The sequence below is a fragment of the Sarcophilus harrisii genome, chromosome 4 (assembly GCF_902635505.1).
Source record: "Sarcophilus harrisii chromosome 4, mSarHar1.11, whole genome shotgun sequence".
NCBI classification, from domain to species: domain Eukaryota; kingdom Metazoa; phylum Chordata; class Mammalia; order Dasyuromorphia; family Dasyuridae; genus Sarcophilus; species Sarcophilus harrisii.
In genome coordinates, this window is record NC_045429.1 from 326414665 (window position 1) to 326558843 (window position 144179).

Below are 144179 nucleotides of genomic sequence, written 5' to 3' on the forward strand. Positions count from 1 at the left end.
ATCTATTAAACAAAAACACCTAAAGCCATTATCACATCAAATATTGTATACAGCTTTCTGCCCCAGTAATCCCTTACTTTTTTCCTGAGACAGAAGTTTCCAATAGTATAACTGCTGTTTTTTAATTACTCAATTTAGTTTCCTTTTAGAAGTTGTTTAATTTACATTATTTGTGGTCATTGTACATATTGTTCTTTTGGTTCTGATTATTTTACTCTGCATCCAGTTTATATAAATTTCCCTAAATTTCCTGTATTTATCATTTTTTACTGCATAATAGTATCCCAATAAATTCAGTTGCTAGATGTTTTTTAGCCTATTCCCAGGTGTTGGGCACCCACTTTGTTTTCAATTCTTTGCTACCACAAAGAGTTTGGTTGTTGTGAATATTTTGGTTTATGATGGACTTTCATTTCAGCCATTGTTTTCCATGGGGAGACATGCCCCTAACCTAATTGCCTAATATTGGAATTGCTAGGCCAAAGATTATAAACTATTGCATCACTTTTCTTGAAAAATTCCAAATTAGTATACCAAATAACATATTAATTCATAGTTCTACTAATTCTGTATTAGCATTATTGTATTCCCACAAATGAGATAAATTTATAAAATGCATAGAGAAAGTGCTTCACAAATACTTGTTTCATTCCATTCCCACAACTTCTTCAATATGAATTGTTTCTGATTTTTGTCATTTTTATTAATTTTTAGGGTGTTGAGTAGAATTACAGAATTGTTTTAATGTGCATTTCTCTTCCTAAAGATGAGTTGGGATGTATTTTCTCCTGGTCATTTATAGTCCATAATTCTTTTGAAATTCATTCACAGAGTTTGATCACTTATCAGTGTATCAGTTTTCTCTATCTGGTTGATTACTGGGTTGGGGGAGGGAAAGAGAATGAGGGAGAAAAAAATTTGGAACTCAAAATCTTATGAAAGTGAATGTTGAAAAATATCTTTACATGTAATTTGAAAAAAATAAAATACTATTAAGTGGGAAAATTTTCCTATATCTGGAAATCATATTTTATCAGTGATATTTGATGCAAATATTTTCCCATGTGACAGGGTTTTTTTTTTGGTTAGTGTCATTGATGCGATTTGTGCAAAAACTCATTAAAAATACGTATTTTGTCTTTTATGATTGCCTTTGTCCTCGTTTGGTTAAGAATTCTCCCCTCAGCACAGTGATGACAGCCACCTTCTCTCATTTTCTTATTATTTTTTTTAAGGATATAACCTTTAATGTTTATGTTGAATATCCATTTTAAACTTAAAGTATATTGTGTAATGATTTGCATGTAATATATGCTATAATATGTTTCTCCTTTGAAGAAGAAAAGGACTCTTATTTGTTCTGGTTGTGTATTTAAATTCTATTTGAAGACAAGGGTCTGGTTGAAATGACCTCTGGAAATTCCTCTCCTAATCCTGATGAAGAATCACCTGTGGAATAGGCTGAGAACCTGAGGCAGAGCAGAAAGAAGTTTCACTAATAGGAAGTCTCAACAATAGTACAACTTAATATTATTTCTGTGAACCCAGAGAACAACTCACTTTACTCCCAGGAGAAAATCCAGCCATTGCAATTAACCTAATTGTGTAATTAAAAGCTCTTTTAATTAATCAATAAGGGCAGTGGGGCTAGGCACAGCAGATGAAAGGTATAGTGGTGGGACAGAAAAGAACAGAGAGATGATAGAGCTTTATTCCACATTGTCCATTCTATTTTCCTATAGAGGAAGGGAAGTAACCACTGTTCTGGTCTCCATTTGTCCTAGGCTTGAAGCTTTCCTAGAAATAGCTGGAGATCGGCTCTTTATGATTCAATTGCTACTTTTGTCCAGAAAATCACTAAATCCCGTCAGCTCCTCTAAAACCCTCCATACCCCATCCACCCCAATTCCCTGTCATATGATTCTTTTAATACCCCCCGCCCAAGACCAGATTTTCTGGGATAAGATGCTCTTTAGTCCAGCATATGTTGAAATACCACCTTGAGTCACCAAGAGCAGCTGAAAAGGCCATTTCAGGTATACCAAAGGAGATCACCTCAGTTTTCCAGCTTATCATTCAATAGACCTGGAATGAGTAGAGGAGAGGACCAATATCATCTATTATGTGCTGCTTGGGATCAGAGACTGAAGTAGAAAAAACAAAGCAATACTTGGTATTTTTTTCTCCCCAGCCTGGTCTAGTACATTCCTTTGGAGATGGAGGGCTTGACCTATTTGGAGATTGTGGAGAATAAGGTGGAGATTATTGGGAACTGGTGAGAAGAAGGGGATTCTAAAGATGAAAGGGAATAGGTAAAAGGAGACGTGGAGAGAAGAAGGAGAAAAAACTAAAGGGGAGAGTTTCTTTAAAGAGAAACTCAACAATGAATTGAAAACATCCTAGTCCTAAATTTTTCAGTGGGGAATGGCACAAATCTGAAAGGCAAGAGGGAAAAAATAAAGTCAAAAGGGAGTATTCCCTCTTTTCTTCTAATAAAGCCCTCTGGGGCTCATATATACTTTTATATTGATACACTCAGTACAGATTGAATCTTTCTCCTCTCCTTCCTATCTCTTTCCCTGACTTCCCCCAATCAAGGCTGAACAACACAAAGACCTTCTAGGATCATACATAGAGTATCTGTTCCAGACCAGGCTTAAGAATATTAGAAAGAGTGCAGAAGACATCAGATAGGAAAATGGATCTATGTTTTCATTGGTATTCATTCCAGATGAGGAAATTCCTTTCACCAGTGCAGGTTGGCACCTTTCTCAACCTTGTCTTAGAGAGTGGTCTGGAATAGAACATTGAGAGGGTGACTTTCTCAGGTTCATACAACCAGTATATGTCAGAGGAAGAACTAGAATCCAGGTTTTCCTAGCTTCAAGGAAGCTCTCCATTATATCATAACTCCCAGATTTGGGGTGGATGTTGTGGTGAAGGAAAATAAGAAAATTAAAATCTGGTCCTCAGCATTTGGAATGTACATTTCTTTAGGCTCTAGATGTTTTTAATTGACAGAGGTAGCGCTTTTATGGCACTGCGAATTTGTTTTTTTTACCCAGATAAACAATCTATTTGCACCTTTATCTACACAATTTAGAATTAAGTATTGAATAACAGTATCAGAAATGTAGAGCTAGAAGAGACTCCCAAAGCCCTTTCACTTCAAATGGCCCAAGAAGTGACTTGCCTAAAGTAACACAGGTAGTAATCATCAGAGATGACCCTCCTTTTTCTCCCCTTCCTCTCCTTCCTCCTCTTCCTTTTTTCACTCTTCTTCCTCCCACCTCTTCAGACAACAAATCAGAATAATCCAAAAAAGTCAAGCTAACAGACCACTTTTGATCTTTTCTTTTTTTTTTTTTAAATCATGCTATCCTCTCCACTGTATGATTCTCTCTCCTTCACATTAATCCGTATTTACCTTATCCTTCATGTTAGATTTTTTTTCTCATTGTTCAAGCCTTCCTTTACTTGAGAGTCACCTCAACACTTACCAGTACAATGTGAAAGTATATTGTCTTATAATAAAAACAACAACATTATGAACAACAACAATAATAGATAGCATTTATATAGTGCTTTAAAGTTTGCAAAATCCTTTACAAATATTATCTTTTTTTAAAACTTTCACAACAACCCTGGGAGATAGGTGCTATTATTATCCCCATTTTAAAGATGAGGAAACTGGGGCAAACAAAACTTAAATGATTCAAAGTCACCCAGCTAGTATTTGTCTGAGGCAGGATTTTAACTTGGGTCTCCTTGACTCCAGGTTCAGGATACTATCCACTTTGCTGATGTATTTATAATCCCTTGCACTCCTATTGACAGATCTTTAATAACTAAAAGGGTCCTCAAAGATCATTTAGTCCTCCTGTAGAAATCCTGAAAGGCAGTCATCTCATCAGGCTTCAGAATAAATGTATGTACAGTGGGTTTGGATTCTGATTATGTCATGTTCTTGGGCAAACTTTTTTCTTTCTTTGGGTTTCCAGTCTCTTCATGAGGGTTCCTTCAAGCTCTAGCTCTCACCTGCTTCCAGTTACATTTGACCACTTCCCAAGGATCCAAATCCACTACCCAATAGCCTTACCCTTTGTAAGCTGTTCCTTATTCATGAATTTTTATCAAGAATAATGACTAACATTGATAGAGGGTTTTAAGATTTACAAAGAATTTTGCATTCATGACCTCATTTGAGCCAACAATCTTGTCTATCTAAACATTTGTATCAAAAATGTCTGAGAGCTCTTAGAAGTCAGAGATTGTTTTTAGTTCATTTTATTTCATTCACCATCCCACTCTCTCCCCTTGTCCACCCCACATTCCAGCACCTTGGACAAGGCTGGGTTTGATAAATGCTTCTAAAGGACTCTCTTGTTAGTCTAATAGGCTGTGGAGGAGGATCCTTTTCAGAGTCAATGCGCTGCTGCTTCCTTAGCCTGTCTGGGCAGCATCTTCCTTTATTATCATTTCCTTTAAAATGTGAGTTCTTCTACTACAAGGACCTTAATGTTTTAATCCTTATCTCCAGCACTTAACACAGTATCAGCACACAGAAAGTGCTTAATAAGTGCAAATATCTCCCCCACTCCTTGCCACAAACTCCTAATTGATTGATTCCCATAAAATGAGACTTCCAATCTGCTGTTAGGACGCTAAGACAAATGTCCTGGCTCATGGGGCTTTGGAGGTAGGGGATCTCTCTGCTTTGGAAATCAAACCTCCTTTCTCTGCCTGAAAGGAAAAGGAAGTTTTCTAATGGTTTTTCTTCCATTCTCACATCTTCTTTCCACTCCTCTTCCCTCTTGTCTTTTCCTTTGCTTCCCTCCCTCTTTTTCTCCCTGCCCCCTCCTCCCTTATCTTAACAAAAACCTCATTTTCGATATTTTCCAGCTCCTTCCTTTGGTGGAAAGTAAAGTTGAGAATCATTTTACTGCCTTGGCCATTTGAGACTCATTAGTCATTTCATGTTCCTCTTTTGTCAGGAGGGACCCATTATCCAGCTTCTCATTTTCTTTCATCAAATTTCTGTGAAGCCCTCTGCCCCAGATTGAGTAAGAGGTTCTGTCATCACTTCTCTTCTTCCACACACATACCTCCCACGTGTTCCTCCTTCTCTTCTGGCCTTTCTACATCTCTCCCCGGTAGTTACAGTGGTTAGATTTCATGGAGTGGGTGGGACAGGCAAAGGTTTCAAAGTTCTTTCTTTGATGTGTCTTTCCTTCAAATGCTCCTCACTTGACCCCTCCTGGTTCTGCTCCCTTGTCATGTGGTTATATGTTAAAAACTATTTATTTGGTTTCCACTTTTAAGAGGAATTCTTAGTTTCTTCTATCTGGAACCTCCCTCCCCCACCAGATACATTCATCCATATCTTCTAGGCTGACCCCCTCAGTCCCTGACAAGGACCATTCAAAGCAACTCCTTTTTTTCCCTAACCTGCCCAGGGTTGCAGATTCCAAAGTTCTCTTTTGCACGCATGCACACGTGTGTACACACACACACACTATACCCACAGGTATACCTTCTTTGATAGAGCCTGGGTATGATTTAGGAGGATTTAGGATTTAGGATTTGCTTTCCTTTTTCCTTAGCCTCTATCCCTTCCCTTTCCTCCTGCCCTCAGACAATGCCAGCAGTATAAGATCTCTGTTTTGAATCCATTTCTATTACTAGTAATCTCAACACCTCAGCTATTTCTGTAGCTTTATAATACACGTCAACAAAGAACTTTTTAAAAAAGAGAAGTCTGAGTAGCAATGGGCCCAAGACCATGTATCAGGGAGTGAGTCATTTTGTTACACTAGAGAAATGATCCCTACAGTAGCAGATTTCAGGGGTAGCAGAGCCCTTAGGCAAAAAATAGTCAATCCTTCCTTCCCCATAGGGAAGGGCAATACCACTCATAAGGTTCCTGCCTTTCTTGTTATATTGAGCCAGACAAAAGTGAGCCATGAGCAAGGAAATGATTTTGCAAAGTCATTTCTGGAGGAGAGGGAGGAAATTGCTGAGGTTCCTGATGGAATTGTTATGGATTTTGGTGATATCGCCTTTTCTTGCTGATGTCATCATGGGTTCTGATGATGTAGCTATGGTTTATAGTAGCATCATTGGATTTTCCAATGATGTAGCTGTGATATTACCACAAACAAAGAAATAATCATTGTTAGGAATTCTGACAATATCAGTTTCCCCATGTGTCCTTAAGATGATGTCACAATGGTTTTCATGAAGAAATTCATAGAGTTGCTCTAAAACCAACTAGTGACCTCTCTAAGGCTGAGGATGGCAACCAATCAATCCTGTGGTTCTGGTTGGATGGCTACCTTGTGCTCCAAGATGACAATATAGGTCACTAGTTTTCATTGTCCATGTGCTTTTAATCTTCCATCCTGTCCCTTGGTTAGTTCCATCCAAAGAGCAGATAAGGAGCATAGAAGAGCAAATTCAATCTGAGACTCAGCAGCCTTCAAAGTGCCAGGGTCTTCTGGAAGACCCTGATTTCCCATCCATATCTTAAGTGTTCATCACCACTAGTTTCCCACCTCTGTCTGGGTCTTGTGGGTCCACTAATTTCCCATGCTCTTGGAGCCGCTCTGAGCAAGCAAGTCCTGATGTATATACCAAAGTTTAAGGAGGGAACTGTTTTCCTGAACAGATTGAGAAGAGTCATGAGGGACAGGAGAGAAAGAGCATACTGAATGATGTGTTCCTTCCATAATCAGACTCTAAATTCTGTCCCTTTTGGCATCCCCCACTCTCATTCCCTATGCTCCCCATTTCATTCAGACAGCTGTTGACTGCTTGATGCTATGGAAACTGACTCGGGTAGGAGAGGTAGGGATGGACATAGCCCGAGCCACTCGGGCACGGATTGAATGTTTGTCTTGCCACCGATGCCATCTCTTCCGGACAGCTGAGCGGACCTGTAAGCAAAGAATGGAGGGCATTAAAACTGGGGTAGGAAGACAGTTACTTCATAAATTCTAGAGATAGGCTGGGTTGTCTACTCTTCCTGGATCCTATAATTTCTCTGTTTTCCAGACTATGGAAACTAAGACCTAGTTTTGCTGATAATTCATGTAATTCATGGCTTCCAATCCTCTAAACAGTCTTTCAGATTCTTGAGGGGAGAGCAAAGGAATGGTTGAGCAGAATAGTCATTGGGCAATGATTGGTAAGGGGAAAATAGGAACCCTCAAGATTCACATCCAAGACCTTCATCTTGGGGAGAAACTAGAAGCAGGCCCCTCGACCATCTCATTCTTCCAAAAATAATTTTATCCACAGATGTAGGAAGGGAAAACACAGAGAGGCTATCATATATATCTTATTTTATCTCTATCTATCTATCTATCTATCTACCTATCTTTCTATCTATCATTTGTGGCCCTAACATCCCATCCTGTCATCCAACAACCAATTGAGTAGAAAGAAAGCTCAAGCCTAAAGGGTTTCCTTTATTTGGGAGGTACACTCCTTACCTCACTGTTGAGGAAACAGTAGAAGACAGATACGAAGAAACCCTGGTGGGAGGAAGAATAAGGCCATGTTATTCTAAGTAGGGAGCAGTTTGATAGTCTGTTCTCATTCAGAAAGCTTTGCTCATTCCATCTCTCTAGCTTTGGTCACTTAACTTCCCTCTCTGTTCTTTGCATATCCTTCATTTCATTCCTTAAACAAGCTAGTATCTAACTCACTTGTAGTAGTTTGTTGTTGATTGCCACCTCTAGACTAGCTCTCTAGAAATCATCCCCCTATTAATAAATCACTTATGGGTGAACTACTGCCCTGGGGCTCAGCTGCCTTGATTGGTGAGTGAGTGTAAATTCACTTAGCCCACTCTAGCTGACCCTATAACAAACCAACCTTCATATCTTATCTAGCAATCACCTGATCATCTTGTTAACTATTCTGCTGCAGCACCAGTGTACTCCCTCTCCTTTCTATGGGATACTCTAAGAACAGTGACTAAATTAGAACTACTTTACTGCCTCATGTCAATTAACTGCCCCATGGACCCACTTACCACCCCTGTGCCTGACAACACTGGAACATTCCTTCCCCTAGCCATCATTCTCCTATATGTGTTATCTCTCCCTATTAGATTGCAAACTCTATATTCCCAAGGCTTAGCACAATCCCTGGTACATAAATGTTACTGTTGTTGAGTCATATCTGATTCTTTGTAACCCCATTTGGGGTTTTCTTGGTAAAGATATTAGCGTGGCTTGTTACCTATTCTCCAGCTCGTTTTACAGATGTAATAATACAGATTATTACAGATAATACAGATTATCAAATACAGATAATTGAAGCAAATTATGTTCAGTGATTTGTCTAGTCATATATACTAGTAAGTGCCTGAAGCTGGATTTGAACTCAGGAATTTGAGTCTTCCTGATTCCAAGCTCAGTACTCTATACATAATACTACCCAGCTTCCTGGGAGGCACATATTAATAAATACTTAATAAATGTTTTTTCCCCATTCCTTCATTGATTTTATTTTGTCTATTCTTGATCACATGTCAGAGTTGACCTTAGAAACCTAATAATCCAGTTCCCTTATTTTCCCCATAAGGAAACCAAAGTAGAGAGAGCTTACAGAACTTGTTCAAAATCACACAGTTAATGCCTGGACTTAGACCTCAACTTTGGTTTCCTGTTTGAGAGATAGCATATTTGGAATCAGAAGACCTATATACCAGCTTTCTACCTGTGTGATCTTGGCTAAAAGCACTCAAATTTTAGTCTTTCATCTGTACAATAAATGGGATTGGACTCCCTGACTTCTAAAAAGTCCCTTGCAGCTCTGACCCTATGATCCTTTGATTACTAGTCCTCTGTTCCTTTAATTATTTCATGGCTGAAGGTAGGGACAATACTCCCTCCTTTGGTGCCATCTGAATGGTGGCAACCACAGCAGTACTCAAACAATATTAAATTTTGTTGACAGATGGGCTGCCTACTATACAGAAAGAAGAGCAATCACTAACCCCCATGCTTTCTCCTCCCACCTCTATCAAATCAGGAAGGCTGGGGAAGACAGAGATACCTGGAAGGACTCCAGGAAGGAGTTGAAGTAGATGAAGACAATTCGAGAGATTTCATCCTCCCCAGGGTTCACAAAAAACAACATGTATGTGATACCCAGAAGAGGCAACAGCACAAGAGTGGCTTTCACAGCTTTCCTGAAGGGAGAGGGAGAGAATAGAGGATAGGAAATCAGGAATTTCACTTGCATCCCAGCAGAATCCTCTTATAAGACTTGTTGAGGCTCTTTGGAGACAATACCAGTGACTGGTTGGAGGTGAGGGAATCTTTACTTAGGAGATCTCAGAGCAGGTGGGAAGGGATCTTGGGATCAGTGGGGAAGGAGTACCTCTACAAAGGAATCATGGAAAGAAGCTTCATTTGCATCCTAGCAGAAACCTCCTACAAGACCTATTGGGGAGCTTTGGACACAATACCAGTCACTGGTTGGAAGTGAGGGAATCTATTTAGGAGATCTTAGAGTGGGTGGGAAGGGATCTTGGGATCTGTGGGGAAGGAATCATGGGAAGAGGAATTTCAGATCTGATAGAGTGAAACTCTGGGGAAGTTAGAAAAGCAGTCACCTGTACTGAATGGTCTCTGATGTGGTTGAGGCACGGAGCTTGGTCATGAGGATACGGACGATATTGAAGAGGAAGATGAAGTTGATCTGAAATAGACCCAGAGTCAGTAGGACTAAAGGGCTGACCATGGCTTTTCCCCCAAGGGCTCCTTGCCCTCCTTAGATTTCCCTTTCAGGAACCTAGTGCCCAGGTTTTGGTGCCTTAGTGAAATGACCAACTACCCCAAAAAGGAGACAGAAGCATAGTGACTCTTTGTTATGAGAGGAGAGTATTGACATCTTCATCACAGAAAAAGGATCAGTTTCCTGATCTTAGATAGGTGTTTTAGAGTTGGGCACAAGGGCAGTGGAGTGCAGAAAGTAGACTGGATTTCAGACTACTATTGACTCCCCAAGCAGACACAAAGACCATGGTTTCTGTTCTTCTCCCAGGCCTGCTTGATCCTTGTCCGAAATATACCTGACACCCAAATCACCAGAAGGGTTCCTCTGGGTTTCTCGAATGCTCAGTGCTCCATTCTGAGACAGCTGAACTGCTTATCCAAAACAAATTATACTCCTGCTAAGTTCTTACCAGAAGGACCAAAATCATGGGGCCCTGGTAGATGTAGTCGGTGTACACCCCAGCCCTCTTTCCAAACCAGCACCTAGGACAGCAGAAGTCATGGTTAGGAGGAGAAAGAAGGTATTAAGCACCTCAACTTTTGACCAAACCAGACTATGAGCCTAGGGAGGAGGGAAAGGGTAGGAGGCAATTTGCACAGCTGACCTTTTCCCAGCTCTGCTAAAGGGATGAACTTCTAACTCAACTAAAAATCCCCAATTAAGGCTTAGTTATCTCATCTGTAAAATGACTATCAATCTTCTAACATTGCATGGAGATTTTAATCATTTTTGTGTTATGATAGCTTACATGGATTTCTCAGAATAACATTTTAAAATGATCAAAGAAAATGCCAAATTTCAGTTCAAGGTTAGTGAAAACAGAGATATAATTTGTTCCCAGTCAAGTTCACAGATACCCTGAAATCTATTCATGAACCCCAGCTTAGGAACCCCTGTTCCACTGAGAAAATCAGAACTACCTTTGAAATCATTCATTTGTTCTAGCAGATCTAACAAACACATATTGATCACCTGCTATGTACAAGGCATTGAGCAAAGCATGGAGGATAAAAAAAAAAAAAAAAAAAAAAAAAAAAAAGAAAATCACTCTACTTTCATGGAGATTGCTTTTTGTTGCCTGGGCAACATATGATATGTGCACAAGTAACTATGCTAAGAGGTAGAATGAAGTAAAGACAAAGGAGAAAACCCAAACAAAGTGTTATAAGAAATTTAAAGAGATAATATCATTTTCAAGGTGGGGTTGGGGGCAGATAAAGATAATGATTGAAAGATAGTTTCAGAGATTATTTATTAAGGAAGACTAAGTGCTAAGAAAGATTGGGTGCAATGGATCCAAATCATTTTCCTGACTGTCCAACTAAGTTCTACATTGTCTGGGAAGTCCTTCTCTTATTTACCTTACCAGAGAAATCTCTCTGGTAGATTATAAATTAAAAAGATTGTGAGTTTCTTGAGGGCAGGGGCTACATTTCATCCTTGTCAATAATAATAATTATCATTTATATAATACTTTTGCAAAGTATTTAATAAATATTATTTCATTTGATCCTCACAACAACCTTGGGAAATAGGTGCTATTATTAATCCCATTTAACAGATGGGGAAACAGACTGATGTTTGTAAGTGATTTGCCCAGGCTCACTCCTATTATAAGTATCAAAGGAGAGATTTGAACTCAGGGCTTCCTGATTCCAGGTCTAGTGGTCAATCCACTGTGCCAACTGACTGTTTACAAATCCCTGGTATTTTGTTTAAAGTAGGTGCTTAATACATATCCGTAGAATAAATACCCAATCTGAGCCTTTCTTGCCTCAGAAAGTAGCTCTTTCTTCCCAGTTCTATTTCAGAAAATGTCCTTGTTCATTTTTATCCAGGTCTTCATGTCCACATCTATATTTTCTTGGCAAAGATACAAGAGTGGTTTACCATTTCTTTCTTCAGTCCATTCGACAGATGAGGAACTGAAGCAAAGAAGATAAAATGGCTTACCCAGGGTCACACAACTAGTAAGTTGCGAATTCAGGATTTGAACTCAGGATGAGGAGTCTTCCTGACTCCAGATCTTGTACTCTATCCACCTAGCTACTGCTCTCAACTACTCATAGAATCTATCTTCTTGCACCTGGGAATGAGATGATGAAGTCCAATAGAGACACAGCCCTTGAGTTTCATGTTAGTTGTACGCTGAACCTCAGTCTCCCAGAGTAAAAAAAAAAGTGAGAGTGTGGATTCAGAGAAAGGTCACCATGTCAGAGCAAACAATGAATCAGGAGTGTAGTAGAAAATGGGCTGGGAAGCAGGACGCCTGGGTCCTACTTCACATTCTGACATTCCCCAGCTGTGTGACATTGAACATTTTTCTAGGTAGTGAGGGGTTTAAATCCAACTCCAGACATCTATAAATACATAACACTTGACAAATCCCATTTTTGTACTTTGTAAAATGAGAATATGTGAGGATAAAGTGAGATAATATGTGTGAACTCCTTGGCAAACCTTAAAGTATTACATAGATGCTCTAATCATCATCATCATCATCATCATCATCATCATCTCTCCTCTCAGGGCTTCAATGTCATCATCTGCAAAATGGGATTGGACTAAGTAACCAGAGAAAGGATCCCTTTCAGTTCTCATAGTTTGTGATTCTCTGTTATTCTGTCCACCTTTTCTTTGCCCCCTGCTTCCAAATTCAACAAGCATTCATCAAGCCCTTGATGAGTGCCAAGTACTGATTGTGGGCTTTGGAAGAAATATTCAGTTCATAGAAGACAAAACTTTCTGCCTTAGTGGAACTTATTGCTCTAGATTGTCTAGAGACAAACATTCAGGGTAGATTTTGATGCTAGTCCAATGAATTGGGGTTAGCATTAGCCCTTAATCCTGAAGCCAGAGGAAGCTCAGGCAGTGGGGAATGGTGGGAGGGGAGGGAGGCAGTGTTACCAGCTAGGTATTCCCCAGCCACCCAAGCTTGGGCTGTTCTGCCTTTCCCCACCCTCGCCTCCCCCGGCCAAGCTAGGGACATAATGCCTTTCCAGCTGGGATATAATGGAGCTTGCTCTCCCAGGAATGTGCAAGATGCAGAAATCAACCGGCTGCCTCTGAGTCAGGCAGGAGTCACCCTGATAAATATGGAACATATTCAGATTTCTTGTCTTTCCCAATGCAGCTGAGGTGTCTCCATTTCCCAGGCAGGCAGCCTCTTCAGGGCGGAGTGGAGAAGGGAAGGAAGGAGGGGAGGGACTGATGGCTGAGATAACAGGAAGCCTGAACCATATTTGACAATCGAGAGCTGGGGGAAGTCTATGTTTGCAGGCACATAAATCCCCACAAACACACACAAGGATGTGAGACAGACACACACGTTCATATTACACAGACACCATTCTTTTACTCTAACAATAAAACTATGGCCACTTTAAAATAGATTTTGCTATTGAGTGTATTGTATATACTGAAACCATAAGAAAATTAAAGTGACTCCTATAGAATTGACCCATGCATGAACAAAAGCATATCTTATCTATCTATGTGCACAGAAATATGCACACAAATAACATGCATAAACATCAAATGATGTTTCACATTTCACACACACACTCCTAAAAATACGGGAAGGTGGGGGTCCGGGAACTGAGTCTGTTGAAAATAATAACTTTTGAATTTACAAAGCACTTTATCTGTATCATCTCATTCTTCTTTACAACATCCCTGCCTGTTCAGACAAGCATTATTAGTCCCATTTCATAGGTGAGGAATGGAGGCTCAGACAGGTTCAGGGACTTATAGTCACCTAACTAATGAATGTGAGAGACAGAATTTGAACTCAGATCTTGCCCAGCTCTAAGACTGCCTCTGTAGAAGATTATTTTGAATTAACAATTAAAGTAAATGACTAGCTGGGTAATTAGCTGATATTTCTGGATTTTTATTTTAATTTATGATGTGAAATTGCTAACATGGGGTCATCATGGAACAGTGGGAAAAAGACACAAAGTTAGGAGATTGCTTTCTTCTAACATGTATGAATTCAGTGGCTTTGGGAGTTATGACCTCCTTAAGCAATAGAATCCTCAGATGGAGATGGAAAGACCTTGAGGATCCCTTCATGGGGTGGTTGTGAAGAATATGTCTTGTAAACTCTAAAGCACTTGATAAAAGTGAATTATTTTTAAGCTGGATTTTTCAAAGGACAGGCAGGACCTAACAGAGTCTCGGGATGAGTTAATCTTGTCCACCTCTTGGTCTCCATAGACAGTCTTACATCCCATGCAGACGGCTTAGCATCTTTTACACAGGACAAAGAGGTCCAAAGGCTCAGGTCCAAAGAGGACAGGGATAATTTTCTAACTCATTCATTAGGATCTAAATCATTTAAGCCTCTATCTTGACCCCAGTTAATGTCTGTGCTCATTCCTTCTTTTCTCTAGAGTCTTTCTTCAAATGGAACCATAAAATGTCAGGACTGAAAGGTACCTTAGAGTCTATTTAGTCTGACCACCTCATTTTATGGAGGTGGAAACTGAATCCCAGGTAGGGAAAATGAGTTGTTCATGGAGACACAACTGGTGGGAGGAAGGGAAGTGATTAGAATCCATAATTCTTTATACCTGGCTCAGTGGCTTTTCTTATTCCTTCATCACAGTTGCTTTATAAGTCAGAGCTTTGCCCCAGCCTGAAATAGTCCCATTTTGAACTCAAAAAGGGAATTGGGCCCATTCTTCAGATGGAAATCTGAAGCTTGGAGTAGAGGAACTGAGAAGGAGGCTGACGATTTTGCGCAGCTCAGCCCTACTTGTATCCAGGTCACAAGCAAGTCAAGATATCACCCTTGTGAGGTCATTGGTTCTCTCTGAGAACCAGAGAGCAAGGAAATAGTCTTATAATAGGGTTTAGGTGGACAGCTGGATTTTGAGGAGGAGGATGTCATGCATTAGGAGCACTGTGAAAGGGCGCTTATGCATATTTATAGGAATATACCTATACCTAGTCTCAAAGCAAAGCTTTGAGATCCCAAATTCTGATTCTCAGGACTGAGTCAGCCCCATGTTGGCCAGCACACCGCATGTGTTCTGCTAGTCATACAAAGTGAAATGATTTCTGACTCAGGTTAATAGGTAATAGATCTGTGCCTGGAAAACCATGCAGTCTAATTCCCTCATTTTATATACGAGGAAAACTAAGGCACAGAAAGATTAAAACCATCTCCTCAAATTTACTTAGTTGTCAAATCCTATTAATTTTACCATCCTAATCTCTCTTCTCATTCCTGCCTCTCTACTCCCATTAAAATTCTTTTAGTTCAGACTTCTCTCACCTTACCTGGATTACTGTAACAGTCTCCTAACAGGACCTTCTTGCCTCTTGTCTTTCCCTTCTCTACTATGATAGAAGGGATCTCAAAAAACCATTTTATTTAATTTAACCTTCAATAGAAAAGGGGAACCCTGTCTATGTTCCTTTAATGAAGGAAACACCACATCCCAGGAGAGCCCATTTACTTTGGGGCAACTCTGACTGTCGGGAAGTTCTGTCTTACATCTAACTTAAACTTACCCCTCTCCACTTTTCTCCCCTCACTTCAAGTGATCACTATTGGACCAATATATCTATTGCCTCTTCCTTATAACTACCCTTTAAATTCTGAGAACTTCTAAACTTCTTATGCTAAATCTTCCTTTTAACCCCCGGGCTAAATATCTCCAGTTCCATCAACTATGCTCCAAATCAAGGGTTTGTTCTCTCTCTCTCTCTCTCTCTCTCTCTCTCTCTCTCTCTCTCTCTCTCTCTCTCTCTCTTTCTCTCTCTCTCTGTGATGGACTCTTCTTGGCAGTTTAGTGACAAATCCTATGGCCCCCTTCTCGAATAAGGATTTTTAAAGTGCATAAAATCAGACACATAGGATTACATAGGAAAATAATTAGGTTGAAACAGATATAAAAATATTTTAAAAAACCAAGTTCACAGAGCCCATGATTAGATGGCATATTTCTCTGTTTTCTTATCATCTAGTTTACCCTCTTTCTATTGAATTTGTTTTTCAATGTCCTTCCTAAAAGATGGCACCCTGAAGTGAACTCAAAATTCTAGATAGAGTCTGACCAGAGCAAAATATTACAGGACTGTTCTCTTCCTTGTTCTGGACAACAAGTTTCTCAGCATGTCTGAAAACTGATCCAATCCTTCCCCTTCACATATCCATTTTACAGATGAGACAATTGAGACCCAGGAAAAGGAATTGATTAGCCCAGGGCAACCCAGATAATTGGTTTAGCGAGGAAACCAGAACTCAGGTATTGGGACTTCTCGACCAGAGTTTCCCCTTGGAAACTTTAGTTCAGAAATCTGATGATTTTTCCTTCGGCCTGACTCAAGTAAATCATACTTCCCCATCTCAACATACATCTGTTGTTGCAGTGAGTGGGGAGGAAGACAAAGAAAGTGGTTTGATGCCTTCCTAGACCATTGCTCTAGACCATTAATGATAATGGGAGAGAGAAGGGAGAAGAAAGCAAAAGATGGGGTATCTACTTACTTCTCATTGTCATAATACAGTTTCCCAATGGCCCAGGCCACGATGATGGGGAAAGGCACACCTATAGAAGAGGAAAGGGTCAGTACCAGATAGAAAACAGCCTCAGAATTTCTCATTTTAGGACATTCAGTTAGGAATGACCCATTTGCATTCGAAGACTCTTGGAATTATTAGGTGTGGGTCTAAGGATTTGATGAAATCCATGCAATCCAGCCTTTTGGCTATAAACAGGACAAGGTGATCCAGGCAACTCAGCACCCAACTAGGTCCCAAATGCATTGGATGAATTGATTTCTATGCCAGGCCACAGGTCAGGGTATTGAAGGACTGAGTTGACTGCTTGCTCCCAGCTCCATCCACTAGGTAAGGGCCCCCTGTATCCCACCTTGACACAAGCTCCACATCCACCTGTAGATGAGGGGTCTGATCTGGGATAACATTGTTCTTCCCTGGTTACTGTCCCCCTTTCCAGCCACAGAGGAGGAATAGGAAGTCTTGGTACAGAGGGAGCCACATGCAGTGTCAGCCATTCCTCTCCCCTCTGTCCTTCTCCACCCACCTCATCCCTGGGCGTGAGTATGGATATGTGCATGTGGTGGTGGGAAGGGAGGATGGAAGCTGAGGGCACAATGCTCAACCACCACACTCACACCAGCCAATACAGATGAACATCCACTTTCGGAGCTTGTCGGTAGAGTAGGTGAGCACAATGGCTGTGTGCAGGTAGCAGCCTTCTCCAAACATCCAGAAAAAGTTGGTAACATGAAAGTAGTTGTAGGCAGCTGTCACCAGCCGGCACCAGCCCTGCATGGCAAGAAGGCATAGGAGATTAAGCAGCCAGAGGTCCAAGGAAGGAGGGATAGAAGCAGCTTTTATCGTTGCCCATTCCCAGCTCCTAATTCTGCCTCTATATCCACTGTTTTAGCTTCCTACATGGGATTATTGATGGAGCAAAGTTGATGATAATAGGGTCATGAGAAATTGACAGCTAGCAGGTCCCTTGGAAGGAAGGGCAAACAATAGCTGTGGCTCCCAGGGGGGCATTTAGAGGGAGAGGGGATGGGGTTTGTTCCCCATTATCAGAGATAAAGGAGTCAATAACATTATTCCTAATATATATTATAAATAATGTAATATATAATATAATGATAAATTATTCCATTGAACAAAACTTGGGGAGCACTCATCAGGTCCCTCAAATCTCTCTTCTGGATTCCCCCAAATGGCCTTAACTCCAGGATAGAAATAGGGGAAAGGAGAAGGAGGAAGACTCTGATACAATTTTGAACAGCCAAGGCCTGGACTCTGTGATCCCTTGTCAGGGCTGCTGCTGGAGGAATTTCTGTCCTAGGAGGGAGGTTGAGCTTAAATGACCTTTGAAATCTCTTCCAAATCTAAGTTTTTATGGCTGTCTGCAAATGAAAAGACCTCTGTGTAGTGGATGGAGTGTCAGCCCTACTCTTTGTCCCCTGCTTCCAGTCCTGAACCTTCCAGTCGTCCCAGGTCCCAGGTCCAGACCGTGTCCTGGCCAGGATGTACATACCACATTACTCTGGTGTACTTCAGGGCTCATGGTGAGCTGTACCACAAACCAGGTAGCATTGCGTAGGATAAAGGCAGAGATGAGGTTCCAGTGAATGATGTTCCGAAGACACCGAATGCTCCTTTGTTTGGATAGAGAGAGAGAAGGGGATAGGAAAGTGGAAGAAGAGAACAAAAAGCACACCAGTCGGCCAGAGAAAGCAATAAGTCCCTCTGTGACCTGGCCAACCCTAGTCACTGCCCAGCCCAGCCAGTCAACCCTAGAGATTGCCTTTTGGTGTCCCTAGCATGGCGCCTTGTACACAATAGGCACTAAATAAACACTTATTGGAGAATAGACAGAGCAGGGGAATGGTTGTTTCCTCCACTCTTTCCTTGTCACCTCAACACTTTCACCAAATCTGTGTCCTGTTCCCCTACATCCTCCTTGCTCCTGTGGCTCTTCCTGGAGATGGGGTTTGGGTGGAGCAAAGTTATGGGAGCAAAGTTTTAGATGATCATCACCTAGGAAATATGGCTGGGTGAAAGGTACCGAAGGGGCAGCCCACTGAAGGGCAACACATATTGGCAGGACTGAGTCCTTGGAAACCAGTTACTTTGCATAGCCCTCTAGAAGTACCTTGGAACACGGTATGGGTTCTCTAAACAAATGACTCCATAAAGCAGAATCTAGTTCAGCTCTAATTCAATCTCTTTTTGTTCTGATCCTTTACAGCCTCCATTGCTAGTAATTCTTAGAACTGCAGAATGGTTAAATAGAATGGGATGATAAAGGTCAATTTCCTCATTTAACATAGAAGGAAATAGCACCAGAAAAGTGAAATTACTTTTACCCAGTGTCCCCTGACAGAGCTAATGGCATGGAGGAGAGTTGAATCTGGTTTTCTATCTGACTCTCAAGTCCAGTATATTTTCCACCCCTGCACAATGTCTCTCAGATTCTGTACTGGGCTAAGTTTTGTCTCCTCAGATAACTGGTAAAAGCAGCTTGAGGACAGAGATCATTTCTCATAATTCTTTTATTCTTCTAACACTACCCAGTACAACACTGAGAACTCAATACATGCTCAAGAAATACTTGTTGAATTGACAAGAAATTAAGTATCTTGAAGACAGTTCACTGGGAAAAAATAAATATCTCTGATAAGGTTTTGGTTTTCAAGATAGATGGACAGTTAAAAGAAATTTTGTTGTTTTTCAGTTGTGTTCAACTTTCTATGACTCCATCTGGGTTGTTTATTTTTTTATTTTTAGCAAAGATAACTAAAGTGATTTGCCATTTTTCTTCTCTAACTCATTTTTACAGTTGAGGAAACAAATAAACAGGGTTAAGTGACTTGCCCAGAGTCACACAGCTAGTAAGTGTTTGAGGCCAGATTTGAAATCAAGATACTTTAAGACTGGTACTCTATGCACAGGACCATCATATAATTCAAGGGTTCTTAATTTTTTTTTGGTATCATGGACCCTTATTACAGGATAGTGAAGCCAATGGATTCCTTTTCTAAAGGATGTTTTTAAACGCATCAAATCAAATACATAGAATTACAAAGAAAACAAATTAGACTGAAATAAAGTTGTGATATTTTTTCCTGACCAATTTTTTTGGATCCCCAGTGAAGAACTCCTGATGTAATCCAATACTTTTATTTTACAAATATGAAGACTGAGGCCCAGAAATAGGGAACTAATTTGCCTAAAGTCACATAGGTGACTTAGACAAGGAACTCTGTTCTCTCAGATACACTGGAGTAAGATCAGAGTAAATCATTTCCTCTCTCTTGATTCTTTGTTCCCTTCTCTAAAACAGTTAGTCAATCCCAAGTGGAAACCCAGACCACAGATTTCTATGGGATGGATATTGACTTAGTTATATAATATCTACATTTTATCGAATTTTTAATTATTTTGTTAACTATTTCCCAATTATATTTCCTTTGGGCTGCACTTAGGCAGAATGTTATGGGATGCACGTGGTTCTAAGGCCATGAGTTTGACTTCTGCTTTAAAACACAAAAGAATAGAGTTATAAATTCTTCCATTTCTGGAATACCAGAATTTTGTGAACTGGAGAACAGGGGGAGGAGGAGCAGAAGAAGTATGAGTAGGGACTGGGGAGGAAGCAGTTTTACAGGGAAGGACCCAATAGGGCGATGAATGACCAGAAGGTAGAAAAGAACCTATTAGGATAGAATAAGGAACCCTGAAGGTGTCTCTTTGATCATTGTCCTTACCCAGCCTCCAATCCAGCCCCTGTAGCTGTTGTCCTTAGCTTCTCAAATAAGATGTCAATGTAGGGAAGTTGGCAATGTCAGCCACATGGGAATCTTGTTTTCTTGGCCCCCCACCACTCACTTTTCTGCCCTAGAGTTGGCTAGTTCTGTGAGACTAAGGGCAAACAATACCCTCCACTATTGATTCTTCTGTACCAAAGTCGGCTAGTTCATTGAGATTGAAGGTGAATAATAGCCCTTGGTTCCTAGACCCATTTGGAGCCAGGAGGCTCTGCTCCCCCTGGCTAGGAGAATCTGCCTTAGCTCTGAGTGACAGTTCCCACATCCTTCTTCATCCCAATCCATAGCAATGTAATACTTGGCTCAGAAATCTCTGGCACTCGGGCCTCCATCCCTGCCAACCACACACGTCTGAGGGGTGCTGTTGCCAGCTTGCTGGAGGCCCTGCCAGCAGGCGTCTTCGAGCTATGGGTTCTCGCTCTGACCAACCTGGCCCTGGTTGTATAAATGGGGGTGGAGCAGATGGAGGACTCTCTGGTGTGGGTGAGAGTGAAGAAAGTCATTTCATCCTTTGGGAGAAGTGAATTAGAGCCTGGTGCCCCCATATTACTCTTTATCCCCTGTGATGGCAGATGAATGGTTAGGAGAAGGAAAAAGTTGGGAAAGAGAAGGGATTTAGCAGAGTGAGACAGTCAGGTGTACATAGAAGGCTAGATTTAAGAGTAAAAAGGTCCTGAGTTCAAATCCTGCCTTAGATATTTGACATGAGCAAAAACTCTTGACTTTCATTTGTCAGTTTGTCAAATTCATTATCCAAATAGGGATAATAATCACACCTACCTAACAGGGTTGAAAGGCTCAAATAATATATGTAAAACACTTGGTAAACCTTAAGTCACCATATATATGAGTTATTGTTATTATTGTTTTGTTAATAATAATAGCTGGCATTCACATCAGTTATATAGCATCTATAATTATTATTATTACTATTATTGTTATTAGAAAAAAATCTAAAACTCAGATACATATAATTGAGCCATCTCTCCCCACCCTCATTCACCTTGCTAAGATGAAGGAAGTTGATCATATTCCCCTCTCCCAACTTCATGTAGGCCACTTTGAGGGGATTTACTTCTCCTTTTAACATTTGATACACTTTCTAACATAATTGCATCTAGATAGACATATTGAGAGGATCAGAATGGGAGAAGTATAATCAAAGCATATTAGTTTTACCTTGATTGGGGAGGGCAGCAGTAAATTTAAAGACCTGAGATTGAATTCTTCCTCTGATACTTCCTAGCCATGTCACTTAAGGTCTCTGTGCTGAAGTTTCCTCACTGGTAAAAAGAAGGAGGGGCAGGTAGATGGTGTAGTGGACAAAGGAAAATAAGGAGGATCTGAATTCAAATCTAGTCTTAGACATTTAACACTTTCTAGCTGTATGAACCTAATTTCCTTGCCAGAAAAAGGAAAAAAAGAAAGAAAAGGTGTTGCCTTTGGTGGTTTCTTAAATCCCTGATAACCCATTGATGATTCAAGGATCTTCTTACCTTAGGTGCATGAAGAGGACAAAGGCCATGAGGAGAGCTCCAAGGGAGATACAGTGGCCCAGATAGTTGATGATGACAGCAATATGATAATGCAATTTACTTTTTTTCTATACAAAAGAAAAAGAGAAGAAATAAGTGAAAAAGTATCTCTAGGTACTTACCATTTAATTTACCTTATGATGGAAAATATCTGCATTCTGAAAAAAATATTGATGGATTCTGAATGCTGATTAAAGTATACTATTTTCAACTTATTTTTTCATTTTTTCCCTTTTGGTCTGTTTTTTCTTTAACAATATGACTAATATGGAAATAAGTCTTATATTATTGCACATTTATAATCTATATCAAATAGCATACTGTCTTAAGGAAGAGGAGGAAGAAGAAAGAGGGAAGGAGAAAATTTGGAACTCAAAAATGTTTTAAAATGAATGTTAAAAATTATTTTTAGGGACAGCTAGGTGGCTCTGGAGTCAGGAGGAGTGGAACTAAGTCTTATATTATTGCACATTTATAATCTATATCAAATAGCATACTGTCTTAAGGAAGAGGAGGAAGAAGAAAGAGGGAAGGAGAAAATTTGGAACTCAAAAATGTTTTAAAATGAATGTTAAAAATTATTTTTAGGGACAGCTAGGTGGCTCTGGAGTCAGGAGGAGTGGAACTCAAATTCAGGTTCAGCCACTTACTAGCTGGGCAAATCATTTAAGCTTGTTTGAATTTGCAAGAGAAGGAAATGGCAAATCACTCTATCTTTGCCAGGACAACCTCAAGAAAAATCAGATGTAACTAAAATAATGACTGAACAACAACAATGACCTTACAGTTCCCCAACTTTGAGCAGCCATTTCACAGACATATGTGGGCCTAACTCTGGCAAGTTAGCTTATGATACAGTCAACATGGAAACAGGGAGACAGGCACAATTTCTACTGCTGAGAAAAGAACCCAGTTGAATCTCTGGCAGCAAGTGTTTGGACACTGTTCGTCCAAAAAGCCCTGCTTGCTCTTTAGGCCTAGAATCTCAGGAAACATCATTAGGATGACTCCTAAAAAGGATTGCAGAGTAAATTCCAAGAACTTAAAGAATTTACATCACAAGCAGCCGACTGGCTTGGGACAGAGTAGGGTGTGTGAATGGTGCTAGGAGGAAGAACCAGGAGATATAATTGCCTAATGTAAATAGAAACCTCCTCAGCCCACAAAGCAAAGAGACTGAGCCCAGGAGCATCCGGAAGATACATATCACAGTCTGTCTGGACCTGATTCTTAATTTTGTTTTATTAAATTTTCCAGAAGCCCACATCAAAAATGCACTGGATAATAGCATCTGTGGTGTCCTAGCCCACACATGGCTCATCTTTGTCCACTAACACTCTATCCTGGAAGATAAGCAATGCTACACAAAAAAGCTCACCTTTCAGATTCCTATCCCTTTACTGTACTCTGTCATCTTACATCCTTCGGTCCCCACAATTAATCCCAAAGTGCTGTGGGCCAGCCCTTGGGTAGAGAATGAACTGGAGATGGACTGGTATCCAGATAAACAGCAGAAAAATCTCTGGTGGGAAAACAGTGGAGTGGAGACAACAAAAGTATCTGGAGCTAGAGGAGCTGGCTCTGCTAGTTCTCAGTCCCTCAGTGAACAAACATTGAATAAATGTCTGCTATATACTAAGCATTCTGCTGAGTGATAGTGATACTGAAACAACAATGAAGCAGTCCCTGCTCTCAAGGACCTTATAAATTCTGGGGGAGATAAAATGAGGAAAGTACTAGTGGTTGGAGGATATCAGGGAGGAAGAAAATAAGAACTTATTAAGTACCTAATATGTGCCAGATACTGTGCTAAGCACTTTACAAAAATTATCTCATTTGATGTTTATAACAGTCCTGAGAGATAGATGCTATTGTTATTATCCCCACTTATTATCCCCACTTTACAGTTGAGGAAACTGAGGCATACAGTGGTTAAGTGACTTGGCCATGATCATCCAGTTAAGTGTCTAAGGCTGAATTTGAACTGGATTTAGTCTTCCCATTTCCAGACCCAACACTATATCCACAGTGTCACCTGGCTGCCTCTAGAAAGGGCTTCATGTAGGAGGTGGTGCTTGGATCTTGAAAGAAATAAGGGATTCTAAGAGATGGCAATGAGGAGGGATTGCATTTTAGATATGGGGATGGTTAGCACAAAGAGAGGAGAAACTGTGTGTAAGGAACAGCCAAAAGGTCCATTTGGTTGGACCATAAACTATACAGAGGGGAGTAAAGTGTAATGAGAGTAAAGTGGTAGGTTGAGGCCAGGTTGTGAAGGAATATGTTTTATCCTAGAGGCAAAAGGAATGCCTTATATTAGGATTTGGAGATGCTAGGTGGCTCCATAGTGCATTGGAATCAAGAAGACTTTTCCTCCTGAGTTCAAATCCCATCTCAGACACTTAGTAGCTGTGTGACACCAGGCAAGCCATTTAACCTTATTTGCCTTGGTTTTCTTATCTGTAAAATGAACTGGAGAAGGAAATAGCAAACCACTCCTGTATCTTTGCCAAGAATGGGGTCATAGAGAGTCAGACATGACTGAACTACAAGGTTCAATCCTTTCATTTCACAGAGGAGACAACTGAAAACCTGGCGTCACTTAGGTTAACAGCAGAAAGGTCTCTACAGGGCTCTCATCTTTTCTCAGTGACTTCATCAGTTCCAATGTATTTAAATATTTCTTTATGCATATAATTCTCAAATCTATATAAATTCAACTCCTGTCTCTTTCAAGAGATCCAGTCACACATCACCAACTACATATTGGATAATTCAAACCGAGTATCCCTTTTTTGGGTTGTTATTGGGTCATTTCAGTTATAGCTGACTCTTTGTGATCCTGTCGGGATTTCCTTGGTGGAGATACTAGTAGTTTGCCAGTTCCTTGTTTGGCTCATTTTATAGATGGGAAAACTGAGGTAAGACAGGATTTAGGAACTTTTTTTAAGGTCACACAGCTTGTGAGTATCTGAGGCTGAATTTGAACTCAGGAAAATGAATCTTCTTGACTCCAGGCTCAGCACTCTACCCACTGCACCATCTAATTGCCCCAGAGTTTGGGCTATATGATCTATCTCTAAGGTGCATTCTTCTTCTCAATCCTAGAGCTTCTTCCCTCAGTCTTAGAGTGTTTGTAGTTCCACTAGGGTGAGAAATCTTCCCCCTTCCAAACATCTGAGTGGCTAATGACAGTTTTTTCCCCCATTGAACTAAAAGGGGAGAATAAGGCTCAACAACATTAATGATAGGGGTTAAATGTGAAGAGAAAGAGACGTTTTCAGTGTCAGCTCTGGGATTTTGGATCAGTGAGCTTGACCCAATCTTCCCTTTTAACATGTTATATTAGGCTTGAAGTCTTTAAGCTTAGTCTGAAGAATGGAGGCAGCTGGTAAGACAGCCTAAAAGAGAGGAACAGAGACAGCTGGAAAGTCATAATCAGTTAAAGAAGGAATGAGGAGCCACCCCAAGACAACCAGAGACAGCCTGAGATACAAAGAGAGAAACGAAGCTAGTTAGAGAGACAGCCAAAGATACAACCTAGGAAATACTTGGATAAACTTATATGAGAGATGGGGAAGTTTGTACAAGACAGCTGGAGAGATAATAACTGGAGAAATATAGGCAGAGAAACAAGTAGAGATAGTGTAAAATACAACAGGAGAGACATTTTGAGATATAGCTAAAGAGATAATCTGAGATGTCCAGGGAAGAGGAATGAGACAGCTGGGGACAAACAGAAATAGACAGAAAAATAGAGATGAGTGGAGACAGAGAAAGAATTGGAACCAAAGGCAGGAGTGTTTGCCTTTGTCCTGGGGATGTCCCAGATTGGCAAATTTCAGCTGCTAAAATGAGAGATGCTGTAACCAGCTGTGGACCTCATCCTAGCAAAGTGGTATAGGGGGTCAGAGCCCCTTAACTGTGCCAACAACAACTAAAATTCAATAAGCAATTAGAACTTGGCCAATTCAGAGACAAACTGCCAGACTTGCTGGGTGACACAAACCTTGTCTTCAATGGCCTGGAAAGCCATATGAGCAACAGAATTAACAGTTTACCTAAATCCTCTTTTTCTGATCAGTGTTAATAAGTGTTAATAAGGCCATATTTTCCTAGATGAGGCAATCTAGTCCTGTCTGGCCTGGGATTCCTCACTGACACATGTCAACTTCCTGATACTTGATGTTTTTTTTTTTCTCTTCCTTCCTTTATCCCTGTTTTCCTCCCTGCTTCCTTCTATTCCTCCCCTCCCCTAAGTCTCATCTCTCCACCCTCAGTATGTTTCTTGAGTTTTTCATTTCCCTACCTGTCTTTTATATCTTCAAGTCTATATGACTTGAGGATAGGTGAATAGGTAAATACTGGAATATGAACAAAAATTCTGGCCTTTGGTTGTCTTCCATAGCGTGCGTGTGTGTGTGTGTGTGTGTGTGTGTGTGTGTGAGAGAGAGAGAGAGAGAGAGAGAGAGAGAGAGAGAGAGAGAGAAAGGGGGGGGGGGGGGGGGGGAGGGGGGGGGGGGGGGGGGGGGGGAGAGAGAGAGAGGAAGAGAGAGAGAGAGGAGAGAGAGAGAGAGAGAGAGAGAGAGAGCGAGCGATGTGAAACAGGATTGGGATCCTGGAAAAGTGTGATTAAAGGGAACTACTACAAGGAGGGAGACTGCTACTATAGATAGGGATGTGGTGGCAGAGATAGGGATTGATGCAGGAGAAGGGGGGACAAGGAGCAGTGTTGATGTACTGAGTGCTGGATAGTTGCTGTCCACAGAGGAGAGGTACTGAATCAGAGAAGCTGGTGCCCTGGTGGTAAATGGGGGCTGGATGACTTCCAGCCTGAGGTCAATGTTTCCCGGTTTCCCTGTGTCTTCACAAGTCCCATTTCACAAGAACTTTTCTGTGAATCCATTATCTGAAATGCCCCAGGGGTACTGACACTTAATTAGGCTTAGCCAAGGTGATCTAGAAGCTGGAGAAACCTATCAGCTCAATTAATTGGTTACTTTTCCTCTCAGCTCCTGGAGAGGGCTAGGGGTGAAGATCTCAGCTGATGGGAGTGAGGGGCTAAAATAGAGGGAATTAGTGTAAGAGGATGGTTCTACTAATTAAATTAATTGATTATATTGAATGCTAAGCAACTGTGCAGGATGGTAGCGGCTGGCAGAGTAGATGTGGATGGCAGTCCTTTCATTGTTTATGATGGTAGGACTGGGCTGATTGGTCATTAGGGACTGATGCTCTTTTGGCCCCTGAATTTTAAGGAAAATATGGCAAAATTATAGAGGGTTCAATTAGAGGAAACCTTAGAGGCTAGTTCTTTGGACAGGAGCCCCCAACAATCTGAGAAACAGATTGGTCAGTCTTCCAGGTCAATTCACAGAATCACTGAGTTTTAGGACAGGAAGCTAATCTCATCTAACCCATTCATTTGATGGAAGACAGTGAAATTCAAAGAAAAGAAATCAGTCGACAAGCATTTATAAAGTGCTTATAATATGCCTATGTATTGCACTAAGTGCTGGGGATACAAAGAAAGGCAAAATATATAAAATAAAAATTAGTTTCTGCCCTCAGAGAGTTAATTGGAAAAATAACTCTCTCTCTCTCGATATATATATATATATATATATATATATATGATAGTTTTCATGTAAATGGAAGGTGATCTGCCCATGATCACATGGTAAGTGAGCAGCAGAGACAGGAAAAAATGTTTGGGTTTTTTGACTACATGATATCATCTCTTTTCTGTAAAACCTACTGCACTTGCTCCTCCTTTTGTTTGCCAGCCCCACCTGCTCCCCAAGTCCTGGTTTATGGGCATTTACAGCATAGAGAAATGTAGTTAGAAGCCACCAATATATCACTGTCCTGTCAGATAGCTGTGTCAATGAGCTCGGGGAGAAAAAAAAGGGGGACAAAAATTATAGGTCTCTAATTTCATAGCTTTGGTGTTGTGGATTGTAAGCTCCTTGGGAATAAAGATTTTTTTTGTATCTGCATTGCCAGTGCCTAGTTCACAGTATGCATTTAATAAATGCTTATTGATTGATTGGTGGGAAGAACACTGAGCTGGAAGTCAGGAAAACATGTCCAGTTGTATCAAAACTCACAATCATTTTACTTCTTTGAATCTTGAGGCTTCAGATATTAAATGCTGGGGTTGAACTTAGAAACTAGTGTCAAAATCCAGCAATGCCACTGCTATGTCTATATCCCAAAGACATCCAAAATTTTTTTTAAAAGGGAAAAGAACTTATCTGTATGAAAATATTTATAGCAGTCCTTTTTGTGGTGGCTAAAAATTGGACACTGAAAGGATGCTCATCAATTGGATATTAGCATATGATTGCAATGGAATATTTGTGTGCTCTAAGAAATGATAAGCAGGATGATTTCATAAAAACCCAGAAAGACTTACATGAATTGATGCATAGTGAAGTGAACAGAATCATGAGAACATTGTACACAGTAATAGTTATATTGTTCGATGAAGAACTATGAATGATTGATCTATTCACAACAATCCAAATCCAAGACAATCCCAAAGGACTAATGATGAAGCATACTATCCATCTCCAGAGAAAGAACTGACATTATTTGAATATAGATTGAAGAATTCTATATTCGCTTTCTTTTTTAAAAATTTTTTTCCTTAGTCTTTTTTACATAATTACACATACATGATCTATATCTTATCGCTTACCTTCTCAGGGAGAGAGGAGGAGAAGGAAGAGAGGGATAAAATCTGGACCTCAAAACTTTAAGGAAAAATGTTAAAAGAATTTTTAAAAATTAATGTCAGACAGAGGTGTCAGACTCTCAGCTCACAGATCACATGTGGCCTCAACTCTCCTGAGTGTAGCCTGAACAAGATTAAGATGTAATTGGGAACAATTTAACAAAACATAAAATAGATAAACAGATATAGATTATAGTAACATGTAATTTTCCAAGTCTTTATGACAGATCCTTCTATAAAGCTTAGTGGGTACTGTTTCTATTTGAGTCCAACCCTCCTGGGTTGTATGGTCTTTAAGGTGGTCCTGTCCAGCTCAGAATCACTGTTGTTCAGTCATGTCTGACATCTTTGTGATACAATTTGGACTTTTCTTGGTAAAGACACTGGAATGGTTTGCCATTTCCTTTTCCAGCTCATTTTACAGATGAGGAAACTGAGGCAAACAGGATTAAGTGAATTACATAGGGTCACAGAGCTAATTAGTGTCTGAAGTTAGATTTGAACTCAAGAAGATGACTCTTCCTGATTCCCAACCTGGTGCTCTCTTTACTGCAGTGCCACCTAGCTGCTCTCCGTTTAGACAAGCAATGTTGAGGATTAGGTGAAAATGATATTTTCTCATGGAAGAAGATGCTATACTGAAAAGTTAAAAGATGAAGGATCATTTAGCCTGGAGAACAGATAGTTTAGGGGGCATATATTTCCGTTTTTAAGTTGGTGATGAACAACTGGTTTCTATGTCAACGAAAAAACCCCAAACAGGATGAAAGGAATTTAAATTAGAACAGAAGAGATTTTGCTTGACTATCACTAAGAACTCTTGGATAGCCAAGGGAACAAAACATTAAATAAAGGTGAAGGGGGGCACTCTGTCATCAGAGATCTTTTTTAAAATAGTATTTTATTTTTCCAAATACATGCAAAGATAGTTTTCAACTTTTACCTTGGCAAAATCTTGTATTCCAAATTTTTCTCCTCCCTCCTTCCCCCCTCTCCAAAATGGCAAGGTTAAACATGTACAATTTTTCTAAACATGTGCCCTTATATGTCATGCTGCACAAGAAAAATCCATCAGAAATCTTTAAGTAAACTAAATACAGAGATGACTATCTTAAAGGTTGGGGCAGAACATCTGCCTCTCTATTATTCCCTTCAGTTCCTTTCCTGGGTCCCTAGGATCCCTAGAGGGCAAGAATTGGGCCAAAATTCCTACTTTGTGATTTTGAATGCCCAATGCCACCCGTGTCCAAGAGCCAGTATTTTATTGTCTTTCTCTCCCCTCAGAAGAGTCATAATTATTTTTCATACCATAGCTTGTATATTTCTTCTATTTCCACATTCTAAGAAAAATTCCAACAACTGGTGTCATTCATCTCTCCTATTGATCCTTCTCTCTGTTCTAGTTCATCTTCTCTCTAGCTCCAGTCATCTTTCCCAGGAAGGGGTCTCTGTTCTCAATATGCCATTCCTGTCCAACCCTTGAGTCAAATAGAATCATGGAATGGCAGAACTACAATTTAGAGACCATTTCATTCAATCCTCTCCTTATATAGATGAAGAAATTTTGAATCTCAGAGAAGAGAAAGGACTTTTCTAAGATTATACAATCAAGAAGTGTTAGAAACAGGAATCAAACCTAAAAGTTCAATGTTTTTAGTACCTAGGGGGAGATTTTTCATTTGCATCTCTGCTAAAAGATGAAAATCACAAGATTTATGTGCTGATGAGTTAAAACCTGATGTACTTTTAACTATAAATTCTCATTTTCCTTTTGCCTCAATTCCAGTGAGCATAACTATTACCCATTTATTACAATATTTTAAAAAAGGTCCCAGGGTACAGGAGAATTCTAGATTTGGAATGCATGAGACCCAAATTCAGATTCTGCCACAGACATTTACTAGTGCTGTGACTCTGGAACTAACTAGTCACTTAGCATTGCTCAGCCTTCTCAGTATCCTTATCTACAAAAATAGGGAGAGGTAATAATATCCTTTCCTTAAAGTCATATTGTGAAAATCAAATAAGGTAATTTTTTTTACTTTTTTGCAAACTATGATAGCTATAATTTTATAATACATGTAAATAGTTTATAATATATTTTAATAAATTTATATTTTAAATAAGTTCACAATATATTTTAAATACATTTATAATATGATATATTTTAATAAAATCTTTTAAATGAATGTATAATATTTATAATTAAAATTTTTTAAAATATTTTTATAATGTGGAGGTTCCTAAAAAGTCTTACTGCAGTTTTAGATTATTAAAATTTACAAAAAAATGCACTATGACTTTTGGGACACCCTGCACATGCAATTATTTTTTGTCATTTAATTTCTCCACCTCAGTTTCCCCATTTTTAAACTGAGACCATATAATCTACAGTATTTACTTCACATGAATATTGGAAGGATTAAGGATCCTATCTTGGGATCAAAGAATTTAGTCTAGAAGGAACCTCTGAAACCAACTCTTTCATTTTACTTGGGAGGAGAATGAGGTCCATAGAGACTAGGTAACTTGCTCAAGATCATATAGGTAATAAATAAGAGAGCCAAAACTCAAACCCAAGTCTTCTGACTCTAACTCCCATTGTTCCTTCTACTGTTACTCTTTTGTTATATACTGTTACTATTACTGTCTACAATTACTGTTGTAATTGTCACTGTTGAATTCCCACTTGGGGTTTTCTTGGCAAAGACGCTGAATTGGTTTGCCATTTTCTTTTTTAGCTCATTTTGTAGATGGGGATACTGAGATACACAGGATTAAATGACTTGTCCAGGTCACACAGCTAGGAAGTGTCTGAGGCTGGTTTTGAACTCATGAAGAAAAGAGCACTCTGTGCACTATGTTATCACCTAGCTAGCTCCTTTTTTGATTAACTTTGTTTTCCACACTCTCTCTTTTTCCAATCCCCTTTGAACCACTTCCCTTCCTACTTTCCCCCAGTCTTCCCCGACTCAGCTCTAGTCCAGGGTGCATCTTCCAGGGAATAACTGATTGAAATAAATTATACCTCCTCATTAAGGATTTCTTGGCACTGGGAATAGTTGACTCGAACTGCCCAGCTCCCATTTGCAAGACACTCTCGATAGCCATTGTCTGGAAAAGAGAAAAAGAGATGAAGGGATGATTCACAGGGGATGTTTGGGAAGAAGTCCATCCCTTATGGTTAACCTGCAGAGAATGAACTGATCAGGAACCCACAAAGGTGAGGAATCATCTGCCATGGGAGACTCTTATAAGACCTTGCTTTCCTGAGGGCAGTTCTGGATAGGACATGGTAGGGGCAGAACAGTTACTGCCATGAATCTTTCTGCCCACCAACTACCCACCAGACCAATCACACAGAGGGCATTTATGCAAGTCTGAAAGATTAAAGCTTTACTTCTCTGCAAGGTGTGAGACACAGGATTCAACTGGATCAAGTCTTCTCATGTGATTTCTTTAGAGCTTCTCACATGATGATAATATAGAAGGACAGAAACAGGGCCTGTAATAGTATAGGAAAACTCCAAGGTAAGGAACCTCCCTCTAGATCAGGAGTGGGGAACATTAGGCTCAGGGACCATACAAGACTTCAAACTCATTTGCATAATCATCCACAGGCAATGATGCTAGTCCAACAGCCTCCCACTGATTGACTTTTAAAAGTTGAAAATTTTGTATGACCCCCCCAAATGATGTTATAAATATCCAAATGATCCTTGGCAGAAAAAAGGCTCCCTATCCCTGCTTTAGATAAAAGTATTTTTGAATTGTTTCAGTCCTGTTCTACTTTTTGTGAGCCTATTTGAAGTTTTCTTGCCAAAAATACTGGAGGTTTGCCATTTCCTTCTACAATTCATTTTATAGATGAGGAAACTGAAGCAGACAGGGTTAAGTAACTTGTCCAGGGTCACACCACTAGTAAGTGTCTGAGGCCAGATTTGAACTTAGGAAGATGAGTTTTGTTGATCCAAACCCAGTGCTCTATTCATTATGACACTTAACTAATCATCAAAAACTCCTCAAAACCTGGAGGATAAGGAAAGCAGAAATGAGTACTCCTTAGCACAACCTCACACTACCCCCTTACTTTTGAGAAGGAATTGTTAGTTTGATTTCCCTTCTGTTGAGCCCTCCCCACTCCCACTTGCCTCCCTGACCCTCTCCCCAGATAGCACCAATCAACCTCCTTTGTCTGAGATTCCCAGGCCCCATCCTTAAGCACAGGAGCCAGAGGAACCCCAGCAAGAAAAGAGAGGGAAGCTGGAAGTCTTTTTTTTGTCCTCCTTCTCCTCCCTTCTTCCTTCTCCTCCTCTTATTCCTCCTCCTTTTCCTTCTTTTCCTCCTCATCCTTATCTTCTTCCTCCTCCTTTTCTTCCTTCTTTTCTCAGTGTTGCTCCAGTCCCTGCTGACATTTATTCTGGATGAATTAGCAGCATTAACAGCTTAAGGAAGAAGGCTTCAGTGAGCTTCTCTTTCACAGGTCTGACTCGGGGTAGAGAAGAGTCATCATCTTCCCTGCCTTGCTTATAAATTTCCAGTGTCCATCTCTGGCCTGTCAGATCACACCTCCACCCCAGGAAGTCAAGGGAAAGAGGATTTGGTGGGGGAGATTAGGAGACTGAATATTTCTGCAAACCCAGCATGGACTGCTGGCCTTGGGATCAGGAAACCTGGTTTCCAATCTGGACTCTCCTATGGAAATTTAGGCGCCTCTCTTGACTATTGATGGCTTATTTCCTTAACAGGAAAATTATTAGTGATTAATAATATCTTCACCTATGTAACAAAATTGTTGTGTGGATCAAATCAGAAGGGAAATTCAAAATTCTTTTAAGTTATCTGTGATTCTGAAATCTTAGTAAAGGGACATATTAGTATGGAAGCAAGAACATTGTATTTGGAGCCTAAGATTCAATTTGGGACACTGGATCAGTTACTTGCTCGCTATGTGATACCAGGATAGTAATTTAGCCTTTGTCAGTCTTAGCTTTCTCATCTGTGGAATAGGGATACATGTAATTCTTGCTTTACAGAGTTGTACAAAGTTCAGATGGATGTGAAAATAAGCTGGAATCTTAAGGCAATATCTAGGGTATTTCAAAAGTCTCAGTGTAGTTTTAAGCTTTAAGTTTCTTTAAACTCTTCAGCTTTAAGAGCTTAAAACTGCACTAAGCCTTTTGAGCCAACCTGCACATGGATGCCACTGTTATTACTTTAAAGGCACAGAATATAATGCATGAGAGGCCAGCCTTGGAATCAGAGGGACCTGGGTGATTCTGACAGCTGTCATCTGTGATGGCTAGAAGTATGGATGAAATATCCACTTATATGGGTGGAGAGAGTTTCTACCTAGTGAGCTCCCCACATGGATGATAGTGAAAGTCTGGAAAAAATATTAGGATTTGACTTTATGTGGGCAGTCCTTTTCTCCTCTAAAGTGAAGACTTAAGAGAGTCCTTTTCAGTTTCAGTTTTATTTTTTCCCTCAAATCAAAAAGCAGCCTTGCAGAAATAAGCAAGGCTTTTTCCAGAGCTAGGTGGTTTGAGGCTGGGCTCTAAGTCCTCCATGACAAGGCAACCCCTGAGGCATTCTGTAGGGCAGAGCACTCATTCTTTAGGAGATGGGATGGGGGTGAAGTGGGGTGATAAAGCTTCTGGAGTAGGCCAGGTCTCTGTCACCTGGAACTTAGGGGTACCGGGTCCTACCCCAACTACTAAAGAGCCACAGATGATGTATCAATAATTAACTCTAAGTGGGGATATCTTTCGGCCTGTCATATTTCCTTCCTGGCCCCCCTCATCCTACTCTCTCCAAAAGGTCTGCTGCAACAACCTCCATAAGGAAGTCAGAGGAAATGAATTTTAATGTTATTTTCTAGTTCCATCAGCAACAGGCCAGGCCCTTGGGCACCACAGAGACTGGCAGCCTTGGCTCCATTCACTCCCCAAGGAGATTTGCCTCTAATTGTTAAATCAGGGGGTAGTGACCCAGAGGAATAAGGGCAGAGGAACTGGGTTTTCTGACAGGCCAGTGCAGTCAGGAGTCCAGCCTGGGAAATCTAAGCTTGTATTTGGGGAGGGCCATCTCCTCTGCCCTCTCCCCCATCCAGGGAAGCTGAGACCAGTGAAATTCTTCCCATTAGCTCTGCAGATAGGACCTGTGGCTTTCAAAAAGGCCTGCCAACCACCCTGAGCCCTGTGGGATGGAAGGTGAAAGAAAGCAATACAAATGATCCTTGAATTCAACCCCAAAAAGAAAATGACCTCCTCCTTCTTAATCAATGGCCCCTACCGGGCTCAAACTGTCTCTCTCTAGGAGTCATGGGAAACTGATATTTTTGGAAACCCTTCCCAAAACTTAGAAGAGCCAACTGATGCCAAGGGGAAGAATGAACACAGTAAAGATACCCAGAGGTCCTCACTTAGTAATGAGTTAATTACTGCTTCATTATGAGAAGTGACTCTGAATTCCAGGATATTGTTAACAGTGGGGCCATGATCCTAATCACTTAGCGGCTTTTTTAAGGAGGGTGGGAAATTAGAAGGTCATTTCCCAGCCTTCCTTTAAGGCTATATTAATCTATGTAGTCTATTAGTAGTAGTCCCTGGAAGACCCTTCTGCTTCATTTCAGAATTCTGATCATTTCTCAGGGCTCAGTTCAAAGTCTTTCCTCTCTTATCCTCCACTGCCATGGGCTCTTCAATATTCTTTCAGGTGTATATTCTTTCTTACCATCATTAACTCACATTTCTTTAGTGATTTTAAAGATTTGCTTCAGGAAATCCAGCTTCCTCACTGGAACACAGTGAAGTAAGGAGAGCTAAGTATTATTAGACTCTCTGGAACATGAAGCTTAAAACTAGAAGATCCAACTAGATTCTAGACCAGAATGATCTTCATTTTTCATTTTCCAGAATGGGGAGCAGACTTACCCAATGCCATAATGTTAGCACCAGAGTCAATATTAGAATTTAGGTCCTAACATTCAAAATTGAACACTCTAATTCATTATGTTGCTTCTCCATCCCATCCTTCCCATTACAGTGCTTTATAAAGAACAAGTACTCAATAAATTTTAATTGACTGCCAGACAATCCTCCCAAATGTCTTTAGGATCCTAACTCTAGAGCCACTATAGCAATAATATTACTTTACAGATGAGAAAACCAAGATTCAACTAACTTATGTGACTTCCCTACAGTCACACACACAGGTAATTCAGAATTAGTGGCTGGATTTGAATCCAAGTTCTCTGAATCCAAGAGTCAGAGTTCTTCCTACAGTACCACATCTGATATTCTTTCCTTCTTTCCTTTCTACTTTCTATAGAGGGTTAATTGTTAAAGGCTTAAGAATCAAAAGGCATTCTGATTTTTCTTGTGCAGCAGTATAAATGTGGAAGAATTGCACATGTTTAACCTATATCCCCTGTCTAGGGGATGAGGTGGGGAAAGGAAGGGAGAAAAAAATTGGAACACAAGGTTTTGCAAGGATGAATGTTGAAATGTATTTTGTAAAATACAAAAACCCCTATTATTATTTTTAAAAAGAAGAATCAAGAGCAGATAGCTGTCATAATGGATAAAATACTTAGCTTTGAAGTTCAGAAGACCTGAGTTCAAATGTGACCTCAGATACTTACTAGTTGTGTGATCCTGGATAAGTCACTTAACCCTAATTGACTCAAAAAAAAAAATCAAGAGACCAAAATATGGTATATAATATGATTTCCTCAGCTCTGAAATGGTTTCTTCATCCCTCCAAAATGGGAATAATACTATTTGTACTGCTTGCTTTACAGGGCTGTGAGGAGAATGCTTTGTCAGTCTGAAAGCACCAATAGAAATGTGTGTTATTGTGTCATCCCAGGAACACCTTGCTAAGTTGTAGATGAGAAGTACAGAAGTCTAATTAGAGAAGCCAAAAAGCTATTGGAAGAAACAGTCCCATCCCTTATCCCCCCAGCTAAAACACAATAGAAATTCCAAGCAAATCCATGACAATGTCACTGACTTCTTATGAAGCCTTCTGACATCTTCCCTGTAGCTCTGTTTTCCTTATTCTTCTTGAAAATTTTATTTATAATTATAGCTTTTTATTTTTCAAAATACATCCAAAGATAGTTTTCCTCCTCTTGTTTTAAACCTACCTGATTATTAATACCAACAGAGCTTCTATTTACACAGCATTTTATAGGTTATAACCCACCTCCAAAGGTGGGTTATTTTATCTTATTTGAATCTCCCAATGACTATTAGAATGCAGTAGGGTTATCCCCAGGTTATGCAAGAAAAAAAGAAGGCTCAGTAAGCCTCTCTGTGGCTCTTTGGGGTTTCCTTTCTTGGACATGAGCTGTACTGCTAGTTGGTGTAGTGGATAGAGCGCCAGCTCTCAAGGCAGGAGAATTTAAGTTCGAATCCAGCCTCTGACACTTACTAACTTACTAGCTGGGCAAGCCAATTTACTCCATTGGCCTCAGTTTTCCCATCTGTAGGATGGGGGTAATTACATCAACTTCCAGCATTGTTGTGAGGATCAAATGAAATAATGATATAAAGCACTCAGGACAGTGCCTGACACGTAGTAAAAATCACATAAATGTTAACTATTGGTATTATTGTTGTTCACTCATTCAGTTGTGTCTGATTCTACCTGACAGCATCCAAGGGGTTTTCTTGGCAAAGATAAACAAACAAATAAATAAATAATGAAGTATTATAACCCAAATTTAAATCCAGCCCCTGACATTTACTAGCTGTATAATGATACTGAGCAGGTCATTTAAGTGCTGCCTCAGTGTCCTCATTTGTACCTACCAAGGTTATTGTAGGGGTTAAATGAGAAAATAATTGTAAATCACTCAGCATAGTGCTTTGCACATAGTAGGTACAACATAAACATTAATTATGATAATGATGTAACCACCAGTTTCAATCCCACAATTAAAATGGCTATGTAAAGGTCACCGAAAAGTGATTTTTGAATCTTGTTTGAAACTCCAGAATCGGTAAGCCTGCCCATTTTATACCTAAAACATTAAAAAAAAAACTGGTAAGCAGTTAGAGAAGAGTAACAAAGGGTAGATAGAGGAGAATAATCCAAATGATAAAGGGCGTTGGGGTCAAGACATATGAGGATTGGTTCCAGGGGATATTCATTCTGGGAAAGAGGAGGCTTAGCAGGAGCATGATAGCTGCCTTCAATTATTTGAAGAGCTGTCACATGGGACAGGGATTAGATTCATTCTGTTAGGCTCCCAAAGGCAAATTAGGAGAAATGGCAGGAAGTCAAATAGAGACCAACTGAATCCTGCCATAAGGAATAATTGCTGAATAATTGTTTATTGCTGTTGTTCATTTTCAGTCCTATCTACCTCTTTGTGACCCCATTTGGCAGAAACTGCCATTTTCTTCTCTAAGTCATTTGAGGAATGAAGAAGCTAAGGTAAACAGAGTCAAGGCATTTGCCCAGGTTCACAGAGCTAGAAAGTGTCTGAAGGGAGATTTGAACTCAAGAAAATCAGTCTTCCTGACTTCAAACCTGACCCTCTACCCAGGGACTTAATAGGAATCGCCTGCCTTTGGAGGAAATGGGTTCTTTTCCACTTCAGACAGAGGCTGGGTGAACTTTTCCCAGATATATTGGACAGAGTTTGATTACTTTAGAATATATTGGGCTAAATGATCTTTGATCATTCTTCCAACTGTGGCATTTTAGGATTTCATGACTTGTCTAGAGTTACATGGCTATTAAGTAGAACTGAAACATGAACTCAGGGTCTTAATTCGATGTGAAGCACAAAAGTCTCCAATTTCTCCCTAGACTGAGAGTTCTTAATTTGGGGTACAAGATCTTGTGATATAAAAAATTCATCATTGTATTTCAAAATAATTGGCTTCTTTGGAAATAGTAGGCATTCTATTTTATACATTATTCTAAGAAGGGTCTATAGGCTCCCCCAGAAGCCTGCCAAAAGTGTTCACATCACAAAAGAGGTCCATGCAATGAATCTAGATCCTACATACAATAGCTTATGGGAGAGCTGTGTACTTTACCATCACCTCAACTAAAAGAGGGGCTGAGGAGGCCCTGTCAGAATTCATGTGCTTAGACTAAGATTCCCTTCCCATGGCAGAGAGGCAACCTGATACACAGAACCCCAGTTCTGTCCTTCATGTGGCCCCTATTCTGCTGCCCTGGAAATACTGCTATATAGATAGGCAAGGACTGTGCAACACAGAGATACAAGCAAATTAGTTCTGAGAGAAACAGGTGGCAGAACAATACACCAACAAGTCCAGCAAGGAGCTGTAAAGCTCCTAGGCATTCGGCCAGAGAGGAGAAAGGCAGGGGCCTCCAGCATCAGGTGTCAGAAATGGCCCTGTGCCAATCCACCCCTTCTTCTTCACCAATAGATGGAAAATAATAACAACTGACATTAATAAAGGACTTGGGGATTTACAAAGTGCCTTCCTCACAAGGACCCTCTAAGATAAGGTACTGGCTGTTAGTATTATTATTTTCACTTTACAGCTAAGAAAACTAAATTCTAGAAGTTAAATGAATTACCCATAATCAGAGGGTAATAGGTCTTTTGGAGGAAATCTAGTCCAAAACCTTCATTTTTATAGATGAGGAAACTGAGGTCAAGATAAATTAAGTGGCTTATTCTAGGTCACAGGAACATTAAGAACAACGAGTTGAATTTAAACTCAGGTTCTCTGCCGCCCAAGCCAGTTCTCATTCTATTATACTATGATACCTTCCAACTATCGGGATTATTTCTTTCTTGTTCCCCTACTTCCTTTTTCCCTCCCCTCCCCTCGTTAATGTACAGACTGTTAGATTTCAGAGGCAGGAGATCAAAAGGTCACATGGATTGTAAGGTATAAAACTGGAATTTGAATTCAGGTTTTCTGACTAATACTTATCAAACTCAGGTATTCTAACTATAAATCCACTTGACTTTCCATTAGCTTTTAGAATGCAACATGGTTCCCGATATGGCCCTAAGATTCTAGGGTAGATTTTTCAGCATAGTATATTATCTGGGTCTCTACTTTTTACTGTCCCACCCTCCTTTTTCACCCTCCTCTATCTCCCTACTACGTCATTTCCCCAAAGCAAGACCTTACTTGTTGTGTTATAACGAACTCCATAGAAGTAGGCAGGACACGGTCGTACCACGATCTGACCAGCTGCACTCCGAGGCCAGCAGGTCCCAATGAGGTCAATGGATGAGTTGCACTGGAGTCCTGGAGGAACAAGGGGAGAGAGGGAGGAATGGAGAAAAAGGGAGGAAAGGAAGGAGGAAGGGAAGGAGGGAGAAAAAGGGAAGGAAGGAGAAAGAGGGAGGGAGGGAGAGACAAAGAAGGAGACACAAGGAAGGAGGGAGGGAGGAAAGGAGAGGAAAAGGAAGAGGAAGATGGGTCACGGAAAGGGAGGGGAGAAGGAGGGAGAGGGGAAAAGGGAGATGGGGAGAGGGAGAGGGAAAGGGAGGGAGAAGGAGGAAGAGGGGAAAAGGAAGATGGAGAGGGGGAGAGAGAGAGGGAGAGGAGAACAGGGAGAAGAGGGAGAGGGAGGGGAAAAGGTTGGAAAGGGATAAGGGAGAGGAAAAAGGGAGAGGGAGAGAGAAGAGATGAGATGCATCCTAGTTTTCCCCTCATCCTATTCCAAAATCACCAATGATACCTTTTACACGATCCTCATCCTGCCCTTCCATCCCAACACTCTCCTCCTCACCAACCAGGAAACATCCTAAAACAAAACATTAAGGTGGAAAAAAACAAATCTTATCCAGAGGATGAAAGAATTGTTATCTGCCTTGAGTAAGGAGGCCGAGTAGAATAGATTTGGGAATTTATGAATGTGTATGTGAGCAAAAGCAAGAGTACACTGTACATATTAAAAACAATACTGTAAAACGATCAACTATGAACGACTTAAATATTCTTGGCAATACAATGATCCAAGACAATTCCAAAGGATTCATGATGAAAAATGCTATCCACCTGCAAAGAAAACTGATGGAGTCTGAATGCAGATTAAAACATACTATTATCACTTCATTTTTTCATGGTTTATTTCTTTTGGTCTTTTTCCTCTTTCATAACATGACTAGTATGGAAATATGTTTTATGTGATTGTACATATATAACCTATATCAAATTGCTTACCATCTTAGGGAGAAAGGAGGAAAGAGAGGAAAATTATTTGAAGCTCAAAATTTTTTATAAGGAATGTTAAAATTTGTCTTCACATATAACCGGAAAAAAATAAAATATTATTTTTTTAAAAAGAAAAAAAGTATGTGTGTGTTTGAGGAAGGCATTATGCACTCAAAGGAGAGACTTATATGCCAGATACAGAATATAAATTTGACATGAGTGGCTATAGGGAGTTATTTGTGCTCTTGAGCAGGGGAGAAACAAGGAAACTGGGGTGTTAAAAAAAAAAGAGAATCATTAAAGTTGTTAATATTTTTTGCTGTCATTTTTGAGGAAGGTTGAACATTCACCCAGGCAGCAAGCTCTATAGCTTGAGGCCAAATTCCCCATCCCCCAAATTTGTAGCTGGTGACTTGGATTCAGTAATATATTGGTGAGATTTGTGCTCCTTATGCAAGTCCAGATCCTCTTGGCTTCTGGCCCAAATTTACATAACTACATCAGGGAGATAACAGCTCTGTCTCTGCCAATGCACATATCCACATAAAAATTACTAAATTTTCAATTAGGCAATAATGGAATTTATCTAATAACTGGGTCATCTTCAGGGAGCATTGTACTAAACAACACAGACATGTCATCTAGAAAATAATAATAGCTCACATTTCTTCAACACTCAAAGGACTCAACGAGAAATAGTAGAGTACTATTTTGCCTATTTTATAGATGAGAATGGAAGTTGAGCACCAACTAAAGGGTGATGGAGAGGCACATGATGGTCAGGAAGAGCTCACAAAAAATCCCAATAATAAATAATAAATGAAAAAGCATGTTATCTGAGAAGAAGAAAGTGGGAGTGTCTTGTATGTGTTGAGAATAAGTAACGGCCGGTGGGAAGCCAATATATTCCCCTGATATCTTTAAGATATCAAGAAGACTTGAGGAAGGCCTCCAGGATATTGGGTAGACATTATATGGTCTTTGTTTAGTAATTTTCAATCCAAGATACTGGAGTGGTTTGCCATTTTCTTTTCCAGTTCACTTCCACAAATGAGGATATCAAGGCAAAGAGTGACTTGCTTAGGGTCACACAGTTAATGTTTAAAGTCAGATTTAAATTCAGTTTTTCCTGATTACAGACCCAGCACTTTATCCACTGTACCAATTGGCTGATCTTATGGGAAATCAAAGATCAATCATAAAGAATGCAATATGATATTATTATTATTCTATAAGAAATAATGAACAGGCTGATTTCAAAATATCCTGGAAAGACTTATAAGAACTGATGCTAAGTGAAGTGTTCAGAACCAGAAAATACTGTACAGAGTAAAGCAAAATATATGATAAAATATGATGGACTTGACTCTTTTCAACAATAAGGTGATTCAAGACAAATGATTGTGTGATTTGTGATAGAAAGTGTCATCTACATCCAAAGAAAGAACTAGGGAGACTATGGAACTTGAATGTGGATAAAAACATACTCTTTTCACCTTTTGTTGTTGTTGTTTGTTTGTATTTTTAAAATTTCTCATGTTTTTCCCTTTTGGTCTGATTTTTCTTGCACAGCATGACCAATATGGAAATATGTTTAGAAGAATTGTACATGTCTAACCTATACTGGATTGCTTGCTGTCTTGGGAAAGGGATAGGAAGGAAAGAAGGAGAAAAATCTGAAACACAAGCTTTTGCAAAGGTAATTGTTGAAAACTATCTTTGCATGTATTTGGAAAAATAAAATCTATTAATAAAATATAATATTTTTTAAAGAATGCATTATGGTTGGGAATAGTTACATAAGTGAGGTCATAGATGCATAAGAGGATAAATGATGAGAAGTAATATGACTTTGCTAAAGTCATTAAGTTAGTAACTGGTGTAGTTGGGACTTTAATGTTGGTCTTTTTAAAGAGGGATTGTCCTTTGACTATCACTCTAGGTAGGGGAGTTGGGAATGGAATTCCAGTGAGAGGCTGGAGATGAGCCAACAGCTTGATTCCCCATTATGGGATTGACCCAGACACAGCTACACTATTTGAACCTGCCTAACTATATGACCCCACCTGCCTAAGATACAAACACCATTCCAGTCAAGCACTAGAGTTTATTTAGTAATGGTCAGTTGCTAGCACTCAGAAATAGGCACAGAGACAGATTAACACATATGGAGGAGTCAGGAGTAAAAGGAGAAAGCAGCTACTTCAGTGTTAAATGACCAGTTCTTGCTCTTGGGCTTCTGTTCAAGGTTGAATCTCCATCATTTCCCCTAAATTAGCCATTCCCAACCGGGATCACTTGGGAACCATCACTGGTTTATATTGGCATCCTTTCTGGGCTGGGCTCAGGATAGCTCTGAGCAACACTTGTACCACATTCATTTTTATTCTCTAATCAAAGCTATTCATAGGACACAAAAAGGTAAAGGCTGCAGGGGGACAGTCCTCTGAGCCAAATGGCAGAACATTATAATATCATTTGTTGGCTTATTGAGATCAGTACATCAGGCCCTTGCAAAAGTGAGATTCCCATCCTTTCCAATGATCGGGCTAGGAGAGGCCATTCTCCTCAGCTCTCTCCTGCCCCTTAGAGACAGTATCTGCCTTGGATAGGGGCAGGCTAAAGTTGCCTTACCAATAGTAGCACCAAACCAATGCTATTAATGATTATGTATATTGGAAAGAGCCCTGGAAGTGAAATGAAAAAGGCTTCAGCTCAAATCTTAGTTCTGATGTTTACTGACTATGGAACTAAAGCAAATCATTTTATTTCTCTGAGACCCTGTTACTTTCACTATGAAGTGAAGATAATAACATGAACTGCCTACATCACAGAGTTGTTGTAAGGACCAAAGAAGATAATACAGAAGATTGATCATGGCAGGATAGAGATTGATAATGACAGATATAGTTTCCTTGGATGTATTATAGATAGGTAGATAGATAGATAGAAAGATAGGAGCCAGACAGACATAGAAAAGACTAAATGGATATATAATACCAGCTTCAACAGCCTTTCCAACAGAGACTATGGATATAGTTACTGTGTCTTTAAAGGGGAATATACCCCAAAGAGATCAAAGAAAGAGGAAAAGGGTCCATATGTAAAATAATATTTATAGCAGTTCTTTTTAAGATAGTAAAGAATTGGAAACTGAGGAGATACCTACCAATTAGGGAATGGCTAACAAATTATAGTACATGAATGTAATAGAATACTATTGTGCTAGAAGAAATTATGAAGAGAATGATTTCATTGGCAAGAGTTTTTTGAACTGATGCAAAATGAAATGAGCAGAACCAGAACAATTTATACAATAACAGCAATGTTATCAAGATAATAAACATTAAAAGACATCTTTTTGATCAACCCAATGACCAATGAAAATTGACTCATGATGAAACATCTTGGATAGAGATGTAATGGACTCAGAATGCAGATTGAAGCATATTTTTCTTTATTCCTCACTTTTCCTTCTTTCCTTCCTTCCCTCTTTCCTTCCTATTTCTTCTTTCCTTCCTATTTCTCTTCCTTTCTTCCTCTCTTTTCCTCCTTCTTTCCTTCCTTCCTTCTTTCCTTCCTTCCTTCCTTCCTTCCTTCCTTCCTTCCTTCCTTCCTGCCTGCCTTATTTTGCTGGACCTATTTGTACTGAGTTTGGGGGAGTTTGCTTTCTCAATGAGTGTGGGAGAGAGAGAATTTGGGACGAAAATAAGATAAAATTGAATTTTTAATAAAGTTAGTGCCCACTCTTCCACCCACAGAGTACAGACTCTGTATATATTTGTAGGAGAGTACACCTCCAGTTTTGAGGAAAATGCTTTGTAATTATTGTTATTGTGATACCATTTGAGTTGCTATAGACAAAAAGGTTTTGATTTTGTGAGGCTCAATTTGATTATTGTCATAGAGAATTAACTGTGATAGTTGGAGAGAAACTGAGTGGAATAGAAAGAACTAAGAGAACTTCTTTCTTGAGAGAACTGTTTTAATTCTTGTGAGGAAATACAATGGAGAGAATTCTTGAGAAGAGACTTCATTGGCATTTTTAGAGAACTAAATTGTAGGTCTGTGTTTCCAGGACTGAAAAGTCAGTGGTGATAATGGCTAGAAATGACTCTGGCTGTGACCTTTCTTAGAATTGATACATTGTAAATAATTATTTGTAAAATAATTTTTACTGTTTGTTGCACTGTTTATAAATTATATCACCGGTAACCTTAATGATTACTGAACACTAGGTAATTAGTGTGGATGATATATAGGGATGAATAAAAGTTTATTGGAAAGAGGTCTCTCTCGTTTATTTAATAAATAATGTTTAATAGTCTGGAGAGGGATCCAGATCTCCTTGGTTAATGAAAAATAACTTTCAAGTTTTAGGAATTTATAAGGAAATGTAAGGGTATACTGCTTGATATTTTTTGAACCCAAGGTGAAAATGAATAAGGAAAATGTGTCAGCAAATAGGCTGGAAGAGAACAGTTGGAACTGATTATTTAGTGTACTGGGATTTTGGAAATAGCTAAACTTGTGATACTGCCTGAAGCTAACTTTGATGATGGAAACTTTAGGACAGGTAGGAGTGAAGGTAACACCATAGAACATCAGCAAGGTACATATTTGGAGGGGGGCAGGGGAAGTCTATTAGTACTCCTAGAGCTCATATGTGCACTACCTTACCCTCTCATCTATGCAGTAGATCAAGCTTGCATAGAACAGAAAAAGCATAACCTCGGAGCTAAGAATATAAGAGATCATGAGAAACTATCAGCTAAAGTCACAGCAGACAAGTATCTCTCTAGTCTCTCTCTATAGGTTTCTTTATAAAAGCGCCACAACTTCTCTTAGTTGCCTGAGCATTCTAAACTATAAGATGTTTTTCTTTATGTCTGACTGCATTTATTCTGCTTTAACCTTAAGTCAATGTTTTTTTATATATTCACTGTGGACGTGGAGAACAATTTCTCACGATCTTCTCATAAAAACCAAATGCTAACTTGAAGACATTAAGTAAGTCATTCTGGAGACTTTTTGTCTCCATATTAGCCAGTCTTCTGTCTCAGTCTGACCTCTGGATACCATCAACCTCAGATATCACCAAATCCCCATCTGGGGAAGCCAAAAAGCAAATCAGGAAAATCACCAATAGCAATCAAAGCCAGGGCTGTATAATAAGCAGGGTTGGATGGGTTGATTAATTTGCCTCACTGGTTCTCTGCCTCTTTGGTGAGAGGACACCAGAAAACCTCTGGATATCTTGCACTAGACCAAGAGCCAACTGTAGATTGGACACATACACACAACTAGTCCAGGGTGCAGGGACACTCTGTGTGTGTGTATGTGTGTAATAATCAATATTTGCCTGTCTTGAGGAAAGAAATGAATTATAGGCAGATACCTGGCTGATTGGGCTCCGACCCTAATCACAGGATCATTGGATCACAGACAGGTGAAGATAGAAGGGACTTTAGAGAGCATCTAAGTAATCCAATTTTATAGAAATCCAATAATCCTTCTTTTGTACCTAATATCTAGATTCCTTTTCTTGTTTTGATGCTTTTTTTCCTGGCTCTTCCCTGGTTTCTCCACAAAGGTCATTCACTTTTGTTCCCTTCCTACCCATTGCAGACTTGCAAGAAATATGGAGGTGACAGAGGGAAATGAGATGCCAACATTGTTTTTTTGACCTTTACATTCAGATTCTAGAAAATCCTTTAGGGAATGTCTGAATGAAAGATTGGAGGGTGAGAGGGATGGAGGGATGAATGCTAAGTAGAGTCAATGAATAGAAAATCCATCCTCCCCACCCCCATCTGATATTGTCCACCGACAATGCAGCAGGTCACAGGAATGGGCAATCAGAATCTTGTATCTCTAAGAGGGGATTGGGCAGCGGGGGTTTGTACTCCTTAGCATAAGTCCATGTTGGATGAGAGGTAATGATGTATGACCTTGGCCATGCCACTTCTTGTTAGACCTCAACTTCTTTTTCTGTAAAATTAAAAGGCTGGTCTAGGTCACCTCAAAGGTCCTTTTTAGTTTTCAAGTGTGTGTGTATGGAACATATAAAGAGAGATATTTATTGAGGAAAGGTGGATGAAGCCAGAAAGGGAACGAATATGATGTATGTGATCAGAGAAAAGAGGATACAAATTAGGAGAGGCAACTTGGATTAGCTATGGGAATTCCTTTTTATTCTATTTTTAAAATAATGATAGCTTTTTATTTTTCAAAACACATGCAAAGTTAGTTTTCAGCTTTCATCCTTACAAAACCTTTTGTTCCAATTTTTTTCTTGAGAATTCTTTTTGAATGTAAAGAAATATAGGAGTAGTGGTTCAATAAGAAAAGGGAAAATGGAGGAGAGAGAGAAAACTGTGGAAGAAGGGGAAAATGGAGGTAGCAGGGCACAGGGACAAAATGTATCGGTAAGCAACATTTTGGATGACATTGTCATGAAGTACAGGAAGTTGAAATCTACCTCTGTTGTGCAGGACTTCTGATCATCTTCCCATTGCTGCCCCTCCTCTCATTTGTTCAAACCCTACCTTTCAAACATCCTCAGACACAGCTCCTGGCTAACTCAGCACCTTTCATTAGTAAGGGTTCTCTTTAATGAGTCCTCTGGGCAGACTACTGCAGCGGCTTGCAGCTCATACACAAGGATTCCAAAATATTGCGCATAAACATCAGCCATCTCCTGACTTCCTCCCCTCTGGGCAGCCTAAACCTTGATCCTTTGACAGAACGGGGAGTTGGGAGAAATGGAGAGACCTTCAGAAAGGGGGGGGTACCTGCTGATTAGGCAGTGGACAGAGCCAGGAGCCAGCTCAGCGGTACCATCTGAACAGAGCAAAACACAGGGCTGTCAGAAAGAAAGGAGTTCATAGAGGGGAGGGGACTGAGACTACAGAGGAGTGTGGTGGAAGAAAAGAAAGAAAAAAGGAAAGGAGGGAGGGGAAAAAGGAGGGAAGGCATGTAAGAAGGAATAAAAGAAAGAAGCAAGGAGAGGGGAAGAAGAGAGGAAAGAAGGAAGGGAAGAAGAAGGGAGAAATGAAGGGAGACAGAAAGAAGGGAGAAATGAAGGAAGAGAGGCATGAAGAAGGGAGAAATAAAGGGAGTCAGGAAAAGGAAGGAACGACGAAAGGAAGGGAGGACAGAGGGAAGGAATGAAGGAAAGAAGGAAGAAAGCAAGGAAGGAAGAAAGAAAAGAAGAAGGAAGGAAGGAAGAAGGGAATGAAGGAAAAAGGAAGCAAGGGATGAAGAAGAGAAAATGAAGGGAGAAGGAAGGGAAGGAATGAAGGGAAAAAAGGAATGAAGCAAAGAAGGAAGATAGGAAGGAGAGGAGAGAGGAAGGGAGGAAAGAAGGAAAGAATAAATGAATGAACATATAACAAAAGGAAGAAAAAAGAAGGAAGGAAAGAAAGTTAAAAGGAAAAGGGGAAGCAGAGAAAAGGAAAAGGCATGTTAAAAAAAGAGAGAAGAAAAAGGAGAAAGAAACTGAGAGAGACAGAGATGGAAAGGATGAGTGGGAGAAAAGAACTATAGAGAGACAAAGAGATATCCAGGATATCTAAGACTAGCTGCAGGGAAGAGCCAAAATGGCTCTGCTTTCTAGATGTAGATGATGTGGAATGGGGGAGGGGCAGGGCAAGCAGGGGATGGATCACTTAAAGCTAACTCTTCACCCAGAAAATGCAGGGTTTCACTGTTTGTCTGGAAGGACCTTGGAAAACGGGGCAAAGTCTTATTGTGACAAATAGACATTTTTTCCCCCATTTCCAAACCATAGGGGCTGTGAAGGGAACTTTAGATTGTTTTTTTCCCCCATATTAATCTGGTTTTAGGAGAAAGGTTTCAGGAATGAAGCTCAACCAACCTTGTAAATAAGCCTCCTGTACTTAGAAGTCCACAAAACTCACGAGGCAGGAGCTTCCTCTACCAGCCCTACCCCCAGTCCTCATCCCCAACAAAGGGCAGGGTAGCTATATAGGGTCCAGTTAAGCCCTTCCTGGGGCCTGCTGCTGTCTCAAAGAAAGTCTGTTCACACTCAACTAGTGCCAGCAACATAGACCTATAGCGATCAGGTAATAGTATCGCGATGACTTTCCTGGTTTTCCTTCCTTATGGTACTTTTTGATCCAGCCTCTCAGAGATATTCTCTATTCCTCACACATAACACTCCATGTCCTCCCATTGGCCATCTCTCAGGCTGAGAGTGCTCTCTCTCCTTATATCTGTCTCTTGAACCATTTTCTTCTTTCAAGATGAACTCCAGGCATCATCTTCTACATGAAGCCTTTTCTGGTCCCTCCAACTGACAGTATTCTCCCTCTCAAATTACCTTAGATTTAACTTTATATTTTTTATTAATTTTATATTTATGTTAAAAGCATTTTAATGTTGACCTCCAATAATCTCATTATGACTAGGGATTAATTCATTCTTGGAACTTGTATTCTTATCATTTAGGAAATGCCTGACACATTTTTGTTGTGGTTCTTTCCTTTTAGTCATGTCTAACTCTCCATGGTCCCATCTGGGATTTTCTTGTCAAAATGAGTGGTAGGAAACTGAGACAAAGTTAAGTGACTTGGCCAGGGTCACACAGACAATGAGTGAGGCCAGATTTGAGGTTATGAAGATGAGTCTTCCTAATGCCAGACATGGCACTCTATTAACTGTACCACCTAGCTGTCCTGTGCTTAATAAATATTTGTCGATTTATTCCTTGATTGGCTCCTCCTCCCAAATACTCCATGTCCTATCAGCTGGCAACAGAGAATCCTAGACACTGAATGCCAAAGTAAGTTATGGTTGAACTACCCTAATTCATGGGGCAGGTAGGTCTCACAGTTGTTAGAACTCCAGACCGGGAGTCAGGAACACTCTGAGTTCAAATGGCATCATGAAGAGCTGGACACAATTGAAAGGACTAACAACAATAACAACATGATCTATAACAACTTGGGGAGGATTAGATAAAATTATTGAAAACTTTTAATTTGATAATAATATTTTTAAAAATTAATTCACTTTTATCACTTTTTGGAAGTCAGGATAGTGTGAAGTAACACCTGCCAAAGGGTATCATTGGAATAGAGAAGAATCACTTAAAAGTGGCACCTTTACTACTTGCCATGAAAGTTTATATATTATATAGTCCCTGTTCAATTTTGTTTACAATTTTTTTGTGGTGTTATCCTCTTTTCTTCCTAGGGAGTAAAAAAGTAATCTTGAGCCTGCCCCATATTGCCACAGATTCCAAACCAATAAGAACAGAATGAATGAATAATTTCCTCCCTATATCTGGTCTACTTTCTATCCAAATTCAGAGTTGGGAGATATGTTTAGTTTAAATACATAATTTTAAAAAAATCAATGAAACTGAAAGCTTCCAGAATTTCAAAAAGCTATCAGTTAGACCAGCTCTTGGTCTTCAAACTCAAGGTTGGTCCTAACTCATCTAGATTTAAGTCTTACTGTGACTAATGGCAGATGGACAAGGCAAAAAATATACTTGTGCCCCATCACCTGGGAGAGGATGTTGTTTTTGTTGTTTATCCTTCTATTTTGAAAAGTCCCATGACACAAAGGAGGTGATGTCATGATATGCAAGTGAATTGGATTTAAGTGAGGGAGGGCTGTGCAAGGTCACCTGCCTCACTTTCTCCTCCAGAGCATCTGGGTCCAGTAGTCAAACATAGATTAGGATGACTAGAGATGGTCCTGGATGCAGTGAGAACCTTTTTAACTAAGATTTACAATAGGTCTCAGTTTGACTGAGTCCAAACCCATTCTAGGATTAAAGTTAAATAACAATTGGGACATAGAAGGGCCTCTTTAACCTAAATAACAAGGAGACCAAGAAAGTTTCTAATTCATCTCCTTCTGACTCTTTGCTAGAATTTTTTTCTGACACCTGAGGGTCTAGCCTTTCATCAGGGTCCCAAAGAATCTTCTGTGGGATTTAAAAAAATGATTCGACCAAAAACAATATTTAGATCCATAAATCAAGCAGGAAAGATTCACCGTTCATAGCTAAGCCCCAGCACACCTTCAGTGAGAGTTCTTTTACTCTCTAATAGGCTTCCAACTTAAAGAAAATGAGCCAGATCCAATCCTACCTGGGCTTCAATTTCTACATAATTGAATATTTGGAGAATGCTGCCGATTGAACAGTTAGTGTGACTGTTTTGAATTAGTCTTAAGATTTCAGGAAATCATCTCCCTATGATATAGCTCTATGAATCTGAACAGTAGGGCAGGACCAGGGCATAATTCTTGGACTTTACACAACACCTAGAAATTCTGAGTTAGACTTTTGTCACCCAATGAATCCCCCAAATCCTTTTCCAACTCTGTAGAGGAAAAGAAATAATGGGTGCATCACTGTGATTTTTAGCTGACAGAATCTGAGTTCAAATCTTGCCTCATACTCAGCTGAACACTATATTTTCCTCTATCTTGGCATGAATAAGTGCATCTTAGACTGTCTTCCTTGCAGTGTTAAACAGGCAGATATGTATAACCGCTATATTTTTGCCTTTCTTTACTCAAGTTTGTATCCAAGGATGAACAAGACACAGAGCACACCCTGTCTTGGACTCCTGAGGTCAATAACAGACTAGAAAATTAGACCGCTATTTTCAACTCTCTTTAAGTCCAGTGGCTGACCAATTGTGAATGCAGCATACCTTTCTGAATTACATAACTACCTGTGGAAAATGATTCAAATTTAGAAACCCATTTGCCTCATAGAAATACACTTCTCCATATACCAATTATTGCTTCTCTCTGCCTTGGTTTGTATTGAATACAAACTTTTGTTATTTATTGTATTTGAAATTGTAAATAATGGGTTTACTTTTTCATGACAATATGTTATACTTGTGTGACCCTGGACAAGTCAATTAACTTCTCTCAGTCTCAATTTCCTTCTCTGTAAAATGGGAATATTAGTATCACCTATCTTAGAGAAGTTGTGAAGATCAAATGAGAAAGGGTATATAAAATACATTGTAAACCTTGCATCCCTATGTTAAGTGAACTTATATAATACATCATGGCTCTGATGTGGTTATAATACAATTATATGATTTTTATAATCTTGTGATCTATCTGGACTGTGCCAGAAGGACAGATGAGCTCAATCTCTAGTCTATTTCCCAGTGGTACTCTCCTTGGTCCTGGAATATGCCATTTGAAAAGAGGATGAGGACTCCTTACAGAAACCAGTGCCTTGTTATCACTAGGCAGCCAGACTGACCATCCATCTGTCAATGTCCCTCTCTGCTCCCCACACTTTGCATCTGTCTCTCCCAGTGCCCATTGGTCTGAGCAGGTCCAGGGAGGGAGAAGGAAGAAAAATGATACTTGATCAGAGGCTTCTGAAGAAGTGATCGATCAGCACATCATAAAGCTACTTTTGGATTGAGAGAGGGAAGCAGTTGTAGGGGTGAGGTGAGGAGAGGGAGGAGGGAATATAAATCACAGAGGAATGAATACCATTTATCAGCACCTCCAAGGACAGAGACACCTCCATCTATAAGCTATGGAATAGACCTCTTTAGGGCACAGGACAAATGAATTAATGGAGCTCAACCAGCTATTCCTTCTGTCATGGGTCACCAGGACCATTCCTATTAGGGGACCCTCATTTCATAGAATGACTCATTGTTTACAGTTTCTCTTTATACATGCCTGCCACACTAATCTTACAATGCCATTCTCATCAAGCTCCTTCTTGACTAAGAACCTAAGCAATTCCCTGTGGCCCAATATATACAAACTAAATTCCTCACATATCAACTGAGCTCCTAATGATTCTCCAAGTCAAACTGATTGGATGTCCATCAGTTGGAGAATGGCTGAATAAATTGTGGTATATGAAAATTATGGAATATTACTGTTCTGTAAGAAATGACCAACAGGATGATTTCAGAAAGGCCTGGAGAGACTTACACGAACTGATGCTGAGTGAAATGAGCAGGACCAGGAGATCATTATATACTTCAACAACAATACTAGATGATGACCAGTTCTGATGGATCAGGCCATCCTCAGCAACGAGATCAACCAAATCATTTCTAATGGAGCAGTAATGAACTGAACTAGCTACGCCCAGAAAAAGAACTCTGGGAGATGACTAAAAACCATTACATTGAATTCCCAATCCCTATATTTATGCACACATGCATTTTTGATTTCCTTCACAAGCTAATTGTACAATAATTCAGAGTCTGATTCTTTTTGTACAGCAAAATAATGTTTTGGTCATGTATACTTATTGTGTATCTAAGTTATATTTTAATATATTTAACATCTACTGGTCATCCTGCCATTTAGGGGAGGGGGTGGGGGGAAGAGGTGAAAAATTGGAACAAGAGGTTTGGCAATTGTTAATGCTGTAAAGTTACCCATGTATATATCCTGTAAATAAAAGGCTATTAAATAAAAAAAAAAAGAAAAGAAAAAAAAATGATTCTCCAAGTCCATGTCTTCCTTTCATCTACACTGAAGCCACTCATTCTGTATACAACTCAGTAGTTTTTGTCTCCAAGTTTTTAACTGTGTCATTCCCCCTTCTCTTACCTAATAAAATGAATTTCCATTAATTTAGTTTTTCTGAACCCAGTTTTCTCATCTGTAGGAAAAATGGGAATGATCATCAGTATGTAATAGGTTGCTAGAAAGATTGAATGTAAAGCATGACGCAATCTTCCTATTTCACTTACATTCCTGGTTTAAGAAAACCCTTATTCTATCTCCATACCACTCATTTCTTTGATTAGCAGGAAAGGATTTTCTATTTATTGATATATTACTTGGAAATAATCAATGTGAAAACAAAAAGCCCATTACAGAGATTATCTTCATGGTGTTTATCTTCATTATGTCTAAGCTAATTCAGGTACATACCTTCTGCTTTTCCTTCTCCTCCCCCATATCAGACTATGGTCAAATTCTGTGTCTTCTTTCTTTTATCTTTTTCCATACAATTAGTACAGTGCTCTACCCACTGTAGGTACTTAATAACAAATGTATTAAACAATTTGCTGAAGCTAAAGAGGCCAATCCTCTGTTATCATTCTTTCTCCCCTCCACTGCTTCCATCCTCCTTCTCTCTCTAGATGCTATATCTCCCTATTTCTCCCATCTAATATATGTCTGGTGCCCACTGATGGACATACTTGTTTGGGTTTAGACAATCAGAATTAAGCTCTCCTGGTATAATTCATGTAATTTTCATGGAATGAAAAAGAGAAGCATTTGTTTAGTACTTTGTACGAAGTAGGATTAGAAATGCATATGTACAAATAGAAACATTCTAATTAGGGGAGACAATACATAGAAAAGGGTTTAGTTTCATAGCAGATAAAAGACCCAATTGGAACTGAGTCCAGAAGGAAAAACCTAGAAGATATTAAGATCCCATGGATCCTTAGTTAGCTATGGCAGGACAGATAGTCCCTGACCAGTGACTATTGGAAAGAGAGTAATAGACCCAAGAATCAAAGTGTAGTGAGGTTTTGGGTTATCTTTGACGGAGACAGTGGTGAGAGAGGTCAGCATGCAGGTTAGAGTTGGTTTGAGAAAGAGAAAAGATTCTCAAAGGCCTTTATGTGCTAGCTGGTAGGATGGGGTAATGCCTCAGCATGGTCAAACAGAAGAGATGGACTTAGATAATTATCAGGACTTCAGTAGATGACTTGTAAGTTTGAATGAGATACATTAGACAATGAGGAATATAACTGAGGTTCTTGAGCTAGGTTGGGATAAGATGAAATGGTATTGCAGGAAGATATTTTTGGCAGATATGTATGGAAAGGAACTGGAAGTGGGGAATCTCTAAGAAATGGAGTCATAATAGGGATGACTTTTGTGTTATTACTTCTGCAATTCTGGTGCACACTATTTAGAGAGCAGTTGAGAAAAAGGGAGGAGGAGGATACCTTGTGGTACTCACCAGTGGTGCTGTTGACTAAGGACAGGCTTTCACAGTACTGATCCTGGAGTGAGGCTGAAACTGGTACAAGCCATAGAAGAAAGGCCTGTAGAGGTCATGAGAAGAGAGAAACATAGTTAGGATATTCCAATTATTCTCAGAGATCTCACTTTAGGGGCAAAAATTAGAAGCTCATTGAATTTAGAGTTCAAAGGAACCTCAGAGCTTTTCCAGTGCAAAGCTTTCATTTTGTAGATGAAGAAACACATTTAAGAGAAGTGACTTACCCAGGATCACACAGACATTAAGTAATAGAACTAGAATTTGAACCTAAGTCCTCTTGATTCCAAACTCAATGTTCACCCTACTAAATCACATTGCCTCCAAACATTTAAATTCTATATACTCAAGTCAAAACAGCATACTTTATCAACTGCAAAATAGTGAACTATCCTCCCTCCATCGGAAAAGGCCTCCCCCCAAATCTAGCAACTACTTGGCCATGAAATTCCTACCTATGGTAAGGAAAGTAAATATCCTGTAATGGACAGAAAAGCACAGTCCTGGATTTCCATCTCTTACAGATTCTACAGCACCCTAATAAACACATTTAGTCCTTCAAAAAGCTTCCAAGTAAATGACAATTTAAGACTTGGCTTGGAATAGAGCTTTAGTTCTAGTTCACTCATGTCTGACTCTTTGTGACCTCATCTGGATTTTCTTGGCAAAGATACTAGAATGGTTTAAAACTTCCCTCTCCGGTTCATTTAACCAGTAGGGAAACGGAGGCAAACAGGATTAAGTGATTTGCCCAGGGTCACCTAGCTAGTAAGTATCTGAGGACTCCAGGTCCCAACAGATTACCTCCTATGCCAGATCTGGGATAGAGCAGAGAAAGTCAAACTGCTGTGAAAGGAAACTGAGAGATCTTGTGGAGTGCTTGGTGAAAAGAATACTCTATTTATAGCTAGAGGAACTGGGTTTAAATCCTGAATCTAATAATAATAATAATAATCATAACAATAATAGTAGCAATAGCTAGCATTTATATGGGACTTTCAGATTTCAAAGCACTTTACAAATATTATCTTATTGATATTTATAACAACCCTAGGAGATAAGTGCTATTATTATTCCCATTTTACAGTTGAAGAAACTGAGAGTGGTTAAATGACTTGCATGAAGCTGCATAGCTAGTAAATGTCTGAGGCTACATTTGTACTCAGGCCTTCCTGATTCTACGCCCAGCTAAAATGGCTGTTAAATTCCACTTTCCAGAAGAATTATATTTATTGAATTGAATTTCCCGATTTCATCTGGGAGTCAAAAGACCAAACTAAATTCTCCTTCTGATCTTCAATTAGAGGTGTGAAAACGGGCAAAGTATATCACCTCTCTGGGCTTTAGTTTTCTTATCCTAAAATGAAACTTTGAGAGTCCTTTCCACTTCCAACTTTCCATGATTTCTCCTCATTTGTATTTGGGTCCAATTGGTACATTTGCTTTCTTTGGTTTTCATGAAGGAGTCCCTTTCAGCCCTGGATCCACAAATATGCACACTGTTCACACCTAGAGATGGGCTCAAGGGCCACTTTGCCTAACTGCTTCACTTTACAAATGAGGAAAGTTCAATGATCCAAGATTATATAGGTAATAAGTAGCAAAGGCTGGGTTTGAACTCATCTTGCATCAGAACCAGTGATGATTTTTCTCCAGTACCATGTTGTTTTCATCTCTCTGGATATAATTACATCTCCTCTCATTATACTCACATTCTCTTCTCCCCACTCATTTTGAGGGGGAGGGATTTTGACAGTTTTACCCTTTGTTTTCATGCCTGACATTCTGTCACTTTATAGCAGCGGTTTTCCTCTCACAACTATACCATCTCTCAGAGCAGATCCACTGGGGAAAGGAAAATTCTTCCTAAAGAGTCAATCCCCCTGGGATTCCCTTCTTGCAGAGCAGAGCAATCCCACCCAACCAAGCAGGCAGAACTGAGTTCCTTCTGCTAATATTAGAGACTCATTATAGCTCAGCCCTGCCCCTTCTCAGCTGCAGTTCTGTGCTCAAAGTCTCCCTTTAATTAGGCACTTCCCAGTATGCTCACACATGCCCACCCTGTTCATTGGTAATAAATACATGCTGGGGAATCTGAGCTCATGCTGCCTGACGGCCTGTCCTTGGATTCCAGGGAATAGTTGTGACCTCTTGTTTATAGGGACCCTAGAAACTGCTGAGCCCCTAAAATAAATGAAGGTCATGGAGAGGTCCCCGCTTATTGACCCATGGTAGGGAGAGTTGCCAGCAATAACCATACTGAGACAGGTGTGTGGGTGGATTCTAGGCACAATCCCCGAATAGAATACCCAGCTATCTTCAATTTAATTCAATAAGCATATATTAAATGCCAAATGCATGCTAGGTGATGAGAATGCAGACAAAAATGAAATTGTTCTTGTCTTCAAAGAGTTTAAACTTTAACTAAGAGACAAACTATAAAAAGGGAGTGAGGGCAGTGGCTACTTTGTGGGGTTGTTGTAAGGATCAAATGAGAATTGCAAAAATGTTTAGCAATGACTGGCACCTAGAAGATGCTATATGTGTCTTTTTAAATATAAATATAAAAAATAATTTGTTGTGGCAATCCCTAGCAATCAGGGATTAGGAATGGCTTCATATGTTGGGCTTTAGCTAAATCTGGGGAAGCTAAGAAATAGAAGGGAAGGATTTCAGGCAGAATGAATTGTCCATTCAAAAACATAAAAAGGGGGAAGATGAAGGATCTGTGTGAGTAAAGCTAAGAAAACCAAGTTGGTTGGATTGTAAAGTTTATGAAACAAAGAAATATGTAATAGACCTGGTAGGCTACAGAAAAATTATGAAGAATTTTGAATACCAAACAGGACTTTTTATTTCATTCTGGAGCCAAGAGGGAGCCACTGAAGCTTTTGCACAAGGGAACTATTAAATCTGACCTGTACTTTGGGAATATCACTTTGGCAGCTGGGTGGAGAGTGAAGCAGAAAGATGCTGCTAAAATGGTCCAGGTGAGAGGGCATGAGACTATGCATGTAGGGTGGTGACCCTGTCACTGGGGAGATGAGAATGGATGTGAGAGATGCTGTGAAGAAAGTAGATAAAGACCTGGGAGTTGATTAGATATGAAGATTGAAGGAGAATGAAAATGAGCGATGACTCTGAGTTTGGAAGTATAGTAGTGTTCTCAACAAAATTAGGGAAGTTAGGAAAACAGTTATTGGGAGAGAGATAATAAGTTCTGCTTTAAACATGGAAAGTTTGAAATGCCTTTGGGATATCCATTTTGAAATGTCCAAAAAGTAGTTAGTGGTATGGGATTAGAGATGCCAGGGTAGATCTGAAGTTATGCACACAGATGACAAGTGAACAATGAGTGACTTGCCCAGGATCACACAGCTAATGAGCTCATCAGAGGGTATGTAAAAAGAGAAAAGAAAAAGGCCTAAGCAAAGTCCGGGGGTACCCAATCAATTGGAAGCATGGTAAAGATAATGAATTATAATGGAGACTGAAAAGAAAGTCTCTACTAGGTGCAATGTATCTTGAGAAACATATAATCCATCTAGTATTCTTTTCCTCCCTAAATTTCTACTTTTAAACTTTTATTCTTTCCTCAAAAAACAAAAACAAAAACAAAAAAGGAATGAAAACAATCGAATAGTTTCTTGTGGGTTTAATTGACTAATCAAAAATGTTCTGACTAAACTTCATAGTTTCAAATTCTAATACTGAAATGGGTTTGGAAGAAATCTCTTTCTGAGGTAGTCTGTACATATTGTACTGAGGCAACTTCAGCCACGGAAACAGAAATCTATGATATGCACATTTAAATCAAGGTCCAACAGGAGAAGTTCAAGTATGGGTTCTTCTCAAAGAGGAAAATAGAATTGGAAAAGAAAAATGAAGTCAGAAAACCATTCTTGAGTCCGGGGATAGCAACATTTGCAGGTTGTATAGATGGTATGATTTGAAAGTTCTTAGGCTGATGGATTTGACACTAGTATGAATGAATGAAAAAACATTTATGAAGTGCTTTCTGTATGCCAAGAATTGTGCTAAGCATGAAGGATACAAACTAAAATAGAAATATATTCCCTATCCTCCAGGAGGTTATATAATAATATGGGGAGGATATTTCATAGGAAACTGAAGCAAACAGGGTATACACATACACACTATATAAAAATATACTATATATACTAAATATATATGCTATATACATATATATCATATACACATATCTACTATATCTTAAGGCAAGTCTATATGATTATCCTTTCCTAAGGAACTTCTAACATTTTATTAATCAGAAATTAAACATCACAACCTTGCTGATTTTCCTCTCTAGAAAATAACTTTAGTGTTTATCCTTATTTCATAAATGAAAAACTGAGGCAAAGAAGGATGGAAGCTACCTATTTCCTTCCTTTGGTTTCTCAACAGAAAAAAATGATCTTTCTCAGAATCTCCTGTCCTAACAGAGAGAACTTATTCTCAACCTCCCACCACCCATCACATATCAGAAAATGTTAGATGCCTTCAGGGAAATCTCCTGCCTAGCTAGAGGTATAATGAAGACTTCCTGGACTTAGTACAAATTCTTATTCTTTTTTCCAGAGCTAGGACCAGAGGTAGATAAGACAGGAGGCCAATGATATGACACACGGAGGGTACAATCACTTTTAATATTCATTTTTTTTTAATAAAAGCACATTTTTATGGCCAGAAAAATCCACAGCTTGTAAGTCAATGAAATGACACATGGTAAAAGCAAGGGGCCATATAGACAGCCTCTTAAAAGGGAGGGGAAGGTTTCCATTTTGAAACCATGTTTCCTGCACACAAATTTTTTTTTTTTTTTGGCAGGGGGCCCTCCTTCTTGCTCTATTTACATACCTCCAAGAAGAGAACCAAACCATGAGAAAACCAGTCTTGAGTCCAGGGATAGCAACATTTGCAGGTTGTGTAGATAGTATGATTTGAAAGTTCTTAGGCTGATGGATTCCCCCCAGTGATCAATGTGAGTACCTGCTAGCCCACCGTTATATCTTAAAGTCTTTCCAATCTTCAAAGAAGGAACAGCTAGGGATTGCAGTGGTAGAGCACCAGGTCTGGAGTCAGGAAGACTCTTCTTCCTAAGTACAAATCTGCCCTTAAATGCTTACTATCTGTGTGACCCTTCATAAGTCACATTGCCCTGGTTGCCTCAGTTTCCTCATCTGTAAAATGAGCTGGAGAAGGAAATGGCAAACCATTTCATTTACATCTGCCAAGAAAATGCCAAGTAGGGTCATGAAGAGTTAGATGTAATAGTCTTCAAGATTCCCTATTTAAAATACAAAATTATCTGGAATATTAATTTCATGATTACAAATCTTGGAGGTAGAAAGAACTTGGGTAGCCAAATAGTCCAGTTCTATGAATCAATAACAATCCCTCCACAAACTATTGGTATTTGCTCAGCATCCAGAGGGTTATAGGTACCTTGGTAAAAGCCAGAAGAGAAGAAATTTGGTTCAATGAAGATTTATTAAATGTTTATTACAAGAAAAACACAATACTAGATGCTTGAAATATAAGGATAAGAATAATATAGTTCTTGTCCTCAAGTAGCTGACATTGTGCTGATGGGGGACTGAGGTTTACTGAGGGTAGGGGCTAGAAACAATGTATATTGAACTAAGAATAACTAATAATCCAGTAAAGAAATAGAGAGAAATTTTAGGAAGAATACACTTCTAACAATGGGGTGAGGGAGGAATCAAGGAAAGCTCTAGAGAAACTTCTGGGTCATTAGAGAAAGGCTGAAAGGAGGAAGGATTTAAGGGCACCAAAAGAGTACACAGATTTTCAGTCCACAGTGTTTGCACCCACTCTCAAAGACCAGAGAATGAGCAAGCAATGGATTTAATAATAGTAAGAGTTGATAATTACATAGCATTCATCAACTTAGAAAGTATTTATAGGTAACTAACTGGCACATTGAATCAGCAAGACAAAATTGAATCTTGGCTTAGATACTTAGTTGTATGATCATGGGCAAGTCACAATCTTTTTCAGGTTCAGTTTCTGAATCTGTAAAATGGAGATAAATATGGTGCTTACCCTTGCAGAGAATCCAGGGTTGAGACCGTAAGAATCCAATGAGATAATATAAAGTGCTCTGCAAATCTTAAAAAGCTAAACAAATAAATGCTCCCTGTAAACAGGTAGTTTAAAATAAAATCCATTATTTTGCCTGATCCTCATAACAGTCTTAAGCTGTAAGTAGTTAAAGAATTATACCCATTTTATAGATGAGGAAACTAAAGACTGTATAGGGAGTTAATTTCCCTAAAAATTAAACAGGTCAGTGCAAGGCTAGGTCTTATTTCTCAAAATCTATCCTTCTATGATACAAGTGTCTCTGGATTTAGCAATTTACAGAGTACCTACTATGTGCAAAATAGAGTGTGTCAAGGAAAACAGAAGGAAATGAGATCAGATCCCTCTGCTTTCCAAACCATAAAAGACATAAGACTACACTAAAGAAAATGCCAGCATTCACTAGTTAGAGGAGCACTGGACGGAGACCCAGAAGACCAGGATTCAAATCCCAGTTCTACTGTGTTTGACTTATGTGACCCTGAGCCAATTACTTGACCTCCCAGCTCAGTTTGCTCAGCTGTGAAATGAAAGGGCTTATTTAGACTAGATGATATCTGTTTTATCTCTGAAATTCTGTGATCCTAAGAACGGTGTAGCTTGATGGGGCTTGTGGCAGGGGCGCTTGAGTGAGGATGGGGGGAGAAGGGGATGAGACTGGGGGTTGGGAGTCTGAACGGAAGGCACCGAAATTCCAGGGTTACATAGCCTACAGCTGTGCAAGCTCTGCACCTGCCGCATCCTGCCTCCGGCTGTCCCTTAAGCACAGCAAACAAGCATGGAGCTCAAGATTCCCAACGTGACTTTGGCATAAAGGTTAATCACTCCGAAAAATGCTTATTAGACACCATAAATAACCGCATTGCCAAAGCGTGATTTGGTCTTTAAGGCACAGAGACGAAATTTCGTTGGATGTGCTGATTTGGTAATTAACCTTTCGGGGCTAGTCTGAAAGGGCAGAGTGAGGGGGAGGGCAGCAGAGAGAACTCCCAGGGCTTCCCACCCCCACAAAGGTTAATTAGAAATAAGAGGAGAGGAGGGACTGGGGCTGGGGGCCAGGCTGGCTAAATTGCATTTCCAGCTTCTTCTTCTTTTTTTGGGGGGGGATTATCCTCTCTTTCTAGGGACTAGCTTTGCTTCTGGGTTTGGGAGAGATTCCAGATCATCAGCCTGGGCAATCAATCCACCTTGATCATGAAAAATAGAGGGCAGTATTGTCACCCCTTCATTATTCATCGTCATTTAACTTGCAGTTACTCCGTTTCTGCTTCTGTAAAATGGAGATGATAATAATAGCACCTACCTCCCAGGGCTGTTTTGGGGATAAAATGAGAGAACATTTCTACAGTGCTCAGCACAATACCTGGCACATCGTGTGTTCTAGATAAAGGTTAGCAATGTTGATGGCAGAGACTAGTCAGGCAAATTTTCTCTCCCTGGGCTTTAATTTTCTTCTCTATAAAACGAAGATAATAGAGATGCAGACAGAGAGACAGAGACAGAGAGCGACAGAGACATGGGGGAAGGGAAAGAGAGAGACAGAGAGAGAAAAAGAAAGAGACAGAGAGAGAGAGAGGAGAGAGAGAGAGAGACAGACACAGAGAGACAGAAAGGGAGGAGAGAGAGACACACAGAGAAAAGACAGAGAGAGATAGAGAGACAGAGAGAGTACATAATATACATACTCTACAGTTAGTATATATGGCATGAAAGAAGATCAAACATATGGCATGAGAGATGATCAGAATACCCTATTCAATTGATTTTCCCCATTCCCAGGGATGAATTAAGGAAGGCAAGGGGCAAGTAAGAGAGATAATGAGGTGTTTTAAAGGAAGTATAAAAATGTCTATTCTCTAGTGTCCCTTTTAGTTGAGGTTGATAGAAATAAAGAGCATTTAGATATAGCTTGAAAAGCAAAATTCATTTTCATTTTCTTTTCTTTTTTTGTTAAAGCTTATTGTTTTCAAAACATATGCAAGGATAATTTTTCAACACTGACCCTCATAAAACTTGTGTTCCAAATTTTCCTCTCCTTCCCCCCACACCCTCCCTAGACGCAAGTAATCCAATATGTTAACTATGTTAAAATATGTTCAATTCATTGTACATATACATATTTATACAGTAGATTCATTTTCGAGGGAGCGATTGAAGCAGGGGGCAACTCTGGGATATGACCACTGGCAGCAAAGAAGAGAATCTACCATGGAATAACTGAGTGACGAGGTTGAGATAGCAATTCCTAGTTCAAAATAAACATGTGACAGATTCACAGTGGCCATTCTTTTCCTCAAAAAGCAGCTTTATTTAGGGAAATAGGTTACTGAAAAAATGAAGGGATGCAATAGACACCAGAAGTGGGAAATATGAAATAGAATTGGAGAGCAGAGAGTTAACAAGGAAAAAGACAAGTTCTCCATGGGAACTCACAATTAATCAGGAGAAAGGAAATATTCTAAGAGGTGAGAATAAACCATTGACTGGCACATTAGACTAAGCAGAGTTAGCTAGAATAAGGAGAAAGGCACTATTAAAAGGAAGGAATTATGAAGGAGAGAAAAAGAGTATCTCATAGTGGGCTTAGTCCTAAAAAGAACTTATCAAAGATCTTCATCATATTTTTTATAGGGGAAATATAGCTTTGGGGGCTTCTCAGGCATAAAGTCAGGAACTCAAGAGGGAGGGGGATCAAGGAAGAGAGGAAGTGCCAGGGAAATCAAAAGTGGGGGAATCAAGGAGTCAGATGGAATGCATTTGGCAGACCAGGTCCCAGACCTGTCTAAAGTTATGCTAATCAATACTTCAAAGGTTGTTTAAAGATGCACAGAGGTTTCAGGGATACATCCTCAGAGTCACTCTATACAAATAGAATAGTCCGAGAATTTGCTATATCTGATAATAGCGATTTGGGCTTCTTCCTGACCCAGAACTCAATAGAAAATTATTCCTCATCTGGAGTGGAGCGTGAGGGTAGAGGGAGTAAAGGAGGATTTCTTTGCAACATATCTACTTGACAGTAAGAGACTGTACATAGTAGTCAAGGCAGGAGCCAGATATGAGGAACAACATTGTGGGACGCCTTAGCCATAATTTTAAGAGTGTAGACTTTTAGAAACTTTGGTACTTTGGACATGTTTTGTCTCCTGGAGATCCAACCTACAGGTTGGACGATAGTTCCAGAAGGAGCATCACATAAGTAAATTAAGTAAGTAAAAGATAAGTTTTAAAAAGTAAATTTTGAAAAAAGAGAGACAGAGAGACAGACAGAAAGAGAGAGAGAGAGAGAGAGAGAGAGAGAGAGAGAGAGAGATACATATGGATGACTGATTGATCTCCAGGTCATAGGCAACAAGAGGCAGATTGACACTTTCTCCAGGTCCCATTATCCACATACCTGGCATGATCTCAAAAATTGATCCCCAGGCTTATACCTAGCATCTATTGAGGGACTGCTGCCTCAATGTCTCAATGCAAAAATCTTGCCAACATTTCCCTATCCCTAAAATAAGCAACAGATGTTGACTCTTCCCAACCATGCACAGAGGATAAGCGATGTCTAAGATGACAACTTCTTAATATAAAAATCAAAGGATATACATTTTCATTTGAACTCAACAATTCTAATGACATTTCAAATTAATCTGACCATTTATGCATCTTAACAAATAGCAGTCAGGCTGCATCAGACTTTAAAAAAGGACTGAAGCCCAATTGGAGTTAGGCCTGTTCCCTCAGAGACTATTTGGGGCAAGGACCCAAAACCAGTAATCCATAAATCCTACAATACAGAAGCAGGCAAAAGTTGATTTGCAGCCTAGCATAAGAGGTACAGAAATAAGGGGAACTTAAAGAAATGGAACTGAAGATAGAAGAGCAGAAGTGAATAGATGATGTAACCTAGCAAAGTCCATGGGTGAACAGAAAGAAAATAATTCCTAGAAAATAAGTTTAGAAGAATCACACATGTTTAATCTGTATCAAATTGCTTGCTCTCTTGGGGAGGGAGAAATAGGGGAGAAATGGAGAAAAATTGGAACACAAAGTTTTGCAAATGTGAATGTTGAAAACTTTCCTGGCATGTACTTGGAAAAAGAAAATATTATTTAAATAAAAGAAAATAATTCCTATAGTTTCCTAACAAGAAGAGAAGCTACTGAAGATGGAAAAAGAGCCAGAAAGGAAGGGGTGAATTGAATTTGGGAAAAAATGAAACAGAAGAATCTTAGCCCAGTGAGGAAGGATGTCCAGCAAAAGAGCATTCTTATGAGGGAAGAGAGAGTATGCTTATGGACAAAGCAGACAGCATTCTTATCTGGGGAATATGATCCTCTGAATAATCCTCTTAAATTCAATGCCTTCCTCCTATTGTTTATTTTCACTTTAGCCAGTATATATGCTTGTTTGTACATAGTTGGTTCTAGGTTATCTCCTTCATTTTATTGTTAGCAATTTGAGAACACAGGTACCATCTTTTACCGGGTTTTTATTTTTTGAGTCTCCAGTACTTAGCACAATGCCTAGCACATAGTAAGCACCTGATAAATATTTACTGATTGACCATTGTCTCTGAGAAAGTGTTGTGCCTTTATAAAGTTCTGACCCAGAAGAAGGAATGTGGGGGTTACTAAGGAGTATCCTCCCCTGGAGTGATTGTGGAACATGCCCGATATGAGAACGTTAAGAAAGAGAACAATCATTTGGACAGTAGGGAGTAGAACTGGGTCCCATAATATGAAAACAGAATAATTATTACTAGGTGGTGCTGTTTTTAGCTAGCATTATATCCTTCACAAATTGTTACTTTTAGGAAAAAGCAACATTGGAGAAAAAGAATGCTAGGGCAAGATCAATAAAGACAGTAATAGAGAAATTAGTTATAAAAGAAAGCTCAAACCTTGTAACTCAGAAGCTGTAATTCTATGAGGAACATGGAGTGATTAAGAAATAAATATGGCTATAGACTATGAATCAGAGAATGAAATTTTTGAATAGTTTAGAAGGGAAGAGAATTAATAAAGAGAACAACAGAAAGAAAAACTTCTTAGAAAAAGTCTCCAAAGAAACAAAACTAACAAACTTAAGAGGCTGGAGGGGAGAAGGGAATTTAGAGTTAACCATTTATTTAACTGAGAGAGGAATGGAAGAGAACTGAAAAAAAAGGGGGGGGGTTAATTTATTTAAAAAGGAAAAAATAAATGATTTAACTAAAATCTCCACACCAGGAAAATGATTGGCAAATGAAAGAACTAGACCAGGAAGGGAGCCTATTGAAATAAAATGCTTCAAAGTAATTTAAACAAAACTGCAGTTAATACAAAGTTTTTATTTAAAAGAACTAGAGGAGAAAAAAATCCCAACAGTAAAGAAACAAATTAAGGAAAATACGAACCAGTAAATATTCATATACTCCAAGAAAGTTGCAAAACGTTTAAGAAAACAATATCCTAAAATGGTTGTTTCAATGAGATACATATAAAAAGCAAAAACACACAGAGAATTAAAATGAGAGGCTGGAACAAAATTTACCATGTTTCAGGTGATGAAGAAAATTAGAGTTGCAATCACACAATCAGACAAAGTAAAACTAAAAATTCAGAATATCAATAAAGAAAAACAAGGCAGTTATATTGTTTAAAAATTCTTATCAAGTTAAATTTATGTACATCAAATGATATAGTATCTAAATTCAAAAAAGAAAAATAATTGAATTGCAAAAAAGACTTAAATTAAAAACAGGAGATTTTTAACATTCCCTTCTCAGAGCTAGACAAATAGAACTGAAAATTTTTAAAAAGGGAAAAAATTGAAATTTTAAAAATCTTCTGGAGACTAGGACTAAACAAATCTGTGAAATTTTCTGAATGGAAACATTAAAGAAATCCCTTATTTTTCATCACAACATGGTACATTTAAAAATAGACTATGTATGAGATAAAAGAGAAATTCTGAATAAAAATTTAATAACAGAGATACTCAACATATATTTTAGAGGCCATAACACAGTAATTAATTATTAACTTAAGAAAAATATTACAGAATTAGAAAATAGATATGTAATAGTGAAATTCTAAATATCTAATGGGTAAAATAACAAATTATAGAAATAATCAATATGCCAAAATTCATGGAATGCAACAAAATTAGGCCTTACAGGAACAATTAAATACTTAAAACTTATATTAATAACATAGAAAAATGAAAATTAAAGGAATTTTAAAAATTAGAAACCCAAAATAAATACTGAGGTTAAAGGAAAAATAAACAAATTTGAAACCAAAAAAATTCTAGAACTGACAAGCAAAAGTAAGATGCTGTTCTTTGAAAAGACTAACAAAATTGATAAACCTTTAACCAACTTAGCTAAAAAGAAAAGTGAATAAAATTAATTAGCAAATTAAAAATGAAGATGAAATCACAACAAACCCAAAAGAAAACTTAAAAATGATCAAAACTTATTATTCTAGAAAAACTTACTATACTAGCAAATCTTAGAATTTGAAAAAGGATTATCTGTAGACTTATTGAATAATCAATCAACAGAACACCAGATAGAGATCTCACACAATCCAATCTCATTTAAAAAAACTGAATTAGCTATAAAGCAACAACAAAAATGAAGACATTGGTCAAAATTAATTTTTAAGAAAATTCTATCAAACTTTTAAAGGACAAATAATGCTTATATTACACAAATTATTCCCCCAAAGTTATGTTATTATATATATTTGTATAATTTATTACATATATTATAGTATAGTATAAATTATATCTTCTACCAAACTCATTTTATGAGACAAATATAGTTTTAATATCTAAACCAGAGATACAAAAAAGATTACAAGTGTCTCTCTAGGCAGTATGCAAGGGGTAAAATGCTGGACCTGGGAACAGGAAGACCTGAGTTCCTGAGTTCAAATTCTTCTTCATATGCTTACTAGCTGAGGGATCCTGGACAAGTCACTTAACTTAAGTTTTAACTGAAAAAAAAAAAAGGAATAATAATAGCATCTACCTCCCAGGAGTATCATGAGGATCTACTAAGATGTTTGTAAAGAGCTTATAACAATCCCTGGCATAAAACAAGAGCTTAATAAATGCTTATTTTCTTTCTTCCTCTTTTCTTGTAAAGAATAGCTAGCAGAAGATGATAGGAAAGATAATGACAAACATTGGAGAGGATGTAGGAAAACTGGAACACTAATGCATTGTTGATGGAGTTGTGAAATGATCCAAGCATTCTGGAGAGCAATTTAAAACTATGCCTAAAGGTATATCCTTTGATCCAGCAGTTCCACTTCTGGGTTTGTATCTCAAAGAAATCATAAAAGAAGGAAAAGGACCCACGTGCACAAAAATGTTTGTTGCAGCTCTTTTTGTAGTGACAAAGACCTGGAAAATGAGTGGATGACCATCGACTGGGGAATGGCTGAATAAGTTATGGTATATGAAAATAATGGAACATTATTGCTCTATAAAAATGAAGAGACTGATTTTAGAAAAACCTGGAAAGATTTACATGAACTGATGCTGAGTGAAACAAGCAGAAGCAAGAAAACATAGTACACAGTAACAGCAAGACTGTACAATGATCAATTCTTCTAGACTTGGTTCTTCTCAGCAGTTCAGTGATCCAAAGCAATCCCAATAAACTTTGGATGGAAAACCGCAGAGTTATCCAGAGAAAAAACTATGAAGACTCAATGTAAATCAACACATTATGTTCACTTTTTTTTCCCTTCTGTTTTTTTTTTTTTTTCTCATGGTTTCCCCCTATTGTTCTGATGTAAATCAACACATTTTGTTCACTTTTTATTTCCTTCTGCCTTTTTTTTCCCTCATGGTTTTCTCCTTTTGTTCTGATTTTTCTCTCCCAACCTGATTCATATAGAAATGTGGGAAAAAACGAATGTACATGTATAACCAAAAAAATGTTGTTTCACATGTAATTGGGGAAAAGGCTGGTGGGAGCTTTCTGAAAGCAGTGGAGGCGGCAGCAGGGGTTGGGGAGGGGTAAAGAAGAGGAAGGATTATAGGAAATAAGTCTGGAAAGGTTGGAGAGTTTAAAATGCCAGTCTAGAGATTTTGTAGCTCACATCAAATGAGACTGTGTATGTGGAAGCACTTGGAACCATCAAGTGAGTGACATTATCAGCAGCAGCCTCTGTGGTATCTGTTAGCACATTCAGCTGTTAACTGAAAGGCTGATGATTCCAGTTCGCTCAGGGCCACTTTCGCTTAGAAAGACCTGAGATTGTAGAGCATCAATGAGGTGGATACAGCCAAGCATGGAAGGCCCCTCATAATTGAAAAGGAATGAAGAGGTGGGAGGGCTTGCCTTTGTGCTTTTTTTGCAGCCACAAGCTTCTTCCAAAAAGACAGACTTTTTGATTTGTTAAAAAGGTTCTTCCAGAGACACCATATGGCTACAAATCATGAGAAGGGAAGGGGCTAAGCATTTATTAAATACCTGTTTGGTGCCAGGCACTTTGCTAAGTGTTTTTACAAATACCATCTTACTTGGTTTTTACAATTGTCTGAGGATTTAAACTTAGATCTTCCTGACTTCAGGTCCAGAGATCTATCCACTGCATCATTTAGTTGATTCCCCTATGATAAAATTAATCAATCAACAAGCATCATTAAGAAAGGTATCACAGTGGATAGAACACAGGGCCTAAAGTCAGGAAGATTCATCTTTAAATTTTAGTCTTAGACACTTACTAGCTGTGTGATCCTAGGCAAGTCACTTAACCCTATTTGCCTTAGTTTATTCATCTGTAAAATGATCTGGAGAAGGAAATGGCAGACCATTTCAATATCTTTACCAAGAAAACCCTCAAATTTTATCATGAAAGGTTGGACACAACTGAAAGTGACTAAAAAACATCCAATACATGTAGATACTGTATTAAATAAATACTGAGGCTACAAAGAAAAGCAAAATCTCAATCCCTTCTCTTAATGATATACTCATTGGCCACATGTTGTATCCCATAGAATCCAAGGATTTTTTTTTAATGTTGTCTCAGTGTGAGAAGCTGTATAGACAAAAAACTAGACTTGGAGCTATAAAAACCTGATTTCAAGTCTTATCTTTGACACATCTTAGCTGTAGGACCCTGAGTAAGTCACTTAATCTGCTGAGATCAGCAAACTATAGGCCATGGGCCAAAGTACTACTATGAGCTAAAAATGTTTTTTTGTGTGTGTGTTTTAAAATAAAGATTTATTGTATTTTTAAAAAATTTAAAAGTCATTCTTAATTCTCTAGCTACACAAAAACTGGAGGAGGGACCATTTCTAGACCTCTACGTCCAAGCTTCTTAAATGATGGGTTGTGACCCCATAAAGGGTTATATACCTGTGGAATTATGATTTATTATCAGTAAATTTTGATTTGTACACCTACTTTATATACTTATATATCCAGAGTTGTGTAAAAATTTCTTAGGCGAAAAAGGATTGTAAACATATATTGGATCACTTGCCAACTGAGGGAGGAGGTGAGGGAAGAGAGGGAAAAAAAATTAGAACATAGGATTTTGTAGGTGTGAATGTTGAAAATTATCCATATATATACACATTTTGAAAAATAAAAAGAGTTAATTTAAAAAAAGAAAGAAAAAATATTGTAAGTAGGAAAAGTCTAAGAAGCCCTATGGTAGGCAATTCTCTATTTTTATGACTGAGCTGCAGAGAAGGTGATGACCTGCATAACTGAGTAAAGTTACCTTATGCGGGAGTTCCCTATAGAGGAAATCACAGATAAATTTCCTATAATTTTCAAAGGAGATGCTGCTTGGGTAAATGAGAGTTTTCTCCTCTTGGAATTCCCAGTATTAAGGAAATTACAGGTCTAGTTCCTATCTCCTTACTATGAAATACCTAGAATACAGGAGGAGCTTAATCAATACTTCTTGTACTGGATTTATGTTTGACAAAACTAGTCCTTAGCAAGCCACAGAACTAATTCTAGATGAATAGGAAGGGGTGTTGTTGTTGTTTTTAAATCAGATTATCCTTAGGATCTGCAGAAGGTGAGAGGATCCTTACCTCCTCATTTTCCCTAGTTTTACATTTACAAACCAATCTATGGAAATCCTGATTTCCGAGAAAGAGGGAGAGAGAGAGAGAGAGAGAGAGAGAGAGAGAGAGAGAGAGAGAGAGAATGATTGAGAGAGACAATGAGAGAAGAAGGAAGAGGAGGAGGAGGAGGGTCGAGGGGGGCGGGAGAGAGATAATTAATTGGGAACGGGAGGGGAAGGTGCCTATTTACTGAAGAAAAGTTTTCCCTACATGGTTCCTTTAAGAAGTGAGCTCCTCCCCCACTGCCACTCCATCTAAAATAAGATTGAAATTAGAAAAATTAAACCCATGCAAGGAGCTCTTCAAGAATATGCCTGATACCTAAAGGGAGCTACACCTGTGGGTTGACTGCGTGCCTGCCTGCTCTCATAGCGTCCCTGGAGAAAACACTTCTTAATCCCGGCTGAAGAGACAGAACACAGGATGCTCAGGATCGTGTTATTCTTTGGGATAAAGCGCGTGAGGCAAGAGAAGCACATGGCCATTCTGCACCCGGCCCACCGCGGAGAAGGAAAAACTGTCCTCTCCACCTAACACCCCCTTGCTCTGTATTTTTCACAACTCCTTTCCTTGAGAGCAGCATCCTACCCCCTCCTCCACCTCCATGGGGCTGTTCTTCCTTAAGTCAATGAGCGATGAGAGCTCGTTCTGAGTCAGACGAGGAATATTTTATTGTTACATTTAATTAACTTAAATGACTATTGTACAGACAGAAAAAAATGGAAAAGGAAAATTTAGTGCCTACAGTTACAGAGTATACTCTTAGCTACTCAAGCTTTTCCATACCCCCCACTCCCGAAGCTGCCCTGTTACCTGGTAGTTCCCAGCAGGTCATGGAGCAGAGGGAGAGGCATTCACTTATCTGGATCCTGCTGCCTCTTATAGCCCTGCCTCACCAATCTGCTATATCCCAATGCTTTGCCCCCTCTGCCAAGCGCCATCACTATCACTACTGCACTGACTTCTGATTCCATAGGCATTTCTAGGGTTCTTGCCCTCCCGGACCCCTTTACCTCCACTTGCACTACTTCTTGGAGAAAAATCACTGGCTTTCATAGATTCAGAATAAAGGGACCTTAGGGATCATGGATTCTGATCCCTTCTTTTAGCAAATAGAAGACACAGGGGCCGAGATTCTGACTTGACTAAGGTTATACACCTTATAAATGACAGAGAAAGGCTTTGATTTCAGGGTCCTTTAACTCCAAATTCAAAGCTCTTTCCACTGTATTATATTGCCTTTGAAGTTAAGAATAGACATAGATTCTTTGCCACTTCTGAACACAGATCCCTGCCAACCCCCCCGACCCGCCATTCCTGGAAGATGGAGGGGCAGGATTCTTGAATTCTATTTTTTCCTCTTCTTCCTATTTTCTTTTTACTTTTTCTCTCAGTCCTCTTTTCCCTGTCCCCTTTCCTTATTTTCTTGCACACAGGTTCTCCTCCTCCATGCTCCTCTCATGTTCTCTAATATTCTCCTTGTCTACAATGCTAATCACATTTCCACATCCCATCCCTAAAATATTATGAATATTAGATAACCTTTGTAAAAGTTTTAAGGTTTCTAAAGCACATTTTTACATATTATTTCAATTTATTCTCACAATGACTCTGTGAAGTAGGTGCTATTATTATATTCCACTTCACAGATGAAGGTAAAAGTGACTAAATGACTTGCCCAGGGACACATAGCTAGTAGTGTCTGAAGCTGAATTTGAACTCAGGTATTCCCAGTTCCAGGTTCGTATTCTACCCATTGTATCATATTGTTGTTAATTATTTTCCAATCTGATATTTAGCATATAGATGAGGTTTTCTTCAAGGATAGTAAAGGGGTTTTTAATTTCCTTCTCCAGTGGATTACAGCAAATAGAGTTAAGTAAGTTGCCCTGAATCATACAGCTAATAAGTGTCTGGTTTATTATATCAGAGATTTTTTTTTTTTTTTTTTTGCTGAGACAATTGGGGTTAAGTGACTTGCCCAGGGTCACACAGCTAGGAAGTGTTAAGTGTCTGAGACCAGATTTGAACTCAGGTCCTCCTGACTTCAGAGCTGGTGCACTACCTGCTGCCCCTATCAGAGAAATTTTTAACACACTGGTCATTACATGACTGCATTTCTTGGAGATACAGACAAAATAAACTTAATGGGTGAAAAAAATAACTTTTAGATCTTACCATTTTCCAACTATGAATTTTAATGGGACAGCATGTATTGATGGGGCATAAGAAAGGAAAAAAGTCAGTTTACTAATTACAAATGTTCAACATTGAATGCAGCCCAATATGATTCTAATCTTATTGAATAATAATGAGCTGGCTCATCAAAGAATGCATGTATAGTTATGGAATCTTGAAACATATGTAAATGAGGATTGATGGCAAGCTGATGATATAACCAGAGATCTGACTTATGTCTCCTGTACTTTCAATGGTGGTAGACACAGCGAAGAATGATAATGTCATTGTATCTGGCCGGCATCCTTACTGCTACAATGCCAACGGCCATGAGGACCAAAAGGTAGTCCTAATTGCGATTGTAATCACTTGGAACAGGAGAGAAAAACATCAAGGTATTAAAAAGAATGCCAAATTCAAGATTACATAATGAAAGTTGCAAAAAACCAGAATTGCCAAGTTTTCTTCTCTGTGGCTTGGTTTAAAAAATTGACACAATAAACCTAGTCCCTGACCTAAAAATACCCAACCTCCTTCCCCCTAAAACAAACCTCCAACACCAATAATAAATCCTTAGGTTTTCCTGATTCCAGATCCAGCGCTCTATCCATTGGACACCTCAATTCCTCTGCTGTATCACTTGGTTTGCTAAATTGCTTTCCCTTCTCTTGGAATTCACACTTTAAGACTTTACTCAAATATCACCTTTTACAAGTCTCTCCCCATCTCTCCAGTAGCCAAAATCTCCTCTCCAAGATTTTCTTCTTTTATCTTTTAGGTACTTTTCTATTTACTTGTTGTCTTTATCTTTAGAAGTAAGCTCCCTGAGAGCAAAAAAATATTTTTGTCTTTATTTTTATCCCCTACACTAAGTAGTACCTGGCACCTATTAAAAGCTAATTAATAAGTGCTCGCTGATAAATTGATTATTTAATTTTCTTTCAGAGGCAGCCTTCCTGGATTAATTCACCCCAAACTATTTACTTTATTTTCCTAATTTTGGTGCCTCAGCACTATTTCATAGTCCTTATTCTTAAACATTTCTTAAACAGATTGCCTTCTCACCATTCTTTTCAACTTGTTTCATTTGGTGTAGGTGTAGTGTCTGCTTGTCCCATCATACAATTATCTCTGTGGGTTGGGTGTTTGAACAGGTTAGTAGCCTTGCCACTGATAATGTGGGGTTCAGGGGCAGCAACAGATGCTTTGTAGGGATTTTCAGGGATGACTAAGAATGACCACTCTGGGAACAGGCAGGTATTAGAAATGTTTTTGGTTATCACATGATTGGTGCATGGACAATCACTACTGCAAAGCATTCACCATTTTGAATTATTCACAGTAGATAAGCTCATTGAAATATGATCAATAAAAGACTTAGAAAAGGTTGTCTGTTGGGATTGAAACATCTGTGGAGCAGACAATGTGAGCACATAATGATATTTATCCAAGAGGGTCTCTTTTTCCTCTAGGATTTAAGAAGCTGTGACTGTGACCTAGATTATTTCTAGCATAATATCATTGTACTCCCTCCTTCTTATTTCCCCTCTTCCTGATTCTCTATCTTCATTCTCTCTTTTTGTGTGTGTTTTGTCTCAACATCAAATTCTGTTTTTTCCTTTTTCACACTCCCTCTATTCCTCTACCCCTTGCAATCTCAGTCTCTCTGTCTCTCTTCCTCTCCTCCTTCTCTTCTTTTTTCTTTCTCTCTTCTCTTTTCTCTCTCTCCCCCTTTCTCTCTTCCTATTTCTCTCCTTCCCTCTTTTCCTGCCTCCCTTTCCCTCCCCCTCTCTCCTTTTTTCCCTCCCTTTTCTCTTTTCCCTATGTCTCTCTCTTTCTTCCTCTCTCTTCTCCCTCTCCCTTTTATCTTTCTCCCTCTATACCTCTGGATTCTCTTTATTTTAATTCCATATTCCAAGCATTTGTTACCTGTCTATCATGTGCCTGACATGGGATTAAAAAAAAGAAGCATCAAAAGCAAAAAACAACACGGGAAGCAGCGAAGTTCAATGCAGTGTGTACTGGCCCTGAGGATCATATCCTGACTCTGGTGCTCATTGTCTTTGTGACTTGGGCTAAAACACATAATTTCTCTCAGTCCCTGGTTCTTCATTTATAAAATGAAGGGACTGCATTGGATGGATCTTCTTACTTTATAGCTAGATGCTAAATACACAGATAACTAAAAAAAGTATGCAAAATAATTTCAGAATTAGGATACTAGCAAAAGGGTCAGGGTTGGGGGTGGGTGGGGTTAAATTATCCTTCCTGCAGGAGGTAGCGTTTCAAATGAGATTTAAAGGCAGCTGAGCATGGAGGACAATCAGATGCAACATTTGCATGCAGAACAGCAGGTAGGGCATTGGCTAGAATATATAGTATAGGATATAAAGAAGGTTAACATGCAATAATCCCAGATGGGAGGGTCAGAGTCATACTGGAAAAGGTTTTAAGAACTAAGTAGAACTTTTGAGCTGTAACCTGGAGACAAGAGCGTAGAACATTGACATAATCAGAAATTTAGGAACAGTTATGTGGAGGGGAGGCAAGGAGACTTAATAAGGGAGCTATTGTAATAGTCATGGACAGCTAGTGTTGCCGGAGTGCACAGAGTGTCAGGCCTGGAGTTAGGAAGACTCATCTTCCTGAGTTCAAATCCATCCTCAGACACTTAATAGCTGTGTGACCCTGGGCAAATAATTTTACTCTGTTTGCCTCAGTTTCCTCAACTGTCAGATGAACTGGAAAGGAATGGCAAACTATTTTCTGCCAAGAAAACCCCAAATGGAGTCACAAAGAATTGGACATGACTGAAAGACAAAATTTTAATTGTCAAGATGAGAGTCATGAAGGCCTAAACTAGGGTGGAGACAAGGAGACAGATACAAGATGTGTTAAAAAGGCAGAATCAAACCGATGATTGTAAGTGAGGGAGAGGGAAGAGCCAGGATAACTGGGAAGTTATAGACCTGTGTGACTGGAAAGATGGTAGTGCCTTCCACAAAAAGAGTGAGAAAAAGGGAATGGTTTTGAAAAAAAATAATGGTTTGGTTAGATATGTTGCTTTCAGATGCCTGTGGAACATCCAGTTATGAATGCTCAACAGGCAGTAGGTAAAGTAAGATTAGAGCTCAGGAAAGTAACCCAGATATATAAATCTGAATATTCAAATAAGGACTTAAAAATCTGAAAGAGAAGGGAGAGAATTTTAAGAATGAGGGTAGCTGGAAAAAAAGCAAAGAATGGAGAGATGGAGTGTCATGTGTGAAGAAAGATCAGTATTAGCAGAAATTGATATTCCTTTTCCCCATGGTTCAGAAATGAGTCTTGGGAAATTTCTTATGGTCCCCAAGAAAATTTTGCTATATGGAAAAAAGTTATTAGTGTGGTTAGAGAAAACAAGGAGTTGAGACCATATCAAAAATGGAAAGTCCAGAAGACTCCTGCTATCCAACTGGCACCATCAGGGACTCTACTTGGATCTCCCTGACACTATTTTTTTCTTACTAGAGAAATGATGGGAATTCCAGGGACAGGGAGAACAAAGAAGCAACAATTAGTAAAGGATGTTTCCAAAGGAAGACCAAATAAATATTCAAGGATGTGAAATCTAAATCTTAGGATGGGTAAAAAGAATGGGAGATTGTGATGATCACATATTTTAAAATCAGCTGGAGTCAGGAATTCAGGTTAGGGGAAAATCATCAGTCTTTATTCTCAGTGAAGAAAGATCGGAGGTGGGAGAGAATCGGCAATAGCAATGTCAGCAGCTGAGTTAAGAAGCTAGCTAGACCAGAAGCCATGAGACCAGCACCACCAGAGTAGAACCCAGGCCCAATCTCCCCCAGCCTCTCTTCCTGTCTCTCTGCCTCCACCCTCCAAAATCGTCATTTCCTATACAACACATCAGGACTTGCACAGAGAGTGGGCAGGGGCCATTCTTTATCCAAGCATGTATATTAATAGAGTATAGTCCAATTACTATTAAGCCTCATGTGCTTGGGACCTCAGTGCATCAACTCAAGCCTCAGCCCATTACAAGAGATGTTTTACCTGTAGAAGGGAATGCATAGTATCTGTTTTAAGAAAATCAATAATCTCCATAAATTGCGTATTTTGTAATTGGTCTCCATCACTCCAGAACCATCAGAAAAAAATAAATTTGTCTTGACAGTAAAGATGGCAGCTAGAATCACCGTACTTGTTGGAAGGGATCTGTTGCACCTCTCTTTGTCAGGATGACTATGTTTTGAGGTTGCTCCTTTGATGAATCTGTAGCCAGGATCACTATTCGTTGAAAAGGCCTCAGCCATGCAACCAATGTTCAACTCACTGTCCAGACTGCTACATCTCCCATCAGCAGCCTTGCCTCTTTAAGGGCACATTTTCCTTTTTCTTCCTCCAGCTCATTCTCCAGATTTCCTTTATGTTTTGGCTACTATTATTAGAACATAAGCTTTCTAAAAGTAAAAACAATCTTGTTTTTGTATCTTGAGTGCTTAGTATAGCGTCTGTCCCCATTTAACAGATAAGGAAAGTAAACATATTGTAAGTCCTTAATAAATGCTCTAGCTCCTAGCTATCCTATAATCATCTTATCAATACTCTCCCCCAGTTTTCCTGAGCTCAATTCATAGATGAGGAAAAATAAGACAAAAAGAGAGAACATACATAACATCGAAGGTCATAAGGATCATATCACTTAAGATAGCTGTAGAGACACTGTTAGTCCAGAGACCTTCAGAGAAAAACCAGGCAGCCATCTGTTCTGAGTGGGTGAAATAGCCATCTGTCTAAAAGCAGGGAGCTGGATTGTTTTATCTTATATACTATCAGTTCCAGAGCTTTGTGATGCCAACTTTATAAATCAACCTAGCTTCCTTTTTCTGACCCCAGCCTTATCCAGAACAGTTGACTTTATATAGCACTTGAAAATTGCCCGAGTATTTTACAGACATGGTTTCATTTGATCCTTATAATAGTCCTGTGAGAAAGGTACTATGGGTATTTTTAATCATCCCAAGTTTAGATAAAGAAATGGAGGCCGAAAGAAATTAAAGGATTCTTCCACAGTCACACAGTTTATAAGTGTAGGAAGTCAGATTTAAATTCAGGTCTTCCTGCCTCCAGGCTCCTCATACTATCCATTATACTATAATTTGACATCTGCTGATTGTTCATGTGGGATCAGAAAATACAAATTTTTTTCTTAATATTGGCTAAAACCATTATATGGGGTGTCCCAAAAGTATTAGTACAGTACCTCATTTTGTTGTATTTCACTTTATTGTGCTTCACAGATATTACATTTTTTGCAAATTGAAGGTTTGTGGCAAACCGGCATCAAGCAAGTCTATCGGCATGATTTTTCTAACAGCATGTATCTATGTCACATTTTGGTAATTTTCATAATATTTCAGACTTTTTCACTGTTTTTATATATATTATGATGATCTGTTATCTGTGATCTTTAATGTTACTATTGTAATTGTTTTGAAGCATCATGAGCTATGTCCATATGACAAAATTAATTGATAAATTTTAAGTATGTTCTGACTGTTCATCCAACCAGCAGTTCACCACCTCTCTCCCTCTTTATGAGTCTCCCTATTCTCTGAGATACAGCAATGTGAAGATTAGGTCAATTAATAACTCTACAATGACCTCTAAGTATTCAAATGAAAGGAAGAGTCATTGAATGTGGCAAACTTCCATGTTATCTTATTTTAAGAAATTACCACAGTCACCCCATCTTGTAGCAACTACCACCCTGATAAGTCAGCAACCATCAACACTGAGGCAAGACTTTCAACCAGCAAAAAGATTATAATTCACTGAAGGCTCAGATTTTGGTGAGCATTTTTAGCAATTAAATATTTTTTCTCAATAGTATTTTATTTTTCCAAATACATATCCAATAAAGATAGTTTTTTCAACATTGATTTTTGTAGGATTTTTCGTTTCAAATTTTTCTCCCTCCTTCCCTTCCCTCTTCTTTCCCCAAGACAGCAAGCAATCTGATATAGGTTATACATGTATAATACTTTTAAATATATTTCCATATTTGTCATGTTGTACAATAAAAATAAGACCAAAGGGGAAAAACCATGAGAAAGAAAAAGCAAGCAAGCAAACAAACAAAAAGGTAAAAATACTATGTTTTGATCTACATTCAGTCTTTATAGTTCTCTCCGTGTTGCTTATGGCACTTTCCATCCTAAATCTATTGCAATATGTCTTGAATAACCACAAACAATGAAATATTTTAATTAAGAGATATACATTTTTAAAGACATAATACGATTACATTTAAAAGATTAAAATATAGTATAAACATAACTTTTATATGCAATGGGAAACCAAAAAATTCATGTGACTCACTTTATTGCAGTAGTCTGGAACTGAACCTGCAATATCTTCAAGGAATGCCTGTTTTAGAGTTTTAAGCTCTAATTATCTTAAACCTGCACTAAGACTTTTTGAGATACCCTGTATAGTTTGTTTGGGGTTTTGTTCTTTGTTTTTATTAACATAATTCTTACATTCCTAATAAAAATATTTAAAGACAAAATTACACGGAGCAACAGTGAGTTTCAGGGATAATCAAGCAGGCTTATGTTGGTGAGGATGTTATTATCATCAATTTATTCTCCCTTCTTTGCTTCTTTTTGTTCATCTAAGTCCTCCTGAATCATCATTCTTTCCCTAGCTCCAGCTCCATTATATCTACAGTTTCGTTTTTTTTAAATCATAATCTCAGTACAAAAATGCTCTCACTTCTCTCTCAATAATAATTCCTTAAACTTGGCTCTTTTCAACAATAAGGTGATTCAAGGAAATTCCAATAGACTTGGGATGGAAAGTGCCATTTGTATCCAGATAGAGAACTATAGAGACTGAATATGGACAATTTTTTCATCTTTATGTTGTTATTGTTCTTTGTTTTCTTGTTTTTTTTTTCTTTCTTGTTTTTCCTTTTTGTTCTGATTTTTCTTGTATAGCATGACAAATATGGAAATATATTTAGAAGAAAAAATAATTCTTTAAATCTGTTTCATTGTATGTGTTTGAAATAATCAAATTTCAAAAATAAACTTCTTTGAATTAAATACTAAAACTAAATCTATGCATAGATGATGATAATAATAATAACAACAACAGTAGTTAAAGCTAGTGCTTTCAAATTTACCAATTGCTTTCTTTCCAGCAAGAGAGAGAGAGAGAGAGAGAGAGAGAGAGAGAGAGAGAGAGAGAGAGAGAGAGAGAGAGAGAGAAAGAGAGAGAGACAATAGAAGCAATATTGTCCCATTTTACAGATGATGTAATTAAGACTTAGAGAATTTAAATGTCTTGTCTGTGATCACACAGCAGGAACACAACAGAGCCAGATTTCAAACCTAGCTTTCCTTTTCAAGTAGAACACTGTTTTCACTACCCCATGAAGCAGATAATTGAGGAAAAACAAAAACTAAAATTGAGGATTGCTTTTCAATAGAAATGACCTATTTGTTATTTGTGTTTTGGTACTATCTATTCCATAGTTCCCTTCCATAGAGGCGAATCTTTCAGTAATGAACCTCTCTCTCCCTTTGATTCTCCTGATTTCTCAGGCAATAGATGTGCATTTCATCAATGAACATAGATCTATAGCCTGTTAAATTTGACTGGAACTAGCAGTACCTAGCATCTAGGTGGTTTAGTGGATACAGTGCCAGGCCTAGAATTAAGACCAGAGTTCAAATCTAGCCTCACATACTTAGTAACTGTAATCCTGGGAAGTCACTTACTCCTTGCCTCAGTTTTCTCATCTGAAAAAAAAACATGGCTAAGAAAATTCACAATGAACTTACAAAGAGTTGGAAACAACTAAACAATAAAAGCATTCTATGTGTTTTCAGTGTAGTTTTCAAGAGCTGTAGGTCTGCCTCATGAAATGATGAGGCATGGGGGAGGACTTTATAGCCTTGAGGAGTAGATTGCATTGCATGATAAATATGTATAGAAAAATTGCACACGTTTAACATATATTGGATTACTTGCTGTCTAGAGGAGAGGGTGGGGGAAAGGGAGGGAGAAAAATTTGGAACACAAGGTTCCGTTTCAACGGTTATTGTTGAAAATTATCTTTGCATATATTTTAAAAATAAAAAGCTATTAGTAAAAATAATAAAATGACATAAATATAAAAAAGAAAACAAGAAGAGAAGACTGCATTAATAGAATGTGACCTTGAAGGCAAGGGCTATCAGTTTCATATTTGGAGCCTTAGAACATATTGCAATATTTGGTACAGAGAGTTTAAATGCCTGTTGGTTGATTGAAAGACTGCCTCAGAAAAGACAAAAGTGGTGCTTGAGTAAGATTAAACTGATGATAGTGTTGCTTACTGTGTAGTTCTGCCCTCTGTTTTGGGGAATTTGGAGGGGACTAGCCCAGTATCAGGAGAAATGCCTAGTTATCTGAGTTATCTTGGTAAATACCAAGAGATTACAAAGGATCCATACAGTCAACATCAGATGTCTTCCTAAGAGCTATTTTAAACTTCCATTCTTCGATGGATTCATAGTCCCTCAAAAACTGATTCTATTGTCTCTTGCCTATGTATTTGCCCTCCAGCTGGGTAGGGAATTGTGGCTTCCTGGGTGGAGATGAGACTTAACTGTTCAGGAAGCAGTCAAAAGGACATACTTGAGTTTATTTAATCTTGGTCCTCTGCTCCTAGCAGGATGAGGTGCTGATGGTCAGGGAAATAGTACCCAGCAGGAAGGGGAAGGAGAATGATATGAAACAGAAAATTTGCAAACTGGAATCAGCTTTGGGAGGTGGAATAAATGGAGCTCATTTCCCCCCAGACTCTGTTCTTATCACTCTAAAAAGACCATTCTCTGACCAAATGAACATTCCCTCAACCAATATGTCTATCATTGTATTAGAAACTATAGTGATTACAAAGAGAATCATCATATTATAATAATGGCAGGTAGTGGTGCAGCAGATTGAGTTTGGAATCAGGAAGCTCTGAGTTCAAATCCAGCTTCAGACACTTACTAACTGTGTGACCCTGGGCTAGTCACTTAACCCTGCTTGCCTCAGTTTCCTCATTTGCAAAATGAGGAAGGAAGGAAATGGTAAACCACTCTGATATTTTTGCCAAGAAAACCCCAAATAGAGAAGAGTCAGATATAATTGAAATGACTAACCAACAAAAATGGGCAGGGCAATAGATTTGAAAGCAGAAGACTTGTATTCCAATACAAATAACTTAGAAGTTTGTGGCAAATCACTTCCATATTTTCTCTTCCATAAGATGAGGTAGAACTTGATGATCTCTAGGATCCCCTCCAACTCTAGATTCTAAATTTAATCCTTTGTGACATGGTTCTTTGTCCCCAAGAAGCTTATATTTAGTGTGGAGACAGAATATACACATATGAAAAGATAGTACCCAGAGACTGGAGAATGGCTAAATAAATTGTGGGATATGAATATTGTTGTTATTGTGTCCAACTCTCCATGACCCCTTTTGGGAATTTTCTTGGCAACAATACTGGAGCGGTTTGCCATTTCCTTCTCCAACTAATTTGACAAATAAGGAAACTGAAGAAAGCAGGGTTAAGTGAAGCCTAGGATCAAACAACTAGTATTTGAAGCTGGCTTTGAACTCAGATCCTTCTAACTCCAGGACTAGCACTCTATCCACTGTATTCTATACATGAAGTTGCTTTATTATATAATTAGAATGGAATGCTATTATGTCTTAAGGAATAAAAAAAAGTGAAGACTTTTATGAAGAGAGCAGAACCTAGAAAATAATATACACAATGACTACAATAATGGAAAAAAGCTGATAAAATAATACTACAACTTATAACAAATAATAAGTTAAAAATAGAGCTGAACACTTCACAATGAAAAGAAGTAGAGGACTTTGGGAGCAGAATGTTGAATATGCTGTCAAATGTAGTTGTGGCCAGTTGTCTTTACTTAAAGATTTTTTCTTTGTTACAAAGGTAAGCTCCCTGGATGGCAATATATTTCAAAATGACTATGTTATAAGGCAAAATTTTAATTGATGAGGTTAACCAATTGCATAAAGTTGTACATGATAAGGGTCTAATGAAAATTACAAAGAATAAGTACTATGAAAGTTCAGAGGAAAAAGTAAAAGACCTTAAAAAAATAGGACAGAGGCAGCTAAATAGCAAAATGGATAGAGCACCAGCCCGGAAGTCAGGAGGACTCCAGTTCAAATCTGATCTCAGATACTTAACACTCCCTAGTTGTGTGATCTTTGGCAAGTCACTTAACCCCAATTGCCTCAGTAATAATAATAATAATAATAACCAAGACAACTCAGCTGGTAGATGAGAGGAATGCTAAATTCTTACCTTACCTAGATTTTTAACAAAACATTTAATAGAGTATCCCATAGCATTCTCATAGGAAAAATAGAGAAATATGAATTAGAAGATAATGTGATTTACATGGACCTGAAACTGATAGAATAGCTGAATACAAGGATTAATCATTAACAATTCAATAGTAACTTCACAGGAAGTCTCTAGTGGAGTGCCCCAGAGATCTAAGGTTGGCCTTGGCTATTTAACATTTTTATTAATGAATTGGATAGTTATAGTCAGCACACTCACTGAACTTACAGATGATACAAAGTTTTCGTCAAAAGCACAGCTAATACAGCAGATGCTTGAATCAGGATCCAAAAAAGTCAAAACAAGCTATCAATTTGATTTACTTATGTGACAAAGCCATTATGTGTCAAATTTTACTATTTCTACTTCTACAACATCTTTTGCCTTTGTCCCTTTCTCTCACTCAGGCAGTCATGACCACTTTTTAGATCTCATTTTCTCTTGCTCACACTATTTGATTACTCTCCTAATTAGTTTTCCTACCTCAAGTCTCTCCCCACTTCAAACCATCCTTTGTATAGCTGCCAAACAGATTTTTCTAGGATACAAGTCTGATTGTGTCATTCCCTACAGTCTTGACTGCCTATTGCCTTTAGAACAAAATATAAACTCTTCTTTGTAGCTATTAAAGCCCTTAAAGCCTAGCTCCCAACCCATCTTTTCAGCCCAATTGCATTATTTTCCTCCAGATACAAAATAGAATCTCTTTCAGCCAAAGTAACCTTTTTGCTTGTCCTCAAACATTTCACTCTGTTGCCTACTTTCATGCCTTTGTAGTGACTATCCTCCCTACCTCCATGCTTGAAATACATCTTCCTCACTTTCATCTCTCAAAGTATTTAGTTTCTTTTGAGACTTAATTCAAGTGCTGCCTTTTTTAGGAAGCTAGTTCTGATTTTCCTAGCTGCTACTGCTTTTCTCTCAAAATCACTTTGTATCTATTCCATATACTGATATAGCCTAAATGTAGTATATTTTAGATTGCTGGGTTAGCTCTCATGTTGATATAGGTTCCCAAAGGGAGGATAAATTACATTTCTAGCATTCAGGATTTCTTTTGGGGTCCTTATGGTAATCTCAGTGTGGAGAAAATCCTAATTCTTCTCATCTGTAGCTCTTGAGACCCCACTAATATGCTTCCCAATTATACCAAGTTAATCTCCATAACTCCATTAATTCTTTTTTTAACTCCATTAATTCTTATGCATAAATAATTTTTACTAAATGATAAGGCAAAAAATGATAATAATGATAGCATTTACTCAATAGACGAAAAGAACAGGAATATTCAAAATACAATAGTCCACCTATAAATATTTTCCACCAATACATAGTGTCTATGAAAGAGAGTAGGCATATATTTACTGAAAACTAGCAAGGCAACATATGATGCTTAGGGAACCCATGTACGCAAGGCAATTCATGATTGTGGATAGTAGGTCTTAATGTCCTGGGCTTCTTTAATGCAATCTGTAACTCAGTTACTTAGAGGGCATAACTGCTTCTTTGCCATCTGCTCCTCTTCTGATCCTCTTGGCTTTCTTGATGAACAAAGCTACTTTTCTGCTATTCTCTGGTTACTGAAACAGTGACAAGCTTTCTCTTAGCACACAGCCACCCTTAGCAGGGTGCCGAGAAAGTGTTATTCTCAATGACAAGTAGTATCCTTAAGCCAGAGAATTGACAAGATCCTCAGATCTGCTTTGGGATTCTAAAAAGGTTATTTCTTTCAAGCAATATGCTCTCTTTCCCCAGGAAGCTCTTTAGATAGCAGATGATTCTACTTTGTCTAGTCAGTTCTGAACTTTCCCCCACCTCCACTCCCAAGCAAAGCAGATACAAAACCTAAATTCCTCTCTGTATTCCTCTCTCTCAAATGAAAGAGGGCAATAGATCCCAATACAGGTACTTCTAAGGGGTATATCATCTTTCAGACTTTGGATGGCACCGGGGAACATAAAGCCCAGATAGTTTTTCACCACTTTCTTCCAATGTACCAATGAGTTCTCAGTAAAAACAATGCCTAGTTTCTAATCAGAACGGCTTCCAAGAAAGCAGCTATTAAAACATTACTAAGAGCTCAGCTGCTGCTAGTTTCTGTATTTTGCCTTTTGTAAGCAGTTTTTTTTCATAACCCCCTATGAAAATCTTCATCCTCTGACCACAGCTGGATGAGGTGCTGATGGTTAGGGAAATGGTACCTAGCAGACTCTCCCCTCCCACACTTCTTTCTCCCCTCTTCTTATGTTGGCTTCTTCCTATAGCTTTTTTTCTCAATCTTGGATGGTAGATTCTGAATTGGTTGATAGAAAAACCTTCAAAAGCCATTTAGCTCAAACCCCTCTCACTTCCCCAAGGCCACAATGGTGATTTCAGCACTTTCTTGAAAGTGGTGACCCTCTCTAATTTGTGATAAAAAACAACAGTTCCTCTTTTCTGTTTATTATGACCCCTACAGTTCTTATGGAGTCTTCTTATAGTGATACAAGGACACTCACAAGTATCTCTTAAGAACTTTAGAAAGGATTGTAGGGCATGAGAGACACTGGCACAGGACTGCCCAGCATAGTGTGCCCTTGTCAGAGAATGTGCTTTATGGGCAAAGCAGAATTAATTAGCTCAGAAGAAACATGAGATATACAGCCAGACAATCCATCCCAAATGTTCATAGGGACAATTTATATCCAACCTGTGGCAGAGCATTCCAAGTTTGTATTGGTCTAATCAATGGTTGTGATGTTATTTTGGTCCTTTTTAAGAACAACCACCAACCACTGAATCAAATTTATCTTCCTTATCCCAGAATTAGAAACCTTTCATCAAACAACCTCCCTCACTAATGCCCACAAACATTATCTGGCATTCTTTCCCACCCTTTGTCATTCTACTTTAACCTGGCTGCTCCCTTTCCCTTCTCAAACAACAACATCTTGCCTTCAGATCATGCTGAGTTCAAGCTACATTGCTTTTTCTGATTCTTTCTGCCTTTCTCCATCGCTCTCAGCATCACCCAACTCATAACACCATCTCTAAGACAAAGCCCATCCCCAGCTGGTCATTTCCTTGTTTTTCCCTTAAGTGTAAGAGAGTTGTGATCAGTTTTTCTTGGTTCCAGGAGCTGGAACTCAGAAAAATGACAACTTGATGTTCAGTGGAAGGACAGATTGCAAATTCTCCTCAGAGAGGCAAATTCAAGAGTTAACTGAATTGATTTAATTACAAAAGAAGTTTGGTTTATTGGGAAGAAATGCACTGGACCTGGAGTAAGAAGTCCTGGGTTCAAATTCTGTCACTACGAATTATCACTGGCCCCCATCTTTAGTAACCTACGTAATATTTTTGACCCTCTTGTGCAAAGATCATAGTATCTTAATCTTTTGTGTGTGTGTGTGTGTGTGTGTGTGTGTGTGTGTGTGTATTCCTCAAATCCCTAATCAAAGATCTTGATGAAAGCTGACATTTTTGGAAAATGTTTTCACCTGACTATCCCCAAAGAAGAACTCTGGGCATAGAGTATGCTGGCTAAATGGCGTTATTTAAACCTATACATGAAGGGGGTACCAAGAAGACCTTGAATTTCCCTATTCTGTAGCAGGAATTCTAAACCTTCTTTTCATCATAGACCTCTCTTACGGTTTTTGGAGTCTTATGGATCCCTTCTGAGAATATATTTTTAAAAAATTAATAATTGATGGAAATTCTAAATATTAGAGATTAGTTGAAATAAAGATATATATATTTTAATCCTATTCATAGATTCCTTGAAATCTATCTGGTCCATGGTCCTTCTAGCTCAGTAATTAATTCTGCATCATTTTATGTGCATTCATTTCTTGGCCCCAATTTCTGTAAAGTTGCCACAGGCAGCTACACAGGTAGGGACTGGGTCTTTTTCTTATGTGTCTCTCTACAGGGCCATGGACAAGGAAATGGCAGACTGTTCATTATCTTTACCAAGAAAAACCCACATGGGGTCACAAAGAATAGGATATGACTAAAATGACTGAATAACAACTATAAGGTTTAGCCCATTTGGCTCAATCAATACTTATTGACTAAACAAGTCACCCATGACTGTATCAGGATATAGATTCAGGGTATGTGCTCCCTTTGCCTTTTGTCAGACTAACATTTATAGCTAGATATTATTGTAAAGACGTTCTGGTGATTCAATCACAAGAATGGTAAGTTGACAGAGAATTTCTTTTCTCTCTTGCTAATGAATACCTTGAACTATGTAGTCCCAGGAACAGATAGAGATGGAAGTAGATAGAGCACTGAGCTTGGAATCAGAAAGATCAGATTTTTTAGTTCAAATCTGTCCTCAGCCACTTCCTAGCTATGTGATCCTGGGCAAGTCATTTAAATGTGTTGGGCTGAGTTTCCTCATCTATTAACATAAGCTGGAGGGGGAAATGGCAAACTGCTCCAGTATCTTTGCCAAGAAAATCCCAAATAAAGTCACAGAGAGTCTGAAAAATGACTCAACAAAATATAGTCCCAGAATCTGTTGAGATGCTCACTCATATTTAGTAATCCAACCTCTTTCCTTCATTCTCTCAGTTCTGGCAGCATTTGGAGGGCATTGCCTGCTTGTGAATAAGAGCAGAGTTGAATTTCATCATGGGTTCTAGGCTGAGCTGTTGAGGAAATCTTTATCCAGAAGGGATTTAGCTACCTAGTATACTAAACAAAAGAGAGAACTAGACCTTCCCTAAACCAGGAACACATCCTTAATGGATTTGACAAGGAAGCAATTATAAATTATCAGCATAAAAAATTAAGTGGGAATTTTGGGGAGGATTTTGCAAAAGCCATAAGTGACTTGCAAGGACCAGCAGATAACAAAGAAAAAATTATTTTTCAAACAATATTTTTACTTAACAGTGACCTACATATAGCCCATGACCAAATACTTAACCCAAATTTTACAATAAGGTACTATAAATACTCCTTAAAAGAAAAAAAAATAAATTCAAACTTTATCTGGTATGAAGGAAGGGTGAAAAAATTTTACTCAAAATTTCCAAATTATTGCCCCTAACCCTGGCAATTGGAAGGAATAACTGTAGTGAGCTTTCAGTTCAAATATGTCCTCATCATAATCGAGGCACAACTAGACCAACAAAAGCAGGTAGTTTGCTTATACTAGGAAAACAGGGATAGGGGCACCATCCCTTTTTTTCTTTTGCTTTCATGGAGTCCCTTATTGGCATTTCACCTCCTCTTTCAGGATTTCTTTGGTCCTATTGTGACTCAAGAGTAGGATTCATATCTTCTCTTTCTTTTGTAACCCTCATCCCCACAATGTGTGTACAGGGCTCAGCACACAACATTGGCATCTTAGGGAATTCTAGCATCTGATTGCAACTTTGGATGCATTTGCTCAGTTGAGTCACACAGGATGGAAGGGGACTGTGTTTTCTTGTAGTATATAAACTAAGGGGGATTTGACAAGAGTGAGGGACTCTTGCCAATCCTTTAAAAATTATTAAAGTTCCTGGTGTGGTGGTTCCTTGAACACATGTGAATTGGGTTCAAGTGAGAGGCTATGTAGTGTATTGGGACAGTGTTGGACTTGAAATTAAGAAATTGGAGGCAAGTCTCTCTGAACTTTAGTCTTCACTTCTGTAAAATGGGTATAATAATAATTGTATATTTTCCTTCTTCATCAGCCTGTTATGAAGAAAGTACTTTGTAACTCTTAAATAATCATAGAGAGATAGCTTAACCTAGTTGATTGCAGCTGGTCTCTGAGCCATGAGGACCTGGATTCGGTTACATCTTACCTGTGTGATCCTGGATCACTTAACCTCTCATTGCTCTCTGAAGTTTTCTAAGTTATGTAGAAAATGCTAATCAGCATTGGGATCAGAAATTTTATCTTCCTCAGGGTTCTCTATACAAAAGAAACCCCAAGTCCAGTGCCTATCTACTATCTATAAAGCACTTTAAGGTTGGAAACTTATGTCATCTCAACATACATTATCTTATTTAATGCTCACAACATTACAGTGAAGAAGGTATTTTCATCCTCATTTTATAGATGAGGAAACAGAAAGATTAAGTAATTTGGCAGGATCATACCTTTAGGAAGTATCTGAGGCAGAATTTGGTCTTCCTTATTGCCCAGCAATCTAATTCATTGTGTCATTTTCTTGACTAAAATTCTAAGAAATATGGTCATTTTCATTTTCATCTTTTTGAGAGAAAGTGGGGGAGAAAATTAAACAGTTCTATTTCCCAAGCTCCACAAACTAATTGTTTTATGATCCTCAAAGACTCCAAAATACCAGTCAATGTTGAAAAAGATATTCATGAAAATTGGAACAAGAGGTTTGGCAATTGTTAATGCTGTAAAATTACCCATACATATAACCTGTAAGTAAAAGGCTATTAAATAAAAAAAAAAAGAGAAAAAAAAAAGAAAAAGACATTCATGGAGAATTGACTTTCTCCAAACCTTTGTCTTCTAATTGTAGGATGGCACTAAATCTCTAGGATCAGCTTCATCCTCATTCCTAGACCTTTGCATCCCCAGGACTGGGATCAGGATTTATTCTGTACTCCTCTTCCTCATGATTTTCAGTCTATTTTATCTATCCTCCATTCAGACTAGCAATATAGCCTGAAAACTATAAATTTGTTTGAATGAGAGGTGGAATGGGGTGAGGGAGAGAAAGAGACAGAGACAGAGAGAAACAGACACACAGACAGAGATGAGAGAAGAAAGGAGAAGTGAAACTGAGAAAGTGAAGAGAGTCAGAGAGAGGAGAGAGAAGAGAGATTGAAAGAAAGATGGAGGGAAGGGAAAGACAAAGAATGAAAGAAGAAGAGAGAAAGAAAGAAAGAATGAGAGCAGAGAAACTGAGAGAAAATTTGAGAGGAAAGATAATGAGAAAAGAATCATAGAGCAATGGAGAGAGAAAAGAAAGAGAAGAAAAATTGAGAGAGAGAAAGAGAGAGGGGGAAGGAAGGGAGCTATCCTATCTTTAGCTTCTTAGAGGAGTCACCAACTAGAAGATGCTATTACCTATTCTGCATGATTGACTCATTCTCTAGCATGTGGCCAGGATATAAAAACCAGATCTTGTGTTACTCCTCTTCTCTGCTGCTGACTGGGTACTGGGGAAGCCAAACAGCTGGCTAACTGCTTGTAATATAATGCAGCTGCAGTCTTGGGATGCTCCTATGGGTCCACCCTTTGGGGGATCACTGGCAGCTGAGGCAGAGCTACAAGAGATGCTAAGAAAGGAATTCAGGGTAGAAGAGCTCCTTCCCTTCCCCCCAGTGATAGTGGAGAAGATTCAGGAAATGCTGCTACGGCTGCCACTCTAAGGTGAATGGAACTCTCTTCTCCTCCCCTTCCCTCTCCCATTCTCCCATATCATCTCCTTCTGTTACATGAATTCAAGAAATCCCATTCTAGGTCATCCCCATTGTCCTTCCAATCTCAGATAATGGTTCCTAAGGGACAAGTATGGTGAAGCCAGGTAGTTTTCCTCTGTGATAGACCTATTTATCATTTGTATATTCAAACTTGTATATATTGTTCCTCCCCAATGGAATGTAAATTCCTTGCCAGTAGAAACTGTTTCTTTTTTGTCACTTTTTTGTCCCAGAGCCTCACACAATATCTAGAGCATTGGAAGCATTTTGTAAATGGCTGTTCATTTATTAGTTGCATCATGGTTATTTATGTACATGTCTTGTTCTCACTATTAAACTATAAGCTCCTTGAGGGCAGAGACCTATTGTCCATCTTTGTAGATAACTATAATTAACTGTCTTTGAATCCTGGTCAAGAACCACAAACCATAACCTCAGATAACTTTGGGTTGTATGTAGGGGGGACAAAGATCCTAAATCAGCATCTTATAGGCTAGTGCTGATATTCACTATAGTTAAATAGAAATAACACTATCTCTGGAGATAGTAGATCTGGGTTCAAATACTGTTTCTGAATCTTACTATCTCTGTGACCTTGAGTAAATATGTGATGTACGCTTTCAGATGCTACAAAGGTGGAAATTTATTTTACTTGACTATTTGTTTGTTACAAAGGAGGGCTTTTAAAAATTTAGAGAGAGGGGCAGCTAGGTGGCACAGTGGATAGAGCACCAGCCCTCAAGTCAGGAGGTCCTGAGTTCAAATCTATCCTCAGAAACTTAACACTTCCTAACTGTGTGACCCTGGGCAAGTCACTTAACCCTAATTGCCTCAGCAAAAAAAAAAAAAAAAAAAAAAAAAGAAAAGTTTAGAGAGAAGAGTGAAGAGTTTTTGGGACAAATGTAGGAAGTGGTAGTGATATTTTTAAAAAAAAGAAAAGAAAGGGGGAAAATCAATGAAATATTGAAAAAAAATATTTATTCCTTTCAGATTCTTTGTGGTCCCATTTGGAATTTTCTTGGCAAAGATACTAGACACAGTGGTTCTCAAAGTCTGGTCCCGAGCATCCTGAGGAATATCTCAAATCCTTTCAGAGAGTCTACAAATTCATAATTGGTTTTTGTTTTTAATGTGATCAATATCTATAACTATAACCCACATAAACAAAAACTCTTTGGACAGATCCTCAATCATTTTTAATAGGATAAAGATATTGAGAACAAAAGTTCGAGGATCACTGTACTAGAGTCATTTGCCATTTCTTTCTCCAGCTTATTTTACAGATGAAGAAATGGAAGCAAAATAGGGTTAAGTGACTTGCCCAGAGCAACATAGCTAGTAAATGTCTGAGGCTAGATTTGAACTCAGGAGGATGAGTCTTTCTGACTCTGGACCCAGCACTGACTTCATTGTATCACCTAGATGCCCTCCCCCACCAAATCACACAGAAGAATGCTAAAGAAGCTTTAAAAGCTATAGCTAAGCAATTATAACGCTGCAAAAATCTCCAATATCATTTAATTTTAGAAATTGTTATGGTCCCTTGAATAGGATAGTACCATAAACGTCATTCAGAAAAAACAGAGCACTGTTGATACTGTTTTTTTTTAAACTCCAAAAATTATATATAATAGAAGTACACAGTTTCATATTTAATTCTCTTTTTCTATCCTGCTTTGTATATGGAAATATGCAACTTTTTGCATTCATAATAAAAAAAGAAAAAAATTTAAATGAGAGACTGGAGCCAGATGTCCTAGAGATCCTTCCCAGCTCTAAATCTATTAATATCCTGTAACAGAATGATCTCTGAAATATTTTCAGATTTCAATATTATCATCCTTTGAATGATCTCTAAAGTCTCTTAGAACTCTAAGAATCCCATGACATTCAAAAACAATTTTCTCCCTTTCTCCTCTCCCTTGCTTTGCTAAAATGCTCCATTATCACCAACTAGAAATGGAGAAGCTACCTGGGAGGCTTCCATGTTTTTCCCAGCACCCCAGAAAGCCAGCTGGCCCAGCCCTTGGCTCTTGCTTTCCCCAGGAAGCTGTTCACACCTCTTTGACAAGTGGCAAGCTGCTGAATGAAGCTGGGAAAAAAACAAGGGAAAGGATGAATGGCTTCACAGACAAACCCCAAATCCCCAATCAAAGGCCTTAATGGAAGTAGAAAATTTCCAAACATCCTTTTTATTCTTTTCCTCACATCCCCAAAAGAGAACTTTAAATTTGGGGTGAGATGGTTGAATGATACCACTTCTATTAAAACCTGTCCATCAAAAAGCCTTAATGAGCCCTTAGGATTGTATGGAGGAGCCTGGCATTCTCTGGAGGGCCCAGTGTTGAGAGGAGCTCATTCCTGGAATCTTCCATTTTCTACCAGTCAGCCAATTAACTTTTATTAAATGCTTACATAGAAAGTTGTGGAATAGTCAACTACATGTGGTATATGATTATAATGGAATAGTACTGTGCCTTAAGAAATGATGAGTAGGCTGATGTTAGAAAAACCTGAAAAGATTTACACAAATTGATACAAAGTGAAGTGAGCAGAACAGGAGAACATTGTACATGGTAACAACATTGTATGATAATCAACTGAATGACTTAGCTCTTTTAGTAATCCAGGACAATTCCGAAGAACTCATGATAGAAAATACCATCCATATCCAGAAGAAGAATTGATGGATTCTGAATGTAGATCAAAGCATACTGTTTTTCATTTTTAAAATTTTTTCATAGTTTTTTCTTTTGATTTATTTCTTCTTTTATATGACTAATATGGAAATATATTTTACATGATTATACTTATATAACATTAAGTTGTTTACTGTTTTAGGGTGGGTGGAGGGGAGAAAAGAAAGAAAGGGGAAAATTTGGGATTCAAAATTTTACTAAAAATGAATGTAAAAATTGTCTTTACATGTAGTTGGAAAAAATACCATTTAAAAGAAAAAACAAAGAAAAGTGTCAATGATGCTAAAAGGTAGAAGTGAGAAATTAGATATTAGAGGCATGGGGAGTGGGAAAGAATAGAAATGGGATATAGAGCATCATGTGTTAGAAATTACAAATAGTACAGTATAATTGGACCATAGACTGTGTGGAGAAGAATAATATGTTAAAAAGCCAGATATACAGGAAGGGGACAATTTGTAGAAAGCTTTAAATACCAGTATTTTTAATTCTACAGATAATAAGAAGTCACTAGAATTTATCGTTGGTGTAGAAGATAACATGTGATCCAACATGTTATAAGAAAATGACTTTGGCAATTGTGTGGAAGTTTGATTGGAGTGGAGAGAGATTTGAGGAAGAAGACCCATAGGAAGCTGTTGGACTATTGTAGGAGAGAGATGATGAAGGCCTGAACTAGAAAGAAAAGAAGAAAAGAAAGAAAGGAAAAAATAGAGAAAGAAATGAGGGAAGGAGGGAAGAAGGAAAGAAGAAAGAAAAGAAGAGTTGGCTGGATAACCTGGTTTCCTAAAGGGAAGAAAACACCTGTGAACTGTGGAAGAATTGATGGATTCTGAATGTAGATCAAAGCGTACTGTTTTTCATTTTAAAAATTTGTTCATAGTTTTTTCTTTTGATTTATTTCTTTTTTATATAACTAATATGGAAATATGTTTTACATTATTGTACATAGATAACATAAACTTGTGAACTGATTGCCTTGTAACTCATGGATGGGATAAAGGGGGAGTCACATAGAACAAGGCAATACTCCAAGAATAGGTATTTATAGGCACACCCTAGTGCTTATATCAATGACCAGCATGAGCATTGCAACTTGCATACCATAATATTTCAGTCAATGATGGATATAATGAATAATAATAATAAACAAATAAATAAAAAATAAAAATCATTCCAATAATTTGTTTTTTTCAGCTTAGATTTTTAATAACTTGACTTCCTTAAGGAAATGAAATGCTGTCCCACATGCCCTGTGCTTCCCTCCACTTGCCTATAATAGCGTCTAACTCCTAGTGTTTGCTTGCAACAAGACAGGATTGTGACAAGAACAAAATGTAATTGGCATGTATATGCATTTGAAAAGTTATAAATCTGGTAGAAAAAATTTAAATTCATAAGAAATTAAACTTGATGAATATGGATTGACACTTTGGTCTGCATATCAGATGATCATACATCACTGTGTTTGAGGTATCCGCAGGGGAGAGCAGCAGCTCCACATTATGGAGGGGTTGACAGTAATGTCCTCCCTCATTCATTCCATTTCAGCATATGGTGAAGACACATTGCTCTACTATAGAGTTAAACCAAGACTGTTCAAAAATAGTGAAGCCCATTCAATCACATTGCTCTCACTAAGACGTGATTATGAATAGTAGCTCATATTAAAATACTTTAAATTTATTTTGAAATATGATTAGTGGTGATCATATTTTATCAAGAGTTTGTTTCACAAACAAAATAAACAGTTATTTTTAAAAGATCATTTCATCTTGTTCTCATCTTTCAAACATCTGCTTTTATGTTTTATAACATATATGTTAGTATAGTAGTGAATCACATAATTTAGAAATGAATTCTAGGTCCATAATAAAAAAATTTATTGGTGGGGTAAACAATCAAAAGAAGATTGGGAGAATGTCTATCTAATTCAATTACAGATGAGAAAACTGAGGCCCAGAGAAAGGAAAGAATTTGCTAAAGATCACTGAAGTATTAAGTGTCCAAGATGGTGTCTTTTAATTAGTTCTTTATGCTGTATCTCAAACATAAACAAATTGCTTTCTTAAAATAAAATAAAACAAAACCTGTTTTGTGGGGTCACACAGACTCATATTGGACCACAATAGGTTTTTTTTTTAAATTTCTTTACCTCAAAGAGGATTTCAAAGAGTGCGAAGCTAACCTCAGATCAGGTAAAACCTGGTTCAGATTATGCTTCATTGTTTACTTTGATGGCCTCCCTTAAATTGTTTTTATAGAGCAAAGCCTCATTAATTCATTCTCTTTGCGGGAGACGATTACCTGACCTAAGGTGAAAGAAAAAGTCTGAGCGAATCAAAAGTAGTTTTATTATTTTAAGGTAAGGTCAGAGAAGAAAGGGAGTCAGAATATCAATTTTAGACAATTTAAGAGGGAAGGAAATACTCAAATTCAGGACTTCTTAAACTTTTTCCACTCATGACTTCTTTTTTAGCCAGAGAAATTTTTACACAACCCTGGGTATATAGGTATATAAAACAGGTAAACATCCTAAAAATTTACTGATAATAAATCATAATTTTGTAACCCTCACATTTAGTCACAAGACCCCACATGAGGTCATGAATGAATAGGTAAGAATTATTCATTGTTTGAATTAAAATGCAATTCATTTAGGTGGTCCTATGAAAACACTTCTGGGCTTGCAGTCAAGAAGACCTGAGTTCAAATTCTGCCTCAAGCACTTGCTAGCTAGATATATATGACCTCTGGGAGCCAATCACTTAACTCCCCCGGATTACAGTTTCCTCATTTGTAAAATGAGAGGGTTGGTCTGAATCATCTCCAAGGTCACTTCCAGCTCTCATGTATCAAGTCAGCTACAGTGAATTTTACTTCCATGTGCGTTTCCTCCAGGAGTAAAGGGATGCCACAGCCTAGCCTCTGTCACAATCGTTCCATATTTGGAATCACCCTCTTCTGAATCCGTGACGTTTTGACCATGATGGGATCCCGGCTGGTTTTCAACATCCACTAGTTCATTGCCAAGAATGGTTGGAATATAAATTTCTCATTTGGGTCAAGTCTGTTTGTGACATCTCATTTTCAAACCATATGAATAGCACTATCAGTACTGGGACTGCTGCATAGAGTATTCAGCTACCTGGATGAATCAGCCAAAGAATCACAGACTAAAAGCCCAGAAGGCCAGAGCCCAAAGGGACCTTAGGACATTTAGTCTGGACTTTCACACCATATGTGTGTGTGTGTGATAGTACACCCCTTTGGTATTCCAATGTAGCCTATGGACCCCTTCTCAGAATAACATTTGTAAATTATAAAGGAAATCAATTATATTGAAATACAGATATCAAAATAGTTTTCCCATCTAAGCCCAAGGACCCCTCATTTTACATAAGAGGAAGCTAAGGCACAAAGAGATTAAGAACCAAAACTCCAATTTCAAGATTCTTTCAAGTAGTCAGTGTTGTCTTGCCTACATTAAAATAAAACTCTTGTGAATGGGAAGGAAAAAGGGAAAGGGAGGAAGCATTTATTAAGAACCTACTTTATGCTAGGCACTGTGCTAAGTGCCTTGCAAATATTATCTCATTTGTTATTTATTTAATATTTTATTTTTCCCCATAACATGTAAAAACAATTTTTAAGATTCATTTTTTAAAACTGAGTTGTAAATTTTCTCTTTCCTTTTTTCTCCTCCTACCTCTATCCCCATTGAAAAGGCAAGCAAACAAATATGTCATTTAAATGAGAAAAGAGTTACATGGGTCATTTCCTTATGATATCCTTTCCTCTCAGGAAATTCATTTAAAAGGCACTTATTAAGTGCCAGGCCAGGAAACCAGACAAAAATGAAAGAATCCCTAACTTCAAGGGGCTTACATTCTATTCGGGGAAGGGAAGGAGAAAAATAAATAGCTGTAATATGAAATATACACAAAGCTGTTTAAGAAGATGAGGAGAGGCAATACAGAGGGATATTCATCCTACAATTCTTGTATGAAGGTTGGGTTTATGTTGGTAGTAGAGATGAAGAAGAGCAACTGTTTTGTTTAAATTAAGAATACCACAACCTTTCTGCTTTATTATTTCCTACTTTAGTAGAAAGTCAGGGGCTTTTTTTCCCTCTAGAGTTGGCTAGGGCTTGGGAGTCAGGAGATGATGGCTTTCTCTCTTTGGTCACAAACGGAATTACAAGAGTAAGCAGGGTAAGGATGGAACAAGAGGTAACTCTAGTCTCAGAGATAACTTGTACTTTGACCTTCGGCTCCCTTTTCTCTTCAGTTGACATGATTTCTTCTAGTTCTTAACTGCCCATAGAAGAGTCAAATATTACTATGTGTGAGAAATGGCCCTTCCCTTAGAGTGCATTTGTCACTCATGGTCTCCAAGTCAGAGTCTTGCATTTCTATAATCTATGAAGTCCTTCTTACCTGGACTAACCTGGTGTCTCCCCTTCCCCATGCTCTTTATAGTGGCTCCTTACATTTCCCAAAGAAGAAACCCAAGGTTTTATGAGGGTAAATAACCTGTCCACAGTTACACAATTGACAGCACAACAGGGATAAAAGATAGATTTATATTGCTTAGAATTCAAGGTTTTTTCTGAGACTACACGTTTTCACTTCCAACCTATTTCCCCTTCATAAAGGGAGAGTAAAATGAATCTTAAAGTGTGGTCCCTGAAATCCTTTTTTTTTTGGGGGGGTGTCCATAAGTCAAAAGCATTTTCCTAATAATATTAAGACAATTTAATGTCGAATACAGTAAATGTCAATAGATATAAGCCAGGGAAACAAAAGCTTTTTTGGGGGGGAGTTCCTCAATAAAGTGACCTTGGTTGTCACTTTCTCCTTTGGTAAATTGAAAATGAAGGGGTAAGACCAGAAGATCTCAAAGTCTTTTCTAGCTCTAGTCTGTGGTTCCTGTTCTTTTTTGGCATTGCCCCCAGATTCTTTAGCCAAGAGACTGTTTCCTATATTTCCCATACGCCAACAGTCTATTACTGACATTGTTTGGTTATTCTCCTAAGAAGTACTCACTTCTTTCTTCTAGTTCTAGTTCATCCCCAATTCACCTCTTCTAGGTAGTCTTTCCTAATTAGCACATCCCAAACTTTTACCAGCTATTCCCTTACTCCTAGCTTAACACTTCATTATCTTGCCTTTATAACCTGCTTTGGTAACTATAATTAATTGTTTCCAGCTCTGGTTTTCAGTATTCCAAGTAGATTATAAACTCCTGGAGGGCAAGGACATTGTCTTTTTGACATTCACTTTCCTTCACACTCTTAAATCTAGTTAAGTGTATTCCATAAGGAAAGCACACTGCTAAGTGGCTTATAAATATTATTTCATTTGAATGAGAAAGGGAGATACAATCCATTTCCTTTATAGTGTTTTCTCTTCTGAAATAACCTTCCCCCCAATATGTAAATAAAGAAAAAAATGAACCTTGTAACATGGTTTTCTTTTTAACTAAGACAAAAAGAAAAATGTTAGACAGAATCTTGTCTCCAACCCCACAACTCTGGCTTACAGTATGTGTCCAAGAAATGCTTCCTGCTGCCATCACTGATAGGTGTGGGGACTTTGATTGATTTTGATAAAACCTCCTTTGCTTTTCTTCTTTGCTTTCCTGGTTTCCTACTCTTGTTGTCTGTAGATTAGAATCCTGGGCCAAACACTATTTATGACATGGGTTTCAGTTTCCACTTCTGGGAAATGAGGGGTTGGACTAGTTCATTTCTAAGACCTCTTCGAGATTAAATCCTATGATCCTTTAATTCATATGAACTGGGGTAATAGTGGGGACAGGTGGGGTGTAAAGTTCATATCTGGATAGTTGCAAACAAAGTTGAAATAGAAACGAAATCCTCTCATTTCCTTACTCAGTTACTCCTCCAGTCCCCTATTCTTTTTTCTTTTCCTTTTTACTACATTGCCTCTCCTATCCCTCCACCTCCCCACTTTATTGATAAGATTTAGAGTTGAAAGGTCCCTTAGTTGTCATCTGGTCCAACATCCTCATTTTACAGATGAAGAAACTAAGGTCCAGGGAGAGACACTGACCTGTTCTCTTCTCTCTGCTTACACAATAATTAAATCTTTTATCACTCCTTCCTGTACTATTGCAGTAACCTCCTTGTTAGCCTTCCTGCCTCTAGTCTCTCCCCTGTTCAATCCATCTCCTACACCATTGATGCCAAAATGATCTCCTTTGCACAGGTCTCTATGTCACTTCCATCCTCAAAATTCAGCCAATTCCTACTATTTCCACTTTTATGGTCAGATATAAATTCTGGCCTTTAAAGCTCTTTGCTGCCTGGCCCCTTATCTAAACTCATTACATATTCCTATTCTTCAGTAATTCCACTCTGCAGGCAGATTGGCCTTCTTATTTTTCTTTACTCACAGCTTTCTACCTTGTGTCTAGTGCCTTTGCAGTGACTTTATCTTCCATGCCTAGAATTTAATCTGTCCTCCCTTTTGACTCTTTTTCAAACTCCAACTCGTGTCATACTGAAGTTTTTTTCCTTGATTCCCTTCAGCATCTACTGCCTTCCCCCCAAATCTATATGATCTATAATTATACCAAATACATATAAATATACGTATATATGTATGTTGTTTCTCCTTCTCTTCACTCTCTCCCCCCCCCCCCATTCCATAAGGTCCCTGAGGCTAGGAACTACATATAACTTTTGCCCTTTTATCTCAAGTTCAGTGTCTGCCTACCTTATAGTAGATGCTAAATAAATTTCTGTTTTTTAATTGCTTGTCAAAGACCAAATAGGAAGAAAAGCAGACTGGAGCCCAAGTTTTTCTTCCTGATCCAAATCCAGCACTTTTCTCACTGTCTCAGTTAAAAGAAAGCGGTATAACAAGGGCTTGGAGGGTGAGGGATTGGGAGAGTGTGGTTTACTTCAGTTAAACTCGCTATTATTTTTAAAACATTCTGTTACAGACATCTTGAATTCAACTGTTAAGTTTTCAAAGGAGATGATTTGACTCATTTACCCCTCTGTATATGTAAGAGACACAAAAGAGGAAACAAAGGTTTAACAATTTGAAAAGTAAAAATAAAATCAGATGGGTCATTTGACGTCATGTCACTCATTAACCTCTCTTTAAAAACCCAAAATCTTCAACCTTCACACATATACATAAATGTAAACAAAAAGTACTCCCCGTAACCCCCCCCCCCCAAGAAATCAGTTAAAGTGATTCATCTGTGTGTGCATTGGAGAACACCACAAGTCCCACGGGGGAAAAAAAACTGTCCAGAATTCACTCATTTATAGTATATACAGTAAAAATATGCTATCCTCCCTCATTGAAGACTGGTTTGAGTGAGTGAGAGATGTGTCTGTCACTGAACTTCTGCAGGCAAAAATTGGTGAGTTATTGGTGACTTTCTTAAAGTCTGGGAGCTGAAATATCTTCGTTAGTCGCTAGACGCAAGACCGAGAAGCTTTTGGCTCCCAGTTCCAGGGGAATAAATGGGCTCCCACTCTCGGACGCGGCTCATGCACGGCCCCAACCAGGAGCCTAGCCAGAGAAGAGGATCGAGCATCTGACACCTCATCTCCTCTGGGGAATATTGTTCTATTGATCAAAGGGCTCTGAGGAGCGGGAGAGATTTATCTCCATAGACATGCAGATTTCTGCAAAGGGAAAAGGAGCCACTGGGAGGCCTAAAGGAGGGGGGGGGGGGGAATAGGAGGTGAAATCTAAGGAAGGTGTTTAAGGAAAAAAACAGGCAAGGACCGTACCTCTAAAGCACTGAACTATTGAAGCTCTGCCGAGACAGAGTGGTGGGCGGGTGCGGGGGCAAGTAGAGGAGGAGGAAATGGGGACTCAACCCCGATCTGGGAATCACCCAGGCACTCTGAAGCTTGAGGAAGGGATTCTTTGGCATTGCGGATTCCGGGAAGTGCTCTCCCAGCCCCAACCTGATTCCTCCCCACCCATTTCTCCGGAAAACCGTGGGTTCGTTCAGAAGAGTTTGGTTTTCCCCGGGGCAATTAAAATCGTCTCTCCATCCTTAGTCGCACCTAAACCAGTCCTGGCCCCGGACTCCCCGGTTGGAGGGGGTCAATTCTGCGCCCCCGCTCCTCTACGCACACAGCTCCCCTTCTCCCCCGCTACCGCTGGGGCTGTGGGGGGGAGGGGGAGGGGTTGGAGCAAGTGAAGGGGTCTCTTTGCCCGCCCATTTTCTTACCTGGACAACCAAGAGGTGAGGGCGGCGTCCCATCCTTGGGGTTCTCGGGGGGCCCGGGACACCTGGGTTACTGGCACATCCCCAGAAGGGCACGGCCAAGCTCGAGCAAGCTTGCTAGCGAGTTGCGGGGGAAAGCCGGAGGTACCGCGGCTAGCAGCGGAGGGAGGCAGCTCCAGTCTCAGAGTGGGAGCCCGGAGAAGTGGAGGGCGGGGGGAAGAACGGGGTAAGGAGCAAGAGGGGACCGCGGTGCTGACGAGGGGACCGCGGTGCTGACGAGGGGCGAGCAGAAGATCGCAGGGGAGGGAAGAGAGCGCAGCGCCAGGTGCTCCTTTAGAAAGCGGCACTGTCCGCTTGGTTCCTCGGCTCGGTCCCCGGCGGCCAGCCCGCTGCTTGGTCACATCTGCTTCCAACAACCGGCTCTTTCTCCCGTCCGCCCCCAGCTCCGTTCCTTGTTCCCTTCGGCAGCGCCACCTCTCTTCTTCCTAAGCCGGGTCCCCGCGGCCGCTTCCCGCCCAGTTCTTAAGGGAGGACACTCGTCTAGCCTGCGCCTGGCAGCCAGGAGCCCCGCATCACCCCCGCCACCTCTCTCCTCCTCCTCCTTTTCCTCCTCCTCCTCCTCCTCCCTGTCCTTTCTTTCCTATTTCCCTCTCCTCCCCACCTCCTCCTCTCCTCTCCCTTTTCCTCCTCGCTCCTTCCCTCTTCCCTCCCTCCTTCTGCCCCCTTTCCTCCCCCTCCCCCTCTCTGCTCGCGCTCCCCTCCTGTTCCTTCTCTTCTAAAGCTCCCCCTCACCCCTCCATCCAGCCTGGCTAATCGCTGACCCCCTTTCCCTGCCCCCTCTCAGTTTGCAGCAGTCAGTTGAGCGCGGCTCCTGCGCCGACAGCTTCAGAGACCGCAGTCCGAGAACCTAGAGATTGGGACTGGGGCGAAAGCAGGGGGAGGGGAGAGGAGACTAAGAACCCCTCTTCTACTCGTTTCTTGGAAAGATTGCAGAAGAATGAGACTTGTGGGACTTAGGGAGGAAATCAGGCGAGACATACTTATGGGACACAGAATGGGACGGATTGGAGGAACCCGGGCAGAAGGGTTGGGGTGGGTGATGAAAGGTGCCCCTCCACCACTGCTTCCTGGGCACCATGCTGGATAGGACGCTAGCAGTAGGGTTTGCATTTGGGTGTTTCCCGTCCCATCCCCCACAACCCATCCTCTGCTTCAGCCCTTCCACCTCTCCTTTCTTTGCCATTCCCAAAGAGGGTCCATGGCTCTAGACCTGGATGCCAGGATTTGAGCTCTCCCTCCTCTTTCTAGCACCTACTCTTCACCCTCCATAGCTCTTCTATGTTTGAAAAACGCCTCCCTCATTGACAGGACAATTTCCCACCCCCTTCCCCCAGTCTCCACAAGAGGCTGTGCAGTTTCCCCTTGCCTAATGGGGAGAAAAAGGTATCAACAACATTGGAATCCAGGATCCTTAGCCTTTGTTATCCGTTCTAGCACCAGGATGATCCATTGTCTCCCCAGCCTCCAAATCATTAGATACAGCTTTGGTATACAAAACCAAACTTTGAGCTCACTTCCTGGGGCTAGCTATTTGGTTCCTGGATCCATCTTCAATTCTATTCAGCAAAAATTCATTGAGTGTAGTTGCTGAGGAGAAGTACAAAGAAAAATAAGATGGGGTCCCTACCCTTGGGAGGCTTACCATTTAATAGTGCAGGTGACATGGACACAAACAACCATTTTACAAGGCAAAATAGGCTGCTCCATGTGAGAGGTAGAGTGCTAAAGGAGTAAAGAAAAAGGGGGAATCACTTCTGGCTGGAGGAAGAAGTGAGGGAATCAGAGAAGACTCCTTGAAGGAGCTGTCATTTGGACTGAGTCTTGAAGGATATTTCTAAATAATACAGGAGGAGAGGAGAGGGATGAGGGTGAGGAAGCAGTGGAGAAGAGGAAAAGGAAGGTCATCCAGAGCCAGCATGTATAAAAGGTAAGGGATATTATAGTCTGAATCAAGATTATACCTTGGGTATCCTCAGTTTTCCTTCACCACTTCCTTCAAGACAACACAGGGGAACACAACAGTGGATCCTAGAAGCAAGAGGGAGCTATTACAACTTTCTCAGTAGAGGACTGACGCACGCAAATCTTTGGGAAAATCTGATAAAGGGAAGGGAAAATCAAGCCAAGGGAAAGGAAGGAAAAGAAAGAGAAGGCAAAGCAAGGCAAGGCAAAGCAAGGGAAGGGAAGGGAAGATAAGGGAAAGAAAGGCAAGGCAAGGCAAGTGAAGTGAAGGCAAATGAAGGGAAAAGAAGAGAAGGGAAAGCAAAGAAAGAAAAAGGAAGGGAAGGGAAGGCAAAGGAAGACTAGAGAAGGAAAAGCAAGGTAAAGCAAGTGAAGGAAAGGCAAGGGAAGGGAAGGGAAGGAAAGGCAAAGTGAAGAGAAAGCAAAAGAAGAGAAGAGAAGATAGAGAATGGAAGGGAAAGAAAGGCAAGGCAAGACAAGAGAAGGAAAGGAAAGGGAAGACAAGTGGAACACAAGTGGAACACAGTGGAACACAACATAGCATTTTTACTCTTTCTGATGTTGTTTACTTGCATTTTTGTTTTCCTTCTCAGGTTTTCTCTTTAGATCCGATTTTTCTTGTGCAGCAAGATAATGGTATGGATATGTACACATATATTAGATTTAACATGTATTTTAACATGTATTGTATCTAGGGGAGAGAGTGGGGAGAAGGAGGGGAAAATTTGGAACAGAAGGTTTTGCAAGAGTCAGTGTTTAAAAATTATCCATACATATGTTTTAAATAAAAAGCTATAATTAAAAAAATAAAAGAGATAAGGAAGAAAAAAAAACAATAGCCCTCCTAAAAGATGTTGAGGACTGAGTGAGAGAAGTGTTTGGAAATGAGAGATTTGTTTAGGTAGAAATGGCAAGACTTGGCAACTTTGTATACTTAGGGCAAGAAAAGAATACAGAGTTAAGGATGATGCCAGGGTTGCAAACCTTTGACAAAATTAGGAAAGTCTGGAAGAAGGGTGGTTTTTGGGGAAAAGATAACGAGTTCTAAACTGGAGCTGCCTTTGGGGACATCCAATCTGAAATGTTCAACCGATGAAGCAGGACAGATACTCAAGAACACGACTAGGGCTGATTATGGGGATCTGTAAATTATCAGTAAAGGGAGAATCATTAAATCCATGATAATTGTTGTAGTTTCCAAGAGAGAGGATGTAGAAAGAGAAGATCAGAAGAGACCCTTGGGAATCGTCCACATTTAGAGAGTACAATGTAAATGATGAACCATCAAAGGACACTGAGGATGGTCAGATCTTTAGAAGAAGAATGAGAAGAGCAGAATACCATAAAAGCCCAGACAGAAGATGGTATCCTGGAAGAAAGGGTATCAATAATGTCAAATGCAGCAGATGGGTTAAAAAGATGAGGACTAAAAAAAGACCAGTAAGAGTTGGTAACTTTGGAGGGAGCAATTTCAGTTGAGTGATGACGTAAGTAGCCAGATGGACAGGGGCTGAAGAGTGACTGAGGGGAGAGTAAAGTGAGGCAATGAATAATAGACAACTTTTTCTAGGATTTTTGCTAAAAAATGGAGGAAACATATGGATGATAGCTTGAGGAATTAGGAAGGTTTAATGAAGGTTTCTTTTAAGAATTGAAAGATTTGTCTTTGAAGGAAATAAGGAAGAAACAGTAGATTGGGAGAGGTTAAGGATGAATAAGGTAGGTAATGATAGAGGTTGCAATATTCTGGAGAAGATGAGAACTGATGAGATCAGGCAGGGATGTATTAGGATCAGTTCTTACCGGACCAGTTATTAAATTTTCAATGTACATATTTACAGCTGCAAATTGCTTTGATTTATTGTTTTGTTAATTTCTATACTTAAGAAAGGAGAAAATTTTAGTAAAGCAGATTAAATTTAAAAGTTTTTCAAGGATACATATAGGGTTTTGGAGAGTCATTTGGAGAAAGGCCACTTCATTGTTAGAGATTAGGAAAGAAGAAAGACTGAGAAATGATATCAAGGAGTTTTTGAGATGAGACTAGAAGAGGGTGCTCAGGTCAAATAGTCTCAATTTTCTTAGGAGAGTAAGAACCAGGGACATCCAGGAGGCACAATGGGTAAAGCGCCAGCCATGGAGTCAAGAGGACCTGAGTTCAAATTCAGCATCAGACATTTACTAGCTTTATGGCCTTGGGCAAGGCACTTAATTCTGATTGCCTAAAAAAAAGTAAGAAGAAAAGGTCATAGCTGAGAGAGAGAGAAGGGAGTGGGAGGAGAAGGGGAAAGTGTGAGAGGATTGAAAAGTATATTGGGTCAGGCCTAACTCAGGCAAGTTCAGTGAGTCAGGATTGGAATACAATAAAACACTCATGGACCATGAAACGCAGTAAAAATTACTTTAGCAATAACAAATAGCAAAAAGGTATATAATTCTTGGTAAAAAAGATATAATTAATTTTGGGGTTAAAAAGTTAAAAAAGAATAATTCAGATAAAAGAGATACTCCCTTCTACCTTTGTATTCACCATGGAAAAATCCATGTTAATTCCTGATAGGCCCTAATAGGCTAGACCTATTATACCTTGGGTGGTAAAGAATCTAAGCTAATGACACTGAGAATAGTTTCCTAATTTCATTGAAGGGAAATCAGACCAGACTACAAAAAAGAAGCACTGATCCTACCAAATCCCATCCCTTGCTGGGGAGATCCCAAAAATTTTCTATGAGATCATCACTAAAATAACCTTAAAACAATCATATTATAACTAGCTAATAAACTTGAAACAAATAATAAAAACACAAAACAATATAATCTTCTCAAAGGTATAATTCATTCAGAAGAAATAATGCTAGGGGCAATTCAGAGTGGGTCTTCAGATGTAAAAAATAACTCTGCTGACCAGTAGCAGGACAAGTAGAATCAAATCTTCGGCAGATGATATCTTCTACACCATCCTCAACCCCCAACATAATAAAATCAAACCTACAGCAGATGATGTCTTCTACACTGTCCCAAGCCCCAACATAGATCCCAATTATTTGTATCTTAGTAACTAAAAAGTCATAGGTCTCTTGAATGTAACCTGTCCTGGAGCATGTTGATGCTGATATTGCTCTCCCTTCAGTGAGGGCTAGTCAATTAGCCAAAAATCTGTCTCATTCTGGGAAACTCATGGGGAGCAGTAATAAATTTTGTTACTTTTAGAGGCTTTTTGCTGAGGGATTATCCTTGGTTCCTTCATCCTGGGACTTAAGATTACCATCAAATCTGTTAAAATATCCCTTTTCTACCATGTGAATTCCTATTCACCCCATAATTATATTTATTGTTTTATGGTCTACAAAAGATTTTTTAGTGTTTGTGTAATATGGTATCATTGAGAAATATGTATATTTTTAGTGGTCTCACTCTGAATTTTCTAATAATTTCTTCAAATATTCTTGAGGAAGGATAATAGAAGGCTACTTAATGCCTCCCCACTGGTCTTGACTGGTTTTAGCCATGGGGATAGAGAAGAAAGCACTGGTGAAATTACTAACTCTATAGAGCTCACCTGAGACTTAGGCTATATGGTTTGTCATATGGATAGAGTTAAGAATGGCCACAGAAATGCACGCAGAAATTTTATTCATATTCTAATAATCTACTTTTAAGTTGCCAAGTACCATCTGGCTTCATTACCAGCCATACTGGGTTATTATAAGAGGAGTTTTTAATAGCAAAATACTCCAACCTCCTACATTTTCTTTATGAGGGAGGAAATAGTTTCACTCCTCAAATTTGGGACTTAATATTACTTAATATTAACAACAGAGGATGGTAAAGACAACTCCAAGGACTTCCATTCTATATACAATGATTCATATCTATATGGATTATCTATATATCTATAAGCTTCTAAGCTTACCATAAAAATCTTTATAAGTACTGACTCACCAAAACTCACAATACACATCAATCAACAAATATTTTTAAGGCCCTATTATGCCAGGCACTGTGCTGCCCATTATATATACTTTTGGATTAGCTACCACCATTAGAACTACCTCCACTTGAGCAAAGATGCTCTTTCATTTGCTACTCTTTCTCCTAAAACCTCTTGTGAAAACTGGGATATAACCTTTAATGTAATGTGTCTCTAAATATGTGAGAACAACATCCTTTTCTTCTGTAAGCCACAGTGATTGGGCAAATAGCTTCTAATTCTGCTGTGATCCTGGGATTAGAATTCCATGGAAATCTTGTTTCTTAATTTAGGGGAATTCATCTCATCAGTCCCTCAAATCTAGATGCAATGATTTGTGTTCCTTGAAAACATCATGTAAGGGACCCCCATGGTGAGGAATTGACCAAGTAAGGTAGAGATTTTAAGAAAGGTCCTAAATTTGGACAGAGCAGAAAGACTCTTACTTCCTGGGTTCTGGATGTCTCAATACAATTTTACTAATATGCCTCTAGACTGACCATCAATCATCTTCTTGTCAACGCCACATTTCAAAAGCCATACCCAAAAGTCCTTCCAGAAAAAAGATATCACCAATTACCCATTTAACATGGTGACAGACACTCTGCCTCCTCTCTTTATTCCCATGTAATCTCTTTGAATAGATATTGCTATTTATCTGCCTGGAAAACTGCTGTGGTTTCCCTAATTTTCTCAAAGCTTTACCCTCTGATTTGCCCAGGATTGCATGATAGTCTAGCAGACCTATGACTAGATTCCTATGGCATTCATGTAGCACTTTGCCCAAAAGATAGGATAGACTACTCACAGGAAATATGGTATTGTAGAAACTGACTGCTGGAATTACAGTGGAAGTTAAATGGTACAGTAGAATGCCAAGCCTGGAGTGAAGAAGACTCATTTTTCTGAGTTCAAATTTGGCTTCAGACACTTCCTAGTTATGTGACCCTGGGCAGGTTATCCAGCTCTGTCTGCTTCAGTTTCCCCATCTATTAAATGATCTGGAAAACAAAATAACAAAACATTCCAGTATCTCTACTGCTCTCAAGTGAGGTCACAAAAGGTCAGACATGACTGAAAAAAAGATTGAAGAAAGACAATATAGGAAATAAGAAATTATGCAGTGATGGCCTCAATCCAGCCTACCAGGCCTATCTCTCTAAAATGTTTTTAAAATGTTGCTATCCCTTATTAAGGAATAAGAAAGAAAGGGAATTCATCTTTGTGAGCCAAGTGTGCTGAACTTCCCATAACATGGGACAAAGCGCCCCACCTGGGATCTTTAACTGAATCATCTAATTTTACAGAAGGAAATTCTCCATAATTCTTTAAATTGATAGAACTTCACCACAGACAGAAATTCTCCATTAGAGAGATTCAGCCGTTAGAGTTTGCCTTTCTTCTAATAATTAATTAGCTTGCTGTTTCAACTTCTCTTATGACCTTCCTAGATCCTTATAGATGAAAGCCCAGCCACCCTCTGACTGCCCTATAGTGGGAGACAATCTCGGAAGGTAATCTATCCAGGATAATAATGGGATAGAAGTAATGCTCTCTTCTTGGTTCCTAGTCTTCAGCTTTACTCTGCCTCCTATTTCTTCCCTTTTAGCCCTAATATCAGCAGAAATTAATATATTCTCCAAGGAAACATTTGGATCAGAATACATGCTTCTCCTTTGTAGCCTCAGTACCCACCTCCATTTTCACTGCCCTTTTCTTCCATACTATGAGTAGGTCGATAAACTGTACATTCTTTAAAGATGAAAAGCGCATTCATCTCTGCTTCTAATTGTTCAACACATAAAGAGTTTATTTTTTAATTTTTCTTCTGAACAACTTTTCTAAAATTACTAATAAGAGCCAAGACATAGTTGATTTACTTTCCCTGTCGGGTTCCTTAAGCATTCATAACCCTACAAAGTAAAAGAGAGCTTCCTCCCTCCCCAGTGAGAGGACTCCCCACATACAACCAAGAATAGTGAGACCCCAAGATAACAGAATCTTCTATCTTGGTCATCCAGTCACAATGTTCTATTTCTTTCATATCACCCTCTCCTCACGGCAACAATGAATTTAACCACAAAGTGAATTGCAAACTGAAACCAAATTTAACAAAGAATGAATTTAGCTCTAAACAACCCCTTAAATAATCTGGGTCAGTCCTGACTTGGACCAGTCTAATGGTTTAGGCTTGGGGTTAGAATGCAATAAAACCATAAAATATAGCAAAAAAAGTTTTTTTTAAACTAATAATAAAGATAGGATATAATTCCTAAGGTTAAAAAAAAGATAGAAAATTCAGATTAAATCGCTGTTCCGCCTCTGTATTCCCTGGAACAACTGGCCGCTCTAATTTGGAAAGCGATTCCCAGAGGAAACTGAGAATTCTACTAAAATCTCTGACATAAATTTTCCATAGTATAGGCCTTTTGTTTATTAGCTAACACGGAAGTTTTTCCAATGGTAGTCTTGAAAACAGCCTCATAGCTCCCTTAAAGGGAAACCAGCCCTGCAGATAAAGAACAAAGAAAAAAGAGAAAGTTATGAATTAGGGAATCAATTACAGAGGAATAAAAAGATTGCCTTGCTATAGTGAGGGCTCAGTTGAAGTTTAATAATATGAATTTATAAGGCACAAAGTCAGCATGACTTTTTTATGTGACTTCAAACACATCTATTCAGCAGCATGTAAAAATAGAGACATAAGAAATCACAGAATATGAGGAAGAGCCTGATCTATTCTTTTAAAGGCCAGGATCCCTCAGGATGAAATCTAATCTTTGAGCCTAGAGCTTGGGCCTATTGGTGGGAAAAGTTCCCTTCTCCCACCCTTCTCTCCCATCATGAGTTTGCTTACCTTGACATTACTCGCAATTGATCCTCATAGCAACACTGTAAATAGGAAGCCCAAGGATGGATTTTATAAATTTCTAGGAAATTTAAAGTCAGGAATGTCAGGCAGGAAGAGAGGCAAGCCCAGTGTTCAAAGTAAAAGTAGTCTGCTACAAACGAGACTTGTAGGTCTCAGAGAGTCATAGGGTCCAGAGTTTGGGGACTATGATCCTTAACCAAGATCACACAAATAGTGTCTGATTTAGGACAAGAATCCAAGTCTTTTGACAGCTTATTCTTATGTTGTTTCTGCCGTACAAATTTCATTAAACACTGAAAAATTTTACCTTCTTTGAAATCTTCATTAAATTATAATCTTCTAGAGAGAGGACTATAGGAACTGAATGTGGATCACAACGTAACATTCTCACTCTTTTTATTGTTGTTTGTTTGCATTTTGTTTTCTTACTCATTTACTTTCTTTTTTAATCTGATTTTTTTTGTGTAGCAAGAGAATTATATAAATGTTTATATATATTGGATTTAATAGCTATTTTAACATGTTTAATATCTATTGGGTTGCTTGCCAACTAGGGGAGGAAGTGTGGGGAAGAGGGAAAAATCTGAAACACAAGGCTATGCAAAGGTCAATGTTGCCAAATTATTCATGCATATGTTTTGAAAATAAAAAGCTTTATAAAAAAAAACAAAAAAGAAAAAAAAGAATTAAAAAACATAGTCTTCTGAAGCAGAACTTGGAAAAGACATGATTTAGCTAGGAATCAAAGATGTCCCCGTAGAGTTGGTACTAACTAGTTTTGTGTTTGCCTCAAGCATTTAACTAAATGAGGCTTAGGGTTGCACACACATATGCACATATGCACACACACACACACACACACACACACATATATATATATGTGTGTGTGTGTGTGTGTGTGTGTGTGTAAAGATGTATATGGATGTGTTTCTAATGATGGGGGATTGGTCAATGAGGGTTCGATCCTGGGAGCATGCACAAGTAATCCTCACAATATTTGGTTAGCTTGCTTCTAGAAGGTTAAGATGCTGTGGAAAGGAGGGCTTGACTCCCCACTTCAGATGCTCCACTTCAGCAATCTACTGATTGCTTCCTGTTCATGTGAAAAGAAAAAAAAATGATTTTGATTTTTGATTGTTTTTGACTGGTACTGAGCCAGAACTTGGTGAACATATAAAAGGTACTAGTTAGTCAAAGGTACAAACTAGGAGTTAACTGGGTGATACACTGGGTAAAATACCACACGTGGAGTTAGGAAGACTCATCTTCCTGAGTTCAAATCCATTGGGAAGGCATGCAACACATATACATAAAAGGAAATAACAGAAATACCACACAGGAGCAACTGGTTGGCACAGTGAATATACATCCCTGGAGCCAGGAAGATCTGAATTCAAATCCAGTCTTAGACTTAATAGCTATGTTGATCTTGGCCAAGCCACTTCACCCTGTCTGCCTCAGTTTCCTAATCTAGAAAATGAGCAGGAGAGGGAAGTGGCAAACCATTCCAGTATCTTTGCCCAGAAAACTCCAAATGAAATCACAAAGAGTCAGTCATGATTGAAATGAATGGAAAATTAGCCAATTTGAGTACTTCTTTTCTTGGTATTAAACAAATCCAGAACTATTTGAAAATACTTCATTCTGGCTCAGGAACAAATCAATAATCCTTCACTCCTGCAGTAAGCATAAAGGAAACAGAGAACATTAAACACCTTTTCATTCCATGTCATCATGAACTTCCCAAAACAGGCTTACAAGCATCCACCTGGGGTCCCCATGCATTCTCTCAGGAATTGAACCATACATATATAATACATACATATATAAGCACATTTAAAATACACATATACTCATACAGCTATACATATACATGTACATGCATACATATGCATTTATACATACATACAAATGTATATTCATTTATATACTCTCTTTATGAAATACCCATCTTTGTCTTGAAGAATGGTTACTTTTCTTACTTGTAGAGAATTCAAATGGAACCAGTGTCCACTTCTGCCCCCACTTCGCACATATCAGCTACACTGAAGCAGATAATGTCATCTGTCCCTTCAAAGAGTCAAAGCTTCTTCCCAAATCTCTATCTGCTGCCATCATCAATCATACCAGACAAGAATTTAGCAGCCACTTGTTTTTTTTATTTTTGAGTAACATGTGAAAATATAGATAAAAACTGAATTGGAGTATATACAGTAAGAACCTGCTTTGGGCTAAAAGGAAGAGGCACAGACCTCTTTTTCTTCTTCTATTGATTCTTCCACAAAATGAGTAAGGGTTAGAGTGGGGCAGATAGCAAATATCCCATACTTTCCAATTACCCCCCTCCAGCAATGGTAACCAATGAAATTCTCAGAGGAAGTGAGAAAGGCACATCACATCCAAAGAACAAATTCTCCTGTTAACCCTGCCTGCTGTTCTTTTCATGTGGCATGCAATATGGAAGTGGGATCTCATTTTTCTGGCTTCTTTCTCCCACAAGTCCCAGAAATTTAAATTAAAAATATTACCACACTAGTGAATTTTAGAACAGAGTCTATCTGGCCATTTCTAGAATCTGGCTTCTCTTATGCCACTGCTTTCCAGGTATAAGCTTATGAGCCAAGGGGTATATGTAGTAATGAGTTCCCCACAAGAATCCTGGGAAGTGGGAGATATAAATATTATCACTCCATTTTACAGATGAGCAATCCAAGGCTCCAAAGAAACCTCAGTGATTTGCCAAGATCACAGAGCTAATAGGTAGTAGAACCAAAAGTGAAACTCATTTCTTCTAAGTTCTGTGCTCTTTCTTTCTACCACACTAGATTGCAATTAGTAGAGTTTGCAATGGGCCCTAGGTTTTTTGATCTCCCAGCCCAGGGATTTTCCCTTATTTCCTCTCAGGATATAGATCCTGTTTTCTTTTCTTTTCTTTTTTTGGGGGGGGTATCTTAGTATTTAGCACAAAATAGAGTACACAGAAAGCTCTCAATAAATTCTTATTGTATGCAATTGAATATGAAAGCTGGAATCCTAATTCTAGATTCAGACAAAGAATTCCTGATTAGCTAAATGGATGGATGGATGAATAAATGGATGGATAAATGGATGGTGAGTGAATCCCTAAAAACTCTGATAGAGTAGCCAATGTGAAAGAGTCCTCCTTGACACCTCAGTTGATATGGTTACAGGAGTCCCAGAATGAAATCAAAAAGTATAAAAGATGGCTAAGGACTTTTATCAAAATCCCACTACAAGATGTACGTTCCTTAATACACTTGAGAAGATAATAGGATATTGGCTAATCAATGAGGGAAAAAGAAAGCGCATAAAAAACAAGCCATCTAGCAGTGGATTAATTCTTGTATGAATTGAAGAGTGGGAAGCAGTTGTGGAGGAAACCCCTTTGCCTATGCCAGGGACTAACAAGGTGGGAAGAAGATTTTCATCCCCATTGGCTATGCCATCAGAGCTATCAGACAATTACAAGTCAGAAGCCAAAACACACATCTGAGGACAGACAGAGAGATAGAGGAAATTACCTACTGAAGGAGACATATTCGAGGAATTTGACCCCTTGCAGCAGAGAAGCGACCCAGCTATAAAGAGCAGATCCAAAGAGTCCATCTAAGCAACTTATCCAGCAGAGTTGCTGTACTTAAGGAAGAACCGTGTGAGGAATCAACAAAGAGAGGAAGGACTTTCAGGCCCTGAAGTACCCAGAGTTGTGAGTTATCTTTTGCCATCATACATGTTCTTCTTCCCCTTGCTCCCAGTAGAATTCTCCTTTGAAACAGAGAAATATATTTTGGTAGAGGCAGCTGGGGTTGGAGGACTGAATTCAAATCTGGACTCACTTACTACCTGTATGACCCTGGATGTGTTACTTAACCCTGTTTTCCATAGTTTCCTCATCTGTCAAATGAGCTGAAATGGACATGACAAACCACTCTGGTATTTTTGTCAAGAAAACCCCAAAAAGAGTCACAAAGAGTCAGTCACAAATAATTGACTAAACAACAATTAAGCAAAACAAACTAGATCACTGATCATGTTTGACTTTCCTCACTGAGAAGTTTCCTCTACAGATGAACTCACAGGTACCAATGTGTAATGCTATACTAATTGTTGGGTTTATAAATACAAAAACAACATAGTTACCAGACTTCAAAGAAGTTATAGTCTGTATGATTTCATTTGATCTTCACAACCTTATGAAATAGGTATTACATTAAAAGAGTTATCATCTTTATTTTATTGATAGAAAAAACTGAGGTTCATAGAGGATGGTGGTTAGATACGTCTCTACTCCAAATACTCATATAGGCTACTTGTGCCCATCATGTGATGGAGGCTTTTGAGCTGTTATTGAGCTGATCAGTCACAGTCAGACACGCTGTACCTTAACCCCAACACAATGATGTCATCTTGGTCTTCTTTAAGAACAAAGGACAATAAACCAACCAATATAGTGTCAGAGGAAGATTTCTTTTGATTCCTAGTCTAGCATTCTTTCCACTAAGCAAGATCCCATAAGGAGTTAGTGGCAGAGACAGTTAAACTGATGACTGACTTCCACTGTATTCAAGGCTCATTCCCTGCTCTCTCCTTGCTAGGGGCAACTTTGAGCTCCACTGCCTCATCCAGTTCCTGTGCCCTCAAAGGCCATAGTTCTAGCCATCAAGAGTCTGATGATATCCACTGCCTAAATTTTCTGGAACAGGCTCAAGCCTGGATCATTGGCTTTTTTCAGCCGCCATCTGGCCAAACTCATGTGGATGAGCTGGAAATGGTCCAGTTACTCCCAGGCACACAATAAGGGAGAGGAGTTCTGAGCAGAGTTGCTCATCAGCTTATTAGCAATACAAGAAAACCCCTTGACCACACTTCTCTGCTCCCTCCTCCCCCTACACATCCACAATCCTCTCCAAGTGTCAGATAATGCTGACTGCTTTGCCTCCACTCTCTTTTCACCTCATTAAGACACCTTTGCTCAAGGGAGGTTCTCAAGGGAAGTGAGATAACATAAGTAGAAATTGGAATTATAGGGATGTTAGGTAGTACAGTGGATAGAGTGCTGGGTCTGGAGCCAGGGACACTCATCTTCCTGAATTTCAAATCGCTTCAAATATTTGCTAGCTGTGTGACCCTATGCAAGTCACTTCAGCCTATTTGCCTCAGTTTCCTCATCTATAAAATGAGCTGGAGAAGAAAATGGCAAACCACTAGCTGTGTGACCTTGGTCAATTCACGTCACTCTGCTTGCTTCAGTTTCCTCATCTGTAAAATAAGCTGGTGGGGGAAATGGCAAGCTACTTCAATAGTTTTGCAAGAAAACCCCAGATGGGGTCATAAAGAGTTGGGCATTACTGAAATAACTAAACAAAAACTGGAATTGTGTTCAGAGGAAGAATGGGATTTATATTTGAGCATTACTACTTATTGTTGGGGAAAATACTTTCAACTCTCTTGTCCTCAGTTTTCTTACATGTATATGAATGGGTTCAATTAGGTGATCTAAAGACTTTTCAAGTTGGCTTCTAAGCATTAGCCCCAGAGGCAGTATGATAAAGGGTAAAGGAGTCCTTGAATATGGATATCTGTGTTCAAATCCTAGCTCTGATACTTTCTAGTTGTCTTCTCTTAGAGAAATCATTTTACCTCAGTGTTCCTCAGTTTTCTCATTTGCAAAATGGGTTTTCTGGAACAGGCTTAGTCCTGGCTCATTGGGTCCTTTCAGCTGCCATCTGGCCAGACTCATGGCTGAGCTGGAGGAGGTCCAGTTACTCCTAGGAATGCAATAAAAGAAAGGAATACTGGAGCTGCTTGTCCAGTTATTAGCAATGAAAGAAAATCTTTTGACTTAAGATTTATGACTTGCTTTACTGAAAAATAGCTCCATTTTACAGATGAGGTATAAGGAAAGTACTTTGTAAATCTTGTGGTACTATATAAACGTGTTGTTATCAATTCACTCTTTGTGAATTTAAACCCCAGTGATGAAATAAAAAAGAATACTGGTTTTGGAATAAAATGACTTGGGTTCCGATCCCAGCTCTGCCACTTTCTATTTGTATGACCGTGGGCAAATTGAGGAAATTAGGTCTCAGTTTCCTCATTTGTAAGATGAAGGATTTGATCCAAATGCTTCCAAGGTCTCTTCAAACTTCAAGTCTATAATGGCATTTAAGGTCTTTAATCATAACTGATCTCTTGCTGTTCCCTATCACAGTCCCTTAATTTCAATCATCCCAAGCTCTTTACTATTCCCTGTGTATTCCCCTCTCATTTGTGACTCCAGGGATCTGTAGCAGGTGCAGTGACCACATTTTTAAAAAGTTTCTTCTACCATAGAAAATGTACAGGATGGAAAGAATTCACAAGACCTCATGGATAAATAAAGAAATTATCTTCTTCCAACTTTTATCTAATACAGAAATTTCTTCTATAGCATTTTTATTTTTTACCAAAATATTTTTATTTTTATTAAAAGCTTTTTTATTTTAAAAATAAATGCAAATATAGTTTTCAGTATTCACCTTTGTAAAATCTCATGTTCCAAAATTTTTCCTTCTCTTCCCCCAAACCCCTCCCCTACAAACAAGTAATCTAATATATGTTAAACATGTGCAGCTCTTCTATACACATTTCCACATTTATCATGCTAGCATTTTATTTTTAAAATTAATTTATTTTACTTTTAATTTGTGGAATAAAGCAAATATTTCCATAGCATAAATAAAAGAAGATGATTCACCTGAAACTCCAAATTTACAATGTACAATTTGTTATTTCTTTTAATATAAAACAAAGTTATCGTGTAAATTTTTCTTCCTTCCTTCCTTCCTTCCTTCCTTCCTTCCTTCCTTCCTTCCTTCCTTCCTTCCTTCCTTCCTTCCTCTTCCCTTCCTTCTAGTTCACCTAACAAAGGAGTCTATACATTGCACTATTGCATGGTTCTAACTATATGTAAAGTTCTTAATATTGCACCAAAATTCATCTCTCTGCAACTTCTACCCACTGGTCCAAATTCTGCCTTCTGGAATCATAGAGATGAGACCTTCCTTCTTCTACCTAATAAATATCTAAAACCAAAGAATCATAGGTTTAGAGACAGAATCAACTTTTGAGGCCATCTAGTTTACCTCACCTTCCTCATTTTAGATGAGAGAACTGAGACCAGAGGCGTTAAATATGTTATACAAGGTCACACAGGTTGGAAGTGGCAGAGCCAGGCTTTCTGATTCTCAATCAGAACTCATTCCAGCTGTATCAAGCTGCCTCCCAAATCATTCCCTTTCCCTCAGTTCCCCCCACCCCCACCGAGTCTTCTCTTTCTCAGCTCTATTAATCACGGAGCCGTGTCCTGATTGTCCACACGAACCTCCGTGTTCCCCTCAGTAACTGTGAGTGACAGATTGCCTGTGAAGATCACAGGGGTTTCAGAGCCCACTCCCTGAAAAGACAGCTCCAGATGAGTGTGAGTGGGGACAAGGGGGAGGGGAAGCCTGAAGGCTAAACATGGGTTGCTGGCATCCCTTGAGCAGTGCTGTCTGTGATATTAACTCAGCAGAGCTGTGTCAAAATTACTCATTTCTGCTGCTCAGCCATCTCTCATCTCTTCCTTTGTACAGAAATGCCAGTTCTTTCCGACCTCCCCCTGCCACTTCATAGGAGAAGACAGGAATGGAGAGACCTAAATAAGATTGAGTTATATTCTCCATGGAACTTGTCCAGATTGCCAATGAGCTAGAGGATGACGACAAACATACTCAGCTAAACAGATCCACAGCCCAAGAATGGGACGATATTCAAAGCCTTTCCAGATTGGTAGGCTCTGCCATAATTTGTGCCACTTTCATAGTCCTGGAAAATTCAGGGTCACTTCTGTGACCTGATGAGCCATTGGAATTCATTCATGCTAAAGTAGAAATGACTGATGAAGCTTACAAAGACATCTCTCTGGAGAGTTGGCATTTTAAGATGAGTAAAGAAGCCATAAACTAAACAAAGTTGGATAGGACCCCCAAGGTCATCTCATCTACTTTCATAGCATAATGGGGTAGCTGGAAAAAAGATAAAGGCTCTCTTGTCCAACTCCTTCATTTTCTCAAATGAAGAGATGGGGCTCCAGGGAAGTAAAATGACTTGTCAACAAGAAAATTCAATTTAATCTAAATTTATTAAGAGGTACTGTGTGCAGAGCACTGTATTAGGTCCTGAAGATACTAAAGATGAAATCAGATAGTTTGTTTTCCAGAACAGAAAATAATTAATGAATTTCTTTTGTAAAAAATGTTTTGATAATTATGTTTCAACATAATTAGTTTTCTTTGTAGTCCTTTGCACTTTATTTAGTAAAATAAAAAATATGATTGTGAGAATAATGGGATTCATAGCTTTCAACAGATTATCAAAGGAATCTATGATACACAAAAGAGATTGAGGATGTCTGCTCTAGATGCTTACTATCCCACAAACGGGGTAAATACAATACACAGTCACAAGTAAAGAGAAAATATGTAATGAAGAGGGGCAAATACCCTACAATGATTGGTTGAAAGAACTAGGAGTTATTAACTTGAAGGAAAAAAAAAAGACTTTGGGTAGGGGGAGGAGAGGACAGCAGCTTTCAAATATTTAAAGGATTATCCTGTTTTGAAGGAGTTAAATTAAGTTTATTTGGCTCCAGAGGACAGAGGTAAGAGCTAAAACACCTCATTATAGAGTGGTAAATTTTGACATGATAAAAGGTAAAGAAGGTTCTGTCATTTAGAGTTATCCTAATGAAATGGGTTGTCTGGTAAGGTAATGAGTTCCTCATCACCAGGAGTATTTAAACAATCATTTACTAGGGATGTTTTGATAGAGGCTGAAATGAAATGTCCCTAAGGTTCCTTCTGACAATGAAAATCTGAAATTCTTTATCTACAATAGGAATCAGAGGTTAGTAAGTTTCTATGGAGTTTTCCCAATAGAGAAGTATGAGGAATGAGATTACATTTATACTTGGAAGTGTCAGAGAAGGGATCATTGCTGGTGAGTGACTGAAATAAGCCTGAGGCCAGATTCTCAGGCCAAGGGATATATGTGTATGTATGTATGTATATGTATATACATTTTTTTTTTACTAATAATGCATATAATAGAAGAGTGAAGTGTCAGATACCAGACCAATTATTTACTTATACATAGGGGCAGCCCTAATTGTGGCTTACTCCAACTGGTTCCCTTCTTCCCTTTGACTCTCAAACCAAAGCTTTTCTCCATCCTTTGTTCCTTTCTTTATCTTGTCAGCTATATTTGGAGTTGAGATTAACCCTTTAAACCTTTCTTTCCCAGTGGGGCCAAGCCTGGGGGCAATAAAATTTTCCCTGCCCCAGGTGTCAGTATACAGCTGATACAGAGAAAGGAAGGTGAATACACAGCTCATACACCAACTATTTTTAGTTGGAGAAATCGGTTGCCAGGGACATTAAGCTAATTCCATCTCCATATATCAAGGAGGCGACAGCAGAAGTGTTTTCAGGGTCTAATTGAGGGGATTTATAGTAAAATGCAACTTGTCAGAGGCAGATCAGAGAAAAAGCAAGCAGAGGCCCAGGGCTCAATCTTTTTGTGAAGAGGAATTTGAGAAGGTTCTCTAGCTTGCTAAGTGATGAGGAGGAGGAGTAGAGACTGGGGAGGGGAGGATGGAGGTAGTGGAAACTGGTGGGGATGCAAAAGCTGCTCCATGCTCCCTCCCATAGAAATCTCAAATTTGCCTTGAAGAAAATGGGGGAATTAATTCCAGTCTAGGTAACTGAGGGCTGGGACCAGTGATAGAGCATTAAGCAGGATCAATGGAATGGAGACTTAGTTCCATAGGGAAAGTTAATAGTACTGGAGTTTGGAAATTTGAGAAAAGAAGACTCAGAAAAAAGGGAAAAAAGAAGACTTCAGAAAAGAAGATTGTGTTAATGTCATGTTATCCAAGGAATTTTTGATGGATTTGTTTCATTAAGTATGTTATGACAAGGATGGTGGGACCAAGCCAAAGGGAATAAACTTTGGGATTGGATAGCAGCACAGGGCTGGACATATTAAGTACTTTGTGGATATTTTTTGATCAATAATTTTTTTTCTACATAGCTAGGGATTAAAAAATGAGAGTAAATAAGGGTGGATTTAGAATCACAGAGCCCATTCAAATATTGAGTGTTACTTTCTCCCTGTAAAACTGTGCACCCATCTTCTCTTGGATTCTATTTCTTTATCTATAATATGAAAAAGTTAAATTTGCTGATTTGGGGCTGTGCTTAAGAGAATCAGAATAGTATAATGGATAGGAAGCTAATCTCAAAGCCAGGAAGATCTGGATTCAAGTTGATTCCAAAGCCTATGACTGTGTGGCCCTGGATAAGACATTTGACCTTTTTGGAGACAATTCTCTAAGTCTTTGGAGAAGGGGTTCATCTGTATTGGTAGAGGGAATTGGTTTCCTGATCTTAGAATTCTCTATACCAGTGAAATTTCAGATCAAGTCTCTGTATCTATGGAACTATGTCATAAGTTGAGAGCTAAAATAGGCCTTGGAGGACATCTTGTCCAGCCTCCTCATTTTGAAAAAAAAAAGAAAATTGAGACCCAGAGAGATTTACCAAGGTCACATTTTGGCAGAAGCAGAATTTGAAATTAGGACTTTTCTTTAACTCCAAATCTAACACATGTTTTACCATATCATATGCCTTAGCAGACCACATGTGAAGCAATGGCACATCAAAATAAAATAAAAGAGATTTCCATCATCCTTATGAGAGAATGAAGAATCCTGGTTCTTACACTTGTTAGCTGGATGACTGCAGACTACTTTCTTTCTTGTGTCTATTTACTTATCTGGAAAAATGGACATAATAATACTTTGACTATGAACTTCACAAGTATGTTACAAAGAAAATACTTTGCAAATATTAAAGTGCCTAGAGAAATATGAGTTATTATTAAGTTATTGTTAACAGGGAAATGTTTACTATTAGACTAGTTCACTGAATCTTGTACAGTCTCTATTCCTGGGGAGTTGCAAGAAGACAATGAATGCATAATGAAAATAAAAGGCAGAACTGAGATAACAACCACCCTGACAGGTATGTGATTCCATTATTATCAATCCCATTTTAGAAATAGGAAAACAGATTCAGAGAAGGTAAGTGATTTGCTCATAAGTACAATGCAGGATTTCAACCCAGATCTTTTTGACTCAAGTTCAGTATTAGATACCCTGTCTCAAAAAAAATGAGGAAAATAAGCTTCATGCAGGGACTACTCTATTTAAACTACTCTATTTAATAAAAATAATAACAATAACTATTGACATTTATATAGTAGTTTAAGGTTTGTAAATTATTTTGCATATGTTATCTCATTTAAGATTCACAATGGCACTGTGCAGTAGATTCTATTATCATCCCTACTTTACAGATGAGAAAACTGAGGCAAAATACTTAAATGTCTTTTTCAGAGTCACATTTGCTAGTACATGTCTGAGATGGGATTTGAACTCAGGTCTTCCTTATTCAATAGACATATCTTTTTGGGGGGAAGGACATGAAATGGGGTTAGTAAAGAAATTATAAAACCCTTGTATATTCCTTTACAATTCAATTCAGCATTATTATTAAACACCTAATAAGGGCAAAGACACTGGAGCTGGAAAGACAGAAAACAGTCCCTCACCTCAAGAAACACAATCTCCAGTTGTTTGTTTGCTCCAGCTCATTTATCTTCTTTTCTTCTCTTATGCACTTGTTCATATATTTGAATGCCTGCACTTGTCAAAGGAAAGCAAAATTTAAAAACCATTTTCTTTCCCTAGGCAGGTAGATATTCTTCCTAGGGAATATCTCCTTCCCTTCATTTTTTTTTTTGGAATATTTAGATTGGAAGAAATGCTGAGAGTTTATCTAGCCCCAACCCCTGTCTCTTAACTGAATGGCACCTTACTACTTGCCAAAGACACCAGTCTACATTTTATAATTTCTCCATGATGTTGCAGATTAATGCATCTAAAGTTTGTTGCTTATTTACAGAGGTAAATGCCCTTCAGATTTGGTACAATTTAGAGAGTCAGCAGGTTCTGATTAATATTAACTTCCTGAGTAATACAGAATCGTTTAGAAAGATACCTATGGGTAGATAAACATCCATAGATAACACAAATCGCTTAAATTTGTGCCAAGTTTTATGTTTCAAAGCCTTCAGTTTAATGTGCATCATCTTATTTATGTAGCTAACAATTCTAAGAACTAAAGATTTATAGATGAAGAAACTAAGGCCCAATGAAATTGATTTGTCTCAAGTTAAAAAGTAAATTATTGATAAAACCAGGATTAGAAAACAGTTCTCAGCAGAGCAATGCAAAGAGTACTACTTGGAATCAGAGTTCCTGAGTCTGACTCCTCCATTACTCACTTCTCTTTCTGGACCTCCCTTCCTTATTTTTAAAAAGAAGGGGTTGGATGTATAAAATCTCTTCCAGTTTTAGATCTATGATGTTGCCTCCAAAATCAGTGCCTTTCTCCCATGCAGACTTTCATTTAACAAGTGACTATTATTTATTTATTTATGTGTGAGGCAGTTGGGGTTAAGTGACTTGCTCAGGGTCACATAGCTAGTAAGAATTAGGTATCTGAGCTCAGGTCCTCCTGACTCCAAGGCCAGTGCTCTATCTACTGCCCCAACAAATAACTACTTAATTCTAGGCAATGTAGGAATAGCTGAACAAGTTGTAGCATGATTGTGATATGATTATAATAAAATACTATTAGACTATTTAAAAAATGACAAGGGGGAGTAGGTTTAGAAAATCCTGGGAAGAGATATGAACTGATGCAAAGGGAAATGAACTGAATCAGGAGAGCGTTGTATATAGTAACAGCAATATTGTAACAATGATCAACTGTAAAAGACTTAGCTATTCTAATTAATACAATGATTTACAAAAATTCCAAAGGCTAATGATGAAAAATGCTATCCACCTCCAGAGAGAGAACCCATGAACTTTGAGTGCAGACTGATGCATATTTTTTCCCTCTATCTTTCTTCTTTTTTTTCTTACAGTATGGTTTATGTGGAAATACATTTTGCATAACCTCACACATATAATAGACATCATATTGCTTGCCTTCTTAATGAGCGTTTGAGGGTTTAGAGGGAGGGAAAGAATTTGAAACTCAAAATTTAAAAAATGAATGTTAATGCTATGTTCACTTTTTTATCTTTTTCTTCTGTTTTTTTTCTTTATGGTTTGTCCTTTTGTTCTGATTTTTCCTTACCAACATATTCATGTAAAAAGTGAAAGACATGTATAATTTAAAAATATTTTTTATATGTAACTAGGGAAAATTAAAAAAAAATAAAGGAGACTTAATAGATAAGCCAAAAAAGAATATTAAAAAAATTCTAGGCCATGCAATCAATAAAGATACATGGTAATTTTCATAGAATAAGGCATCTGGGCACTGCAGGGGATTCAGAAGTATTATTAGATGATAAAGTCCTTAAGAACAAATCTTGTAACAATAATAAGTAGCATTTGTATAGACTTTTAAGTTTGCAAGGATTGTTAACTACATAGTCTCATATGAATTTAATAGAAACCCTGTGAAATAGGTACTACAAGTGTTATTACTATTTCCACTTAACAATTGAGGAATCTTAGATTGGGGTTAAGTGATTGCCCGTGGTCATAAATATAGTAAATGTCAGAAAAGGGATTTAAATTCAGATCTTTCTGACTTTAATTCCAGAATTCTACTATTCCAGGTTGGTTTATTCTTGTACTTCTTTTGTATCCCTGATGAAGCCTGGCACAAAGGTGGGCACATAGAAATATTTGTTAAATTCAATTGAATATGACACAGTCTCTGCCTACCTTGAACCTACCTCCTACTATAGTGTCCAAGTAAAACAAGTAAAGAATAAGACAGTATGTGTAATAAGGCACTAATTTTGTACTCTAGGAAAAAAAAATGCAATAGGCATTAAAGAAAGGAAGAGTTAGTGTGGGTTGGAGTAGAGATGGGGTGACTTGCTGTTGAAAGCATAGGATTCAGTACTATGTTTAGAAAATTAAATAAAGTCACTTCTTAGGTCTATAGGAGATTCATTCACTATCCAGTCTAGCCTTTTCTGTTTTTTAACCCAGTGGGTTAAACGGAACCTGCCTAACCATTTTCAGTGACCACTGATTCACAGCCTGAATAGGATTAGAAATTAACACATTAGCTATCATCCCCATAATAACAGCCCCAAACAACCCACGAGCCACTGAGGCAGCCACAAAATACTTCCTTACACAAGCCACCTAACCTTTTCAACAGAGTACCTTTTTGCAAGGACCAACTTCACTGTACCCCTCACTCCCAAACCACTAATAAAGTCTTGCTATAGACAAAGAATCGGAAAATTCCTTGCCCTAAAATGCTTTTTCTCACTCTGTTCCTTGAACAATCTTCTCAGACCTTGGCCTTTAACTCTTGAGGTTCACCTGAATCTAATTAACTCCACAGCAGCTATTTGGGAGTTCAGGCCAGAGTGAACTTCTTCCATTAACAGATTGTATCTGTATTAACACTTCAGCTATCAACCAGATTATTTGTTTAACTGACAGTTGCTGTCCTCATTAGGGGCTCTTAGCACAGCAGAAGGTGTTAAACACACCATCCAGGGGCAGCCTAGTATAGCTTGTATATAGAAAATAGGTACATCTATATTGTACTTTATATATATATATATTTTTCAATTAACGAGCATTTATTTTCTCTTCCTTCCACTTCCTCTACCCACTGTTGGGGTGGGAGGAGAAAAAGAAAAAAACCCTTTTAACAACTATGCCTAGTCAAACAAAACAAATTCTCAAATTGGTATATTCAAAAATGTATAAGTTATTCTGTCTCCTGAGTCCATAATCTCTATCAGAAAGTGGGTTGCATACTTCATCATGGGTCCTCTGGAATCATGGCAAATCATTGGATTGATCAAAGGTCTTACATCTCTCAAAGTTTTTGAGTTTTTCAGTCTTATTTTATAAACTGTTCTCAGGTTCTGTTTGCTTCACTCTGTATCCATTCCTTCAATTTTCTACAATTTTCTCTGAAGCTGCTCCTTATATCAGTTCTTATGACTAAACAAGGGATAAAATGGACAAACGAAAAATAAAATGCACAATTTCGATTAAGTAAAATTTAAAAGAGTTTGCACATTTTACAGTTTTCAAAGTGTTTTCACAAATGGTGATTCATTTGACACTTGTAATTCACTAATTCAAGCATCAGAGATGGGGGGGAGGGAAGAGTAGAAAGCCACAACAATCTTGTTAGGCTCAACATATATCATTCTGATATGCTTATAGCTAATAGAAAAGGCAGTAGTTATCAGTAAAATATTCAAGTTGTGTTATAACAAGAAGAGTCCATACAATCTAGTAACAAGAAGATTGGTGATAACTACAGTGGTTCAATGTTTAACTATTTTGATTAAAAGATACTATGAAAAAAAAAGATACTATGAGACATTTCTAAAGATTTGTCTAATTCTAGCTTAGCTAGGGCTAGAGAAGAGAGCATGAAGAACAGTGATAGACTGCTGGCTATTGTATGATAGAATAAAAAGAGTACTGACCCTGGAGTTAGGATGTGAATGAGTTCAATTTTCATTTACCTGGACCTCAGTTTCCTCATCTGTAAAATAAGGAAAGGGGTGTTAGATTAGATGATCCATTGGAACTTTAGATCTCTGATCTAGATCTTACCTAGACCAGTGTCTAAGCATGATCAGTATAATAATTAGAACCTGGAGTTCTAATTGATGAGAGGACTAAGCCTCAGTGATTTTGGGGCTGAGAGTCTCATTTCTGTGTTTAGGGTTTGATGCAGCTGGAGATAGCAACTAAAGAGTCACCTGGGCAGACATTTAAAAGCCCAGCAGTTTCCAGGGAGCCCTGAGCATCTTCCCCATGTTAAGCACCCCTGCCAGCATCTAGGAGAGCCTTTCTGCATACTAAACAGACCTATGTGAAGCCCAGCCCTGCCCAGGATCTGAGAGTTAGCAAGTGGGTGGAAATTAGAAAGCTAATAAAGCATGCCCCAGGTAGGGGAAACTAGAGCTCCCTGTCAAGGAACATTTAGATTGCCAATTTCAAGACATGGTATTTATTACCTGGGTCTTCCCGCTTTCTGACTACAGTCTGCTCCCTCCCCATTTCCTCAGCAGTTCATGTTCTTTTAATGAAACTGGGTATCGCCCTCTGCTTTGGCAGCTAAAATCTTCTACCACAGCACTCCACTTTACTTCCCCTGCAGCCTAATACCAACCCAGCAGCTAGGGACAGAAGGGAAATCCTACCAGCATAAAGTGTAACAGCGTGAGAGGTAGGGAGAAACTGCTTGAGGTCTGTCCCTAAAATTTCTTCCTTCCTCCCTCCCTCCCTCCCTCTCTTCCTTCCTCCCTCTCTCCCTTCCTTCCTCCCTCCCTCTCTCTCTTGCTTTCTCCTTCCCTCCCTTCCTTTCTCCCTCCCTCCCACCCTCTCTTCCTTCCTTCCTCCCTTCCTTCCTTCCTCCCTTCTCCCTCCCTCCCTCCCTCCCTCCCTCCCTTCCTTCCTTCCTCCCTCCCTCCCTTCCTTCCTTCCTCCCTCCCTCCCTTCCTCCCTCCCTCCCTTTCTCCCTCCCGCCTTCCCTCCTTCCTTCTCTCTCTCCTTTCCTTCTTTCCTCCCTCCCTTCCTTCCTTTTTCCTCCCTCCTTCCCTCCCTCCCTTCCTCCCTCCCTTCCTTCCTTCCTTCCTTCCTTTTTTCTTCCCTCCCTTCCTTCCTTCCTTCTTTCCTTCCTTCCTTCCTTCCTTCCTTCCTTCCTTCCTTCCTTCCTTCCTTCCTGCCTTCCTTCCTTCCTTCCTCCCTCTCTTCCCTCCTCCCTCCCTCCCTTCCTCCCTTCCTTCCTTCCTTCCTTCCTTTTTTCTTCCCTTCCTTCCTTCCTTCCTCCCTTCCTCCCTCTCTTCCCTCCTCCCTCCCTCCCTCCCTTCCTTCCTTCCTTCCTTCCTTCCTTCCTTCCTTTTTTCTTCCCTTCCTTCCTTCCTTCCTTCCTTCCTTCCTTCCTTCCTTCCTTCCTTCCTTCCTTCCTTCTTGTCTCTAGTTTTTTTTGGTCACCATGAAGAACTGCAATAGATATATTTATACATAAAAGATCTCTTTTATCCTTGATTTCTTTGGGGTATAGGCCTAGAAGTGGCATAGTCAGGTTAAAGAGAAAGACTGGTAAATTTGGGGGATAATTCCAAATTGTTTCCAGAATAATTATAACAATACATAGGATCTACAAACAATATCTATTTTCCCCTAACCATATATATATACATATATATGTGTGTGTGTATATGTATATATATATATATATATATATATATATATATATATATATATATATGTAAAATACCCTTTGGGGGGGTCACCTTTGCCACTCTGGTGGATATGCTGTGGAATCTCAGAATTGCTTTAATTACATTTCTCTAATTAGTAGTGATTTGGAATATTTTTCATGGCTATAATTATCCTGCATTACTTACCTTAAAAGCTGTTTATTCATATCCTTAGATATGAAACTATCATTTACCAATTTATCATTTGGGAATACTATTTATTATTTATCAATTGGAGAATGAATGCTTCTTCTCCTTATAAATTTGAATCTGTTTTTTACATATCTTGCAAATGAGACCTTGCTTAGAGAAAGTTGCTGTAAAGATTTTTTTCCTAGTCAATTTTTTCCCCTTTTAATCTTGGCTTTATTAGGTTTGTGCAAAACCTTTTTGATTTTATATAAAAAGAATCAGAAAGCCTTTTAATTTTTGAAAATCCCCCCAACTTTCAATTTCAACACTGAAATCTCGTTTTAGCTATTTTCCCCTGTATGCTAATTACTCTTTTATTTTTCAAAAATCTCTTCTGGAAAAAAATCATAATACAGATGACTTCCTTCCTTTAAGCCTTGGTTGCATCTCCCAGGTGTTCCCTTACAAAATACCTCACAAAGAAAATTTGGATAGTCCTTAATCCAGCCAGGGAATATTTATCTAGGTGTCTAACAGAGCTGTTAATCCCTATTACTAACCTACTCACTTCCCTAATTTACCTTTCCTTCTGACATGAAAGTATTAACATATGATTGTGTAGTTCTGTATGTCTAATAGTTTTAGCATGTTAGTTTATTTTGAATAGAATTTATTTTTTAAAGAAGACAAACCTTTCTCTTTCCTGAACCTTATAGTCAAATTAGATTGAGTCACTTTGACAAAATAGCTCCTTCAAATTATTCTTTAAGGCTCAACCCAAGGCAAACTACCTTTAGCAAGAACCATCCCAGTCTTTAGAGCTCTCTTTGTGCTTTAAATTTTCACAGATTCTTTGAGGTTCATTGAATCAATACCAATCAATTGTCCTGGGGGAGACTTACTGAAAGAAGGACCTTACTAACTTTCAGGGAGTCATATTTTCATAAAATGTTGGGTTTTTTAAATTGCTTTTTGGAAATTGTGATGCAGCTTCCATTTCTTAGGGATTTAGCCAATGAGATAATGCAAACCAAGGGAGATCTTGACAACTTTAGTATTGTCTAACAACTGTGCTGAACAAATTGTGGTGTTATTATTTTTTGTGTTTTCTCTTGTGCTTTTTTGTGTTGTGATGAGACATTCAACATAATTTTGGTACATGGATTTTTTTTTTTAGGACAGCCAGGTGACATTGAGTCTAAAGTCAGGAAGACCTGAATTCAAATCCAACTTGACACGTATGAGCTGTGTAACTCTAGGCAAGTCACTTAACCTCTGCCTCAGTTTTCTCAACAGTAAAATGAGGATATTAATAGCAACTACTTCCCAGGATGAGATAAAATTTGTAAAGTGCTTATCTCAATGCCTGACGCATAGTAGGCACTTGAGAAATGGTTGTTCCCTCCCTCTCATTGGAGGAGGCAGTAAACACAGAATACTTGGTCTCTCTGAAACAAATCAACATAGAACAAATTCCATGAACCTAGGAAGTACAGGTGGAAAGTAGTAGCCACATGCCACTTTTTGAGAGTTGTTTTGGTTTCCAAGTTTGGTGAGGTGTTCTGATCAGAGGTAAAGTCAGGACTTGGAAGGTAAATTTTATTTCTAAGGAGCTTTAGAGACAAACAATTTTCTTCTTTGTGCTATTTCTTCCCATTATAAATCCATTAGCCTTCAACCAGGATAAGAGAAGCCATTTATTACGCAGGATTATTGGAGGGAACTTTCCATAATCAGATCCAGAAAATGTTGTTAGTTGGGTCGATCAATTAGATCCTGGAAATACTGTATTGACCATAACTCTCATGCCTAGAAAAAAAGCCAATGTAATAGAACCCACTGTGTCCTAGGCTGAACCTTAATTGATACGTAAATAATATTTATGTTGGAGGTGGAATAATAGAGATTAGATCATCCATGGAGTGAGAGTGAAGTAATGGAATAAGACAATGAGGGAGTGAGATGGATACAGAGAAAGATGTTGGCAAAGTAGATAGAAAGTCAAGTTTGGAGTCAGAAACATTTGAATTCAAATCTTGCCTAAGCTTATATGTGTCACTGGGCAATAATATTAACTAAAACCAACAATGATTTTACAAAATCCTCCCTTTGATATTCAAAGCTCTTTATAATACTATGTAAGACCTTTCCAGTCTTTTTACATCTCTTTACAAGACTTCCTCATTGTCTCACGGCCAAGCAACTCTTGACTTGGGACATTTTTTTTTCCGCCATCTGGGCAGATATTTTCTCTGAGCCGGTAGGTAGGTGGTGCAGTGCACAGAGTGCTAAGTCTGGAGCCAGAAAGACCTGAATTCAAATCCAATCCCAGATACTAACAACCCTGGACAAGGTATTTCTTCATCTATAAAATGGGGATAATAGTAGCACTTATTTCCAGTTCTGTTGTGAGGACCCCATGAGATAATAATTATAAAGCTTTTAGCATAGTGCCTAGCACATAATAAGAGCTTTATAAATGGTAGCTATTATCATCTCTTTGGCTGTCCCCTATTCCTGTGAAGTTCTCCCTTCTCAAGTCCTCCTTCTGGCTTCCTTTAAATCTCAAGGAAAATCTCATCTACAAGAGGCATTTCCCAAGTCCTCTTAATTTGAATGTCTTTTCTTATCTTTATTATGTTTTAACTATCTTATATTTAGCTTGTTGTTACATATTTGTTTACTTGATTTACTTGATGGCTTCCTCATTAGATGGTAAGCTTCTTGAGGGCAGGAACTGTCCAGTTTCTTTTTGTATTCTCAACACTTGAACACAAAGCAGGGCTGTTGCCACAAAGTATCCAAAGTATATTAAACAAGCTACAAAGTGAGTTGTGCTTTTTGTGATGGAGTTGGAATGCTTGGTAGTTCAAGAAAAGACTTCAGATAAATGGTCAAAGGATATGAACAGACAATTTTCAGATGATGAAATCGAAACTATTACCGCTCATATGAAAGAGTTCCAAATCACTATTGATCAGAGAAATGCAAATTAAGACAACTCTGAGATACCACTACACATCTGTCAGATTGGCCAGAATGACAGGGAAAGATAACGCGGAATGTTGGAGGGGATGTGGGAAAACAGGGACACTGATACATTGTTGGTGGAATTGTGAACACATCCAGCCATTCTGGAGAGCAATTTGGAACTATGCTCAAAAAGTTATCAAACTGTGCATACCCTTTGATACAGCAGTGTTACTACTGGGCTTATACCCCAAAGAGATACTAAAGAAAGGAAAGGGACCTGTATGTGCCAAAATGTTTGTGGCAGCCCTGTTTGTAGTGGCCAGAAGCTGGAAAATGAATGGATGCCCATCAATTGGAGAATGGTTGAGTAAATTGTGGTATATGAATGTTATGGAATATTATTGTTCTGTAAGAAATGACCAGAAGGATGAATACAGAGAGGATTGGCGAGAATTACATGAACTGATGCTAAGTGAAATAAGCAGAACCAGGAAGATCATTATATACCTCAACAATGATACTGTATGAGGGTGTATTCTGATGGAAGTGGATTTCTTCAACAAAGAGAAGATCTAACTTAGTTTCAATTGATCAAGGATGGACAGAAGAAGCTACACCCAAAGAAAGAACACTGGGAAATGAATGTAAACTGCCTGCATTTTTGTTCTTCTTCCCGGGTTATTTATACCTTCTAAATCCTATTCTCCCTGAACAAGAAGAGAACTGTTCAGTTCTGCACACATATATTGTATCTAAGATCTACTGTAACCTATTTAACATGTATAGGACTGCTTGCCATCTCGGGGAGGGGGTGGAGGGAGGGAGGGGGGAAATTGGAACAGAAGTGAGTGCAAGGGATAATGTTATAAAAAATTACCCTGGCATGGGTTCTGTCAATAAAAAGTTATTTTAAAAAAAAAAAGAAAATACTTCAATATTTAGTATCTTATTCTGCCAAATGATCTTCAGAATCTTTCTAAGACAATTCAAATGGAAGCAATTCAGTTTCCTGGCATGGAGTTTGTATACTGTCCAGATTTCACAGGCGTACAACAATGAGGGCAGTGCCATGGCTCTGTAGACCTTCAGTTTGATGGTCAGTCTTAATAATTCTTTTCTTCCACATTTTATTTGCAGCCTCACAGACACTGAGCTAGCTCTGGCAATGCATGTGTCAATCTCATTGATTAAGAGATTGGAAAGTATACTGCCAAGGTAAGAGAACTTATTCACAAAACTTCACCATTTGTTGTAAGTGATGGTTCCATATATGGATTTATGGAGTAAGCACTCACATGGTAGTCAGAAAAAGCCATACAAAGATACTCTCAAGGTATCTCTTAAGAAATTTAGTATCACTTGTATGACATGAGAGACTCTGGCACAAGACCACGCAGCATGGTGTGCTCTCATTAGAGGAGGTGCTGTGCTCTATGAGCAAAACAGAATTAGATTAGCCCAGAAGAAACATGAGATGAGCAAAGTTAGACAATCCACCTCAAATGTTCATAGCATTCTGAATTCATATTGGTCTGATCAGTCACAGTCAGACACACTGTAACTCAGCTCTAAAATAGTGATGTCATTTTGGTCCACTTAAAAAATGAAGAACAACAACCAGCTTATCATAGGACAGCTAAGTGGTGCCATAGTGCACAGAGCACCTGGCCTGGAGTCAGCCTCATCTTCTAGAATGGGACCTCAGATATTTTACCAGCTATATCTTAGACTTCATTCTTGCCTTTATTCTGCCATCTTGGCTCCCAAACCACTTCATTCTTTTACCTCAGTTTCCTCATTTGTAAAAAGAGTTGGAGAAGGTCATGACAAACAGTTCCAGTATTTTTGCAAAGATAATTCCAAATGGATTTACAAAAAGTTGGACATTACTTAATCACAAACAACAACCATTTGGCCCATTCTCTGGAACATAGTAGACAATAAATGTTTATTGATTGATTAATATCTGATATTTGCAAAGCACTTTACATATGTTATTTCATTGATCCTCACAACAATTGTAGGATCTCTTAATGTCTCTGGGTCTAGATTACTCAATGATAAAATAAAAAGGTGGGACTGGAAGGCCTAAAAGGTCCCTCTAAATCTATATTAGCTCTAAGGCTATAAACTTATTAAAACAAAAGAAGGATAGTTGTTAGGAGATCCAAGAATTCAGCTGGAATTGTACAAACATATACTACATAGAGGACAGAAAAGGGGAATATCAGTTGGAGGGTAGCAAAACTATCTCTAACTAGCTTGTGAGAGCTAATTGTTAAATTTTCAGCATGAAAAATCTGTACCTCAGAAATCAGCAAACTACAAATCAGGACTTGATTTATTGTTTTGTTGATTATTTAGACTTAAAATAATATTCATGATGCAGATTAAATTTAAAAGTGTGTACCCCTTTTTATTGTTTGTGCTTTTCAAGAATCTGATTGAGCTCAACAGGAGTAAGATCACCGTATCTAATAGATTAATAATAACAACAAAATAATTATAAAGGGCATTTATATAGTTCTTTAAGATTTGCAATGTGTTTACACCCAGTATCACATTTGAATTTCAGAATACCCATGAATACCAGCTTGTCTAAGTTTTCTGCGAGAAAGAAACACCTTGTAAGCATCTTTTAAACAGCTGCTGCCTAAGCAGTCCCGGGGAAGCCCCTGAGGGGAGGTGGAAGTTATAGATCCATTTGTTTTGTTTTGGTTTTGCTCACTTTTTGACATTTCCTCCTGCCAACTTAGTTACTCTACAAGTGGCCTACCAAATGGACAGGATAGAAAAGCCTCCCTTCCCCTGGGGAAATTAAAAAAAGCCAGCATATGTCATTGTAGAGCCACAAGAAAGCTGGGAAGACAGGGAAAGGCCCTGAGGCTTAAAGGAAAAAGCAGATAGAATCATCAGCTCAAAAAAATGTCAGGGAAGAAGTATCTCAAGGAAGGGATCTCTGAACAATCTTGCTTAGTGGGGCTTGGCTCTGCTTTGTCTGCCAACGCTAGGATCCCAGCAAACCCAGGATAGCTACAAAGGGACCAAAGAATTTAAAAGAAAATATAATAACTTTTCAGATATAGTTCCAAATAGCTTTTCAAAATAGTTATACTAATTAATAGTTCCATCAACAATACATTAATATACATGTTTACCTATAACCCTCCCAACATTTGTCACTTGTCTGCCAACTTCTTGGGTGTGAGATGGAACCTAAGAGTTAATTTAATTTGTACTCTGTTACTTATTCAAAGCATTTTTTCAAATGGTTGTTCATAATTTGAATTTCTTATTTAAAAAACTGCCCATTTAAGAATTCTCTTTTATTCATTTATCTATTGGGGAATGGTGCTTGAATTGAACTGAAGCTAAACTACATGGTATTGTATTTTTATTATGTATATAACAAAATATTTATAAACATGTATATAACAAAATAATTTATAAAATAAATATAAATTTGTCATATATATGTATGTGTGTATATCTACATATATATACACATATATATCATATATACCATTGATAAAATAAATTTAGACCTTTTTTTGACTTGGGGAAAGAGGAGATTCTTTGCCTCAGTTGCTTCCTAGACTCTATTACTGAATGGGTGCGACGTCAGTCAAACAGAGACCTGCTGAAGACCTTAGCTTAAAACCACCAAGCCCTCTTATTGCATCCAGGGCCATCTCCAGTCATCTTAATCTATATCTTGCCACTGGATCCAGATGATTCTGGAGGGGGAAGTGAGGCAGGTGACCTTGTACAGCCCTCCCTCACTTAAATACAATTCACTTGTGTGTTATAGCATCACCTCACTGATGTCATGAACCTTTTCAAGAATGAAGGATGAACAACAATATGTCCTATATATGTGTATATGTATATACATACATACATATCCTATATATACATACATACCACTACAATCTACAATTTATTTTTGTTCGTGAAAAAAAGATATATTTGCTCATCTATTTACTTTTCTGAACAAAGGATAATTCAAAATACTGGGGAATGAGACAGAGAGGTTTATTTTAAGGAATTCTATGGAGCAGTGGAAAGGCCCTTCCCTTCTCTCCTTCAGTCTTTTGCATAAGAATAAACCAAGGCACAAAAAAGGGATAGAGAGTTTCCTGGAGTCACTCATCAGGGGTAGAACCCAGGTCTTCTTTTCCCCAGGCCAGCATTCTTATCTGCATCTCTGGTTGTCTTTCATGTGATGCCAGGCTTTGAAAAAAAGATATTTCATAGCAATCACCAATTGGACAGTGTTTACATGCGTACCTGGGGAATTTCAGTACAAACCAAGTAATCTACTAACCAGTACCTGGAAATACAAATACCAAGTAGCAAGCAGCCAATTTGGTTTTGGGAAGAGTGAATTGTGCCAAGTCAATTTAATTTCCTCTCTTATGATACAGTGACAGGTCTCATAGACCAGGGAAAAAAGAGAGATGTCATCGATCTTGATTTCAGTAAAGCTATTGGTTCTGCCTTACATGACAGTCTATCTCATCAACTAGATAGGAAAATACAGTCTGTTCCATCTGACTATTATAGGGAGAAGCTAGTGTGTAGGTCACCCACTGGGCCATCCCTATCCCTCCTGCCCCCGCTATGATAGTTGCTGTAGGGGATGTGTTCAGAGCACTTGGTAGGCAATAACCATAATACTACCTGACATTTGTCTAGCACTTGAGAGCTTACAAATGTCATACCCACGAGCACATTTGATGCTGGCAGTCCTGTGAGATGAGCAAAACAGAGTAGTGTAAGTAAGTATTCTTATCCCCATTATACAGATGAGGAAGCCTATATCAGAGGAGAAGAAAGTGCCTGCAGGTGAGAGTGTTCAAAGTATTGGATGGCTTAGTATGAGGGAAACCAAATTTGTACTCTAATGATCTGAATTCAAATCCAGATTCGGTTGCTTATACTTGTGTCACATTGATCAGGGTTTTTGAGAGAGAAAAATAATAAGTATTTGGTTTTATGGGGTGACTAAGAAAACGGTAGTGCCATTGAAAGACATATGCAAGTCAAGAAGACTTTTTCACAGGGGGTTGAGGGATAGATAGGGCAAAATGATTAGTTTAGTTCTAAAGAGTCATGCAGTCAATGAGTATTGATGAAGTACAATCACTGTGCTAAATGCTAGGGATGGAGAGAGAAAAAATAAAATCACTGTCCTCAAGGAGTTTACATTCTATCAAGGAAAATAACACACACACATATATAAATAAATGTAAATGCATATTAATTTTTGATGGAGGGATTGCTCTAGTAACTGGGGAAACCAGGAAAAGCCTTGTGTAGGAGGTTGCAAGTCAGTTAATTAGAGGCCAATCTGTGCCAGGCACTATGTTAATGTTTGGGGATACAAAGAAAGTTAAAAACCAGGTTCTCATAGATCTTCCAGTTTAATGAAGGAGACAATATGCAGACAACTATGATATTGACAAGCAAGATATAGATAATAAATTGGAAGGCACTAGGATTAAGGATTGGGAAAGGCTTCTTGCAGAAGATAGAACTTTAGCTAGGAATTGAAGGAAGCTAGGAGGCAGAGATGAGAAGAGAGGACATTTCAGGCATAGAGAAGGAATGTTCTATACAAAAAATGGCAAGGAAACCAGTTTGACCAGAGTGTTAAGGGAATGAAAATGAGCAGTGGGTAGGCTGGCAAAGTAGGCTGGATCAATAATGTAAAAGGTTTTAAATTCCAAGCAGAGGAATTTGCATTTTATCTTATAAACAAGAATCACCAGAGCTTTTTGAAGAGGGGAGTGACATATATGGTCAGATCTGCACTTAGTTACATTAATTTGGCATCTATGGGTAGGTAGATAAGAAAGAGAAGGGACTGAGAACAACAGGGAGACCAATTAAGATGTTACTGCAGTAATCTAGGTAATAGCTGAGGAAGTCTTAAAATAGGATGGTGACCATTTGAGTAGAGAGAATTGACAAGATTTGATAAATGATTTGAGAGACCTCCTGCTTTTCTTGACATTGAGGTTGCAAACTTCAGTGACTGGAAGGATGATGGTATACTGAACTACAATAGTAATGTTAAAAAAGAAAGGAGGCAGAAGGAAGATCATGGATACTGTTTTAAATATGATGCGTTTCAGAAGCCTATAGGACATGAATTTGCAGTGAGCAATTGGTAATAGGAGCCTAGAATTCAGGAGAGAAACTGGGGCTTGACATATATAAAAATGCAGAAGTGACCAGATATCATGGGATATCCAGATGGAAATATTCAGCAGGCCATTGGAACCTTGGAGATTGTCTTGGAGTTTGGAGCAAGAAAGACAGATGGGAGATATATCTATATAGAAACATTGACACCTACATACCTATAGTGTAAACTCACAAGTATACAGGCCTGGATATTCATATCTACTGTACAGTGGATTTCAATCCACTGTACTTGACTTTCAGCTCATTTTCATCTGTGAGTGTCCTAGCAAATGATTTTTTAGGTCCTCAAACCACCTGCAGATAGGATGTTCACCATCCCTGGTCTAGATAATCAATAAAATAAAAAAAAGCCTTGATTTGTAGAATTTGACAATTTCCGAAGTACAAATGCTTACATTCAGGTAATCCAGAATAGGTAAGAGCTAATTTCAATTAGGGTAATAAAATAGAATAACCAAGACAAATTTTTATAAAACAACTTAAGGTTTACAAAGTGCTTTCTTTAAAACAGCATGATTTGGAAGACAGGTATTATTATCCATATTTTACAAATGAGGAAACAGAATCAGAGAGGGGAACTGACATGTCAATGGTCCCATAGCCAGTCAGGATTAGAACCAGGATTGGAACCCATGTTCCTTGTCTCCAAATCCTACCCTCTTCCTTCTGCACTTGAAAATTCATGTCTTGATTCATCAATGTTATCATTAATTATATCAAAGTTCTGGCTTCCACAAACTTTTAGTGGTCTCTTCTTTAAATCTCTTTGGCCTGTTAGTGGTTAGCCTATACTACTCTACTGTATATTTGCTCACATATTGAATCACAGAATGATAAAAGGTCAGAGATAAAAGGAACTCTGGAGATGTTGTACAACCCTTTCATTTTATAGAGGAGGATCATGAGGTCCAGGAAAGAGATATGACTTTCTTAGGTTTTGCAGCAAGTTAGTGGCAGCCATTGGCTTGGTACCCATGTCTCCTTCCATGGTTCAGTGTTTTCTCCACCATGTTTCATATTTTCCTTAAATTTATTGATTACTCATATAAATTTACATGGGGAGGAGATTGGTATAGGAAAAGCATGCAAGACAGTCCATCTCATTCATATATATTTGTGTCTGGCAAGTGTTATAACTGTAGGGTAAAGTGAGACCTAGGAGAGAAATGGGACTCTTGCGGGTAGGGCACAGGTTGTAAGATATAGAGCCATATAATAACATGGAACCAGTGAACATGGTTTAGTCTTCTAGGGAAGACTAAAATAGCACAATATTTATGTGTTTAAAGTGTAAACACAGAGCCTAGTACAGAGTAGGCACTCAATAAGTGCCCACTGAATGATGGCCTGGAAATATTCCCTACTCTCCACCACCATTTTGTCACTGACCAAAACTTCAGTTTTCCTTACCTAATTATCACCCTGGTTTCATATATACTGTTTTTCCCCCCAAATTATATAAAAGAATGATTGAGAGCAAAGATTATTTTTCATATCTTTTATTCCCTCTTCTCATTCTTTCCTTCTCTGCCTGGATTAACCCTCCATACAATATACAATAAGCTTTTTCCAATAAATGTCAATCACCAAGCATATTAAGCACTTACCATATACCAAGTGTTGTGTTAAGTGTTCAGGATAACACAAAAGGCAAAAATGCAAAAGTAATCCATGCCTTTAAGGAGTTTATATAATAATAGGAGAGATAATGTAGGGAAAGAAACAAACAAATGTATACACACACATACACACACAACATACCCACAATAGATGTAGAGCATAAGGAAGTTAACCTTAAAGGAAGGGATTTAAGGAATTTAGGGATGGGAAAGACCTCCCTCTTACAAAAAAGGACTTAAAGCTGATTCTTGAAAGCATCCAGAGATATTAAGAGATGCAAGTGAGGAGGGAGAATATTTCAGTAATGGGGTGTGGCCAATGCAAAGAGAAGGGAGATGGGGAGTCCTCTTTGAGGAAGAGCAAGTCAATACTGTTGGACTACAATATGGAAGAGAGAAATTATGAGAACACTAGAAAGGTAGGAAGGGGGTCAGGCTATGAAGAGCTTTAAATAATAAAGAAAGTATTTTGCATTTGATCTTAGAGGTAATAAAGAACCACTGTCATTCATTAAAAAAGGCAGAGGAGTGACTTAGGCTTTAGGGCATCAGGGCAGTTAGGTGGTGCAGTAGGTAGAACAGCAGGTTTGGAATTAGGAAGATCTGAGTTCAGATGTGACTTCTGATACTTACTAGCTGGGTGACTTTGGATAAGTTTCCTTAATGCTATTGGTCTCAGTTTCCTCATCTGTAAAATGATCTAGAGAAGGAATTGGCAAAACATTATAATATTTTTGCCAGTAACACCCCAAATGAGGTCATGAAAAGTCAAACATGACTGAAAAATGACTAATTGGCACCAAATGATTTTGGAAAATCACTTTGAAATCTCTAGACAGAGTGAACTGGAGTGGAAAGAAATGAAACAAAAGACCAATTAATAAAAGCTAATAATAATGGTAGCTAATATTTATATGGTACTTTAAGGTTTGTAAAGTACTTTACAAATATCTCATTTTATCCTGTCAATAACCCTGAGAAATAGGGGTTATTGTTATCCCCAATTTATAAATGAGGGAAACAGAGCTAAATGTCTTGCCCAGAGTCAGACAGTTAGCAAATGTCTAAAGTTGTATTTGAACTCAAGTCTGCCTGACTCCATTCTTTACCTATTGTCTCAATATTGCAATTAGAAGATTATACAGTCTCAGAAAGAAGTGATATGGGTCTGAACTAGAGTTGTAGCTGTGTGAGAGCAGAGAGAAAAGGACATGGATGAAAGATGTTATAAAGATAGAAAGGACAGAATTTGGTAACTTAATAGAGATGTGGGGTGAGTGAAAGTGAGGAATTAAGAAGGATGTCATGATTGTGAAACTGGAAAACTGGGAAGGGATGGTCATTTCCTCAGCAGTAAATGGGGAAATTTAGAAGAGAGGGACATTTTTCTGGGAAATACAATGAATTTTATTTTGGACATTTTAGGTCTGAAATATTTATGGGACTTGCAACTGGATACATCCAGTAGACAGTTGATGATGTGGAACTAGAGCTCAGAAGATTGGGACTTATGTATAGGTAAGGGAATTATCTGCTTTCCAATAATAATTGAGCCTGTGGGAGCTGATGAGATCATCAAGTGAAAGAGTATAGAGAAAAAAGAAAAGAGGACCCAGAATGGTACCTTGGTAGATACTCATGATTGGGGGACAAGTCAAGGAGAATGATCCAGCAAAGAAGACTGAGAGAGGTCAATGAGGCAGGAGGAGAAATAGGAATGTCATGAAAACTCAGAGAGAAGAAAGTACTTTGTAGGATTTGGCAGTAGTGTCAATGCTCCAGGGAAGTTAAAAGGATGAAAATTGAGAAAAATAACATTAGATTTGACAGTTAAGAGATAATTGGTACCTTTGTTAAGAGTAATTTTAGTTGAATGATAAGGTTAGAGCCAGATTCAAGAAGAGAGGAAGTGGAGTCAATGTAAGTATAGATGATTTTTTCGAGAAACTTAGCAGAGAGGGGAGAAAGAGATTTGGATTGATAGTAGGGAATTGCAGGATCAAAGGAAAGTATTTTGAGGCTGAGGAAATAATAGGGAACAGTAGGGAAGAAAATAACACAGAGATATTGACGGTTAGAGAGAAAGAGTGGGCATGAGGGTAGAAATAATGTTCTGGAGAAGACTGGAGGGAATATGAACAAGTCTGCTAAGGAGAGGGACGACCACTTCATCAAACACTGGAGAAGAGGAGATAATAGAGAATAATGTCAGATGATTGTGAGATACAGAGAAGGAGGAAAAAAGGAGACTAAGTAAGGTATGGAATAGCTGCGGTGAATGAAATAAAGAATTAACTAGAAAGGAGTAGAAGGGTTGCTTTTCTGCCCTGAGGGACCAGTTGAAATTTAATAAATGAAAATTTAATTTGCAATACATCAATATATTCAACTTTCAGTTTCTTGATTTTATTCTTTAATAAAAAATATGAAAGATTCAGATGATAGGAGTAATCCAAGATTGAAAGTTGACAAGACATGACTGGTAGGGGGTTAAGTTTTTGAGAGGAGAGGATAGTGTAGGGTTGGGAAGTCAGGTTTGGGAAGGGAGCAGAGTCTAGTCAATACTAGGGTAATGGCTTGGGAAAGTATTAAAGGGTATAGAGAATTTAGGTCATAGAGGGGAGCATCTCCCCAGTTGTCCAATTGTTTTTCACCTGATTCTTGGTGACCCCAATTGGGATTTTCATGGCAATCAATTATCCTGAAGCAGTTTGCTATTTCCTTTTTCAGTTCATTTCTTAATAGATGAGGAACTGAGGCAAACAGGGTTAAGTGACTTGCCCAGCATCACAGAGCTTGTACGTGGCTGAAGCTGGCTTTAAACTAAAATCCTCTTGACCTTAGTTTACTAAGTAGGCACTTTATCCACTGTGATACCTAGCTGCCTGGGAGGCTGGAATTTCAGAATTTATGAACATGGAAGTAGAACATTTGTGAAAATTGGAAAGAGGTGTGGAAGATAATGGGAACTGATAAGATTGAAAAACTGGAAAGTTAAGAGTATTTGAGAGAGCATCAATATGTATATTGAATTTCCCTAGTATTAGGACAGGAGATAGGATATAGAGGATAATGATGAGCCAGGCACTGAATTGAGAAAGAGGGAGAATGACCCAGATGGTCAGTACATAATTGTCACCAGGATCTGCATTGAATGATAGATTTGTATAATATGGATCTCAGAGGTTCCTGAGTGATAGCAGTAAAGGGAGAATATGATGGTAGTAATGGGGGATAAGAAGTATTCTTACTCCTCCATTATGATTAATGAGTTGTAGATATAGGAGAAAGTGTGGAATTGCTGGAAAGGATGATCAGGGAAGCATTAGGAAGGTCTCAGGTCTCTGTGAGTGCCAGCAGCTATCTATGTATCATTGATTGCATTACATGGGAGACTCCTTGCATAGCATACCTGCATTGCAAAATGTATTGTGCTCTATGAACACAGCAGAATTGAAGTAGCTCAAAAGAAACATGAGATGCGCCAACTTAGTGGACTTACCTCAAATATTTAAATGGACTATTTATGCTCAACCTGTGGCAGACCATTCTGAGTTCATAGTGGTTTGATCAGCCACAGTTGGACATGCTGTAAACTTGATGCTTGCATAATGATGTCATTTTGGTCCTCTTCGAGAATGAAGGACAACAATCATGTATGTATGTATGTGTGTGTGTATGTATGTATGCATTTGTCTGTCTGTCAGTCTGCCTGTCTATCTGTGGCATTAAAAGAGATGAGATTATTTTAATCTTGTTTAGCCTATCCCTTTCCCTACCCTACCTCCACTCCAACTCCCCTCTGAATTGGAAACCAAGAATATATTTAAAGAGTTAATCTAAATCTTTCTCTTAGAATCTCCATAAATGCTTGGGGGGAAGGGGAAAAAAGTGAATAGCAGGAATAAGATACAGAAAAAGTGAAGTATTCAGAAGGATGGGATTTTTCAAAGAATATATTTGGTAAAACTAGACATACTAGTGCCAACCCTATTTGCTGTTTCTTACATTTGTGTTTTCTATCCCAGTGGCTGATCTTCCAGGCCACTTAAAACATCAGTTCCAGTAATATAAATTCACATTCTATTTGGGGTATCATATTATTCCCAAGGGAAAAATGGAGTGGGGGGAGAGGGAAATGTTAAGCCCCTTTAAAGATAATTTGGAGCACATTGTGAATATTTCTAAATACTCATGAATATATACATACATTACACACAGAGAGAAGACAGAGAGAGAAAGAGAAAGCGAGAGAGCAATAGAGAGAGATTGATGTCTATGAAAAAATAAGTGCATATAGAAAGATATGTATCCTTTTTTGCCCCTGGTGGAATATAGCTGCACAATGAAAATTCTAATAGGCTCTATATCAGGCAGTGTGCCAAGGCAAACCCTTCTGTTGAAAAGAGAAGATGAATTCTACCCTGGAAAGACAGGGTGCTGAGTTTATCTGCATCCAATTCATTGCTTCAACAAAGAACTCTTTCTTTGATCCCAGACCTTCCTAAACACCATCTACCCATGGCATTTTCCAGCCCTAGATTTCAGAGGAGCCTTGAGTGTCATCTTCAGGTTACCAAAGAGAGTCTTTACCCAGAATTTCTGAAGTGTCCTTGAATTTAACTGTATCTATGGGTGGAACCGTACAACCCTTGGCAAGTCACTTTACCCCATTTGCCTCAGTTTCCTCATTTGTAAAATGAGCTGCAGAGGGATATGGCAAACCATTCCAGTATCTTTGCCAATAAAACTCCATATGGATCACAAAGAGTCAGACTGGACTAAAATGACTGAATGACCACATGGGTGGCTGAAGCATGTGGCCCATTCAGTTGTTCAGGGAGAAACCATTGGCTTTGTTCATAGAAAGATTGAGTAACTGCATTTGGGAGCTAGTGTGGTATCATAGAAAGGACACTGATGATAGAAATAGAGGGCATGTTTAAATCTTGGCTCAGCTGCTCTGTGTGACATTAGATAAATCACTGAACCACTCTGAGGTTCAGTCTCTTTTGCTGGAAAACAAATAGATTGGATTAGATGAACTATAGCTATAACTATCACTCTAAACCCGTGATCCTCTGAGCATTTTTAAAGTAATGCTGATATCCTATGATGCCCATTCAAACATTTAAGAATCAAGAATTCTGAACTTTAATTCACAAATGGAGACATATATCCAGACCTCATGCATGGCTCCTGAAAAGGAGGGTTTTATTT

General features: G+C 38.6%; 1 protein-coding gene across 1 annotated transcript; it reads right to left on the bottom strand.

Moving 5' to 3' along the window:
* Positions 1 to 6670: 6670 nt before the first annotated feature.
* On the bottom strand, positions 6671 to 102374 carry CRHR1 (corticotropin releasing hormone receptor 1). The gene is made up of 13 exons (XM_031965966.1): positions 101720 to 102374; positions 54541 to 54625; positions 39540 to 39659; positions 31430 to 31515; positions 21624 to 21730; positions 17835 to 17955; positions 16942 to 17095; positions 16292 to 16352; positions 10202 to 10274; positions 9629 to 9714; positions 9067 to 9202; positions 7494 to 7535; positions 6671 to 6935 (listed from the first exon to the last, which is right to left on the bottom strand). Exons 1-13 carry the CDS (start codon positions 101750 to 101752, stop codon positions 6795 to 6797), a joined length of 1245 nt encoding a protein of 414 aa, XP_031821826.1. The 5' UTR covers positions 101753 to 102374; the 3' UTR covers positions 6671 to 6794.
* Positions 102375 to 144179: the final 41805 nt, after the last annotated feature.

Coding starts and splice junctions, on each gene's coding strand:
- CRHR1 (XM_031965966.1), bottom strand. CDS start 101,752: ATGGGACGCCGCCCTCACCTCTTGGTTGTCCAG. Junction 54,626..101,719: donor CTCACCTCTTGGTTGTCCAG/GTAAGAAAATGG, acceptor TGACCTCTACAG/GCCTTTCTTCTATGGCTTGT. Junction 9,715..10,201: donor CCATGATTTTGGTCCTTCTG/GTAAGAACTTAG, acceptor GGTCTATTTCAG/ATCAACTTCATCTTCCTCTT.